The sequence below is a fragment of the Nycticebus coucang genome, chromosome 21 (genome assembly GCF_027406575.1).
Source record: "Nycticebus coucang isolate mNycCou1 chromosome 21, mNycCou1.pri, whole genome shotgun sequence".
NCBI classification, from domain to species: Eukaryota; Metazoa; Chordata; class Mammalia; order Primates; family Lorisidae; genus Nycticebus; species Nycticebus coucang.
The window spans coordinates 66,447,363-66,587,215 of NC_069800.1; the positions used below are offsets into that span (position 1 = coordinate 66,447,363).

General features: G+C 51.1%; 5 protein-coding genes and 1 long non-coding RNA gene across 18 annotated transcripts in view; 4 read left to right on the plus strand and 2 right to left on the minus strand.

The window, feature by feature from the left end:
- The first annotated feature begins 21,147 nt into the window (after window positions 1-21,147).
- LOC128574124 (uncharacterized) lies at window positions 21,148-24,868 on the plus strand. 3 transcript variants are annotated; one of them, XR_008376634.1, is made up of 4 exons: window positions 21,148-21,260; window positions 21,389-21,428; window positions 22,232-22,295; window positions 22,785-24,868. It is a non-coding gene; the product is annotated as an uncharacterized LOC128574124 (long non-coding RNA). The 3 variants fall into 3 exon arrangements; XR_008376633.1 differs by having other exon boundaries at window positions 22,232-24,868; XR_008376635.1 differs by lacking the exon at window positions 22,232-22,295.
- Window positions 24,869-25,767: 899 nt separating this feature from the next.
- MRGBP (MRG domain binding protein) lies at window positions 25,768-31,797 on the plus strand. 3 transcript variants are annotated; one of them, XM_053574279.1, is made up of 6 exons: window positions 25,776-25,980; window positions 26,846-26,967; window positions 28,669-28,750; window positions 28,960-29,034; window positions 30,101-30,197; window positions 30,508-31,797. In XM_053574279.1, exons 1-6 carry the CDS (start codon window positions 25,833-25,835, stop codon window positions 30,560-30,562), a joined length of 579 nt encoding a protein of 192 aa, XP_053430254.1. In that variant the 5' UTR covers window positions 25,776-25,832; the 3' UTR covers window positions 30,563-31,797. The 3 variants fall into 3 exon arrangements, with proteins under 3 accessions (XP_053430253.1, XP_053430254.1, XP_053430255.1); XM_053574278.1 differs by lacking the exon at window positions 30,508-31,797 and having other exon boundaries at window positions 25,768-25,980; window positions 29,456-30,501; XM_053574280.1 differs by lacking the exon at window positions 30,508-31,797 and having other exon boundaries at window positions 30,101-30,501.
- Window positions 31,798-33,613: 1,816 nt separating this feature from the next.
- Window positions 33,614-41,484, plus strand: OGFR (opioid growth factor receptor). 2 transcript variants are annotated; one of them, XM_053574275.1, is made up of 7 exons: window positions 33,614-34,421; window positions 36,618-36,681; window positions 37,281-37,359; window positions 38,209-38,287; window positions 39,028-39,094; window positions 39,588-39,736; window positions 40,151-41,484. In XM_053574275.1, exons 1-7 carry the CDS (start codon window positions 33,688-33,690, stop codon window positions 41,172-41,174), a joined length of 2,196 nt encoding a protein of 731 aa, XP_053430250.1. In that variant the 5' UTR covers window positions 33,614-33,687; the 3' UTR covers window positions 41,175-41,484. The 2 variants fall into 2 exon arrangements, with proteins under 2 accessions (XP_053430250.1, XP_053430252.1); XM_053574277.1 differs by having other exon boundaries at window positions 34,204-34,421; window positions 36,613-36,681.
- Window positions 41,485-43,069: 1,585 nt separating this feature from the next.
- COL9A3 (collagen type IX alpha 3 chain) lies at window positions 43,070-64,932 on the plus strand. Its single transcript, XM_053574266.1, has 32 exons — window positions 43,070-43,482; window positions 43,973-44,041; window positions 45,064-45,099; window positions 45,760-45,831; window positions 46,399-46,452; window positions 47,443-47,478; window positions 47,701-47,724; window positions 47,963-48,016; window positions 48,313-48,366; window positions 48,702-48,743; window positions 49,825-49,881; window positions 50,358-50,411; window positions 50,609-50,662; window positions 50,890-50,943; window positions 51,316-51,369; window positions 51,754-51,807; window positions 52,376-52,429; window positions 53,180-53,233; window positions 53,310-53,363; window positions 53,575-53,619; window positions 53,721-53,774; window positions 53,846-53,899; window positions 54,380-54,433; window positions 54,557-54,628; window positions 57,073-57,108; window positions 57,706-57,750; window positions 59,506-59,538; window positions 59,675-59,821; window positions 59,980-60,034; window positions 60,437-60,619; window positions 63,447-63,524; window positions 64,509-64,932. The coding sequence occupies exons 1-32, from the start codon at window positions 43,417-43,419 to the stop codon at window positions 64,697-64,699; spliced, it is 2,043 nt and encodes a 680-aa protein (XP_053430241.1). The 5' UTR covers window positions 43,070-43,416; the 3' UTR covers window positions 64,700-64,932.
- A 346-nt stretch (window positions 64,933-65,278) lies between these two features.
- Window positions 65,279-80,509, minus strand: TCFL5 (transcription factor like 5). 4 transcript variants are annotated; one of them, XM_053574268.1, is made up of 6 exons: window positions 79,750-80,507; window positions 78,757-78,943; window positions 78,318-78,480; window positions 76,666-76,909; window positions 74,700-74,841; window positions 65,279-66,020 (listed from the first exon to the last, which is right to left on the minus strand). In XM_053574268.1, the coding sequence occupies exons 1-6, from the start codon at window positions 80,379-80,381 to the stop codon at window positions 65,898-65,900; spliced, it is 1,491 nt and encodes a 496-aa protein (XP_053430243.1). In that variant the 5' UTR covers window positions 80,382-80,507; the 3' UTR covers window positions 65,279-65,897. The 4 variants fall into 4 exon arrangements, with proteins under 4 accessions (XP_053430243.1, XP_053430242.1, XP_053430245.1 ...); XM_053574267.1 differs by having other exon boundaries at window positions 76,666-76,912; XM_053574269.1 differs by lacking the exon at window positions 65,279-66,020 and adding an exon at window positions 69,891-70,322 and having other exon boundaries at window positions 76,666-76,912; window positions 79,750-80,509.
- Window positions 80,510-94,708: 14,199 nt separating this feature from the next.
- Window positions 94,709-139,853, minus strand: part of DIDO1 (death inducer-obliterator 1) — a 57,268-nt gene continuing 12,123 nt past the window's right edge. For 3 of the 5 annotated variants that reach the window (XM_053573414.1, XM_053573415.1, XM_053573412.1), the window contains exons 2-17: window positions 130,118-130,315; window positions 128,436-128,548; window positions 126,699-127,530; window positions 125,705-126,026; window positions 123,682-123,894; window positions 121,939-122,152; window positions 112,752-113,226; window positions 112,455-112,614; window positions 111,317-111,433; window positions 111,083-111,187; window positions 110,516-110,651; window positions 109,161-109,689; window positions 108,610-108,763; window positions 107,954-108,043; window positions 106,900-107,095; window positions 94,709-99,377 (exon numbers count right to left, since the gene is read on the minus strand). In XM_053573414.1, coding sequence (XP_053429389.1) covers window positions 96,256-99,377; window positions 106,900-107,095; window positions 107,954-108,043; window positions 108,610-108,763; window positions 109,161-109,689; window positions 110,516-110,651; window positions 111,083-111,187; window positions 111,317-111,433; window positions 112,455-112,614; window positions 112,752-113,226; window positions 121,939-122,152; window positions 123,682-123,894; window positions 125,705-126,026; window positions 126,699-127,528 — 6,663 coding nt within the window. In that variant the 5' untranslated portion in view covers window positions 127,529-127,530; window positions 128,436-128,548; window positions 130,118-130,315 and the 3' untranslated portion in view covers window positions 94,709-96,255. Of the gene's footprint in view, window positions 99,378-106,899; window positions 107,096-107,953; window positions 108,044-108,609; window positions 108,764-109,160; window positions 109,690-110,515; window positions 110,652-111,082; window positions 111,188-111,316; window positions 111,434-112,454; window positions 112,615-112,751; window positions 113,227-121,938; window positions 122,153-123,681; window positions 123,895-125,704; window positions 126,027-126,698; window positions 127,531-128,435; window positions 128,549-130,117; window positions 130,316-138,826; window positions 138,885-139,853 lie in introns of those variants that run through there. The other 2 variants (XM_053573417.1, XM_053573416.1) reach the window with 2 other exon arrangements.

The following is a 139,853-nucleotide window of genomic DNA, read 5'->3' on the forward strand; positions in this document are numbered from 1 at the left end:
AATAGCACAGTGACACATCATCATAGCTCACTGCAGCCTCAAACTCTTGGGCTCAAAAGATGCTCCTGCCCCAGCCTCCTGAGTAGCTGGGACTACAGGCTGCACCATTATAGCCTGCTAATTTTTCTATTTATAGTAGAGATGGGGTCTCACTCTTGCTCAGGTTGGTCTCAAACTGCTGAGCTCAAGCAATCCAACAGCGTTAGCCTCCCAGAGTGCTGTAATTATAGGCGCCAGCCTATGGTGGCCTGTAGCCTCAGCTCACCTTCTAAGGCACCTTCCTCACCTTCATCTGGAATTTTCTCTGAGGTGCCTCTGGAGGGGGAGGAGGAGAACCAAGAAATAATAACCCCAAGGGTGGTGCCTGGTGGGTGTCCTGGAGGAGCCTCCCACCACCCTGGGGCAGATGGACCTTCAGTCACTGTTGTTTCCATTCTGCTGGTGCGCCCCAGCCTCCCTGTGCTCGGGGACCACTGTCCTATCAGGCCTCAGGGCTCCGTGGCTGCCCACTCCACATGCCCACTGGCAGGTGGCATCTCTACCTGTTTTATACACTGGGGATACTGGGGACAGCTGAACAGAGCTGGCACTGGCTCTGGCCTCACTGGCTCTGGCGTCATTGCCCCTCCCAGGGCCTCTCTGCCCATGGGCAGCATGACCCAAAGGGTGGCAGTTATGCAGGTGAGAACAGGCCTGTTCCTCACACACTAGACAAGAGCAGGAAAAAGGAGAGGACAAAGAATCCAGTTTTGGGTGCTCAGGGGGGGAGTCAGCCAGGGGCCCTTTGGGAGAGGGTATGGGGTGTTGCCCTCCCAAATCAGAGAAGTTCACCCACCCGGCACACACTGAAGCCCCAGAGCCTTATGGGGTCCTCTCCGCTCTGGGGGAGAGCACAGGGAAAACAACTGGCCTGCATGACCACACCAAAATGTCGAGTATGGGCTCAGTCACCCAGAAGAGCTGGCCAGAGGGGTGGCCAAAGCATGGCTAGCTTCGCAGGTTCGCCTGGGAACCCTGACGAGGCCAGGCTGAGGAGCAGAGCTGGAAAACCGGGAAGGAAGGGTGGACAAACCCTGGATCTGTGCTCAGCCCACGTCCTGCCCCTCCCTGTCCCAGCTTCCACACCGGTTCCCTGGCAGGAAACTTCTCCACAGGCAGCTCACCAACAGCTGTATTAAAACTCAGGCTAAATTTTTTAAAATAAAATTCTTGGATGTAGACATCATAGTTCTCCTTAAAGCAAGAAATGAGTAAATGTCAATGTCACCCTAGTAACAGTGAGTGTCGTGGGCCCAGTCTCTGAACCACAAGGCAGGGAAAGGAAACAGGTCAGCAGACGGCAGGCGCACCCACTTTTGTTTCCAGCATGGTGAGGGCCCTGGCGCATGCTAACAGGGGCTCTCCTGGCCGGCCTGTGGCCTCCCCTTTAGGCCTCCATCTCAAGCCTCCACTCCCCAAGCCAGATGCCCCAGTTTGTCCACATGGCTCCTCCCCACCCAGGCCTGGCTGGTGAGAATCAGCCCCTGTTCCTACAGCCTTCCCAGGTCTGTCTCTTGCTGTGCTCCCCAGATGCCTACAGAGTGGGGGAGCTGTCAAAAGGTATGTGCTAAAGGTGGGAAGGGGCATCAGTTGCCAGCTTTCAAAGAATTGGACCCTCAGCTGCCATCAGCTCAGCTACCCAGACCTTGCTGCCGCTGGCAGGTGGACAGGCCAGCCCTTGGGAATATGTCATGAACTTGGCATGACCTCACCTTGTACCTCTCCTGCCCCACTGTCCCCAGCAGGCTCCTCTGGCCTTAGCCCAGCACTATGCAGTCAGAACACAGGTGGCCCAGGAATTTGCATCCCTAACAGCTTCAGGGGAGTGGGATGCCCACTGGGGTGCGAGAACCACCCTCCATCCCTTCTCCATCTTTCTGGTCATTCATTCTCAGGTCTGGCTTCCTCCCAGTCCAAAGTAACCCAGCTTCCCCTTCTGACTGGCAAGGGAGGGGGGTATGAAGCCCTGGGTTCTGCAGGGCTGGGGCTCGGGACTTGCCTGCACGATGGGGTCTGAGAGGCACATGGACACTGACAACACTGCAGTCATGGGGTCACAAGCTAGTTGTGGAGCCACCGTCCTCCACTCCTCAGTGCCAGCCATTGCCACCGTCCTGTGGAGCCAGAACCTTGTTCACTCCACCCCCTCTTCCTATAGGTCTGTGGGCTGGGCCCTCATTCCAGTGCACAGACCGGAGTCCACTGGCCACCAGACTGCCACCAAACTGCCACAAGAGGGCAGGGCCTGCCTATCACCATCACTTGGCAGCAGGGAGCTTGGAAAAGAAATCTGCACATTTTAAATGCATTTGAAGGAAGAAAAATCAGCCTCAGCCCAGCTGGAGCCTCCTGCACAGGAGCTGCTTCCTCCCTCCACTCCCAGCAATTATAATCGGAACCCCGGTTTTATCCGAGCACCATGGAAATCACTGGGCTGAATTTATGAAAGGAATGACGCCAAGCAGGGAGGGAACAGGTGAGAGAAGGCAGGGAGCCAAGCCAGAGGCCGGCGGAGGGAGGGGCCTGTTCCCCGCTGTGAGGGAGGCTGCCCTGTTCCTGCTCCACTGGGGGAGTGGGTCCCTCCACCCACGTGCACACGCACTTACCCCATGCACACATGGATACATGCACACACACCATGCACATACATACACATGCACACTTACACCCTGCACACACATGCATATGCACACTCACACATACCATGCACACATGTGCATATGTACACTCACACACCATGCACACACACGCTTATGCACAATTACACCCTGCACATAACGCACATGTACACTTATACCCTGCATGCATGTGCATATGCACACACACCCTGCACACACACACTGCACACTTACACCATGTACACACATGCATGTGCACACCTACACCATGCACACTTACACCGTGCACACACACCTGCAAGTGCATGCACGCACGCACACCTGGACAGCATAGGGTCTCTCATACCCCAGGGCCTCATTCCTGGGGTGAGATTTGCCAGCTCTCACCCTGTAGACATTAGTGAGAAAATTAGCAGAACCAGTGGGGGCTTGGAAATCCCCAGCTGGCTGAGGTACCCTCAGCTCAGTTCCTACCGCCCCCCCACCTGCTTCAAGACCTATGGCTGCCCAGGGCCAGACTGCTAGGCACAGGGCAGAGGTCGGGCCTTACCCACCATGGCCCGGGGGGCCCTCGAGATGGGCAGGGGGTCTGGAGCCAGCTGAGTGGAGGTCAAGCTGGGGATGCTCCCAGAGCACCTAGCTCCATGCACTCTATCTGGAACTTGGGTGTCTGGTTGGTCAGTTAGGGTTGGGAACTGAGGCGCCACCTGGGTAGACATCACCTGGGTGCCCTCTCTGGTGCCCTGAGATGGGGGTGCTGCACATCTGTTCTTCCCTTAGACACGGTCTCGGTCTCTGTCTTGTGTGTTGTTTTGTCATGAAGAGGGGCCAGGTGAGGGCCCCTCTTGTCTTATGTACTAGAGAGCTCAAGTTGTGACCAAGTAGGGTCCCTCCCCTCCTGAGACCCCTCCTGAGTTAGCACAGGCTCCAGACCTGGCCTCAGATTCCATTTCCAGGGAAGGTGACACAGAAACCTCAGGATAGTCACTGGTGCGGTTGGGATGGGGATCCAGAGCCAGCCCCCAGCTTGAGCTTGGCCACCCCCCTCACCAGGTAGGAGGTCTGCCCAGGAATGGGGACACAGGGAGGGTAGGGGAGAGGGGAGGAAGTGAGCATGAGCCTCCTGGGGCTGGGGCAGAGCCTAGATGAGGCCATGGAGGGACAGTCTGGCAAATGGCAGAGCCCCCAGCCCCACTCCTGCCCACCTTTGAGGGTCCCCTGCCCCTGAGAGGGGCCTCCCTCAGAGATCCTGGTGTCTGCAGGGCAGAGGAATGTTAGGGCAGGGCATGCCGCAGGTGAGGAAACTGAGGCTGAGAGCAGACATGGCCTGAACTGAGTGCTGGGGTCCTAACCTGGCGCCACATGACCTCAGCTCCGCTGCCCTGGCTCCCAGGAAGACCAGGCTGACACATGGGTCCCCCCACTCGATGCTGCTGAGTCCTGCCCTCCATATCCCATTTGCCCCTGTGCTCTACCCTCGGGGGCTGAGAGGCTTTTGTTACCAGCTCTGCCTGCACCCAGCACCCAGGCAGGTGGAAGGAGGATGCTGAGATCCATGGGGCCCACAAGGGGCTGAGCTCAGCCTTGTCTGCAGTTCCTGAGTCAGCAGAGGAGGAAGAACACAGAAGAAGCCCAGACTCTGCCCTTGCTGACAGCCACAGAGCCACCAAGGGCATCGCTGCACATGGCCTCCTGGGTCCTATCCATTAGATGACATTTATGGGTATTCACAGTATGCAGGGCCTGTGGCTAGAGCAATTCAGTCCCCACCCCTCTGCAGCCTCACAGCAGGTATAGAAGGGTGGGAGGCATGACTCCAGTGGCCACCTGGATAGAGTCCCTATTGGCAGAGGCAAGGCCAGGAGGGCTTCCCCAGGGAGAGGCATTCGAAGTGGGTCCCTTATGCTGAGTAGAAAGTGCTGGCAAGTCAGGTGCTGGGGGAAGAAAGGGGCCAGGAGGACCCCAGGATGGACAGCCATCTGAGGAAAGAGGGAAATTTGAGGACAGCCAGGCTCTGGTAGGCCCAGGGCTTGGGGAGGAAGGGGGCAGGGAGAGGGTTCTGGGACTCACTCTCTCCTCTAGGAAAAGCCTACAGGAAAGACCCCTGGGAGATGGCTTGGTCTCCTGCCTTCATTGCTGGCCAGAGATGGATGTCCTTGAAAATGACCTGAGGCCCACTGGTCCTGTCCATTAGATGACATTTATGTCATCTCCCAGAGTGGGCTCAGGGAGTGGAGGTGGCCGTGGGTGTGGGCAGGGCCCTGAGGGCTCCCCAGACTCCAGTGCGGGGAGGCATCTGCAAGTGCTGGCCCCAGAGATGGTGACCCCAGCCCTAGGGGGACATGACTTCTCCGTGGCTCTGGCTGCCTCATGGCAGCCCTATGTGGGAGCGGAACCTCCCTCCACCACAGTGTGTGTTCAGGGACCCAGCATCCATGTGCCCCTTTAGAGCTATTTTCTTCACTTCAGTGCAATGCGCTATAACCTGCCCTTTCTCCTCCACAGTACTAAAAGGGGTGGAAAGTTCCCTTGTCACTGTGCTCACCTGGCTGGGGCTGGGCATCCAGACAGGAGAAAAGCCCTCTCCCATGGCCTCTGCACCACCTTCCTCAGTGCTGCAAAACAGGGTGATGTGAGAAAAATGCCCGCCCCACTAACTGCTGTCCAGGGTACCTTGGCCTAACTCCTGCTGAAATCCACATACGCCTTCATTACATGGGGCCACGGGGCCTAATAAATACTCAGATGCTGCTGGGTAAATGTTCCCTTCCTTCTCCACTTCTGTGTCTGTCACTGCCCCCTCCCTTGGAGCCTAGAGCCAAGACCTGATACACCTCGGGTGGGAATCAGGGTCCCCTCAAAGGCAGGTGCATCCCATCCTCGCTGTCACAGCCCGGCTGCAGCCAGACCCTCGCTGGGCCCCTGGAGCCCACACCAGCACCTGCCAGTCCTGAGAACAGTGATGTGGGACCCCCCACCAGCAGAACCTCCTGGAGCCAGCTGGACACACAAGTGCCCTTCCAGTCCATACTGCAAGGAAGCAGCATTCTGGATTGGGATCAACAGAGCCCCAGGGTACAGTCGCAGGACCGGTGCTCTTGTGTGGGGTTTCTTAGAGAGACAGGAGGGACACAAGCATTCCTGCTCAACTCTCTCCTACAAAAGGCACCACCCAAGCAGACCGCACAGGACAAGCCCACCAGCCTCAGGGTGGGCAGTGCCCCCCCACTTCCCTACTCCCACTGCTCACGGGACCCCAGAAGTCTGGCTGAAGGCCCAATGGACTCCCGGTCAGCCATCTCCTAAGTGCTAGTGTGCTGCCTCCTGATGTCACACCTGAAAACACATCGGTCCCACTGGAAAGTCCTCCAGTGGAGGCCCTCAGATGCCCTTTATCACCTGCACAGTCACTTCATGCTGGAGACTCCAAGGCTGCTGAGCAGGGGTGGAGACCTCAGGGCAGGAGATGCCACCTGGGGGCTGCCAGGGGCCACTGCCCTCCCCCTACTAAGCCAGGGAGGGAAGTCATAGACCCATGGACTCCTCCCCAGTGGCCCACATCCAGCTCAGGGAAGCCCACAGCTCCACTCAGCTCCCCAAAGCTCCAGTGAGGTGGGAGTGACTCTAAGGCATGCATTCCCCTGAACCCCAGGTCCCCAGTGGAGCACAGCTCCAACTTGCTTGATAACACATCACCCCTCACTGCTTCCCAGGGTTGTCCCCCACTGTCCCCCCAGTGCACAACTGTTAAGACCAAATTCAGCCACTGAGAGATCACCAGACACACATGCAAAAAAACAAAGGAGTGCCTTTATTCAAGCATGCTTGGGCCGTACCTCCAGGACTCTGCTCAGAGGGGACAACCCCCAGGCAAAATGATGGCAGGTTTTATACTCTTTGGCATGATACCTTTCGGGTTGCAATAAAAGGCGGGGGAAATTTCCTGGGGGAAACCAGGACCAAACTGGGGGGTTGGTCAGCGCAGGGACTGAGGTGACTTAGGAGGTTTAGGATTGGCTGATTCTATTCAGGACTGGCTTTACCTGGAGGCTGTGAGAACAAAGGAGTCCATGCTGGATTGCTGGCTCTATCTGGAACTGACCCCGCCAGGAGGCTGTGAGACCCGGGAGGGGGGGCCTTCCTGGTTGTGGTTAGGGTACAAGGGCCAACTTTCACCTGGGGGGGACAGCAGCTGTGACTCTCTCTGCCCCTTTTGCTTCACTCTGCTAACAAGCCTTTCTCCCGCTCTCTCTCCCCTTCCTCTATATCCCCTACGTTTCCCATTGCCCTCAATATTTCTGGGTGGGAGTTAGCCAACATTGTAGTGTAAATAACCCACTTGTAGTCAAAATCCTCTTTTTCCAGCAATTAAAGAGTTACTATAAAGTTTGTTAAAAACTATTCTTCTGGCTGCAAAAAAAACTGTGGTTGCTATGTTACAACTGTCTTGAGATAAGGTGCTGGCATTCAGCAGAAGCCCCAAGGTCAATTACTTATTTAGAACTAGAGGGGGGAAAAACGGCCCTTTTCTTTTAAAACTGTAGCTTGCAGCTGCTTTTCTCTCCCCCTCCCCTCTGCCCCACCGCAGAGTTAGAGTTCACAACCAGCACACAAACCTGTCTCAGAATGGTCCTCAGAAGCAGCCCTGTGGGTGGGGTTCTGGGACTGGGCCACAAGAGCCCAGTTACCTGTGGTAAGGGAGGGGTAAAGGTAAGGAATGGACTGAGGGCAGTGGCCCCCAGCTATAATCCCAGCACTCTGGGAGGCCACGGTGGTGGATTGCCTGAGCAGGAGTTTGAGATCAGCCTGAGCAAGAGCAAGACCCTGTGTCTAGTAAAAATAGAAAAATTAGCCAGGAGTCACAGTGGGCACCTGTAGTCCTAGCTTCTCTGGAGGCTGAGGCAGGATGATCGCTTAAGCCCAGGAGTTGGAGGCTACAGGAGACTCAAACCCGCAGCACTGGTCATCCTCCAAATTTAACCCCTCCTCAAGCCATCAGCAAGTGCTTTCTTCTTTTTTTGTTTTTGAGACAGAGTCTCACTTTACCACCCTCAGTAGAGTGCTGTGGCATCACAGCTCACAGCAACCTCAAACTCTTGGGCTCAAGAGATCCTCTTGCCTCAGCCTCCCAAGTGGCTGGGACCACAGGGACCTACCACAACATCCGGCTATTTTTAGAGACAAGGTCTCAATCTGGCTCAGGCTGGTCTCAAACTCGTGAGTTCAGGCAATCCTCCCACCTTAGCCTCCCACAGTTCTAGGATTATAGGCATGAGTCGCCACACCCGGCCAGCAAGTGCATTCTTTACAGAGTCCTTGATCACTGCTTTTTGTGTTTTGTCCAAAGGTTTTTAACTGGAGGTTGGGGCGGGGGTCTGCCTGAGTTTGTTCTGTCTCCATCGATGCTGTAAGTTCACAACAGGCTCTCTACACCTCCCATGTCCAAGTCTCAGAGATACTCTGCCTCGCTACCCTGCCTCACCTCCCTTCAAGTGCAGACGTGGTCTTGCAAGGACGCAGGGCTGCAATGGGGCGTATGACCCGCAAGGGTGCGGGGGGCTCCAGCCGCACCGTTCTGTCCACTTCCGCAGCTTTTGTCCAGTTGCACTGTCCGGCACAGTAGCACTGGCTTGTCCACTTGCACCATTTGTGCGCTTGAAGTGTTTCTCCATTTGTGCCCTTTGTCCTTTGGCCCCTCTGCTTGATAATGAGCTCCCCTAGCAGCTGTGCCTCCGCGGCACTCTAGGGCCCACGCCTTTTCCAATCTCTCACACTCAGAATCTCTCAGAATGGTTCTCAGAAGCAGCCCTTTGGGTGGGGTTCTGGGACTGGGCCACAACCCTCTTTGTGGGGGAACGTGGGGGGACAGCAGGGCTCCAGGCCGTCCTTGGCTTCAGGGGTGCCCACATCTGCCCCCTGCCGGCTGCCTCGCAGCCTTCCAGCTCTGTACATGCACATTAACTGTCACGATGGACCATCTTTAGCTTTTATTATAACAGTGACTCACTCTCTTGTGAAAATGTAAATATGAAAAATGTGGGGTGCAGAAGGAGTCCCCACTAACCTGCCCAGGGGTGATCGCCATTGACAGGTGAGTGAACGTGCTGTGCTGTCCAGGCATGGCCAGCAGCTGGGCAGACAGATAGGCATGTCCCCAGAGGCTCAGGGACTCATCTGCCTGCTCTCCACGGTGCCCAGCCACTTCAGTGCACGCGGTTCTTTTGTGTACAGTTTCAAAGCCATTTTGTTCCAATTCAGAGTTAAAGAGTTAAAGTGCTTTTCTGACATTTAGGTGCTTCTAAAAGCAAAACGGCATGTGTGGTGCAGAAGGGAGGTTCATGTCCCCGAGATGTCCAGGCAGAGGGTGATAGGGAGCAATACAGGAGCGCAGCCGGTGGGAGGTGGCCCCGAGGTTGTGTTCTCTGCTTTGAGAAGCAGTAAGTGTGACAGTGTCCACCCGGCCTCCTGCTGGCAGGTGGAACCTGACGCCGTGGTGCAGGGGTACTCTGTGCCCCGCCCCCTCACTCTGTGCCCACCCCCCACCAGCCTGTACCAACAATGCACAGGACACTCTGGTCCATCCCCACCCCTGCCCTGTTTTTATAATTTTCATCTTTTATGGAAATGTGTAAACATACTGCAGAGGAGCTCAGCGTCCCAGTGTCAGCCTCACCAGCATCCATCACCTCCAGCTTGTTCCCAGCAGACCCTACCCCTCCCATGCAGGTTCTCTCTGACATGACCAGTCAGCAGCACCCCCCCAGGGCCAGGCCTGAGGCTCTTAACCTCATGGCTCTCAGTGTCCTGCATGGAATGGTGTCCCCTGAAGCACTGACCATGTCTTAGCATCCCACCCCTGAGAGCTGGGCTGTGTTAGGGAAGAGTCTTTGCAAATATAAGGAGAGCTCACCCTGGGGCTGATCGCAAACTTGCTGGCCCCTGCAAGGGTAAACGGAACACGAATCAAAAAGAAAAAAATTAAATTTCCCTGGTGCACAAAGGGAAAGGACCCCTTTTCTTTTTTTTTTGGCCGGGGCTGGGTTTGAACCCGCCACCTCCGGCATATGGGACCGGCGCCCTACTCCTTGAGCCACAGGCGCCACCCAGGACCCCTTTTCTTTTAGCTTTTACTTCAGGAAACTTAAAACTGCGAATTCTTTCTCTGCCCCTTTGATATATGTGTAAATGTTTCTAAAAGCTAAATAAGCCTCTCGCCCCAGTGTGAGCCAGGACTGTCACCCTTGGGATCTGGCAGCAGCCCCTGCGTGGGATGTGGACCCCAGGTATGGTGCCGCCCTGGCTCCAGTCTTGGGGGAGGGCAGGAGCCTGACTTCAGGTGCTGCTCCAGATCCCTCCTGGCACAGACACAAGTGGGTTTTCCCTTCAGAGAAAGCCAGTTAGCCAGCACAGATGGCACCGTTTGCAGGTGGACTCAGACGACGTCTGTGTGACAACAGTGCTGTCAAGTCCTCTCCCTCAAGGACTAGTGACTGTCTTGAGAACAAGCAGGGAACAGCAGCACCTGCAGGCCGCCACTTCTGTCTTTGCAAACCCTCAGTCTCCTGCCAGGACACAGGCACTCTGGGGCCACCTCTGTGATCAGCAAATGGCCTCTCCCCTCTGCCTTCCTGGAGGGTCTGAGTGGGCATGAGACTGTGTGTGCAGTTCTATTTCCTCAACGCCCCAGCTCTGTGAGACTCGGGGTGAAGGCAGAGACCCGCCACAGCCACCAAGGGCCAGGCAATGTGTCCCCATGGCACCGACTCAGCCCAGCTATTAATTTCCCATCACTATTAACTGTCTCCCAAGTTTGGAGGAAGGAGGGGGCACCTGCCCCGAGAGGTGCCCAGGTATCCCCCAGGGAGCCAGAGTGGACCGTCCCAGGACCAGTGCTCAGCACGGAAAAGGGAGTCACTGCCCAGACGCACAGAGTACACACCACACACAGCACACACACCACACAATACACCACACACACCGAACACAACAAACACACCACACACACACCACACACACACCACACACAGCACACACACCACACACACAGCACACACACCACACACAGCACACACACCACACAATACACCACACACACCGAACACAACAAACACACCACACAATACACCACACACACCACACACACAACACACCCACACACACCCACACACACCCACACACACCACACACACCACACAATACACCACACACACCGAACACAACAAACACACCACACAATACACCACACACACCACACACCCACACACACCACACACACCAAACACACCACACAATACACCACACACACCACACACACCACACTACACACACAACACACCCACACACACCACACACATCACACAATACACCACACACACCACACACACCAAACACACACCACACACACCACACACACAACCACACAACACAAACACCACACACAGCACACACAGCACACACACACCACACACACTACACACACCACACACACAACACACCCACACACACCCACACACACCACACACACCACACAATACACCACACACACCGAACACAACACACACACCACACAATACACCACACACACCACACACACAACACACCCACACACACCACACACATCACACAATACACCACACACACCAAACACACCACACAATACACCACACACACCAAACACACTACACACACAACACACCCACACACACCACACACATCACACAATACACCACACACATCACACACACCACACACACAACACACCCACACACACCACACACATCACACAATATACCACACACATCACACAATACACCACACACATCACACACACCAAACACACAACACACACAACACAAACACCACACACAGCACACACACAACCCACCCACCCACCCACACCACACAATACTCCACACACACCACACACACAACACACACAACACAAACACCACACACAACACACAATACAAACACCACACACAGCACACACACCACACACACAGCACACACACCACACACAGCACACACACCACACACACAACACACCCACACACACCACACATACCACACAATACACCACACACACCCCACACATAACACACATAACACACACAACACACACACCATATACACACACAACACATACTACACACTCATACTCATACGCTCCCCACTTACCACACACACCGGACACACAACACACACCACACACACATACACCCTTCACAAGGCCTTGCCCGCCTCCCCCAGCTCAGGGACGTGCCACCCTGTCACACATTTCTGTCTCAGCGACCATAGTGCTGAAGCCACAGCAGGGTCCAGGCAGGGATGGGGGTTCTGGACAGGCCAGCTCCCAGGGGACTAAATGACCGTCAGGACAGCTTGCCAGGGAGCCCATTACAGCTTCCCAGCCTACGAGACATGCTTCTAAGTCTTCTCTGTTCATTTTCTGTGGTTTTAAAGTACATACTTTTAAAATATACACCTCATGCCGAGCAGGTAATGAGTGCACACAGTACAAAATAAAGCAATTGCAAACCCCTCAGCATCCCACACCCTGGGCGGGGCCCTCCTGCCTGGGCCTCTCCTCCCACATCAGCTTCTCAGCCCACCTCGCTCTCAGGCTTCTTAGCACCTGTGGGAATCAGAATGTCCATGTCCCAACCCTCAGAACCTGTGCATTGTTGCCCTGTTATAGGACAGGGCAGAGGGACCTTTGGGATGTGATTACGTGGAGAATCACACCAGGTGTGATCACATGCCCCCTGACAGCAGAGAACTTGGGCAGCTTATCACTGGAGGCAGAGCCATGAGGCAGGAGGGGACCTCTCTGAAGGTGGAAGAAGGGGGCAGCAGTCAGAGGACCTGGCAGACCCCGGAAGCTGGAAACAGGTTCTCAGTAACCACCAGCAAGGATGTGAGACCTCAGCTGACAGCTCAGGGGACTGGATTTCAACAAGAGCCTAAGTGAGCCAGAGGCAGAGACTTCCCAGAGCCTCTGATAAGAGCCCTGCTCATTTCAGCCCTGTGAGACCCTAAGCAGAGAGACCCAGCACCCCCAGTGTGCTTGAACCCACAGAATGGAGGTAATAACAGTACGGTACGAGCAGCTTGTTGTAATTTGTGACAGGTGTGCTTGGACCTATAGAATAGAGGCAATAACAGTGCCACATGAGGGCGGCGCCTGTGGCTCAAAGGAGTAGGGCACCATCCCCATATACCGGACGTGGCAGGTTCAAACCCAGCCCCAACCAATAAACAAAACAGTGCCAAGTGAGCAGGTTGTAGTAACCTGCTGATACAGCATCTCCCGCCGGACTTTGCAACAACACATATGCCAGTGCCCCCTTGGTGCAAATGCAAGTTAATTCAGTCCTTTGGTATTAAGATGGCTTTGCACTAATTCCTTGCCCATTGCCCATGTGTGGTCGTGGGCACGCATTTTTTAAGGTGTGCATGATTGCTTGTTCAGTTTTTGTAATAATAGCTTTAATCAGCATAGAGACAAGTGTTTATATTCTTCAACTTTTTGTTATGAAAAATGTCAGACACACAGGAAGTTGAGAGATGAGTGTGCACCTATATACACACCATCTAGATTCAATAATTATTAAAGGAAAATCCCACCTTTTAAATTTGCTGGTGATCAATGTCTAAGGCCCACCAGCACATCGGGAAGGACAATCCTGGTGGTGCTGGACAGTGAGGAGGTGGGGTAGGGTGGAGTGAAGAACCCACAGCTGGGCCAGGTGAGGTGGAAGAAGGAAGACTCCCCTCCCTGGCCAGGCAGGCAGCCCCCTGCTTGCCCTGGTTCTGCTCTGGGAAGCTCCTGCACGAGGACGTGAAGGAAAGGTTTGCTCCCAGCCTCCCTGCAGCCCAGAGTCGAGTCTTGTGGGGGTTTGTCTCTTGGCAACTTCACGAATTGAGGGTGACATGTCAAGGCTTGGGGAATATGATAAATGCTCATAATTTTCTTTCTTGGCAGGAGCTGCAGCTCCCACGGTGTGTGCCTCAACACAGCATGGAGGAGGTTCCAAGTCCGTATCACACTTCCAAAAACAGATTCGGCCCAGCACAGTGGCTCACACTTATGATCCCTGCACTCTGGAAGGGGGAGGCAGGAGGATCCCTTGAGCTCAGGAGTTCAAGACTAGCCTGAAAAAGAGTGAGACTCCATCTCTACTAAAAATAGAAAAATTAGCTAGGCATGGTGGCAGGTGCCTGTAGTCCAGCTACATAGGAGGCTGAGGCAGGAGGATTGCTTGAGCCCAAAAGATTAAGGCTGTTGTGAGCTATAATGATGCCACACTGCATCCTGAGCAACAGAGACCCTGCCTCAAAAAAGAAAAAAAAATCCTGAGAATTTAGGGAATGGGAAGAGGGTCTCTTGCCCTGGGAGGGCAGCCAGTATGAACCTTCTGCCATGGTGCCTGGGTAGAGACCAATAAACAATCCCATTTCAGTCCAAGGGAACAAAAAGAGGCTCCTTTGGGTTTTGTTGTCAATCACAACGGGACGCAAAGACCATGTGGAAAAGCTTCCATCCACCACAATCAGACCATGATGCCTTGGCCCAAGAGACCAGCTGTGAGTCCCAGCCAGAATGGCTGACAGGGTTGGAAGCCGCATTTGCTGCACAGAGCTGAGTGGTTTAGGGGTATCTGATGAGTACTGTGATCAGCATGCAATTATCAGGGCCCATCTTGGAAGCCCAGGCCCCAGGCAAGGCCATTGCTGACCCCAGGTCCCTGAACTCATCTGGTATTTGCAATCTGCAGCCCATGCCCACCAGCAGCACCTCTGTCCTGTGGGCTGGACAAGAGGCAACAGGGGAGACTCGCCTGCTGGCTGACCTGTCCTGGTGTCTGCTCCTCTGGGAAGAAGCAGGAGTGTGGTCGGCATGTGAGCTGGGCTGGAGGAGCAGAGTCTGGGATCAGTGGGGACCTGATCAAGCCCAGGCCCCTTGGGACACCTCTGGAGGCCCTGGCACCCTATAATCGTTCCCTGGACCCTGGGACCCTGAGCCAGCCAACCAACATCTACCCTTCTCTCCAGCCCAGACCCTGCCAACCAGACACAGGGAAGACTGTGCCCTCCAGCATGTTCATGTGCCAGGGGACCTTCAATGCAGTGACTGTCCCCATGGGAGAACATGGTCAAAGCTTCCCCTGCTGGCCACCCAGACCAGGGCCTCCTTGGCCAGGAAGTGCTGCCCTCGGCAGGTGCTGGTGGGGACCAAGTATCCACAGGAGAGTCAGGAGTCACATCCAGCAGCCCAGATGTGGCAGATGTCATGTGGCCACCTCAGGAAAGCTTTTAGCAGGTAATCAGCCCCATAGCAAAACTGGTGAATGGCTAGGACATGGTGGCTCGTGGGGGCTAGCAGCCCAGGTCCTGCAGTAGGCTCTGCTGCAACCAGGAGCCTTGGCCACAACCATGGAAAGGAGCTCTCCTGTGTGAAATGGTCCTTTGTGAACACTCCTCCACAAAGGGCAGGACCCCAACACGCTCCCTCCCCAGAAAGCCTCCCTAGCCTTGGCCCAAGGGCTCTCCATGTCCAAGCAGCCATGGCAGAGATGCCTGAATACTCAACAAAGACCCCTGAGTCTTCCACCAGGCAGGGCCCCCTGCCCCTCCCACAAAGACCGCTTGCTCCACCTAAGGACAGGACAACAATATCACTTAAGAAGCCAGTTTGGGAAATTAGCTCCAGGGAAATCTCCTGCTTTGGAGTGCCTAGGAAGGATGGGGTTGGGGAATCAACCCGGTAAGAAATTACACATTTTTTTTAATTAAACAGATCATTGCCATCGTAGGTTTCCTTCAAGGACCTTTTGTCTTTTCCAATTTTTACATTGTTTAAAAATTTTGGGCGGCGCCTGAGGCTCAGTGAGTAGGGCGCCAGCCCCATGTACCGAGGATGGCGGGTTCAAACCCAGCCCCAGTCAAACTGCAACAACAACAACAAAAAATAGCCGGGCGTTGTGGCAGGTGCCTGTAGTCCCAGCTGCTCCGGAAGCTGAGGCAGGAGAACTGCGTAAGCCCAAGAGTGTGAGGTTGCTATGAGTCCTGTGACATCATGGCACTCTACCCAGGGTCAGTAAAGTGAGACTCTGTCGCTACAAAAAAAAAAAAAAAATTGTGGGCAGCACCTGTGGCTCAGTGGGTCGGGCGTCAGCCCCATATACTGAGGGTGGCGAGTTCAAACCCAGCCCTGGCCAAACTGCAACAAACAAATAGCCAGGCATTGTGGCAGGTGCCTGTATTCCCAGCTACTCGGGAGGCTGAAGCAAGAGAATCGCCTAAGCCCAGGAGCTGGAGGTTGCTGTGAGCTGTGATGCCACTGCACTCCACCAAGGGCAATAAAAGTAAGGCTCTGTTTCTAAAAAAAAAAAAAAAAATTTGTTATGCTGGTCTAAGTGTAGTGGTTGATCACAACCAGTTACAGACTCCTTTGCTCCTTATCCACTCCCACTGTTTACTAGCCTTAAAAAATAAATAAATAAATAAATGCAAGAACATTTTTGCTTTGGAATAATTTTCAAAGTTACAAGACCGAAACAAAGAGCTTCCACGGGCCCCTCACATTTGCCAATATTTCACATCTTGCCACAGCTGCTTCTCAATCTATAGATGACATTGCCTCTCTATGGGCATTTCTTCTGGCCTATGTGAAATAAGTCCCTCTGCATATTTTAATTTTTTTAAATAAAAAGCAATACTAGTTTTAGGGAGGTGCACGGAGGAACACAGGATAAAAGTCACACAGCCACAAACTCCCCACAGTGCCTGGCTGAAGCCCAACTCCACGCCCCATGAGCACCCTGTCCTCAGAGCAGCCCCAGGATGCAGGGTCCAGGCTCCATCCACGGCCGGCACACCCATCCAGACCCTTCTGGCCTGTCCCCTCCTGCCACCTCCTCCCACCCCAGTTTGGGTTGTTGGAGGAAGCTTGAATCTGCTGACACCTTTTATCTCTCTATTTCTCAGCGTCTATGTGCTCTGGAAAGTGACACACCTGATGCCCTGATGCTTCTTCCTAACTCCCCATCCCCTCCCCAGTTGTTTCTGAGTTATACGAAGGTCACTACGAAAGTTTCGAGACAGGCTGTGTATGGCCCATTATTTCACTCCCAGGAAACACAGTCTACAGCATTCTTTCTGAGTCACCCTCACAAGCTTCTCCTTGCTCAGCTTATCAGTGTTACTGGGAGGGCTTCATTTGTTTCATTTTACATTTCTTGATGTTTGTTAATCTCAAAACTTTTGTAATGACCCCCATAGTATTTTTTTTTTTAGCTCTCTGGTGGATACTTTGATAACTTTACACAATGCATGGAAGCCCCTGCTTGTGCCCCCCACCTCCACTGGCTCTGCTCACACGAGGCAGCCTATGAGGGCCTCCCCACCTGCCTTCACACCCTGATGTTTCCATCCGGCTGCTTCACACAGGCCCAGGACAGGTGCCTTCTGTTCAGTCACACACAGACCTTCTCTTTGGGGTTATAGGACATTTCTAACCAGGTAACCTAATAAACAGCACTTAGATATTATGAAGACTTAAAGGTCACTTTCTGAGAAGCCGAGGCGGTGCTGTGCCGAGGGCAGGACATGCGGCACTCCCCTCCCCTCCCTGCACACCTTCCTGTTCTTACTTTCAGCTTCTGTCCTCTCTCCTTGTATCCCGCAGCCCTGAGCCCCAGTGGACACTCTGGCCTCACACGTGAACATGTGGGCCAGACCTGGGGCTTGTGGTTTGGTATCATTTTCCTTGTGAATTTTGCCCTCAAGCGTCCAGTGTTTTGAGTCCTTCTGGGACCCGGTTCCCCTCCGTAAGCTCTTGTGCCTTTCCTCACTGTGTCTGGTTCTGAAGTGTCCCTGTCTCCCTGTCCACTTGTCCTTATGGACCCACAGTCCACACACACCACATCAGCCCTCAGGTCCCTGCATCCTCCCTCCTCATGGCAGACAGAAAACACATCTCCAGGTCCCTGCAGAGCCCAGTGTAGGGGAAATGCTGGGGCAGAGAGACTTTATTTTAGAAAGACCTTTCTTGCCTATAAAAGACTCAATCCCTTTTACAGAGAGAACAGAAGCCTTCTCCACACTGACCCAAAGAATCATTTTCTCCTGTTGCATGTGCAAAAAGAAAGCAGAGCTGGCCTTTGGAAGCTGAACTCATAGGGCAAGTTTTCATCTTTTTCAAAGAAATTCAGCCCCTTGTTCGTCTCCTGAAGACTGACTTGTGAGCCCACATGATTAGGAAGCCAGGCACAGCCTCTGTGGCACTTCACAACTGTCACATTGCCACCTTGTGACATTTTGGGGATCAAAATTGTCCCAGGGTTCTGGGACACCCACAGAGAAGAGCATAACAGTGTGAAACAGCACATGACGGCTGTCACCAGGTGGCCAGGTAAAAGCCTTCATCTGAAAAAATACAAGGAGTGGCAGCCTCCACAGGGCAGTGGGGCTCGGAGTCAGCCTAGGGGGAGGGCTCTTCAAAGTCTCTTGGGAGCAAGGCCCAACAGGGCTGAGAGCCTGTCCAAGGAGTAGTCACACCCCAGTGCTGCTCTCCATATCCTCCCTGCATGCAAGGTCCCCTTGCCACCCAGACCTAGACTCCGTCGACTCAGCCCTCAGCTCTTTGATGCCTTCCTGGAGGTGATTTTTACAGCTTCCTGGGACCATGGGAAAGGCGGGAAGAGGGCCGGGACTGGCCCACCCCAGCCTGGCAGGCAGAAAGGAGGGCTGCTCCCAGCTCCTCCTGCTCAGGGAAGGCAAGAGAGGGCAGGAGCTGGGCTCCGGACAGCACAGCAGAGCACGAAACTTGTCTTCCCACAGGGCCTCACAGACCAGCCGCCCAGTGTCCCCACACAGGCAGTGGAGGTAAAACTGGCTCTACCATGAGGGTCTGTATGGAAAACAGACAAGGCAACACACGCAAGGAGCTGATGGGCAACCTGCACAGCAGTCAGAGATGATCTGTCCCTTTCCCCAGGGCTTGGCCTAGCCATCTGGTCTCCAGCTGAGCAGGTCAGGACCTGGTAGGACCTGGTTCTTGATGACAAAGGGGCTGTGGCGAGGACTGTCACAGCCCATACAGGTGGGAAACGAGAGGCTCATGTCCCCCACAAGATTGGAAAACCAAAAGACAATAAAAGCAGCAGCCCAGCTTCTCCGACCCCAACTGGAGAGACACGTTAGAGGTCCCCTCTACCACCGTGGTCCTCAGACCCGACACCCTGCCCCAGACTGTGCAAGTTGTCCGTGTGCATGGTGTGCAAGTGTGAGTGTGTGCTGTGCACACACAAGATGTGGCCCATGTGCACAGTACACAAGTGCGAGTGTGTCGTTCACACACGATGTGTATGAGCTTTTCTGACAAGTTCCTGGATGATGCTGAGGCTTCTGGGGTAGGGGCTGTGTCCTGAGAATCAAGGTCTACCATACCCAGACCCTCCTCTGCGCCCTGCCCCGTCCCAGGAGCCTGAGGACATGAGGACCAGGGCTCCAGGACAGCACAGCTTCCCACAGGCCACACACACAGAGGATGTCACAGGTGCTGATCCCTGTGCATCTTCCCTGGAAATCCTCTGCACCTGAACAGCCAGGGCCCGGGGTTCCACCTGGGCCATCACAGCTGAATCACTCCCACCCTCTTCAAATCCTAACAGCACCCTGCAGGGACAGGGCCGCCCTGTCCCTTCCTTACACAGCTCACATTCAGGCTGCTGTGATGCTGTGGACCTGGATAGGACCTTGTTTCAAGTTAAACAAATGCTGCTGACTGGAGGAAATTCAGGCAAGAGGATCATCAGATAATATAAGATGCCCAGTTCAATTTGAATTTCAGATAAACAATAATTTTATAGTTTTTGGACATATTTACACTACAACATTATTCATTGTTTATCTGAAATTCAAATGAACCAGCCTCTAATCTTATATGTTAAATCTGACAGCTCCTGAGGAGCCGAAGCCTCCACAGCCAGCAGCTGGTCCAGCTTTCCACAGCTTCCCGCCTTCTCTGGACTGGTGGCCCAGCCCTGCAGTATGGGTGACGGATGGGGACAGTAGCAGTACCAGCTGGGTGCTGTGGGGACAACAGAGCTGACCCCAAACCACGTCTTGCCTGCCTTTCGCTAGTCATAGTGATTCTTTCCAAGCCCCGCGTGAAGAGCTGGACTGCTCGAAATTCCAAGGATGCCCTATGGGGTGGGCCAAATTGGGGTATGGGGGAAACACCCTGCTTGCTTCCTGCCATAAGTTTCAGAAACAGGAGACATCCCTACAGGCCTAAGGAGCCTCTGCACCCAGCAGCTTTCACTCAGTGGTTTCCCTCATAGCCCAACTCCTAATTTTTCTCAGACCGCAGTCTTCTTTGGTGAGAAGGGAAGTAGTTAGATGGGAACCTTGATCACATTAATGTTCCCTAAACAGGAAGAAGAGGGGTAGGGATATGAGGTGTGTTAATTAGAGGGAAGTGTCTCCCACTGGCTGCATTTGAAAAACACCGAAGACCCCCAGCCTTGAGCAGGGTGTCAGGTAGGAGACCCTACCCCAGCTGACAGCTATGCAGGCCCCAGAGTCTCACCTGTGAGGCCCCTCTGCCCAGCGAAGAGGACAGCTATGCTGTCCTTGATGCTCAGATGTCTGGGTGAGGCCCAGAGGGACAGCCCAGGGTGGAGCAGGTAGAGGCAAGTGGACAGGACCCACACCTGGCCTCCTGACTGCAAAGGCTGAGCTCTTCCTAAGGTGTCTGAGGTCTCAGGCATGAGTAGCAGAGGGGAGCAGTCCCACCAGGTGATGCCAGCTAAAGTGGTAGAATTCCACTCTTGTCCCACAGACTCAGTCAGAGGGGAGGAGGGGAGGACAGTGTGACCAAGGAAGTGTGGACACACAGCAGTGTATTTGAACAAAGGCTTCTCAACATTCCTTCCACTGGCTCAGCTCTCATGACCAAGAACCAGGAGTCCCCTTGAGGGCAAGGTACAGGCATGTCTGGTTAGCAGTAGTTACCATACCACCTTCCAGAGAGAATATCAGCTTCCCAGGCAAAAAACTCCATGTGGTTAGAGCCCAGAGCTGGTTGAAGAATGATTCACACTAGCCAAACTTACACAGGACTGATGTACAAACTGGAAGGCTAGTATGTTCATTGACCCAGGACCTGAGTATTTCTCACCTGGGTTCCAAGGACTAAAAATACTTAGGAGGCCATGTCCATTTTTTGAAGGAGATTTGGGCAACATGGGTCAGAGAAGGAGGATCATTCACTCCATCTCAATGAATGAGGAGGTAAGTTGATCAGTTGGTTAGCCAGTCCAGAAACAAATGGTCAATGTCCACCTGCTGTTTGCTGGAGGCCCCGCCTTGTGGGGGACAGTAGTACAACACCATACCTAGCCCCCGCCCCCTGAAGCTGACTGACGGCCTGGCAGAGAAAGCAAACATTGAGCAAATTGTAATAAGGGCATGCACGTGTCCTCCACAAAATACTTGCTGCCTGAGAAATACAGGAGTGTGACTATGGGCCTAAATGACCCAGGGCAGTGACCTTGCAGCTGAGAGCTAAAGGCTGGGTAGGAGAGACAAGTAAAGGTAAGAACCAGGGGTGGGAGGAGAAATAGGCATTTGCCTGAGGGGGCTGGGAAGGAGTTTTCAAGGGGAGTCCAGGTGAGAGTCCACAGGGTGTTGGCCTGAGGACAGCTTCTGGGGATTGGTTCCAGGCTCTGTCCTTCATAAGGAACCTTGGGCAGCTTCCTTAAGGTAAGATTCCTTACCCTGCACCTCTCCTTCTCTCAAAATAGGCATGATAGTGGCACCAGTCTCAGCAGGGAGGGGAATGCAATGGGGTGAATGGTTATTTCATGACAAACGCCAGCAGGGTGCCTGACACACAGCATGCCTGCCCAGGTCCCCACTGTAGCAGGTGGCCCACCCTCACTGGGACAAGCCCAGCACATGTCAACATAGGCACAGACCAAGCTGGAGTTCAGGACCCCAAGTTTCCTCTCCTGGGGTTCTTGCCTTATTCTTTTTGCCCATCTTTTCTGAATAAGTAGGCAGCTCTTTCCAATAGCAAATAATGTATCATGCATTAGATTTTTCTCATTTAATTTATTTAAATAGGCAACGTCTTCTTGTGTTTCCAAAACCAGCTAGTAGGAAAGGGCCCAGAGAAATGGGCCCTTGACCAGAACACCTGCACAGTCCCAGCCCAGGGCACTACCTGTCTCTCACCCTCCACTACTGGCGGACAGATAGAAAATCGGGTCAATACTAGCTAGATAGGTTGATTTCTTGTCAAAGCACTGTTTATTCTTTATTTTCTTTTGAGTCTTTCTTTCTCCCAGGGCTGATGGCTCTGTGGCCTCTGCCTCACCACACACACACACACACACACTCTCCCACATTCCCCACCAGATATTTAACCTTCGCCTTTGAAGGATGCTGTTCCTCCCCTCATTCACCTCTGCCAGGGCCTTCTCACTCCACCTGCCCTTCTATAAGCCCCACAAAGTCCACCCACCCAATCCCTTCCCTGTGTAGCACCTCCCACTCTCCCACAGGGCTCAACATGCTACTTCCCTTGCTCTGTACCAGTTAAATCTGACCCTGAGTGCCCACTGCAAGGTAAAGTGGAAACATCTTTTTTATTGGGGGAAGCCCCCATTTATCCCCCATCACTCCTAGGGCCACCCAGAGCTCTGACGGTCTTCATGGCCCAGAACGTCCAGGGAGGTCCCTCTGGTTTTAACCAGCCCCTGCTAGCATCCACTTTCAAGGTCTCAGAGTGGGGACACTCCCTGATGGCTGGGCCACACCTGGATTGGGGCTTTATGAGCTGAGATGTGAATTGAAGGTCAGCCTCCTGCTGCACCTGTGGCTGTCTTGCCCCAGGGAAGCATCTCTCTCTTCCTCCTTTGCAGTAAAGCCTGGGGTCTCTCTCTCTGTGAGAGCCTGATCCCCCAGACCATGGGCCCCATGAGGAGAGAGAGCAGGTCCAGCTCTCCACCCCCACTCCAGGCATGCAGTAGACTCTGTCAGCAACAGCTGAGCACTGTCTGAGCCTGCGTCCTTCCTGGCCAGCCTCACACTCATTCCCCTTGCCTTTATGATCAGGGTGGAAGAAATGGCCCACACCAGAGGAATTTGTTCCCAGAAGCTCTCTGCTCATGGGCTAAAAGACATTTCCCTGCAGCCTAGAACCTCCCGATCTTCTCAGACCTACATACAAACTGCACCCTCACATATGATCTCTCTACCCAGGTGAATTTCATGTTTCAACCTTTCCACCAACTTATTTGGAAGCTATTGGCCCTGAATGATGCCCCTAGATGCCCAGTCGCCCAGGCAGGGTCATAGACACAATCAGGCGTGAGGCATTGCTGTGGCCTCATAAGGAAGATTAAGACACTGAAACCACAGTCCTGGGGGCCCCCTGGACACTCAGCCTCCTCATGGGTTCCAGATCCTGAATACTGCCAGTGTCTGGCTCCAGCTGTGCTGAGGTATGTGTAAAACAGGGAAGTCAGATGAGTCACTGGGCAGTAGGTAGAGTCCTGGTGTCCGACAGCAGCATCCAGCCCCATCCTGGCTCCTGGCATGGAGACTGCAGCAGGGGAGTTTGTTCCACAAGTACCTAGTAAAGCGATTATTGGGAGATTTCAGGTAAGAAAGAAATGGAGACAAGTAATCCAGCCTATCCATGTCGAGTCTGACTACCAGGTACCTGTTCCAGAACATGTGATGAAAGGAACCAGACGTCTCTGGACCACAGCAGCTGGTGGAGCAGGATCCAGGGGCAGCGGCCACATGGCAGATACGCAAGTAACATGAAGAGGATGGGCCCACACTCCAGGAGTCTCCAGAGCACTGGGCTCAGGGAACTCCCAGACACAGGAAAAGATGTTGATCACCACGAACGAGGCACATAGGGGGACCAAGGCAGAGAGGGGAAGGAGGGTCTCCAGACTGAAGAGTTTCAGCTGGCAGGGACCCCAAGGTGTCCAGGGAACGGTGAGGGGATGAGTATTGGTGAGGGCACCTACTGCACATAGACCCTGTGCTAAGTGCTTGTGGGTCATGGGTCACCTGGCTGAGACAGGTGCCACCTGTGCGTCAGAGAAAGGAGAGGAGCACAGGCTCAGCTGGAGTCCAGTGTCCAGCCACGTCATGGCTTCAGAGACAGCTGGTGGACCGGGGCTACATCTCCACCACGGTAAGGCCAGCAGCTGCTTTCACAGGTGGGGAAGCCAAGACCCAGGCCCAGGCCCAGTGGCCAGGTCTGAGTCCACGCTGCTGTGCCAGCAGGTGAGGCTGACCAGGACTGCATCAGCCAGGGCCTGTGCTCACCAGGGTCAGCTCTGACTGGTTCCTCGAAGTCCAATTCCGCGAAGAACTCACCCTTTCCCATACCTTAGGGGGAACAGGCTGTTGTCCACGCACGGAAGATGCACAGAATCCTAAAGAGGTTCAGAGCCTCGCCCAGGCCAAACTGCTAGGAGGCTACAGACCCAGGAAGGGAACCCAGAAGCCTGACCCCGACCCGGAGTCTACACTGTTCGGCTCCGGAGGATCCGGCAGGCCTGGGCTGCGAGCTCAGCGACCCGCGGGGCTGGTGGGAAGGGGCGGGGCGGGGCGGAGCCGGAGGCTTTGATTGGATGCCGCCTCGAGCTCGTCAGGAGACTGCAGTCTGGCCCCGCCCAGACTCCCCCACCAGCCCACCCAGGACCCGGCGGGCTGCGCTCAGATCCCGCCCGACGCCGTCCAGCCTCGCCCAGGCCCCCCAGGGAGGGGGCGGTAACGGCTGGTCTGGCCCCAAGCCCCTCAGCTTCTGGGGCGGCGTGAGCCCCTCGGTTAGGTGCCCACATCCGGGCGCCAGCCCAGGGGCCATTAAGGGGGTTAGAGCCCCAAGCCGGCAGGAACCGTCCGTTTCCTGCTTTTCTTTTGTTTTTTCTTAACATCTTTATTGAGATGTAATTTCCATATCAAAAAAATTCACCTATTTAAAGTGTACAGTTCATAGCGAGTTGCGCAGCTATGGCCACAATCTAATTTTAGAACATTTTCAACACCTCGAGGCACCTTTCAATCCAGTACCCAGTACCCACCAGCAGCCTCTTGCCGTTCCCACCTCTCCTCTGTCCCTGGCGACCACAGATCTGCTTTTTTCCCTACGGATTCGCCCACTGTGTACATTTCATATAAACTGATTTTTACATGACGTGTGTTTTTGTGTCCGGATTCTTTGATTGGCACACTGATTTCCACACTCCGCGCGCGCCGGCGCTTCACCTCTTAAGGCCAAACAACATTCCTCTGCGCAGACAGACCGCGCTTCATGTGCTAGTCGTCGGCTTATCATCAGATAGTTAGGCTGTTCCCAATTTTTGGCAATTATGAAAAGTACTGCTGTGGACACTGGGGTCCGTGGTTTATTGGTCTTGGCAGATGCCGACCAGCGGCGTCGCCAGGTCAAAGGGTAACCAATCGCTGGGTCATTTCAAGACCCATTTTGCGTGCTCATCGACAACGGCTATGGCTGCTGCGGTTTCTCTGCGTAGTCTCGCACCTGCCATCGACTGCAGCGCAGAGGGCGAGGCTCTTCCCTAGGACTGGGGATGTCGAGCACCTCGATGGCCACCTAGAAAGCTTCTTTGGAGGGACGTGTATCCACATCCTTTACCATAATTTTTTAATTGAATTGTTAGTATTTTTAGTATTGATTTGTAAGGATTATTTATATATTCCGGATACGAGTTCTTTATCAGATAAACGATTTGCTAATATTTTTCTCTATTCTGTGAGCTGTCTTTTCACTTTTGGATGGTGTCCTTTAACGCACAAAATATTTTTCTTTCGAAACAGTGTTCTTTTTCTTACTGGGCTGTTTAAAAAAAAACGTTTTAAGAACTTCCGCGTACTCTAGAGCGCCAGGCCGGGCAGAACAGAGTCGGCAGCGCGCTGGGCGACGGGGACTGAACTGCACAGACTGACCCGGCCGCCAGGGGGCGGGACGGGGTCAACTGCGCCTGCGTCGAAGAGGAAGCGTGCGCCCGAGCGCGAGCGCGAGCATGGTGAAGCGCGCGCCTGCTCTGACTGCGCCTGCGCGGAGCCCGTGGCCGCGCCTGCTCCCGCCGGGGGCTCGTCGCTTGCCGGGCCGTGGCCATGGGGGAGGCCGAGGTGGGCGGCGGGGGTGCGGCGGGCGACAAGGGCCCAGGGGAGGCGGCCACCAGCCCGGCGGAGGAGACGGTGGTGTGGAGCCCCGAGGTGGAGGTGTGCCTCTTCCACGCCATGCTCGGCCACAAGCCCGTCGGTGAGCGGCCAGGCAGCGGACGCGCGTGGGGGCGGGGCGGGCCGCGGGTAACCGTCGGGGCGGGGGGAAGGGCGGGGCCTGCGCCGGCAACGCCCCGCACCTCGCGGCACCCAGGGCAGACCCGCGCCCTCCGCGACACTCTGCCCCCCCCCCACCGCACCCCGGGCAGACCCTACCCCCTGTGACACTCCAGCTCCCCCTCCCCCAGCACTTCAGGAAGACCCCTAACCCCTGTGACACCCTGCCCATCTCACATTACACCTCGGGCAGCCCCCTACCCGCTGTGACACCTTGGTCCCCCACCCCAAGCAGACAGACCCCTACTCCCTGTAACACCCTGCCCCACCCCCACCCTGGGTCGACCCTTACCTCTTGTGACACCCTGCCCCATCCCACACCCACCACAGAACCCAGCCACCTGCGACACACCCCCACTGCACCCAGGATGACCCCCACTCCTCATGACACCCCACCCCTGCTCCCTGTGACGCCTACACCCAGGGTAGACCTCTGCAACACTCAGCCCTACCCCATACTCCAAGGTGGCCCCTGCCTGTCTCCCTGCAAGACCCCATTCCCTCACCACACATACACCTCCATGGACCCTTTCCCCTGTGACACCACTGTGACATTCTTGCCTCCCCCATAACAACCCCCACCTTAATTCCTCCCACACATATGCTACCCCCCACTCCCTGCTACTCCATTGTACACTCCGCCCCTCCTTCCCTCCAGTCCACACTCTGTCCCCTCTCCCTCCACTCTGGCAGACCCCTCCCCCAACCTCTCACCAGGGCAGACCACTGTTCATTCCTGCCCTCCTTTCCTTCCCTCCTTACCTACTGTCCCGGATCTCTTCCCACAGGGGTGAACCGACACTTCCACATGATTTGTATCCGGGACAAGTTCAGCCAGAACATTGGGCGGCAGGTCCCATCCAAGGTCATCTGGGACCATCTAAGCACCATGTATGACATGCAGGCACTGGTGAGCTGGATCCCCCTCCTTCCGCCCTGGTGTTGGGGGCCATTGGAGAGATAGCCACACCCCTACTTTCTGAGGGTCAGCCTCAGCTGGCAGCAGAGTGCCCCCCCCAAGCCTTCTGGGGGTCTGCTGGGCAGAGTCAGATGGCACCGGCAGATGATGTCCAAGGAGGACAAGTCACTTAGCAAAAGGCTCCAAAGAGTGTTATGAAAAACATAGGCCTGGTCCTAATAGCTGCTTGCCTTTTCAGAGAACCTATTTCAGAATGGGTGGTCAGCAAGAGCCTCTGCAGGGGTCCTCAAACTGCGGCCCGTAGGCCACATGAGGCGATGTGATTGTATTTGTTCCCATTTTGTTTTTTTACTTCAAAATAAGATATGTGCAGTGTGCATAGGAATTTGTTTATAGTTGTTTTTTTTTTTTAACTATAGTCCGGCCCTCCAACGGTCTGAGGGACAGTGAATTGGCCCCCTGTTTAAAAGGTTTGAGGATACCTGCTCTAGGGAATAGCTGGGGAGTGGAGACCCCAGGCAGGGGCATGCCCCAGAAAGACAGGTGGTGGGAGGGGGAGTGCAGAGACCAGGCCCTTAGGCCACTGTTAGTCTTCTGGGAGGTCTCAGAAGTGCTTTAGGTAGAGGGTGAGTCACTTTAAGGCTTCTTGGGAACCCAAAAGTGGAGGCCAACCCTTAGGGAGCTCAGAACAGGTGATTTCTGATGGGCAAGCAAGTTAACTAGGTAAACAGGTCACTGAAGAGACAGGTGTCAGAGCCCTATGGCCACAAGAGGTGGTGGGTTCAGGAGCTCAAAAGTGAGGCACCTGGAAAGTGGGTGGGCTGAGGACCTATGCAGGGGGATAGAGGGTCTTCTATGCCTCTCCTCTGGACTCAAGGCCATACCTGTCCTGGCAAGACCTGCATGCAGGCCAATGAGGCAGAGAATGCTTGCCTTTGGCCTGGGCAAGTGCTTTGGGTCTCTTTGCCCAACTGTAGGTATGGGCTGCTGGGCAAACTGCAGGTGTATGTAAGGGCACAGGAAACCTGGCTGGCCATGGATATGCCCTGGAATGAGCCACTGCTGCTGCCCAAGTTGAGGATATTCTGAGCCCCATGTAGAGTTTGTGCCAGGTGGCTAGCCCCTGGTGACCGAGATGCACCCACTGCCAAACTCTGTGAGATCCTCCCTGGAGCAGCCTCGCTTACCCTTGTGTGTGGAGACCAGTCCCTGGTTACCCCCCGTCAGGGGCAGAGGAACTCCTTGGGGTCAACAACAGCTTGCTTCATCATGTTATGAGGTCCCCATCGGAGGTGAGGGCCTGGTCCCCAGACAGTCCCCACATGGGGATGCAGAGTGATCGGTGAATCCCGTGCCTGTCTTTGGAGCAGGCAGACCTCTCTGAGGCTGAGACACACTTTGGGGGCACAGGGTCTGGCGCAGAGTGTGGTGGCCTGTGTGATACTCAGGGAGCTGGCAGCCCCAGCTCTTCTTCTCCTCTTGACTCCTGTGGCTGCCTCAGCCAGTCTCCACCGAGGTTGACTGCAAGCAGAAGGGATGGTCTTCAGCCCATGCCCATGCACCCCGGCCGCTAGCACAGTTTTTGCCTATGGTAGCTGCTCTGAGGGGCCTCTTACATGTCTTCACTGACTTGCTGAAACCTCATTTTCTTATTTGTTTCTTTAAAAAACAAAACACTCTACTGGACACCAGCATGAGTCTGAGATTCTTCCATTCCCGAATCCAGAGAGGAACTTCGTCCTTCCAGAAGAGATCATCCAGGAGGTCCGAGAAGGTGAGGCTCGGGGAAGCGGATGGGGATGGGACATTAGAAAGGGCTGGACCTGGGTAAAGGGCAGGGAGGTCAGAGCGAAGGTCACACACAGTTCCCACCTTCCCCCACATGGTCTTGGAAGCCTCTGGAAGGACTTTGTTGAGCAGCAGATGCTGGGGCCTGTGTGGGCAGCAGACATCAGCTCTCAGTAACCTTCAGCTTTTCCACAGGAAAAGTGATTATAGAAGAAGAAATGAAAGAGGAGATGAAGGAAGATGTGGACCCCCACAGCGGGGCTGACGATGGTGAGTGTGGTGCCCGCTCTCTCTCCTGCCCTGTGGGGCCCAGCGCCCTGCAGCCTCTGCACAGGCTGCAGTTGAGTGGACAGAAAGTCTGCATTGCGCAGGGTCCAGTTGCAGGTCATCTCAGTGCAGGATAAACGGTGACCATGTTCCCTGTCTAGCAAGAGAGAGTGTGGCGCCAAGGGACAGCTCTGGGTTGTAGGGCAGGGTCTCCTCTGTAGCGCCATGGCCAACCATGTGACATGTGGGGCTCCTGCAGTAGGGAAGTCCTTAGGACGGGCCCATGGGTACGGACTCCCAGTATACCAGGAGGCCTTCTGGATTCAGAGGGCCACATGGGAATATATAGATTTTTTTAACTGAACAGGAAGACAAAATAAGATTCTGGCTATTCTCTTTCCAGCCAAATTATTTTGTTTCTCAGTTTTTTTATCTTCAGGGAGCTTGGGGAAAGCAGCAGAAAAATCTAGCAAAGACAAAGAGAAGAACTCCTCAGACTCAGGGTGCAAAGAAGGTGCAGACAAGCGGAAGCGCAGCCGGGTCACCGACAAAGTCCTGACTGCAAACAGCAACCCCTCCAGCCCCAGCGCCGCAAAGCGCCGCCGGACATAGACATCTCGGCCCCATGCGGTCCCTGAGGGGCAGTTGGCAGGGCCTGAGCGCCACCCCTTAGTCTGCAGGGACATCGCCTGGTGCTGTGCACCCACACTGCCTGCCCCGGCTGTCTAGCAGGGGAGCTTGGGGAGGCTTGCTGTGTCCAGTCAGACCATCCGGGATCCTGGGATCCTGGCAGACCCAAAAGACCAGGCTTGCCCCAGGTCAGCTGTGGAGGCTCCTGCGTCTGCATTCTGTCCTCTCGGGAACACCTGTGGCTTCCCTGTGACCTGGGATAGCTCCACGTGTGCAGCAGTGTCGGGAACAGGCTGCGGAACAGGTGGGGCCCAGAGGAGCCCTGAGATTAGCAAGCAATAAAAACACCGACCTCACTCCCTGTCCTCAGAGGAACCACTAGTCTTCCCCACAGGACTCCGTTCTTCCTGAGTCTTTGTCCTTCTCTGACTCTGCACAGACTATAACACCAGGAGGACGTGGCCTTCGTGCCCCCGCCATGCACGTGCCCACCTGGGAAGCTACGAACCAGACACTTTGCCTCATTCACTTGTACTGTAAGGATGTATATAATTTGGTTGGTATCTCATTATTTAATTTTTAAGAAGCCTATTTTACTAGTGTTTTATATGAAAACAATACTGGAGAAGTTGAGCCCATGTCATATTTTCCTGAGATGTTTTGTTTTAGGGTAATGACTGAGGTACTTTTTGCTCAGTTTTTATATGCCAGATACAGAGACTTTGTAGCGGTTATTTTTGTATTACCTAGTGACAGCAGACAGGCCAGATGGGTGGGGGGAGGGAAGATGCCCCCTCGGGCTGGCAAGGGTGCCCAGTGCTGACTGAGATACGCTTTTGTTTGCAGAACATTAAAGCACAAAATATCAACCTGGACTTGTGTGATGTTGATACCAAAGTAAGTTTCCTCCAGTAGGAAGTTTTATTTTCCCAAGATTTATACCTAAAGCATACACTTAGATATATTGACATTCATTTGATACGATGTATAAATGTAAATAAAATAGTAACAGATTCAGAGTGTTATTTTGTTGACTATGACAAGGACTCAACTACACACTTGTCTGGAGAGCAGAGCAGGGAGGGGCCGCAGCCCCTGGGCACATCCTGAGAAGGTCTCTTCTGCCGGATGAGGCTGCCTGGCTGAGCCTGTCCTTGGCTAAGTGAAGCCAGCCAGCCTTCATGCCCTGTGTGTCTTCATCCTGACACTCCACAGGGGACTGAATTCCTTTCCAACCAGTGTAGCTTCCCCCACCACCTGGAGAAGTGTCTGGTGATTGGTGGAGTCCCCTCATAGTGCTGTGATCACAGGGCACAGGCAGAGACACAGCAAAGCCAGGACCTCCAAACGATGAGAGTGCCCATTGTGGGATCCGAGGCTGGTTTGGACCAGACCCGTCCAAGGCAGGACAGTTCTGTGGCCTTGAACATATCACTTTCATCTGGCTTCCCCAGAACAGGAAAAATGTCTTGTGCCTGCCCAAGAAGCAGCTGGTCTCCTGGCCTGCCCAGCCCACTGTGCACTCCAAGGTTATACCAGCTGCTTGGGGGGTACCCTGTGTGCCACCTATCTGCAGAGCATTCTGCCACACAGAAGAGGAACCTGGATGGCCCCAAAGGCATTAAGCCCAGCCTGAGCCCACCCCATAGGCCTCCAGTCTGCAATTTAAGCCTTTGGAGATGCTGCTATCCAAACACGGTAGTCACCAACCACACTCACCCCAAATACTTAGCCCTGCAGTGAGCACTGCATGTGTCTGCAGGAAGCAGCAAATATCAGCCTTGGGGCAGGGTCTGAGGGGACATGCCCCTCTCCTTGTCCTAGTGTTCTGAGCGGTATGTTCTCTCCAGTGAGGTCAGCCCTCAGGGCTTTGTGCCAGTGCCTGCCCTGGGGCTGTAACCTGTAGGGAAGCCTGGCTCTTAAAAGAGTGCTGAACTAGCATGTGAACTCAGGAGCAAATACCACCAGGAGGGGCCTGCTAACCCTCATCTGAAATCACACTTTCAGTGACCTTAGAATGTGCTGGAAAAGCCTAGTTACCAATTCTGCCTCATTTCAATTATTTTAACATTTTGCTGCACTTTCAGGAGAAATAGGGGTGCCCAGGGCAATCCCAGCAAGCAGATGAGTGTCCCCAACCCCAGGCTTCCCACCCTGCCCACTCACACACACACCCCGCCCCCATGAGAGGCAGTGTTCCCAGGTTCCTCAAACCCTCTACCTATAGAGCCACCCTGCCCTATAGGTAGCCTGGTGTGCACTCTTCCAGCATGTGGGGTGGCCAGGCCAAGTTCACAAGCATTGGCAGTGTGGCCTTGAGTCCTGGTGAAACATTTGTGCTTACCCTCCCCCAGCCTTGGTGTGCAGGTTATAATTCAGGGCCACACACACAGACAGGCCAACTAAATCTGTATGGAAAGAAAATGGAGCTGGGAATGGGGGTTCATGCTGCAGCCAGCATAGGACAGAGAGAAGCCACCACAGGTGCTAAGACTAGAACCTCGGCAGAGTTCTGTGTACCTACCACTGGGAGCTCAAGAGTACCTTCCCTGCAACAGACGACATTTTCTCCACAGCTGGCATTTGCAGTGGGAACTCAGTAAGGGCCACTCAGGCAAGTGTGGTGTTGACCTTCCCCCAGGCTCCCAGGTGAGGGGGAGGGCTCTGCCACTCCCCAAAGAGCAATGAAACACTAAGTGGGGAGGCCTTGCAGTGGGAGCAGGATAGGGCTCACTGGGGCCAGAATAACAGGGCTGCCACTGGTTTTGCCAAAAGAAAAAAGTCATTTCTAACCTGAGTCCCTCAGCAACACAAGCTCCTGCTGGTCACCTGTGCCATGGGCAAGTGGCACCTCTGGGCACATCACCTGCTTATGTGCAGAGCTCACTTCCTTGCCTGTGACCTGAGTGATGTGTGTGAGAGAGCCCCCACAGCCCCAGTGGCAAATCAGCCTGGAGTGCTGAGCCACAGGGCATCACTGGGCCGCAGAAGCGCTAGGGAGGTTATGCACCACTGCTGGAGCCTGAGGGAAGCTCTGTCTGCAGCAGGGTCTGTGCTCCCCAAATTACACAGGACATCTCCCATTGAGATGAGCCTTGTGTACAAAAAGCTGTGTACAAAAGCACCTAAAGGGACAATGTGATCTGGCTCTATTTACTAGGGAAGTTGGGCCCTCCCAGCTGTAATGGCCTAACAGGGTGAGGCCACTCTCTCACATCCTTCCTGAGGAAGCCTGACCAGGCCATTGTGGTCAGCCAATTTGCAAACATGTCCAGAGTTCCAGAACTTCAGGGAGTCACCATCATCCTTTCAGAAAGTAAGACAGTGTGTACATGGGTTCCAGCCAGGTGGGTTGTACCTGCTGAGTTAAATAAAGGTTGACAGGTAAGTGAAGATTAAGGACCAGTACCCAGGAAGTGCTCGAGCCATGCACATAGTGAAGGTTGGGAAGTGTTACTCAGATCACAGCTGTAACCAGCCCCTTGCACAGGGAGCCAGAGGCCTGTCCACTGCCTTGCAGGGTAAAGAGAAGTCAGGGCCCCCAAAGCAATTGCCCCAGAAGCTATCTATCCTCATGGCCAAATCTAAAATTCAGACTTAGATTTTACCTGTCTTGAAACAAAGTGTGTGTTACAGAAGAAGAGTTACACCTGGGTGATCACTCCCAGTTTTCACTCTAAGAGGTGAATCCCAGCTTTGCTGGAGATCAGGTACCCACCTGCAGATGGCAGAAACAAAGATGAAGCAAGGGACCCACGGTCCAGTCACTGGGACTCTTTGTAGCTGGAAGTGGTGTTGAGTTGTCCAAAACCTGACAATGTGTATACAGAAGGCAGCCAGCTCCAGCCCCCAGAGAGGTCCCCGAGGACCCCAATAAATGCTGCCTCCTGGTGTTCAAGCCTTGAGTGGCCCTCTTCTAACTGATGGAGTAGGGCAGAAGAGGGAAGCCACGCCATGACCATGTAGCACACAGAGCGACAGCCCTCCTGGCCTGGAAAAAGCCCGGTGCCAAGTTGTGCCAGGCCTATGGAGGAAGCCACCAGCAAGTGGGTGGTGGGAGCCTCGGGAGCCGAGAGTGGCCCCCAGCCTGCAGCGGGCAGGCGAGGACTCCCGAGCACCGGCAGAGAAGCCCTCATGACACCCGGAGGGCACCCCACCATGGGATGTGGGTGGGGGGCGGCTTCTCTGAGGCGTTCTCTAGGCACAGCATCCGCCAGGAAGACCCTCAGAGGCACCCTGGGGGCATCCTCTGTAGAGACATTCATTCTGGGCGTGGGGAGGCATCGTTTGGGAACGTCTTCTGGAAGGGGCACCCTCCAGCAGGGTGAAACCTCCAGGGGGCTTGGACACTGGAGGGGTAGGTGTCCTGGGAGGGGCTGGGCGACACGCTCCCGAGGTCATCCTCAGGGTGGGCATCACGAGCGTGCGGCACGCTCGGCTGCGCATCCTCCGGGGCACGTCCTCCCAGGCGGCTCTCTCCGGGCGGGCGGGGCCTGGAGCCGCGCCCCGCCCCGCCCCCGTCCGCGCGCCCCGCTCGCCCCGCCCCCACGCTTCCTCCGCTTTCGCTTTCGCTTCCGCCAGGAGCCCGGTCCCTCCGGCACCGGAGCATGGACGACCCCGACTGCGATTCCACTTGGGAGGACGAGGACGAGGACGGTGACGGGGTTAGCGACGGCGACGACGAAGCCTCCTGCGCGGGGGACGCGGAGGACGAGGACAAGGACGAGGGCGCGGGGCAGACGCGGCCGGGCGCGCTCCAGGTGCGGGCACCGGGCGGGCCCTGCGTGGGAAGCCTCCTGCTGCGGGGCGGCCTGCAGCCCGAGGGCCCCTCCTGCGCCGCGCACGGGACCTCGCGGGGAAATGCGCTGGCCGGCTGGGCCGCGCGTGGGTGGGAGACGTCACAGTGGCGTCGCCGGGACGGTGTCCGTGCGGGGGTGACGTCAAAGCCGAGTCCCCGGGACCGTATCCGCGCTTGGGTGACATTTTCTCGCGGGATGCCTGGGCATACCCTGACCTCCTACTGGGTCACACCCCACCTCCAGTCCCCGTGGCTGCGGTCTAGTTACATCCCAGCCTCCCACCTCTGGTCATCACTGCTCGGGCCTGCGGCCTTAGCGAGCGTTCTGCTGTGCTCCTGCCCGGCACACGGCCTCTCAGGCCCGCCAGCCCCCGTAGTCAGCCCCACCCTGGGGGGTGCAGGACCCACCCAGACATCCTGGGCACGGTCCTGGGGCTTCCTTTAGGTTCCTGCCCACCGCAGTCCGCTGCCGGTTACTTTTGTTACCAACAGGTACTCCTCATGGCCATGGGTTACTTTTGTTGCCAGTGGTGATTTGCCAGCTCTGTGGCAGCTGTGGAGGCCGGGAAAGGGTCTAGAACTCAGGCTGTGGTCTCCAGGAATGCTGGTTTTGGGTGTAGGCCTCAGTGTGGGGAGTGGTCAGTGAGAATGACCTGAGGGAAGGGGGCCTGCTGGAAGTCCAGTGCTGTCCTCTCCTCAGCATTTCTGCAGTTCTGGGTCACCAAGTGCACACAGGGAGGCAGGAGGGGTGGAGGTTGGGCTCAGGAGCCAGGGATCTGGCTCTGCCCCCAGCACCATGAGCCCCTCAGGTGGGCTCTGACAGAAATGACTGTCCCTGTTCAAGCCATATGCCTGAGCAGTGTTCAGGTACCTCGCCCAACCTGTGAGGTGCCTGCGGACTCTGACCTCTTCCCTTCTGCCTGCTGCCACAACTTCTCTTCCCAAGACTCCTACTTCCCCTGCAGACCCCTCAGCCCTCCAGCTGTGGCTGGACTCTGGCAAGGTTGTTTGACTTCGTCCTGGGCCTGAGGTGTGTGTGCAGCCAGCACCCATCCAGAGCTCTTGCTCTTGCTTTAACTGACCCAGGCAGGCACCCACTGGCCTCAGGGAAAAGGGAAAGTAGAACTGGTAAAGGGCCAAGTTTCAGTTTCCATCCACTGGCCCTCAGCTGGGCAAGAGAACCTCACTTTCTGGCCCTGATTTAGAAATAGTTTAGAGCAGGGCGGTGCCTGTGGCTCAACAGGGTAGGGTGCCAGCCCCATATGCCAGAGGTGGCGGGTTCAAACCTAGCCCTGGCCAAAAACTGCAAAAAAAAAAAAAAAAAAAAAGAAGAAAGAAAGAAATAGTTTAGAGCAATGACTCCCAGCCCCAGCTGGAGCTTGGGGCAAAGCTGGGCACACTGTGCCTGACCTGGCGTCCTGGATCTTGGGACCCAGCCATCTCTGCGAACAAGCTGTCCCCACTCCAGCCATTGCTGCTGTGCCCCCCCATCCTGGTCTCAACCCTGCCCATGCTCCTCACCCTGTAACAAGGTGGGCTTCAGCATCTTCATCACTAGTTATTTCTGGTCCTTCCTTGGGCACTGGGGTGCCTGACGTGCAGAGATGGAGGCTGCTGAAGGAGTTAGGGGACACCAAAGAGCCCCTCTAGTCAGGGCTAGAGGCCAGGAGCTTAGAGGTCAGGGCCTCTGGCCAGTGAGAGGTGGGGGTGGGGGCAGGAAAGGCCGCTCCCTGTACCTTGGTCGTTCATTTATCAGACTGCATCAGAGGCATGTGGTTCCCTCCTGGGGCTGTAGGTGTTGAGGCTGCTGTCCCTGGTAACACACAACTGGAGGACAAGTCAGTTCATTGAGCAAGGGGAGGTGCTGTGGGAGAATTGGGGAGCTGGGGAGACATCATGGGCTGGAGCTTGGGGCAATGATGGAGTCAGGGCCACACTCTGAGACTGGGACAGGCTTGTAAAGGTGTCTGGGTGCCTTACTGGAGCCCAAGTCGGCCCACCAGGGACCCCCCCCCCAAAAAAAAGAGCCAGGGTGAGAGAATTAGAGGGAGAAACTGTGGAAAATCCCCACTCCTTAGGGTCAGCTGACAAGGGCAGGGGCTAGCAGAGAGGGGGCTCCCATGTGAGCCGCATTCTGTATCTTCTCTTCCCAGTCCAGGATGACAGGGTCACGAAACTGGCGAGCCCTGCAGGATATGCGCAGGTATCGGCACCACTACCCGGTATGTAACCTGGAGCCCCTCGCAACACCCCTGCACCTTGGCAGCCCCTCTTCTCAGATAGAACATTCCAAGCCCTCCTGGAAGCCTGCTAAGCTGGGGTTGGAGTTCTGGGCTAAGCCCTTGTGGGTTCAGATCCCTGCCCTTCCCCTGACCACAAAGTGATTGGGTATGTTGCCTTAGCTCTGTGAGTGTCTGCACCCTAGCCTTTAAAACATGGTAACAGCAACAGCCTCAAGAGGCAGGTGTATGGGTCTGTGACTGTCCCTGGCACACAGGCTACCCCAGCCAGTGCTAGCAGCTGTCCCACACCACCAGCCAATTGCAGTGACCTCCTCAGGGTGGTGGTTATCTTCAGCTCTCTGCACCCTGAATCTCAACCCCTGTGCTCCTTTTGGGGTACAGAGGGAGGGGGACCTCCCAGGCCTGGCCATCACTGGAGAAGTGGGGAAGGGTTAGGGTCAGGGGCAGCTGCAGAGTGAAGAGCCCCAGAGGCCTGGAGGTTTGCCGACGCCCCTGCCCAGAGCAGGCTAATCTGAGGGACCCTTGGAGGCAGCTTGCTGCTGTAGATTCCCTGATCATCCCTTCCTCTGGCTCTTCAGGATTTGGTGGAACGAGACTGCAACGGTGACATGCCAAATCTGAATTTCTACAAAAATGAGATCCGCTTCCTGCCAAACGGTATGTGGCTACTCAGCAGCCAGCAGTCCCAACTTCTGGTTGGGGATGTACCTGACAAGGGGGCCAGGGCCCTCAGGTAGCCCCACATAACCCCCTTGGGATGGCCAAAGGGACTCCAGGGCCCTAACCCTGGGTCTTAACCAGTGAAGTTTGGGTCAGGGGTCCACAGGGTCTGTAAAAAAACCAGAAAGTAAATCCTTGAGGCTTTTCAGGCCAGGTGTTTGTTAAAACTGTTTGAGTCTGCCGCTGTCTCACAAAGGCATGCTTTGTACATTTTTAAATTATTTTTAAGTTAAATTAGAATAATTTATTATGACGAGAAAATTACATGAAATTAAAATTTCAGTGTAAATATATTAAGTTCCATGTGGTACCTACCTATACCCACTGACTTACAGATTTGTGGTCATTTTCATACTTCCCCTGGTGGCACATCCTGAAATATTGCTTGGCCCTTTGCAGAAGCAGTGAGCACCTGCTCTCCACCTGTCATGGAGTTGGGTCTGGCTGGTGGCTTTGTTTCAGTTCTGAGACACTATGGCCGTTGCTTTACAGGAGGCAGTGAGGCCCCCCTTCTGTAGGATAGACCAGGGTCTGGGACCACTGGTCCTGCAGAGAGCCTCCCCCCAGTTTGCCATCAGTCAGCAATGTGGGACCAGTTTACAGACCCCAGCAGGGCCACAGGCCCAAGTGCCCAAAGTTGGCAGATCACACATCAGAGGAGGGTGAGCCGAGCCCTACCAGCCCTAAAAGGGGCTTGGGGAGCTGGGGAAGCTGTTGGAAGTTCTGTCCCCACCCAAGCACTATTAGGGTGGCTCCCACAGCTGACTTGTCCCCGTGGGCTCCCAGGCTGTTTCATTGAGGACATTCTTCAGAACTGGAGGGACAACTATGACCTTCTCGAGGATAACCACTCCTACATCCAGTGGTGAGTCAGATAGAGCAGGGGAGGGGCCGGGGAAAGGGCCCTCCTAGGCAGGAGCCCTCATCCACACTGCTTCCTGGTGTGTGCTGAGCACCCCATCCTTTCCAGAGGCCACTGTCCACACAATACAATGGGAATCCCTGGGCAGTGCGGGTGGCCATGAAAGGAGCCTGGGGCCTGCTCAGCCATAGCTTTGCATTTGGGAACAGCCTCTGGACTGGGAGCTGAAAGGACCTGGGGGACAGGAGGGGCTGCACACAGGTCCCTGCAATAGGAGAGACCAAGCAGGCTCCTGCACCATGCTTGGGTGACATTCTGGCACAGCTGCCTTGGAGACCCCTGCCTTGTGCACTGTGCTTTGAAGGCAGCCCTCTGGGCAGTGCCAGGGCAGCCTCTCCTGGTACGTGGTGTGTCATGGGTGATAATCCTTAGCATTAGTGACGTGAGAGAAAGAATGGAAGGGGCCTGCTCTGAGCTCAGTCTGCAAGTCAGCCTGGCTGTGGGCATGACTTTCCTCCTGTCCTGCTGAGCACTTACTTGCCTTGGGGCTCCATCATCCCTGTCCTCTGTCCTGGGCCCCCTTGTTTTGTCTAACTGAGGAACGGCTGGCCAGCCCCTCCTAGAGTTGAGCATGGAGCCCAGAGAGCCTGGGAGCTGCCCCAGACCACCCAGCAAGTGTGTACCCAGGAGCCAGGGGCCGCTGTCTGGTCACTCAGAGCCCTGTGCGGCCTCTCATCCCACAGGCTTTTTCCTCTGCGGGAACCAGGAGTAAACTGGCACGCCAAGCCCCTCACACTCAAGGAAGTTGAGGTGAGCTCCGTCTGGTCCTTGGTTGTGTCTTAGGGAAGTCACAGGGAGGCCCAGAGAAGCCACCCCATTCAGGAGGGACTGTGTCTGACAGCAAGAGGTTGGTGCCTCCATGTGACTGTCTCTCCTCAGAGTGGTCCTCGCCTCCCAAGGATCTAAGGAAATGGGACTTTCTGAAGCTGCTGTGTACAGCTAGGGGTCTGGGGCAGAGGCCCTGAGAGGCTCAGGGTGGCCAGACCTGCCTGTGCCACCCCTGGTTTTGGCTCAGGCAGGAGAGACGAGGGGGACTCAAAAGCTGGGGAGCACCTTGTGGTGCATGGAGCAGGCTCCCCAGGAGACCCACTTACATTTGGGCAGACCAGTTGCTCTGGGCTCTGGAAGCATCTTTTGCTTTTCCCTAAGAGTCTGAGTCCAGGCCTCAGGAGGAATTGGGCCCAGGGGAGAGTTGGTGGTTCATGCAATGTGGCCCCCTGAGTTCTCCAGGCCTGTTTTCCAGGCTTTCAAAAGCTCCCCAGAGGTCCAGGAGCGTCTGGTCAGGGCCTACGAACTCATGCTGGGCTTCTATGGCATCCGGCTCCAGAACCGAGACACAGGCACTGTGTGCCGGGCCCAGAACTACCAGCAGCGCTTTCAGAACCTAAACTGGTGAGGCTGTGGGCAGCTGAGGGGCAGGAGGGGCAGGCTGTGGGTAGCTGGGCACCTCCTCACCAGGGGACGAGTGGGGTCAGAACCTGGTGAGGAGTTGGGAGTTTGAAGAAGGCCAGTGGAAGAGGTGTGGGCTCCACAGAGGAGCAGGGCAGTGCCCGTCTGTGCATGGGGGTACAGTGGGCCCCTCTGGCCCTCCTCCAGCTGGCTTCTCCCGGCGAGCCCTGGGGGAAGGGACAACCACCCTTCTGGGTAATGCATCTGACCCCAGCCCACACACATCCAGGCTCCTTGGGCCATCTTCTCCAGTAGTCCCCTGGGCCCACTTGTTTTGTGGGTGGGAATGGGAACTCCTGGAGGGTAGGAGTGGAGCCTGTGGCCTGAGTGCCTGCGGCTGCTGGCCTGACCCCACAGGCACAGCCACAACAACCTGCGAATCACGCGCATGCTCAAGTCCCTGGGCGAGCTGGGCCTGGAGCACTACCAGGCGCCCCTGGCCCACTTCTTCCTGGAGGAGACACTGGTGCGGCAGGAGCTGCCGGGCGTGCGGCAGAGCACCCTGGACTACTTCGTGTTTGCTGTGCGCTGCCGTGAGCAGCGTCGCCAGCTGCTGCACTTTGCCTGGAAGCACTTCCGGCCCCGCTGCAAGTTCGTTTGGGGGCCCCATGACAAGCTGCAGAGATTCAAGCCCAGCTCTCCAACCTGTCCACTGGCAGGTCCCAGGCAGGCAGAGGGGCAGGATAGTCCACAGGACACCCTCCTTGAGGCTGGCACTGAGGGTCAGACCTGTGGACGGGGGAAGGAGGGAAGTGGAGACAGTGTGCCTGAGAGTCCCCAGCCACTGAGTGTGAAGCCCCAGGACGAGGGATCTCTGGAGGCCAGCCAGGAAGATGGGGCTGCAGGCTCTGGGGAAGATGGGCCAGAGTCCCCAAGCCCCAAAGAGTGCAAGAAGAGAAAGTTGGAGTTGAGCCGAAGGGAGCAGGCCCCTGGGGAGGCGGGTGTCGAGAGTGCCTCAGAGGTAGAGAAGATCGCTCTGAACCTGGAGGGGTGTGCCCTCAGCCAGGGCAGTCTTGAGCCAGGGACCCAGGATGGGGGCAGCCGGGATCCAGGGGAGGCCCACCAGCCCTGCCCCCAGCCCCCAGGGGCCAGGGCAGCCGACAAGGTGAGGAAGCGGAGGAAGGTAGACAAAGGTGCCAGGGGCAGTGCTGTGGAGGTCAGCAGGGAGACCGAGGCGCTGGCTCCATCAGGGTGCTACGAGGCTGGAGAGGTCGAAAACGGGGTCGAGGAGGATGCTGAAGGCCAAACATGGTCTGAGCAGGCTGCCCCTGGGAGCCCGTCACAGGGCCCAGACCCCACGGCAGGACCTGCTGCCCAAGAGAGGGCTGAGGTGCAGGAGGTATCCGAGGTGGGGCCCTCCACCAGCCCTGGAAAGCCTTAAGGGACAGGGCGCCAGCTGGCGTCTGGTCTGCTGCCAGAGTCTGGGCCTGGGGCACCCAAACCTGGCTCTCCTTGGTGCCCAGCAATGCTGGCTTCTCCCTGGTGGCCACTGTAGTGGCCTCCAGCAGGAGTGAGGCCCCGCCTCAGGGAAGGCCCAGGCCACCAGAAGCCTCTTTCTCACTGCACCTCCCACCCCTTGTCCTTTGCCCCATCTTTATATATTGACCCTCAGGGTCTTGGGGTGGCAGGGGCTCATTTTCTTAGTCTGGTGCCAACTAAGGCTTTGTCTGAATAAACTCATTTGACTTTGAGTCTCTGATGTGAACCAAGGCCATGTTTGGTGGCTGGGATGGAGTGGTATGGTTTCTTCCCCATGGTAACAGAGGAGTGCCTGGGGGGCCGGAGCAGTGGTCCAGGCCCCTGGGCCCACCCAGCCTGACTGCCCAGCCTCTCAGGCACAGGCAAGCTATCCCCTAGGCAAGCACATGTGTTCTGAGCACGAGGCCTCCCAGAGCCTCTGATAGCTGGATAGTTGGTCCCCAGGCTACCTTTGTTTCCTGTCCAGGGTGTGTGGGGGGAGACACACCCACAGCCCCACATAGGTTTGGGTAAGCTGTGGATCTAAACCAGGCCTTGCCAACTGCCCTGATTTGGGGCTGTGTGGCCTCAGAGGCAGACCCGGCCAGCATCCCTCTGGCCTGGTGTGGCTCTGCACCCCCACCCAACCCCCAATGGCAGCCCCTCCCTGCCTAATTCACCAGCCTTTCTCCACATGTGGGGAGGAGTTTCTGTGGAACCTTTGAAAGGAGGGTACCTGACTTAAGGTTCCTCCAGGGGGACACACTTGCCTTTGAACAAAGGTGTGAAGGAAGCTGGATGCAGACCTTGGGCTCTCTGGAGGGGCTGATCTCCCAGAGCTAAAGCAGTGTCTCTGGGTACTGCATCTGTGGTTTGCTCCTGCCTTGATTTCCACGGGGGTTGGGGGGCACCTTCTGCAGCTGGCTTATCTCTCCTGCTCCCAGCCCTGGCACCTCAACTTCGGTTTTGGCTGAGACAGGGTTTCTGCCCTGAAGGGAAACTGAGGCACTGAGCCAGAAGTAGGGCTTCAGATGCAGTCACTCAGAGTCCCCCACCCAGACTGCAGCTCAAGTGCAACGGAGACTTGCGCTGAAGGGAGACAACCCTGCTGGAGCAGCCCTGGGGGACAGGCGTGCACTTGGCCCCTAAACTTCAGGGACTGATCCTCAAACTGCTGGGCAGTGCTTTGGTTCTGCCATCCCTAGGGATGGAGCCCGGTGGAGGAGCACCCTGCGCTCCTATCCTTGCAGCTGAGAGCCTGACAGAGCTTGTCCCTCCAGCTAGTGAGGGTGGGGCTCTCCTTCCAGGCACCCCACCTGTGGACTGCCATCTCAAAGGCCCTAAGTTTCCACCCACAGAATGAAGCTCCTACCAGCACTCTCTAAATCCTCTTCTTGGGGAAGTCTGCCCATTCGATGAGCCCCCTTGGGCGGTGGCTGCCCTCACCCCACATTGTGTGGAGCTTGTCCCCATCTGGTGACCTGGCTGGAGAGGTGAAATGGCCACCACAGCCTGACGATTCCTGCCCTTGACACATCTGTAGCTCAGGGCGGTGGTGATGCTTCTCTTTGCTCTGCCAGGGTCTGCACTTTGCTGTCTTATGGGACGGGTCTGGGGTGAGAGTCCGGCCTTGGCTGTGGCAGCTAACATGGACTGGCCACTTGGTACAATCTGGGTTTGTGTGGAGGGGCACGGGGCATGTCCCAGCCTAGCAGACAGCCCCAGTCACAGCAGCCAGGGCCGTGTTGGGCACTGCCTGGCCCAGTACAGGGGTTCACACTCCTGGTTTCAGGCCTGGGGAGGGGTGTGCCGCTAGAGCGTAGGTCTGCCTTTACGTCGAACGGAGCCCTTCTGCGCAGATACGTGCCCTTCCCGCAGTAAAGAGCTGAGGGACAGCGGAGAAAAGAGGCTTTCTCCTTTGCTGAAAGGTGTGGTGTGTGTGACTCGCCAGTCCCGGGATAATTTTAAATCAAGAGGCTGGCAAAAAACAACTTACTCTGGCCGGCTGGGCGCCGCTGCCCCCGCCCGCCCAGGTGGGCCTGAATAGGGGGCTTGTGCGCGGCGGCCCCACCCCCACCTGCCCGCCCTCTCCGGCCCCGCCCCGCCCCGCCCCGCCAGCGCACTGTCGGCCCGACCCGTCGCGACCGCTCAGAGCGAGCTCAGCCATGGCCCGAGCACCCGCACTCGCCCTGCTCTTGCTGGGACAGCTCCTGGCGGCCACAGGGGCCCAGGTGAGCCGGGTGGTGGGGGTCAGGGTGCTGCAAATGACCTGAGCCTGCAGCCAGGGGACGACCTGGCCCCCACCCTCTGCCCCCCTGCTGTCTGCCTACCGGGATGCCGAGCACCCAGGACACCTTGCTCAGCCTCTCGACCCACGGCCAGCACTGCTGACGGGGCCGGAGCCCCATAAACGCCAAGGCCTCTTGGATGAGCCCCAGCTGCCGAGTCTAGCCACTGCAGCCTCCTATCTGGGACCACAATGTGGCCTTTGTTCCAGAGGTTCCCTTCGGGGTGGCACAACCCCTCCTGGCACTGGATAAACTCCAAGACCTGAGGCATGGGGATCACTGAGGCAGGCAGGGGTCGTGAGCCCCTGTGACAGGCCCCAAAGCTGCTCTAGACCTGGGAAGAGGATGCTTGCTAGAGCAGACTCCAGAGGGAAGCTAGGGGGCCTCCCAGGAGGCAGGGGACGCACTCCTTAATGACTCTTCTCCATTTCAGAAAGTGGGACCCCCTGGCCCTCCGGGCCCCCAAGGGCCACCTGGAAAGCCAGGGAAGGACGGCATTGATGTGAGTTTGGGGGACACATGGGGGAGGGCTCCCTGGGGTTCCAGCTACCTCCTGCCTCGCTGAGTTTCCGGCCAGGTGGGAAGGGAACCAAGCCACCTCCCAGAGCTGTGTGACTAGGACCTTGCAGCTAGCACTCTGTGGGATGTGGCCAGACCCACAGGAGGTTGCAATTGAGGGAAGGTTCTGAGGCCAGTAGCGCGGCCCTGAGGTATATCTCTGGGTCCCTGTGGGCCTGTGCTCCTGCGTTCTCAGTCTGGCCCATGGGGTGCTGGGCACATGGCCCTGGGTAGATGGGTCCTGAAGGGGAGGAGGAGTGCTGGGCCCTGGACCAGCATTGTAGGAGGCCAGGACCAGCTCAGCTCCAACATGATGTCCTTGGAGGGTGTCCCAGGGCAGGTGTGGGGAGGCAGCTGATACCTCCCCTAGGGTGGAAACCCCCAGCTAGCCACCACCATAAAGGCAGGGGCTCCCTGCAAGGCCTGTTCTGCCTGTATAGGCCCCAGGGGGGCAGTGGAGAATTGGGAGGGGCTATGTCAAGAACCCCCACAACCCGTCCTCAGCCTCCCTTCTCTGTCACAGGGCTGAAACCCCACCTCAAAGTCTCAGTTAAAAGGTTTCAGACCTAGAGGTCATTGATGGGGTTGGGGGGTCTGGGGGACTTTACCTGAAAGCAGGTGGAGCTAGGGGCTTGAAGCTGTCCGAGGCCTGGTTCCTGAAGCTGTTGGGGTACAAGGGCTAGGGCTCCATGACACCTTCCCATCCTTTCTGGGGGGCTGTGGTTCACAGATGCAGCATGAGCTGTAAGGGCCAAGCCCTTGTCTGTCCAGGTCACCCCTCCCTGCAGTGCTGGTCCAGAGGGGTGCCCCTAGGGGTAGATGAGGGAGATAGAAGCCCCATCTAGTCTCCTTAGGCCTGGTCTCAGGGTCTGACTTGAAGGCTAGGCTTGCTCTGCTCCCCTGGGGCAGAGTTTTCAGGGGACCCCTGATTTTAAGGGATCACATGTGGGCATCACCCCCCTGCAGGGCGAAGCTGGTCCTCCAGGTCTGCCTGGGCCTCCGGTGAGTATCCCTGGCTGTGGGGGAAGGGACAACCTCTTTCCATTCTCGAGGGGTGTGGACACCAGAACAGAGAGGTCATTGACGCCTGTCCCACCATGCTGGGCCCTGGGTTGCCTGAGGAGAGGCCCCAGAGGACTTGGAGCAGGGGCCTGAGCCAGGATGGAGACAGGAGGGGAGTGTATGTACTCAGAGTGTCTCTGGGCAGGGTCTGGCTTTGAAGCTTTCTTTGGGCTGGTGCCAGGCAAACCAGGGAGGGGGGCAATACAGTGCTGCAACCCCCCTTCCCCCCGTGGCCAGAGCTTACTATGGCCCCTTACCTCCCGTCAGCTCTAAGAAGTTGAGGTTCCAGGGCTTGGCCTCATCTAGACCCACTAGAGGTTTCATAGAGGGACCAGCCATCCCTTAGCTGGGAAGGCCAAAGTGACCTGGTGGACATCCTATAGATATCACCATGGGGTGGGGTGGGAAGCCTTCCCGAGCTTGGGAGAGCTGGCAGGCCGCAGCCGGTTGGAGTCTGCCTGACATAGGGAGGGCTGGGCCTCTGGAGGAGAGGGATCACCTTGCATGGCTGACTGGAGCCTGGGTGGAAAATGCTTACTTCCTGAAGACCAGAGGTCAGAGCTGGACCCCCTCATTCCTCTGCCCTTTCCTTCTGTACAGGGACCAAAAGGGGCCCCAGGGAAGCTGGGGAAACCAGGAGAGGCTGGGCTGCCGGGACTGCCGGGTGTGGATGTGAGTGTGCCCCTCCCACAGAAGGCCCAGTGGGGGAAGGTGGGGGGGAAGGTCGTAATTGCTGCCCTCCAGCTGGGCCTGTTCAGGCGGGAAGCCCTATGCTGATAGAAGTCTCCGGTAGACCCCAGCAGGGGTCTTTGGCCTTCATCCCAGACCCCAACAGCATCTGGCAGACGACAGGACCAGCCCACAGTAGGTGGGATGTCCTGCCAGCTCTGCCTTCTCCAGAAACAAACCCATTATTGGGTTCCTCTGCCTGACATGGGCCTGGCCCCAGGTGCCATTGCAGGCTCAAGGCATGGCCCAGGCCACTGGAGCTTTGTTCTAAGAGGTGAATTTTGTGGCCCTGCTGTGCTGGCTCCCAGTTGCAGGCTTCCCTCCTCCCCACAGAGCCCCCAGGCCCACCCATGGCCGTGCATAGGGCCAGGAGAGGACAGCACCAGGCCTGCAGGTCTTTGCCTCTCCGGATTCGTCATAGTATAGGAATCGTGGTGGCTCCCTGTTGCTCTGGGGCTGGCACATGCTACTCATGTCCCCCTTGAGCCCACCCTCTGCATCTCTCCCCAGGGTCTGACGGGGCGGGATGGACCTCCTGGACCCAAGGGCGCCCCTGGAGAACGGGTAAGTGCCTACACCCTGTCTGGTGGCTTCAGAACAGAAGTGAGGTCACCCAGCCAGGAGGTGGCAGTGAATGGGGCTGGCTGGGTCCTGCCCCTGCAGTGGGTAGAGGAGCAGAGAGGCAGAGGCTGAAAGGCCATCTCCTCCCCCACCCCTAGTGGCTGCCTTCCCCTGCCCACCCCTCTTCAGGTCATAGTTGTCTCAGCATTCAGACCTGGCAGAGAGAACTGGTATGGGGGGCTATGGTCTGCCCTGTGTGCCCCTTTTCCTCAAGATGCCCCTGTAGCTGCCAAGGCCCTGGGCTCACTGTCACCCAGCCTGCTCAGTCCCCTAAGTCTGGCCACTGGCCACTGAATCTTCCTCCCTAACCGACTAGCACCACGGTTTAGGATGGCTTTCTCCCCTCATGGCTTCTGTGTACAAAGCAGCTTCTATTCTCTCCTTCCCCTTGTGAGAAGTGATGTTCACAGTGGGCACTGTTGGCCCTGGGCACAAAGCATGTCAGGGCAGGGAGGCTTGGGGGGCACATCTGCTGTGGGCAGTGCTCTGAGTTGAAGACCATGGAAGGGGTCCTTTGGTGCTGGGCCTTGGAGGTGGGCTTGCCTGGGGCTTTCAGGAGGGAACCTCTGACCTCAGGCACAAAGACCAGGGTGTTCTCCCATTGGGATCCAAAGAATTCAGAGGGTGGGGCCGTGGGGCTGGCTCCTCTGGGTAGGGCCGGGATCTCAGTGACTGCTGCATTGATTACTTGGAGCACTTCTGGGGAGACAGGCATTCAGGATCACCTGTGTGTATTGGGGCCGCCCTGACTGCACTGTCCTGTGCTGCATCGTCAGTGTCCACTGCTAGCAGCTTCCCAGCAAAGTGCCTTTTCTGGCCATGCTCTTCCTCCCCAGGAGTGAGGGCAGAACAGCCCCCCACCCCAGGGAAGGGACTCCCAAGGGGGGAAGGGCTCATAGGCAGGGGCAGCCCTGACACTGCCTCTTTCCACAGGGAAGTCTGGGACCTCCAGGGCCACCTGGTCTAGGGGTGAGTATGGTCTTCACCTCTCTCTGGGAGTTTGTGGGACTGGAGGGTTTGGTCAGGGCAGGGTGACCTCCAGAAGCCCCAGAGGCCATCCTTGGGCCCTGGGCTAGGGCTTGTCCTCCCACTCCAAGGCCTTCCTTCAGGACCCACCTGAGCCATCTTGGGGGGATGGGGCACACCCTGTCCTGTGCCCAGCAAGCTCTGACCCTCATGCTTGGCTTACAGGGCAAAGGCCTCCCCGGAGCCTCTGTGAGTACCAATGATCCTGTGGCCCCTTGAGCAACCAGAGCCACCCCACACCTGGAGCCATCCTGAGTGTCCCACACCATGGCCAGGGGTGGGACTTTTGAGGGGAGCCTGACCACCCTATACCACATCTCAGTCCCCTCAGAAATAGCAAGAGGACCCTGGGTGGGAACCCCTTCCCTGGGATCCTCAGGGTTCTTTGGGTATAGACCCCCATCTCTTACCTCTTACCTCACTCCAGGGAGAGGCAGGAGTGAGCGGCCTCCCAGGTGGGATTGGCCTCCGTGGCCCACCGGTAAGTGGCCACCTGGCCTTCCTACCCCTGGAGCAGGTCACCTACAGTCACCATCAGTCACCTAGACTCACCGACCGGGGGCACCCCTCTGCTCCCCATTCTCTCCACTTTCCAAATGAGTGTTAGCACAAGCCCTGGCCAGCACTCCAGGGAAGGGACAGTACAGACCTCTGGACACACAGACCCCACATGAGGCCCCACAGGGCTGGGGAAGCTGGGGGTACCCTCCTCTCTGGGGGGAACTGGTCACATCACTCAGGTAGGGGCTGCTCTGTCTAAATCATATCCCCCTTCAGGGACCCTCTGGACTGCCAGGCCTCCCTGGCCCCCCAGGACCTCCTGGACCAGCTGTAAGTACTGGACTAATGCACCGGGTGGAACCCCATTCTCCCACCAGGCCCCATGACCCACGAAGAACCCCAAACTCTAACTTGGCCATTCCCAGGAACAGATAAGGGTATGGGGAGAATAGCAGCTGTGTCCAGGCCCCTATGCCCACTACACCCCGAGGGCAGGTGGCTTCTGTCATTATCCCTTGCCCTGTGGCTGGGCCAGCAGCACCCAGTACTAGGTCACAAAATGAAGGGTCTCCAAGTCCCCTGGTGGGTGGGGAGGTTGTAGCAGAGAAAAGGTGGGTGTGGGTGTGAGGAGGGTAAGGGATGTCAGCTTTCTCTCTCTGTTCCAGGGACACCCAGGGGTCCTCCCCGAAGGTGCTACTGACCTTCAGGTTGGTACCTGCAGCCATTTGGGAGGGAGGAGGGGGGTGCCTGCCTTGAGGGGAGAGGGCTGGCCTGAGTCCCACCTCAGGGACACTCCAGGTAGCATACTCCCTGGAGAGGGTCTTGTTCCCAACTGGCAGGAAGAAAGGGCTGAGGGACTTCATGAGGACAGAGGATCAGGGCAGGTAGCTCTGGGCACAGCTGGTGGAGAGGCCACTGTGCCCTCCCTCACCATCCTCCACAGCATCTCCACCACCATTCAGACCTATACTGTTCACAAAGCTACCAGCCACATGTGCAATGTAACCCTGAATTACGATCACATCAAGTGAAAATTTAGTTCCTCCCTGTGTGAACCACCAGGGGTGGAGGCTCTAAGCCACAGGTGGCAGGTGGCAACCATGCTGGCGGGGAAACCACGTCTCCCTCAACTCAGAAGGCTCCCAAATAGAGTCTGGTTCTCTTATCTTGATCTTTAAGCCTTGTCACTTATGTAAAAAGAAAACAGACTCCAGAGGCCCCAGATCTGCTCCTCATCTTTACATGGCTGTCTGCAGTGACAGCTGACACCCATCTCCATGGAGAGACTGTAAACTTTTGAAAGAAAAAGTTCTTTTCTGGTTTACTCCAACTACCACCACCAATGGCTGCTGCCCCCTGTTCTCATGCCCAGCTGGGTCCTTCCACCAGCACGTTCCAGAAGGGAGGGTTCAGTCTTCCAGTGTGAGGAGACCACAGGCTGACAGTACCGGCTCTACAGCTCACCCAGCCGGTCACTGCAGCTGTGGATAATGTGCAACCTTTCTTTGGTTCCCTGCATGTGTGAGGGGCCCCTGCCTGAAGGTGCTGTGAAGCCAGCGGAGCACCATGCTGAACAGCCACTCTGAAGCCTTGTCTGCTGAGACATCCGGGGGGGCAGCTGGCCAGGATCTTTGTGCAGCCTCTTGCCAGGCTGGGTGGGCACTGATCAGGCCCTGTCCGGGCTCACACTCAGAGACCCCCTTCTCAGGGCCCCTAGTGCTGGCTTCCCTATTGGGGCTCTGCTCTGTCTGGCTTGGGGGGGGGTCTGATCATTCTGTTTTCCAACAGTGCCCAAGTATCTGCCCTCCAGGTCCCCCTGGTCCCCCAGGAATGCCAGGGTTCAAGGTGAGTGGGCAGCCACAGGGTGATCCCAATTGAGTGAGATCGGTGGGTGACATGGTTCAGGGTGGGGAGAAGGTGAGGCTGGAAGCTGGTAGGGCCAGGCCAGGACTGGGCAGCAAGTGGCAGAGAGAGGTCATGGGGAGAGCTGGTATCATGTTGCAGCCCAGCCCTGCCCCTGCCCACCGTACCTCTCAGGCCTCAGTCCCCCATGGTCCAGCCCTCTCTCTGTACACTGTCCCTCTCAGGCCTGAGTCCCCCATGGTCCAGCCCTCTGCACACCATCCCTGTCAGGCCTCCATCCTCTATGGTCCAGCTCTCTGCACACCATACCTCTCAGGCCTCAGTCCCCCACAGCCCAGCCTTCTGCACTGTGGCTGTGGCTGGGTCCCAGCAACAGGCCATGTGGGCCTTGGTTTAGTGCTGCTCAGGGAAGGGAACTGAGGGTCTGGTGGGGCTGTGACTCCTGTTTTTGCTTTCAGGGACCCACTGGCTACAAAGGGGAGCAGGGAGAAGTCGGCAAAGACGGTGAGAAGGTGAGCACCAGCTGTGTCGGGGGCTGCCAACCAGGAGGCTTGATGGGGAGGCAGAGGCCTAGAGGGAGGGGCAGGCTCCGGGGACACGGATGATGGCTCCGGAGCTGCGTGTGACTCACTCAGCCTGCACAGCCCAGCTGTGATGTGGCAATGCCAGACTCAGCCCACTGACCCCATTTTCTCCCCTTCCACTGCAGGGTGACCCCGGCCCCCCTGGTCCTGCTGGCATCCCAGGCACTGTGGGGCTACAGGTGAGGCCAGGGAAGGGCAAGAGTGGTGGGGTGGAAGCCTCATGGATAGCCCCCCAAAGGGGCTTGGCTCAGGCTGCGGGAAGATTGGCCTGCACCTGGGCTGGGTTCCTCCTCTGTGGAGGGTGCTGATTCCAAGGCTGGTGCCCCTCGGGGCTGGGCTGGGAAGATGCTGGCCTTGGGATGGGGGTGCAACCTCGGCCTTTGTGTCTCTGGTTTTCTCACTGCAGGGCCCCCGGGGGCTAAGAGGACTGCCAGGGCCACTTGGGCCCCCTGGGGACCGGGTAAGTCCTGCATTCCTTGGGGGGCTGCGGGCCAGACTGAGATGGGTCTAGAGGTTGAGGGGGTCCTGGGCTTGTCCTCATATCTGTGTAAGGGTGGCCCAGCAAGTGTGGAGGTCAGCCAATTGTCCTCACACCCCTCATACACAAGTTCCCAGCCCAGGGTTCTGCGAGGGCCATGGTGGCTCAGGCCCAAGGGGAGTGAGGGAGAGGAGGAGGGGTTTGGGGACAACTGGAGGTGTACTGAGGGCCTATGGGGGACCCCAGAGGAGGAAGTGCTTGCAGGGCCTCTCCTGACATACATGAGAAGTCGGGAGGTCCCAGCCGGGCTGCAGACAAGAAGATCCCAGTGAGGTGCCCTTCTCTCCTCCACAGGGTCCCATTGGGTTCCGAGGGCCCCCCGGGATCCCTGGAGTACCTGGGAAAGCGGTACGTGTGTCTGGGCAGAGGGTGGCCGCCGTGCGGGCACAGCCTCTTCCCTTTCCTTCTGTCTCACTCAGGCACCCCAGCCCCACTGGGCCATGCTGGCCCTGCCCAGACTGAGTTGTCCCATGTACACACCCGGGGGATGGGGCTGGTGGGACGGCCAGGGGCCCAAGTTCACCAAAAGAGTTCATCCTTTGTGGGAGATTTGTCTCCTTCCTGGTTCTGGACATGAAGTGCCCTCCGACCTCTGTGACTCTCACCAGCATCTGTCTGGCCACCTCTGACCCTGGCCCAGCCCTGGAGGGGCCTTGGTCACACCTTGGTCTGGCTCTCCTGTCACCTCTGTGTGGTTAACTCTGTTCCCCCTACCCACCCCATCATTTCCAGGGTGACAGAGGTGAGAGGGGCCCAGAGGGTTTCCGAGGCCCCAAGGGTGACCTGGTAAGTGACAAAGAACTCAACTGTCCAGGTCCTTCTGCAGAAAAACCTGATCTAATTCCTGACTGATGGTGAGGGTGGGGGATCCCCACAGGGGCATCTGCCAGGTGGGGGTTGGGGACCGCCACATGCCTCTTTCTGGTCCTTGTGGGAGCCCCTGGGACCCTCCATCAGGGCCAACAGTGAGAGGCTGCAGGCAGGGGCTGAAGGGTGGGCAGACAGGCTGGAGTCCTGGGGCCCTGGGCAGAGTGGGCCTCACCTGTGCCAAGGCTGCCTAGTGGGTAGAACAGATGAACTTAAGGGAACCCAGCTAAAGTGTCAGCCCCCTGCTGCTGTTTGTCTGTGGCAGCCTCCAGACTTGGCCAGCTCTATCTACTGAGCCCCCAAAGCCTGAGCTCTGGGAGGACCCCAGGATGGTTCTCCTCCCATACCTCCAGGCCTGGGGACAGAACACCCCCTCTAGTGGTTGGTCCCTACCTGGGGCACAGCCTGCCTAAAATCTAGTGAGCTGATTGGGGAAGAGTCCTCAGAGCCCAACCTACAGCTGCTCTGGCACTTGTGTGTCCTTTAGGGCAGACCTGGTCCCAAGGGAGCCCCTGGAGTGGCTGGGCCAGTTGGAGAGCCGGTGAGTACTCGGCCATGGCCTGGTCCATGGCCCGTGTGGCTGTCCTGTCATCTGTAGCTGCTTCTTGGAGAATAATTCTCCTTCCCTGGTCCGGGCCTCAGTGACCACTCAAAACAGCCTGCCCTGGGGCTCATGGTGTGCTGCTGCCATCTTGGCTTGTGAAGTTGTGGTTGGGCAGCCCCGACCTCTGTGTTTCCATAGCCACTGAGACCCTGCGGAAGTAGAGGAGTTCACTGGGCTTGCCCGAACTGAGGGCACGAGGGAGTGGGGCTGGCAGGTAGCACAGAGGGCACAGAGGTGGCTTTGGGGTCCAAGTCAGTGTCCTTGGCACCTCCACCCTGCTGTGCACCCAGACCCCAGCAGCCCCCTCCCCACCATCTCTGGCCCTAGGTGGGTGATCCTTTTTCAAGGGATGCCTAAGGTGGAAGGCTGCTTGGGAGGACAGATATAGGGATCAGGCTCCTGATCCCTTGGCTGGTCAGAGTATGGCCCAAGTTCATCATCAAGCCCTATTTCCATACCTATAAAACAGGCCACAGCCATGCTTCCCTGAGGACGCCATGGAGCGTCTGGGCAGATGGGGGCAGCACGGGCAGCCACAGGGCTTACCTGGTGGCATCTCCCAACACACCCTAGGGTTCATGGGTTGGACCCAGTTCTGCGGGGTGGGAAGGGGGCTGCTCTGGGGGACAATGCTGCAGCTGAGGTGGGTGGCTCTTTGCCCTGGCCTCACACGTCCCTTGTCCCTAGGGCATGCCAGGCAAGGATGGCCGGGACGGAGTGCCAGGACTTGATGGCGAGAAGGTTGGCCCAGACTGGGGGGCTGGGGGCTGGAGGGGAGCTCAGCACCCGTTCCTCCTCACCCTTGCTGTCCCTGCAGGGGGAGGCTGGTCGCAATGGTGCTCCGGGAGAGAAGGGTCCCAGTGGGCTGCCGGTAAGTGCCCGGGTGGGCTAGGTGGGGTGGTCATCTTAGGATCCCTTCCTCCAGTGGTTCTGGGGACTGCCCAGCAGAGCCCCACAGCCCCTGGTGCCCATCCTGCATGCTGTGGGGGTGCTGTCTGGGCCCGTGCACGCTGCCCCACACTGCTCTCTGTGTGCCCTTGCCTGTGGCCTCAGCAGTGCTGACCTGAGCTCTATCTTGGCAGGGCCTCCCTGGACGAGCTGGGTCCAAAGGCGAGAAGGGGGAACCGGTACGTGGCCACTTTCTCCTGGAGAGGGGAGGGGACGCCAACAGCCTGGCCCTGGACAGAGGGGACCCTGGGGGCACTCATGGCCCTGCCTTCCTCTGCAGGGCAGAGCTGGAGAGCTGGGCGAGGCTGGCCGCTCGGGAGAACCAGGCATCCCTGTGAGTGTCTAAAGCCTCCCTCACTCCATGTCCGTGAGGACCATGTTCTCACGTGCTCCTTCTCCCTGTAGGGAGATGTCGGCGTGCCTGGGGAGCGTGGCGAGGCTGGCCACAGGGGCTCAGCGGTGAGTGGGGGACAAGGCCCCAGATGGGGGGTTGGCCCGAGGCTCTGGCAGGTGGCCCTAGGCTTTGAGCAGGCAGGAGTGACATTTTGGAGGCATTGATGGGCCAGGCCCACAGAAGCTCAGGATGCTGGACGTGGCGAGGTCCAGGTCTGAACTGTCTTGTCTTCAAGACCTTCTCACCAAGGCCCAGCCTCAGCCCTGGGAAGTAAAGGTAGGAGCTCCTGAGCCTGGTGCCCTCATCTGTAAACCCCAGGGCCTAGGTAAGCAGTGGATAACAGCGCCAGGTTCTAAGAGTGTGTCTGACCCTCTGAGGCCCCCCTGCCTCTATCTCCATCAACTTGGCCAGATGGCTAAAGACCACCTGATGTGCCCACCCAACCCCATGGGCTCCACAGCTGCTCCCAGGTCCACCTCCAGACACCTCCCACCCCAGCACACCCCACCCCCAGGACATCACTCACACTTTCTTTTGTCTTTTAGGGGGCCCTTGGCCCACAAGGCCCTCCCGGGGCCCCTGGTGTGCGAGGCTTCCAGGTAGGTGAGGTGGGGGCAAGGGTTTGGGCATGGAGCAGTGACCACACAACACATGGGCCTCTGACAGCGGATGGAGGGTCCTGGCCCTCCTATATAGGTACTGAGTTGGGACCTTCTCCACAGGGCCAGAAGGGCAGCATGGGAGACCCCGGCCTTCCAGGCCCTCAGGGTCTCCGAGGAGATGTAGGTGACAGGGTAAGTGGCCTACACCAAAGGACGCACCCCATCTCCTGTCAACAGGGTCCACGGAACACAGACGAGAAAAGTGAGCCCAGGCCAGTGCTACATATGGCCTGAGCACCATGTCCTTTGGTGCCCTGCCCCCATCCTTCCATGTGGCCTTCCTCAGGGGCCAGGCAGGGTTGGGGGGTCCAGGGGCCTCAGTTGCTTTGCTGAATCCCCATACAGAGACTGGCAGCGGGGATGGCATACAGCTGGTGCCTACTAGTCAGGACAAGAAGGGGAGATGGCGGCTCCAGGCACTATACCCGCCCCTCCCTTTGAGGTGTCAGCTGGGGAGGTTTTTTGTTTTTTTGAGACAGAACCTCACTATGTCGCCCTCAGTAGAGTGCTGTGGCATCACAGCTCACAGCAATCTCAAACTCTTGGGCTTTAGCAATTCTCTTGCCTCAGCCTTCCAAGTAGCCGGGACTACAGGCACCCACTACAACACCCAGCTATTTTTTTGTTGTAGTTGTCATTGTTTGTTTTTGTTTTTTTTTTTGAGACAGAGTCTCACCATGCTGTGAATGCTGTGGCGTCACAGCTCACAGGAACCTTGAACTCTTGGGCTTAAGCTGTTCTCTTGCCTTAGCCTCCTAAGTAGCTAGGACTACAGATGACCGCCACAATGCCCGGCTATTTTTTGTTGCAGTTGTCATTGTTGTTTAGGAGGCCTGGGCCGGGTTCAAACCCGCCAGCCTCAGTGGCTGACGCCGTAACCACTGTGCTACGGGCACTGAGCCAAGTTGTCATTGTTGTTTAGCAGGCCCTGGCCGGGTTCGAACCCACCAGCCCTGGTGTATGTGGCCGGAGCCCTAACCACTGAACTACGGGTGCTAAGCCAGCTGAGGTGTTTTTTGGCAGGGGGCACGTCGTTGCTATATAGGTTTGAACACAGTGTTGCAAAGGATCGGATTCGTCACCACCTGTAACTTTTTAGGACTCTTTCCTGCTGGTCTAACAACAGCCTGTGACGTGGGCTTTTGGGGGTCAGGGCACAGGGGCTACGTGACCAGCCCAGGGCCCCAGCTGGCTAGGGGAGGAGGCTGTGGTCCAGTCTGGGCCCTGGTCACGTTCTACCAGGTTCTAGGGGAGCCAGCCCTGCTGGGCAGAGACAGAGCCCTCTTCAGAGATGTGGATGTATATAGGGTACTGCAGCAGACTAGGGGCCGGCGCCATCCCAGGCACTTTCCATTCTGAACAGGCAGCTAGCCCTGCAGAAACCACCACCTCCCCACCTCAGGGGACAGTGGGCTCTTTATTAGCCTCTGGGCAGGAAATTCCAGAGGTCTGGACTGTGCCAGCAGCCCTAGGGCTCCAGGAGATGGCTGGGCCCGTAGCTGGCCTGGGGGGGGTTGGGGGATGGGGGAGCTGGCTGCTGCATATCCCTTTAGCTTCATGAGGTGGCTTGCACTGCCCGCACATACTTACTTATGCTATGTGAGCAAATTGACCTTTTAAAAAATTTCTCTATTTTTTATAGAGACAGGGTCTCACTATGTTGCCCAGGCTGGCCTCGAACTCCTGGGCTCATGCAATCCTTCTACAGTGGCCTCCCAAGTGGCTGGACTATAGGTGCCACCATGCCCAGCTGTAAATGGGTATTTTTTATTTATTTATCTTTTTTGTAGAGACAGAGTCTCACTTTATGGCCCTCGGTAGAGTGCCATGGCATCAGACAGCTCGCAGCAACCTCCAGTTACTGGGCTTAGGCAATTCTCTTGCCTCAGCCTCCCAAGTAGCTGGGACTACAGGCGCCTGCCACAACGCCCGGCTATTTTTTTGTTGCAGTTTGGCCGGGGCCAGGCTTGAACCCGCCACCCTTGGTATATGGGTCCAGCACCCTACTCACTGAGCCACAGGCGCCACCCAGTAAATGGGTATTTTTTAAAGGGAGACTGTAGCAATTCCCAGACACGTCCTTAATTTCACAGTCGCATAGGAAGGTGGCCAATATGAGCTTTTGGGTCTTTGACTCAGGAATTCCGCTGTGATAGGATTATCCTGGGGTTGTGAGTGCAACAATGCCCATAAGCGTTCTTCAGGATTACAAATGATACCAAGCTTAAGGGACCTCACCTATCCCTGAGGAGCTTGCGATGAAGCCCTGGCAAGGACGGGGCGGTTCCGGAGGAAAAGATACTGGGACAGTTGAGGGAATGGTCAGGAATGCTCGGGGCCCGGGCCACCCAGGACGAGAGGGGAGGTGGCAGCTCCAGGATCTTCGTGGGCAGAGGAGGGTCTCTGCATTCCTATGAACCTGTGAACTGCACTTGGCCTTGTGTCTGGGGCATCACAACAGCCCTTCATGCCCACACTCACAGAAGTGTGGAAGTGTCTACCGTTCCTGGGTCCAGGTGGGTTCCACTTCAGGGAGTCCTGTAGCCCCTCTAACCAGAGCCTTCTCTCCACCCCAGGGCCCTGGAGGTGCCGCAGGCCCTAAGGGCGACCAGGTGAGCAGGCACCCAGTGGCCAGGTCAGGGCTGGGTCCATGTCTTTCCTATTTTTCTGGCTTGCTGACTCTGGCCCCCAGCTCAGTGTGCACACAGCTGGCCTGTTGGACAGTCACTGTGCAGCTCTGGGTACCACGGACGCTGTCTCCATCCCAGGAGGCAGGGATGGGGTGTGTCCTGCTGACTGTCTGGGAGGCTGACTTGGAGGAGGAGGGCAGGGTCTGGGGTCTGTGTTTTGCAGAAGCAGATTAGAAACATACTTCCCATCACAGCACTTTTCTATCTGGAGAAGCTCAGGGTAGGGGTGGGGGACCTATGGTCAAGGCTGCCTTGACTGCCAGCCATATCTGCTCCCTCCTGGCAGCCGAGGGTCAGTCAGTGCTGTTCACCAGCTTGGCAGACAGGCCTCATTATGCAAGCAAGTGACTTCTGATTTGTGGTCCCCTCCCTGGACAGCAGGTCTCAGAGGCATGTTCTTGGGGCTGGTTAAAGGGCAAGTCCCGGGGCCCAGACTTCTGGCCTAGTCTCAGGGGTGAGTGTCACACGTGGCCTGAGGCAGGCGGTGTCAGGCCTGAACTCTGGGTTTATCATTTACAGGGTGTCGCTGGTTCTGACGGTCTTCCTGGTGATAAAGGAGAGATGGTGAGTGAGATTAAGTCAACCCACTGTCACTACCAACTGGGAAGTAACCAGTCGATGAGGGTGGGGAACATCCTGTGGACAAGGTCAACACCTGTAGATGCTGGGGGGAGAACAAGCCGCTCTGCAGGGGGCTGAGTCCACTGACTGTCCCGGGGCCTGGAAGGCTGAAATGGGAGCAGGCGGTGTCTGAGCCACTCAGGTTCAGGGGTTCTCTGCACTGTCCCCTCACATAGTAACTCTGCTTACAAAAGCATTCTGTTCTCGGCTTTTCGGCATGAATTAGCCACAGGTGAGTTTTAACTAAAGAAAACTACCTCCATAGAGCTAAAACAAGTTAATTAGTCAGACAATTAACAGACTTGAATTTCTCCTTCTGGAGGGAAAGAGACGGAGATGTTATGAGGTTCAAGGGAACCATCTTCTTGGCTTCCCCATGGCCGTGGCCGTGATCTTGATTCTTTGCTTGATCTTGTCTGTGTCAGGGGCAGCAGAAGCAGCTCAGTCCCAGGAATCCTGACCTCGGGCAAAACCCTCACAGCCTCGTGCAAATTCCTGATGCTTCTAACCAAAGTCATAGCAGCTGGGTGTCTTTGTTCTGGTGAATTCTTAGACAACCTTGACAGATTCAAATGGCAGCTGCTGGGGTGATGTGGGGGGCAGTGTCTGCTGTGTGGGGGCTCCTCCTCTGCCTTGGATGCTTGAACTGAGTGTCCAGGGCCCCCCGCCCTCTGCTCTGTGCTGGGGACCGTGCCATAGTCTGTGATCTGCTTCTACAACAGAATCCCACAGACAGGGCAATTTACAAAGAGGAGAGATTCCTCTGGCTGTGGAAAAGTCTAAGATTGAGGGCTGCGTCTAGCGAGGGCCTTCTTACTGCCCTCTTGACAGGAGTTGGGACGCATCCCATTGCCATGGCCCAAAGGGAATGACCAAGAGAAGATGTGGGGGAGGCAGGGGGACTGGCCTCATCCTCTTACCAGGAACCCAATCCTGGGATAATGTCATTAACACACTCATGGGCAGGACCCTCAAGACCCAGTCACTTCTGAAAGGTCTCGGCTCTTAATGCCATCACAGTGGCAGTTAAATTTCAACACGTGTTCTGGGGAGACGTCTGCACCCAGCAGGCTGCGTCCTGCTTACAACTTCAGGTCGGCTCTGCACTCCTGGAGATGTACTCAGAGAAGGGCCCATTTAGGGCAGAGACATTCAGCTCGATATTATTTATTTATTTGAGATAGAGTCTCACTTTGTCACCCTTGGTAGAGTGATATGGCGTCATAGCTCACAGCAACCTCAAACTCTTGTGCTTAAGAGATTCTCTTGTCTCAGCCTCCCAAGTAGCTGGGACTACAGGTGTCTGTCACAACAACCAGCTTTTTTTTTTTTTTTTTACCAGCCTCAGCCTCCCAGAGTGCTAGGATTACATGTGTGAGCCACTGTGCCCCCCACCACCACCCCCGCCTCAGTATTATTTATAATAGCGAAAAAATTAAAAAGAAAAAGGTAACAAAGTAACCACATCTAAGAGACAACCCTATGCAGCTGCTAAAATTGCTCCTCAGGGAAACACACAGGTAAGTTTTACAAAGCATGGGTAGATTAGCACTATCTCAGTAACGTAGCTACGACAGAATCAAAGCAAGTATGCAAATAGCAGGTTTGTGGAGGACTCATTTTTCATTTCATCCTCGACTGATGATGTGCTACTGCCTCTGGGAGTGAGTGAGCAACATGCCACCTTTCTCTCCACAGGGTCCCAGTGGTCCTGTCGGATCTAAGGGAGAGGTGAGTGCAGGTGCCCCTGGGGCAGCGGTTGGCCCACTCTGCCAGGTCTGCGCTCCTGGTCATTGCATGCTGTGCTGGCTGGGGCTGCAGTGGGGGCGCTGCTCCCCTCTGACCCCTCTGTCCTGTTTCTCTGCAGTCTGGCAGTCGAGGGGAGCTGGGCCCCAAAGGTATCCAGGGTCCCAATGGCACCAGCGGCATCCAGGGTGTCCCAGGGCCCCCTGGCCCCCTGGGCTTCCAGGGCATCCAGGGTGTCCCCGGCATCACTGGGAAACCAGGAGTTCCGGTACGTTCCCTCCCTGCCTGGGTGGGCTCTATTGGCACTGGGCTTCTATGAGACTAGATCACATTTTTTTCTCTACAACCCAAGTGGCTTTGGGGGTGTGTGATAGTGGCTGCCAGCAAGCACCCCACATGCGGATGAATCTATGGGGTGCATTGCAGGGGAAGGAAGCCAGCGAGCAGCACGTCCGGGAGCTGTGTGGGGGCCTGATAAGTGGTGAGTCACCGGGGCCACACACCAGACTGGCTGGGATCTCTTTCCTGCCTAGGGGAGCCACTGGGGGGTCCATGCTGGTGGCCAGTGGCCATCCTCTGCTCTAGTGAAGGCCAGGCCCTCCCTCAGGCTCCAGTACGAGGCCTGCTGCACACAGCAGTGACAAGGGACCCGTGATGGTGCCCTCAGCTGGGAGGGCTGCTTCTCCTCTGTCCACACCTTCTGAGGCAATGGCCTCCAGTGCTGTCCCTCGTGGCTTGGGGCAGCATGTGTCACCCCCCTCAGAAGAGCTGAAACCATTTTCACTCAGTTGGAAGGCAGGTCTGTGTGAGTATCTCACACTTCACAAGAGAGCACTTGGGAGAGTCCGCCTGACGTAACTCTAACACCCTTGTTCTCCAAAAGAGCAAATTGCACAGTTAGCTGCACACCTGCGTAAGCCTCTAGCGCCGGGGTCCATTGGTCGGCCTGGCCCGGCTGGCCCCCCAGGGCCCCCAGGGCCCCCAGGCTCCATCGGCCACCCTGGTGCTCGAGGACCCCCTGGATACCGTGGTCCCACCGGTGAACTGGGAGACCCCGGGCCCCGAGGTGAGTAGTTGACCCTATGACATGGTCACCTTGCTATAAAAATGTCACAGAAGCCAGACCTATCACTGGACACTGCTTCCAGGACACTTTAGACACATACATGTTCATAAGTCCTGAGGAAGGAGAGCATTTTTTTTTTTTTTTTTGTAGAGACAGAGTCTCACTGTACCGCCCTTGGGTAGAGTGCCGTGGCGTCACACGGCTCACAGCAACCTCTAACTCTTGGGCTTACGCGATTCTCTTGCCTCAGCCTCCCGAGCAGCTGGGACTACAGGCGCCCGCCACAATGCCCAGCTAAGGAGAGCATTTTTTAAAATGATATTTTTGTCAGATACCATCAGAATGACATTTGATGAGGAGGGTTGATAAAACAATGTAAGGACTGAATAAATAGGGGTTCTGTTCACATTGATGTCAGCATACAGCTTCCCAGACACTGGCAGTATGTGGAAATATCTATTGCAAAGGCAAAAATACAAAATTTGTTCTAATTTCAAGACTATAAAGAACCTAGAAGGCCTTGTTACCAGGACAGCAGCCCTGGCGCTGGCTGCTGATCTGCTGGGCGGCCCAGGGTGCCTGGGATGCCCAGACATGACGTGCGGGGCCTGGAAGCGTTAAAAACACCATTGTGTGAAGGAGACACTGTTTTCACAAAGGTCTTTAACATTTAGTTTATTTTAAAATCTCAAGCTTGCCCACCACAGCCCTCACCCAGCCAGCTGGCCCCAGGCCCAAGTGAGGATTCAAAGCTCATGATTCCTGCTGATTTTAAGTTACTGACCAAATAATTTCCTGCTTCTCAAAAATAGCTTAAGAAAAAAGTTTCTAAGGGGAAACTGCATCCCTTTCTTCCTACTCCCTAATCAGTGGTATCATTTCAGTTATTTTAAAGATACTTAAAGATTGAAGAATTTCGATACTAGAGAGCAAATGTGTCAAATTAACATCTTTCTGTCCATACACGCTGTCATAGTGTATATGACAAGCTCATCAAATAGCGTCATGTTTCCTTGCAACTTCTTAAAGTTGCAACCTTCTCGGCTTTTATGCTAGCCTACTGCCACATGAGGGATTGCGGACTTCAGAAAGAGACCACAAAAGAGTTTCTTCAAATAGGGATCCAGGTTCCTTTAAGACTTTGGAAAATAAAATTCACAAAGAGCATTAATCACCTTTACTGGTTCTGTCGGAAAACCAGTATGACAGCCAGTATGACAGCCGGGTGCTCACATCTGTAATCCTAGCACTGTGGGAGGCCAAGGCAGGTGGATAGCCTGAGCTCAAGAGTTCAAGAACAGCCTGAGCAAGAGTGAGACCCCATCTTTAAAATTACCCAGGCGTTGTGGCGGGCACCCATAGTCCCAGCTACTCAGAAGGCTGAGGCAAGAGGATCTCTTGAGCCCACAAGTTTGAACTATGATGCCACTACACTCTACCCAAGGTGACAAAGTAAAATTCTGTCTCAAAAAAAAAAAAAAAAGAAAAGAAAAACAGTATGACAACATTCATTAAACACAGACAGGTGACTGCAGTGTTTCCATCAGGAATGCTGAGCCTTCTGTTGGCAACTTGTCAAGCAGAGAGAGCCTTTCCCTGGAGGTGACTCTTGGGGCCTCAGTCTCTCCGCCAATAAAACAGGCATGGGGTGCCCTGGGGGCTGTGAGAATTAAATGAGATGGGCCTGCTGTGTGTCCGCCAACCAAAGCTGCTATCACCACTGAACCTCCACCTCCCTTCCTGAGAAAGCCTCACTAGGTGGGAGCACCTCTCCCTGGGACGCAGCCAGTCAGGCCAAGTGGGAACTGCAAGCCAGGCGCCGTCCCCCTGTGGCCTCTGTGTGACGTGTGGATGAGCAGGGACTGCCTATGACCTTGGTATGGCTGAGCATGCCTGTGCTGGGCAGCAGGGTTGGAAAAGATATACAGACAGACGCCAAGACAAAGTTGGTGTCACTGCTGTTAACATCAGACAAAGTAGATGAGCTCTAATCATGCTGTCTGCCTCCCAGTCTGTCACCCTTCTAACAGACGGTGTTAATTTGCCCAGGCATGGTGGCTCATGCCTGTAATCCCAACACTCTGGGAGGTTGCACTGAGCTGCAGTGATGCCACTGCACCCCAGCCTGGGCAACAGAGCAAGACTCTATCTCTAAATAAATAAACACCTTGAAATAACTCATGGATCAAAAATCATATTGAAATAAATACTTAACTGTTTAATATTCACAAGTACACTGAACAAAACTCAAATCCCATCCAAGTGGCTGCCAGAAGTCAGGAAGCTGAGTGCTGATGCCAACCAGCTACAGTAGTGTGTCACTCAGTAATGAGAACACGTATGAGAAACATGTCAGGCCACCTGCAGCGTGGGACACCACAGGTGTGCCTGCACAACCTGGGTGGCATGGGCCTCTGCATCGGCTCCACACCTGTGCAGCAGGTGGTTGGGACACATTTGTGTCTACACATATCTGAACAGAAAAGGCAGAGACACAACAGTGCCATAATCTTATGGGCCCACTGTCACCTGTGGGGTGCATGGCTGTACCTGGGTGGGTTCATTTCATAGATGTCTTTACTTTTCTAAATGGTTCCACTTTAATTAAAAGCTTGTAAAAAGCAGGCAGTATGGCGCAGTGCCTGTGGCTCAAAGGAGTAGGGTGCTGGCCCCATATACCGGAGGTAGCGGGTTCAAACCCGGCCCTAGCCAAAAAGTGCAAAAAAAAAAAGCAGGCAGTATGTCACTAAAAAGGTAGGGTCAATAACAGCCAGGGTGCAGTGGCAGCAGAGATTCTGACATGTCTGTATCCAACACCTCCTGACAGGAAACCAGGGTGACAGAGGGGACAAAGGTGCAGCTGGCCCAGGCCTGGATGGGCCCGACGGAGACCAGGGGCTCCCAGGTATGAGGCACCATCAACAAGGTTTTGTTGTGACATGTTTTCCACATTTTACCACCTGATGTTGGGAGTGCTTGGGTTATGAACATCCCAGGCAGGTTCATGGTTTTGTTTTTTTTTTTTATAAAGAAATGTTTTTATCTTTTGCAAAACATTCTAAGAGGCAAGATTAGAAAGTGTCTAATAACTAATATGTAAAAGTTTAATCAATAAACAGAGCCTCCTGTATCTTTTACTAAGTGGATTTGGTTGAATTCTATTTAACCAAAGCTACTTAGTGTCTATTTCAATTAAATTATAATGGAATGTCTTAACTGACCCACACCTACAGTGGGTCTGTTCTTTTAATGTCAAAAATGAATGCTTCGTCAAGGAGAGGGCCCCCAGCGTACCGTGACTCTGTGCCCTCTTGTAGCCTATTTCAGAGCATTCCCATCCACCGCACGTCCTCAAATCTGGAGCCCCTGGTTTTGACATAACAATCACCTGTGGGCTACAGCACCTTTCTAGGCTCCTTCTGCACACCCTACATCCCCTCTGGGTCCCCTTTTGCCCCTGGGGTCTCCACTGCTGACCCAGCCCCCTCCACCTGGTGTCTGAATGCTTGGGTACTCTGGGCCCTTGGCTGCATCTCTCCCCGCCATGGTGTTGCTGTTCCCAGTGGACAGCAGCCTCGGGCTGCACCGTGACCATCTGTCTTGGCCTTCATCACCCCATCTCAGTCAGTAAGCGGCTGTTGTCCCATCCTGGGTCCAGGCTTCATAGTGCCCAGCAGGCTGTCTGGAGTCAGTGCTGAGCCCTGCGGCACCCATGCTGACCCCACTTGGAGCCTTCACCCGTTCTCTCCGCGCCCCCCCCCCCCCGGCCTCTTCCAAAGCTAAAGACTGAGGTGGAGGGGCAGCGGTTGGGCTGGCAGGCTGAGGGAGTCTAAAGCACCATTTCTTTTCTCCTTACTGCTCCTAAACTCACCTTCCTGATTTGTCTCAGGACCACAAGGCGTGACTGGGGTCAGCAAAGATGGCCGGGACGGCGCTCACGGTGAGCCGGGGCTGCCTGGCGACCCAGGGCTACCTGGCGCTGTGGGTGCCCAGGGGACTCCTGGAATCTGTGACACCTCAGCCTGCCAAGGAGCCGTGTTAGGAGGTGCTGGGGAGAAATCTGGTCCAAGAAGCTCATAAAACGGAACTTAGGGAAGTGAAGAAGTGACAGCGACTGAAGCAACAGCTGTTAGAAACAGCGTCCAGCACGCCAGCCAGTCCAGGGTGCCCCCACCCTGCCCTCCATGCCCTCAATAGTGGCCAACTGGACACTCAGTCCCTGAGAGCTGCCGTCTGAGTGTCCTGTCCCGAGTCTATTTGCAGCTGCCCCCTCCTCTGTGATGGCATACCTCACACACAGGCCCCAGGCAGTAAATCTGTAAGCCCAGCATTTGAGAGACAAAGTGTGTATATATAAAAAGTTTTGTACAATTCCATGAGATGAAAAATAGTCAACTTGTTTACATAGCATTTGTTAAAGACTTTGACATAATACCAATAAAATGATCAAATATTCAGATTAATGACTGGCTACAGCGTAACAAAAAATAAATAATTTAATGTGCAGTATGTCTTCTATACAGCGGTCTAGAACGATTTATCCACTTTTTGTATACAAACGTACATCTCGATTAACAGTATTTATTGAAGGTGACTTTGTATTGCACTGACTTCTGCTGATCTGTTGTAATAATAAAGCCACTCATTTGAAAACCTCAGTTCCAAACACCACAGTTTATTACACACGAAGTAATGGCTCAATATTTCGGAAATGTGGGCATTTATGAAATCCACTGAGACAGCATTTCATTTATGGTCAAAGTAGCTTTAAAAGAAGTCTCTGGAAAATGTTTACCAAAAAGGTTTAAAATCGTACTGCATTTGGAAACACAGCACCATGCGACTGGAAATCATTACAAGGGGAGTGATATAACAAATAAAATAAAATTTCCAAACTCTTTCTAGTGAAGAACAATTTAACTTGTTCCAATTGCTAAAGGGGCATATTTAAAATGTAAATAAGTAAAAAGCAATGTACTAAAGACTAAAGAAATTACAAAGGATGTTAATTTTTTATGTTATCATGTTAAGAAAACATGATGGAATCAGACAGATAATTGAAAAATTACTTACTAATTATCAAGATGTCTTTATCCCCAAATGGTCTAAGAGGACATTAGTGGATAAGTATTTTGTTCTAGATAAATATTTTTACAAAATGTGCTCTCAAAGTCCTTACTGGAGTCCCATCAACTTGAGGCGTGTCCCTCTCGAGTCAGACTATCAGAGCAGAGTTCCGGGATTGCAGAGAACAGGTTTGGATTGCAGTTCAGTCCGATCACTTGATCTCCATGGAGGGGCTACTCTGTAGACTCCCCTGTGCAGGGCAGGTCACCAAGGAGTCTGGTCTGGTCAACTTTATCCTTCTGCCAGTTTTACCGCAGAATACACTCTCAAATTCCTAAGGTCAAGAAGTGATTATTAATGTCCTGATTCATAGACATGAAAATTATGGTAAAAAGCAGAAAGATGAAATCAAGAGCTAGATCAACTGCTTCAAAGTATATAGTTTTAAGGGGTCATTCACAAGCTCATGTCATACCTTGTAAGGGAGGATACATGATAAACATAAGGATTTGAACATTTTTCTCTAATAACACTAATACCATACATGTATTTTTATTTAGTTTTTTCAATAAATCCTCAAAATGGCTGGCCACACTGTAAAAGAAGCAGTTTTTTTAGTGTGGTAAACTATACATGAGTTTACCATTTGAACCATCACTAAGTGTACAAGTCAGTGGTGCCTGCACCATCCTGCAGTGACTCCCTCCCCTCTGGCTCCTACACACCTGGCTGTGCCCACAGCTTGGGGAGACTGGGCTGCTTGGCAGCGCCAGTGGGGCCTTTGCCCTGTTACTCCATCTCTCTCCTGGTTTTCAAAAAGCCTCAATTACAAGGGAAAGAAGAGACTCTGAGAAGGATACAGGGCTGGCCAGATCTCATCAAGCCTCTGGGTCACCTGTTTATAGGAAACAGGATATGCAAAATACAGAAGGTAGAAAAGTCTACGGGACAAATGATCCCATTGTCAATAAATAAAAGGCGAGGAAAAAAGGGGAACAATTATAGATTAGTAAGATACTAAAAGATATTTAAAAGCTACCAACCAAATGCAGTGCTTGAACCCTGATTCAAATAAGCCGACTGTGAAAAAAAAAAAAAGACATTTGTGAGCCAATGAGAGTGCTCAGGACAAGTTTGGATATGAAAGTAACAACAATGATACTGTGGTTATGTTTTTAAACAGCCCTTTTCTTTTGGAGATACATTTATGAATGAGATATTTGGCATTGCTTTAAAATAAGTCAGTGTGTGTGGGAGTATAGGTGAAAAAAAACTATGCCTGAAACCAAGTTATGGAAACAGGAATTCATTCATCTATTCCCTCCCATTTTTTGTGCATGTTTGGATATTTCCATAGGTTTTCTACACAATTAAATCTCAGTTTACAGATTTTTATTGTGGTAAAATATATGCAGGTATAGCAAAATTTGCCATTTAAGCATCTGTCAGTGTACATTTTAGCACTAAAATGCAGCCGTCATCACTTTTTCCAACACATTCTATCTCCATCCCCATTACGCACCCAGTCCTCGTCCACCGCCCACCCCGCCATCTAGTGTGTCCCTGTGGATCTGAGTCCTCCAGATGCCTCGGATAGAGGAATCACACCAGTCTGTCTTTTGGGACTGACTCATTTTACTTTGCACTATGTCCTCAAAGGTCATCCATACTGTAGAGTGTCAGAATTTCTTTCCTTTTTGTGGCTGAATAAATTCTATTGTGTTTACAATATATTTTGTTTTGTCCATTCATCTGTCAATGGACTCTCAGGTTGTCTCTACTTTTTAGTCACTGTGAATAATGTGGCTATGAATAATCACATGCAGGTGTCAACTTGGGTCCTGGCTTTTGATTCTTTTGGGTTTATACCCAGAAGTGGAATTGCTGGATTATATGGTGATTCTTTAACATTCTGAGGTACCATATACCATCTCCCACAGGGCTGCACCATTTTCCATCCCCACCAGCCACACACAAGAATTCCAGTTTCTTCAGATGCTTACCAATGTTCTTTTTTCTTTTTTTAATACTGGTCACCCTAATGGGTGTGAAATGGCATCTCCTTCTGGTTTTAATTTTTATTTCCCTAATGACAGATGCCAGTGCATCTTTTCATGCACTTACTGGTCAAGGTTGTATCTTTTCTAGAGAAAAGACTATTCAAGTCCTTTTCCCATTTTTAAATTGTGTTTTTTTTTATTGCTGAGTTTGAGCAAATTTATATTTAATTCAAGCCCAGGAGAAGTACGAGCTCTCGGCAGCCACTGACTTAGCTTTTGAATGCTCTGGGGTGGCTATAACTTAACACCTGCCCACATTTTAAGTGACATTCCAACCAAACCAATTTGCCATTTCCAACTATTAGCTATACTCAGAAGTTATATCTGCATACAGACAGACTCTAATTTTCTTCCTAAATTTAAAAGGTTTTTTTTTTTTACAGACAGAGTCTCACTGTACCGCCCTCAGGTAGAGTGCCATGACATCACACAGCTCACAGCAACCTCTAACTCTTGGGCTTACGCGATTCTCCTGCCTCAACCTCCGGAGCAGCTGGGACTACAGGCGCCCGCCACGACGCCCGGCTATTTTTGGTTGCAGTTTGGCCGGGGCTGGGTTTGAACCCGCCACCCTCGGCATATGGTGCCGGCGCCCTACTCACTGAGCCACAGGTGCCACCCAATTTAAAAGGTTTTAGGATGCCATTTAAGATGAACCATATTTTGAAAAATATCCTATTTCCTAATACCTAAAGCACAAATATAAAACATTTGCCTGTATCTGTCAAGGCAGATTTACCTTGTAGAATAAAAGTGAAACTCAGAAAGAATAAAATGATCATTCTCAGACATAAAAGTATTTTGAGAAATGTCCTAAACTATTTTCACACAGTGATGAAGCTAGTCCCAAGCATCCATCCTTACTCTGAGTAGAGAGCAGAAGGAGGGTTAGGCTGTGGCTCTATCTAGACTCCTGCAGGTCTTGGAGCCAGTTTCCTGGGAACTGGCAACTATAAAAGGGACAAGCAGACCTCGTTAGTCCTCCTCAAGTTCACCAAGTTCAAGGTAAGTATTGTGACAGCTCTCAATTAGCATCTATTTTCAACATACATAAATGAAATAGTTGTTTTAATGCAATTTTTACAACTTGTCACTGCATCTCAAGATGACATCTAATTAAGGAAGATACTCACATTAGACTCATAAATATGGGATTACCAGTAATAAAAACTATATTTCTTAGCTGGATACAGGGGCTCATGCCTGCTATCCTAGGCAGGAGGATCTCGAGGCCAGGAGATTTAAGACCAGCCTGGGGCACGTATCAAGACCTCATCTCTACAAAAAGTAAAAAAATTAGCCAGATGTGGTGGCAGGTGCCTGTAGTCCCAGCTACTCGGGAGGCGGAGGCAAAAGAATCGCCTAAGCCCAAGAGCTGGAGGTTGCTGTGAGATATGACACCACAGCACTCTACCGAGGGCGACATATTGAGACTCTGCCTCTAAAAAAAAAGTTTCAACATTTTTTTTTTACATGCATGAAAGTTTACTGACGAAGAGAAAGACAGGCTTACAGAACAAGATATGCTCACCACAGACAACAAATGGGCCTCACTGTCAAAACAGAACAAACTTAAAAACTAAGCTCAGGAGTTTGGAACCAGACTGAGCAACAGACTCCATTTCTACAGAAAATACAAAAATTAGCTGGATATAGTAGGGCACCTGTAGTCCCAGCTACTTGGGAGGCTGAAGTAGGTATCACTTAAACCCAGGAGTTCAAGGCTGCTGTGAGCTGTGATGATACCATTGTACGCCAGCCTGAGTGACTGACCTTGTCTAAAAAAAAAAAAAAAAGGCATTGTGGCCAGGTAGTGGCTCACACCTGTAATCCTAGCACTCTGGGAGGCCAAGATGGGAGGATTGCTTGAGCTCATGAGTTTGAGACCATCCTGAGTTAAAAGCGACACCCCCTCTCTACTAAAACAATAGAAAAACTGAGGCAAGAGGACAGCTTGAGCCGAAGAGTTGGAGGTTGTTGTGAGATATGACACCATAGCACTCTACCCAGGGCAACAGCATAAGACTTTGTCTTAAAAAAAAGCAAAAAAAAAAAAAAAGCACTCAGACAAATTTACATTAAGCACAATGATTAGAAAATTTAAGACTGAAAATAAATGAAGTAAATTTTCAAGACACAGAAAAAATAAAACTTGAACAAGGGAAACAGAAATAAGGCTTCAAAATAATAAAGACATGCAAACATTATAACCTAATTCTTCCTACCCTCAAATTGAAATAGAAGATTAAAATTAAAATAAAAGCAAATTACAATATAAAACACACCACCAAGCCCCCTGAAAGAACCCAACAGAGAAATCAACAAGCCCCTTGCTGATCTCATGAAGACACAGAGCGCGGCCCATTGCCTGGCAAAGAGAACACGACAGTTTATGAAGGAGCCCGGGACGGCCACAGGTAAACCAGGTGCGAGCCCATTAGGACAAAGAGAAAAGGACGACTTTTTTTTTAAAGACACTTTATTTTCAAAACCTCACAATACTACTTAGGCCCATCCTGCCCGCTCAGCAGCTGAGGGGTGTTCTTCAACAGCAGGTTCAAGAGGGAGTAAAAATCCTTAAAAAGCAAGGATTTGGATAGTTTCCCACTGCCCAACCCCACCCTCACGAGGACACTTGAGTGAGCAACAATTACGCCGAAGGCCCCATCCCTAAATCAAGCTGCATTCACGGTGGGAGGCGGACAGAATGGCGCCAGCTGCATAATCCACTCTACCTTCCCACACATCAAATGGGGCTCTGATAGCCCCTCCTCACTCTGGGAGGGAGGTCATGGTTCTGGACCGGCTTCTTGAGTTGCCATGCTGGCCCTAACATCCCCAGAGACAGTCAGCCTCTGGGGCCCGTGAAGGCAGCAGCCGCAAAGTGCCTGTTTCCCAAGAGCACCCACCTGCCAGGTGCTCCTCAGTAGGTCACAGCACTTGACAACCTGATCAAGGCCATCGTGTTGGACCCTGTGTGCTGGATGCACAATACTTGTCCTCAGGTCTGGGTCTCTTGATGTGAACATAATTATCAAATGTGCAATTAAATGCCCCCTTGTGCTGGGAGAGCACAGGAGACGTAAGGTCTTCTCACGAGAATCACTTCTAGGGAGGTGCAAAGCAGAACATGAGTCCCGGTTGACTCAGCTGACCAGAAGGCACAGCAACAGCACTGGGGACCCTCAGAGGTTCTGTAGGTAAAGATGGCACAACAGGCCTGGCCACAGATCTCTGCAGGAAGGGGTCCCCATCTTGTGCCTTGCCCAAGCTGGGCAACCTACTTTCCCCATCCTGGGAGCCAACGTGCTGGCGTTCCTGCCCCATGGGGGTCTGGCTTTTGGGAACCAACTGCTCAACATGGATCAGTGGCTGCTGCAGCTGACCGGGAAGTCTCTCCAGCTCCCATGATCACTCCGTTCCAGGACCACAGGCACCCCATTATTGAGATGTGGGGAGAAAGAAAAATATACCCATTGAGGGGGGCAGAGTCATGGGTAGGCAGGGGAAGCTGGGGTGGAAGTGAGGGGATGTGCTGGGCACTGAGAGGTCACAGGAACTAGATCACCGCTGAGAGGTCACAGGAACTAGATCACCAAGCTGGGAGTGTGTCCAAGAGCAGACGGAGAAATGAGACAAGTACAGACAAGCACCCTGGGGCCTGGTAGCTAAGGAGAACAGAGAAAAGGGGGGTCACTAACAAGCAGGGCAGGGAGAATACTAAAGAAATCACGGAGTCCCTGCAGGAGAAGCTGGTGGGGAGAGACAGAGCCTGACTTCAGACAGAACATGAAGACTCAATCTCCATGACAAGAGGAATGGCAGAAAGAGGGGAGAACTTGGTTGACTGCTGGTGACTTGAGGGACGGAGGGAGGGAGCCCAGCTGAGGTTTGTGGCCGTAAATGGAGCCCGGCATCTTGGGATAACAGAACGTCACCAGCAACCCTGGACTGGATCCCAACTGGGAAGCAAAGCCACAGAGGATATTATTGGTACAACAGGCAAAATCAGAGTGAAAAGCAAGAGCATTACATCAATCAATGCTAAATTTCCTGATTTTGATCATTGTGTTCTGGTGACGTAAAATAACGTATGAAAACTTATTATTAAAAGGTGAACATTTAAATATTTAGACACAAAGAGGCACGAGGCCTGCAGCTTCCTAAATGGCATGAAGTCAGGTGAGGATGATGGAGAATGGGGTAAATCCTGACAACTGGCAACTGGGCAAAGCTGAGCATGTACACAAGGAGCTCTTTGTACTATTCTTGCAACTCTTTTTTAAGTTTGAAATCACACCAAAATTTAAAATTACGGTAAATAGAGTCATCCAAATCCAGAAGGCGGAGCATGTAGATAACTGGTCTGATCTTATTAAAACATCAAAGCTGCAATAAATAACTTGAGCAGGTGAAACTGTCCTAGCTGAGAACCGGAAAGTCATTATCAAATGCAGCACATAACCCAAGGCCAGGTGCTAGATTGGGATAAAAAAGACCTACTACAAAAAAGTCACTTTTAGAACATCTTAGGAAATCTGAGTACGCACTGGGCATGAGGGGACGTGGGAACTCAGTGTGGTGAGGCATGATAGGGCACAAATGTTCATGTGTCTTTGAAAATGTGTGTGCCCTAAAGTATGGCAGATGTTACCTGCCAAGGTCAGTGTCAGCTGCATAGGTACTCACTGCACTCACCAGGCGCGTTAGAAAGTAGACAGTGAATCAATGACTTGCTGACAGCCGGCCCCCCTCCCCTGACCTGTCTGTCCACCACCTTCTCAACGCTGTTGCCCGGTGCCTCCCAGAAGGCTGAGCCCACCCTGCCCACCTAGCTCCTTCATCTCTCCTCTCAGCCAACTGCCCGGTCCACCCAAGCTCTGCATCACCCCATACCTCTTTCCCACCACATCCCACCGCTGGCACCACCACAAACACAGAAGCCTGTGCCTTTGCTCACTCCAGCTGTGCCGATCTTTCGTTTTCCTCCTGCCCACCTGACCTCTGCCTCCTCTGCCTCCAGTGCTCCCTGAGAAGGAACCTGCCAGTACTAGCTGGCAGGCAGGGATGCTCCTCGGACATGGGGGGGTGTCCTGTCCTGGGGCCTGAGGTGCTGCAGCTCCCCAGCCCAGGGTCCCAAATGTCGACATTTGGGCCTCAGCTCAGCAGCCTCTGGAGACCACCAGATCCCCTCTGCAAGCCACTGGCTCACAGCATAGTGTCTCCTCTCCCACCTGGAGGCCCTGCGGTCCCCTTCCCTAGGCAAACAATGTCTGTCTTATGCAGGATCCCCAGCACCTTCAGCAGGTGGCTGCTTTCACCAGAAAAGATCTACTAAGTGCAACATGTACTAAAAGCATTTAGAGAAATGTCTCAGCTCTCATGCATTGGACCTTTAAAAACCAAAGTATATATGCAAGTAAGAGGAAAGTCACTAAGGAAACAACTGAGCACACGTGCTTAGGCTATTTGCATTCTAACTCCCCCACTGGACTGCTGACAACTCTGCTTCAGTCTGTCTTGCAGGCCTAATGATATGACACAGAAACAATCCATAAATTCAGTGTAAATTCCAGAACTATCCAGGAAACATACATGAAATATAACACTCCTAAATTTTTAATCTAATTAACCTTTCAGTGTGTGTATATATAGTTAACAAAAGTTTTCTTCAAAAATTATAAATGCTGGCAGGTTCAAACCCAGCCAGGGCCTGCTAAACAAAACAAAAAAATTACAAATGCCTTTGAATCTGAATGAATTATATCAATAATAATTTACTATTGACAAGCACACAGAGTCAAACGTTAAATCATTTTTTAAAATATAAATGCTTTATTTTATTAAAACCAACAGTCTATCTCTATGAAATAATGTTAAAAAGTAACTATAAATAACCAAAATGATCCAACTAGAATTAACATAATTTTGTTTTAAAATGCCACTTAAATGTATAATGAGTAAGGAACTTATGTAATTATATAACTCACAAGCAGTGTCACATGAACACAGAAAAGGGGCACAGATAGTTCAACAAACTCCCAAGAGAGAAGGGTATCCGGCACGGTGGGGGGCGTGGCTCTCTGGGGGCCCACCACGACCTAAACACAGGAGCCCTTTCTAAAGAGGTTTCCTGTCTCCTGGACCAGTCTCAGCGCATTCTCTGGTCAGACTCCCACTAGAGGCACCAGCAGTGATTTCCTCACAGCTTGGACAAGGTGCAAAGTCAGGACCCTGTGGGTTTGTTTCGCTAAAGGCATAACTACTCCTGGAGGGACCAAGAGCCACTCACCCTGACCACTGAATTCTGAGGCCAGCACCTGGATCTGAGGTCCCCTGAGACAGCACACAACTGCTCCCATGACTGACACTCCTCTTCTGAACCACCAAGGGCTGACCAAACTGTCACTAAAGCCAAGCACCAGCTCTGGCAGAACCAAGCTGGGCACCACCAGGTAGCAGTCAGCTGTCCTGAGGAACCAGGAAACACAGGTACCAAAGCCCCTGTCCCCAACCACCCAGCCCACAGGGATGCACCTCGTTTGCCTTCTGAAGGAGTATGAGGTCCAGATTATTGGACATTTATTTTCTTGTTTTTTAATTCTTACTTTTATCCCTTTCACAGTTTTCTGAAAGCAAAAATCATTAACCTACATGCCCTTCAAGCCCCATTACGGTGCACTGTAAGAGCAGGTGCTCACTTTGCTATTTAGCAAGGGACACTGAATAAGTCACTTGTAATCTGCAGTATAATAAATAAATCCTTCTTTGGTAAGTGACAAGTTATATCATTATGAGCAGAGCTCCATTCATACTGGACTTAGTATTTGACATGAGATTCCAATAAACAAAGGACAGTTTGATTATCCTTAGGGAAAAAAGGAAAAACAGGAACATCGATAAGTAAAATTTATAAAATTCTGAAAAGCTACCTGGCCTAATTGAATACTAACCTTTTTAAGAGAATCTCCATGTCTTTCCTGAATATACTTCAGGAATGCTGTGGTCCACTGCAGAGTGGTTGCCTTATCAGTCTCGGCATTGCAGAATGGGACTAAAAGATTCAACTCATCACAACAAATGCGGATTCTGCGCCTATAGGCAAAACCCAAAGTAATCACATAGAGAAGCTGAAGCCAGGCAAACATGTAAAAGGCAGAGTTTCATTGTATTACCAGAAGGAATGGCTTCACGGAGCCAGGCCACTGCGTGCCTCAGAGGACGCGCCTGCCTTCATGGGTGAGGGAGCAAACACTCTGCCAGGGCCCTCCTGTCTGTGGCAGCAATTATTGCCTCAGGTTGCTTGAGCACCCAGATGCCCTTGGCGGCCCCAGCATCCCCCCACACACAGTCCCTGGAGTTTCCCATTCACTGCTCCAGACTGGGTTCCAACCTCTAGACCAGGGATGGCCCCAAACCCTCTGAAACTGGAAGCAACATTTTGTGTCTGTGCTTTTTCTGGGCAGATCGGTTCACTCAACAAACTGTTATCTGGCCCCCACACGCCAGACACGCTATCAGTGACTCAAACACAGCTTTCACAAGCTCCAAGCGCCCTGACTCAGAAAGGATCACAGACCACTCTGTTAATACCTGGAACCAGGTCTTTTTAGGTAACTGAAATCACAATTTGAGTCTTACTACTGGATACATTTTAACTTTGACGTAGGACATGCAGAATTGACACTGGGCGACTACGGCCCTCATTACTCATCTTCACACCTGAACACTTAGAATTCTAATCAGAGACTTTACAAGGTAAGAACAGATGACTAGACCTTCTTGGACTTCTATGCACTTAACCAAATACTATTCACATGTCAGTTATTTAATCTAACCACAAGTCTATATAGTAAAGTTAGAAGTCAAACTTTCAAACTGTCACCATATGGTATAAGGCTTTTAATATAGCAGGTACTCAATAAATGTTCATTACATAAATGTCAAAGTAGGTAAAATGCCTTTATAATTCATGCTGAATTTAGAGAAGTCCTTCAGTTACAGAGTTTGTGTGTACATGTATCGTAAGAAAGATTTCTAGCTAGCTTTAGTACATCCCTTTAAAAAGAAAGAAATTGCCTTAGCTCAGCATTCAACACTGGAGCTTCAAAGGCAAGTATCTGTCTCACTCACTGCTTTTTATTTCCTGGGCCTACAATAGACATTGGTACACAGTATTTGATAAATGACTAAATTAATTAATGATATATTAGGGAAACATTATGTAAAAACCCAACTGTAATAGTGAAAATTTAACTGCCACTTGATTCTACAAAGAACAGAACAAATAAAATCTCCAGACAAACAAACTTAGGTTTTAAACTCCTCCTTCACAACATTCTTAAAAGAACCAAGCAAAACTTGCAAAACTAAGTTGCCTGGTACATAGGAATTAACAGAATGTCCTGAGCACGGACCAGGCTGGCCTGTGACTGGCATCTGGGAATTCAGATTTCCTCGGGAGACTAGCAAAAAGAACAGCTCCCAGGATCTAAACTACGCAAACATAACAGCTCACACTGAACATCTGCTTTCTGGTTGGCAACATCTCACCCACGTTGCCCAAACACACTGCTGGGAACCAAGCAAGCCTGTGAGCTCCTCGGGGAGGGCACTAGGACACCTGTACCTGGTGTCCTGGCTTCTCCCCATGTGCCCTCGCTGGTTCTGCTCCGGACTGTTTCTCTCCACAGCACCGACATGACTGTGACTCCATGCTGAGTCCTGGGCATCCTCCCAGTGGGTAACTGAACTCAGGGGGCAGTCATGGGATCCCTGATCTCCCAGCAAAATAAAGTCAATGGTACTCTTGCCTTTTCCCCTCCCTTTAAACACAGAAATGGCTATTGTTTTATCTGTAACAAACACGCCCATCTGAGGTAACTGTGTAGGAGCCGGCCTAACAATCACACACATTACCTTCTATCTCTCTCCATTCGGTTATGCCTCTCCCTACGCTGAGACCGTCCTCCCTGGGGCCCGCTCTGGGCCTGCTCCCCCAGGTTCGACTGTGAAGACTCCGAGGACTGCCAAGCACCCTGTGCGGCTGTGGAGCCTTCGCCCACATTCTGAATCTCTCCCAGGGCTCTTCGTTCTAAGTTTGTGTCCAACTGACGTATTCTACTCCGATTCCTCTTATTTATTGCTTGTTTACATAGCGCTTCTTCTTTGCAAAAGAAGAAAAAAGTAGTATTTTAATTTTTAACTCTTAACTTATCCCAATTAATGTTGAGTATAGTTTTTGGCATCAAGATTTAAATGTTATCAGGTAAGAAGCACAACATTAAACCGCAAAAATCTGTACTACCAGAGCTACTCAGCGTGAGCAGTGACCCCTACGCTCCAAGCCTGGTTCCCCCCACAAAGTGGACGTGCATCTACGATCAGAATAAAACATTCCTTCTAAGGGTTGTACAATCAAAAGAACCTTGTCAAAAGTTCTTCTTTTTAGTCTACAAGTGTTGTTATCTATGAACAGAGAAACCGAGAAATTGTACACTTCCTTGGAAATTCAGAACACAAAAAAAGCTGGCAACATTTTCTGCAAAAAATCTATTCTTTATGTACATTATTCTAATATGACAACTAATATTTTAACCGCAGTGTTCAGAACAGAGAACAAAATTAAAGTGGCTTAAGATTAAATATGCCCTCACCTTAGAAGTGATTCTTCTCACAAAAGGAGTAAGAAATAGCATTATAGCTTTCATGCTATCTGGTTGCAACAACTGACAGCACACTACATGTGCACACGTCACATTTCCATCAACAACTGGAGGCAGCTATTTAGTAGATGTGGTGACGTCACCCTCACATGCCTGACAAAGCCAAATTCTCCATAGCAAGAAGAACTGCTTAATGCAAATTTTGGAATGATGATAATATTTTAAGGGGGATAAAGAGACAAAATCAATAGTCCGGTGATATTTTATTCTTTAACTTGAGTGGTCAGCACAGGGAATATTTTAATCCTTGTCAGTGCCTTAGAGATATTAACAAACACATCCTAGGAAGAAAAGGAAACCTAAGGACTGACATAGGAGAAAGCAGCAGTGCCCCACCCAACCCGTCTTCAGCTCCTGAAAAGCTGAGTGTAAGCTGAGTTGTTTTGGGGGGTAACTTGAAAAACAGTTGTTTTCCAGGGAGGATTTAGACTTAACTTTGAAGTTAGCAACTTGCCTTCAGCAGTCTATTTCCAAAACTTCCTTGCTCACCTATTTCACTCCCAGCCCCTCTGTAGAACAAACCATTAACTATTTGCTTCTCCAAAGCTTTCAGCAGATTTCAGGCTTCTGCCTCAGGAATGGAGTATAGAACTATGAAGTGCTTTCAGTAACTTCTGAAAAGGTATATGTCTATCATTTTACTTAAGAAAAAGCCCTCAAACTCAACGTTTCCACACCAGGTCAATTATGACATTTGAGATTTGGAAGAACATTCAGAGTGAGAGGACTGGGGAATGGACCTGAAATACACACTCACTCCCAAGGGGGGTTTCTTAAGTGTAGAGACCACCTCCCCCCTCCAGGAGGAGAAAAGGACCCTCCCCCTGTGCCTCCAGAATCACTTACCTCCCACTTTAATCCAAACCTGCTCCGGCAAAGCTTTGTTCCTACTACCTAAGGTCTGTTTAGTGGACTCAATTTCTTGCTGATAACAGAAAGAAAATGCTCTGGGCAATCCAATATCCTGGTGTTTGGCAGCTTCAAGTATAGAACATGAGTTACTAGAACTCTGGAAAAAAACAAAGCCACATGAATTTTATCAATATGTGGTTTCACCTTTTTACCAAATAAAATACACTTAACAGAAATAACATCAAAGCTACTAATATGCAATTTGAAGACTTTAGGTGCCTTCAGGATTTTAAAATAGTTCCAAAACATTTAAATACTCAAATTTTAAAAGATTAGCAAGCTTATTAAAAGAGAAAAAAGAATCCCCAGGCACTATGTTAAAATGTAACCATTTAATATTAAACAGCAAAGACTCACAAATCATTTCCCCTACCTGCGTTTGTGAAAGATTAGAATTTGCACCAGTAGAGCAAGCGTTTGTCGTAAACAGTGGGTACGTGAACTGCAAAGCAGTAGTTGCAGCAGCAGTTTTATTTTTCACTAATGTTGTACATTTGTTTTGTTGCTGATGAAGAGGAACATTCATCAACTCAGATGGATGTCGAATAAGGGTTACCAAACTGCCAGACAAAAGAAAACCCACACGCCGTGAGGAATGTTGCCTGAGATGCTGCCCCTGGTTAGATTCGTTGGGCAGCAGCTCAACTTTACAATAAACACCGCTCATCACGGAAATCCCCCTACAACTACCACCTAGTGTTGTGTGGAAAAGGCCATCGCTCCTCTCTTCCGCGTAGGGGGGAGTCAGTGTCACCCGCTTACGCTCATCACACCCTGACACCATTTCAAGTTGGGTGACAAAGGTCTCAACTTTCACCCTTCCGAGCACAGACCCAGACAGAGGGCTCTCACTACAAAAGGCGCCGCTAAGGGGCGGTGCCTGTGGCTCAGTGAGTAGGGCGCCGGCCCCATATACCGAGGGTGGCGGGTTCAAACCCGGCCCCGGCCAAACTGCAACCAAAAAATAGCCGGGCGTTGTGGCGGGCGCCTGTAGTCCCAGCTACTCGGGAGGCTGAGGCAGGAGAATCGCTTAAGCCCAGGAGTTAGAGGTTGCTGTGAGCTGTGTGAGGCCACGGCACTCTACCGAGGGCCATAAAGTGAGACTCTGTCTCTACAAAACAAACAAACAAAAAAAAAAGGCGCCGCTAGGGGGTGTGTGCTCAGTACCCGGAGGCCGTGCTCGCAAAGGGCGCAACTTTCCGCTCAGTCCCTAGACGCAGTGGGGCTCATGGAACCTCGAGGCTGGTGACTTCCGTACTGGGGTCCCCTCATCTCCGCCCAGCCCTGCACCGTGCCTGCCCCCCAACCCTGTCCTCCGCCACGCCTCCCCCAGCCCACTGGCCCTTCGCGTCCGCCCCGCACGCACTTGTTGAGTGCCACGCCCGGCTCAGGGGGCTCCGGGCCGCGCGCGGAGACCGGCGGCTCGGCCGCGACGCTGTTGAAGCGGTCCTCCAGGCGGACGCGCACGGCCGACTTGGCCCGGGCCTCAGGCGCGCCCTCCGGCCCCGCCGCGGCCGCGCCCTCCTTGGCGGCGCCGTCAGCCCGGGTCCGCGCCCCGTCCGCGCCGCCCGGCGTCTTCTCGGCCGCGCCCGGCGCCGGCGCGCCCGCCTCGCTCAGCAGCATCATGCGTAGCTCCTGGAAGTCGATGTGGCCCAGGCAGGGCGCGTCGGCCGCCAGCGCGGGCGGGCACAGCACGGGGTACACGGGCGGCGCCGTCCCCAGCCCGCCCGCGGCGAAGCCGCCCGCGCCCGCGCCTGGGCCCGCCAGCAGCGCCGAGTTGAGGCGCGCCTCGAGCTCGCCGTCGGCCGCCTCCATGTGCGAGTAGAGGATGTGCTGCAGCTGCGTGTACTCCACCTCCGTCATCTCCACCAGGCTCAGGTCAGCCGTGCTCAGGCTGAGCGCCGGCTCGCCCGCCGCGTCCCCGCCGCCCTCGGGCCCCGCCTCGCCGCCCGCCGCGCCCGCCTCAGGCGGCGGCTCCCGCGGCCCGGGGCCAGACATGCGGCCGGCGCGGCGCGACGGCGGGGGCGGGCGGCGAGGCGGGGACGCGGCCGGACGCGGGGACGCGGCGGGAGGCGGCCACCGGCCCGAGCAGGACGCCGGCCTCCGCGGGCGCGCCGTTGGGGGAGGGAAACCGCTGAGCGCCAGGCAACGCGCCTGCGCCGCCCCGCCCCGCAACGGAAACCCCACCCCCTGTTCAGCCACGCCCCTCCGTTACCCGCCGCCGCCGGGCCCGCCTCCGGCCCAACCGCCCTCCCGCCCGGCCCCGCCCCCGCCCCCCGCCGGCAGCCTCGTGAGCTGAGGACCCGACCCAGCTGTCCCGCCGAGCCCCACTTCCCGCCCACGCTTTAGCTCAGGCCACGCCCCGTCTGCGCCCCGACGCCGACCGCGCCCCCTTGTGACCACGCCCACGCCTCTGTAGCACCCCCTCGCAACTCCCCTCTAGGCCACGCCCCTGCCGTTCGACCACGCCCCCTATCTCCCGCTCCTCCCACCGCCAGGCCACTCCTGATGCCCGACCTTGCTCCGCCTCCTGGCCCCGCTAGTCCCCTAAATTTCCTCCCTTCGTACCTCTCCTCTCCTGGCCACTCCCTGGCGTCTGACAGTGCCCTTACCACACGACCCCTCTCCAACACTCCCCGCCCCGGCCCGCACTTTCCCACCGCCAGGCCACGGCCTTGATGCCCCACCTCCAGGCCACGCCTCCGGGAGGGCCACGCCCCCACGTCCGGGTCCCCACAGACCATTTCCTGACCTTATTCCTCCGCGGCGTCCAGTGACGCCCCCATCCCAGCCCCACTTGTCTGTTCCCGGCCATGCCTCCGCAGCCGGCCCCGCAACCATGCCTTATTTACCGACCACGCCCCCTCTTTCAGGCCACGCCTCTGCTTCCCGGTCCCGCCTCTTTCCCCGACCACAACCCACGGCTTGACCACGTCCCTGCTGCCGGCCCTGCCCCCACGGCCAGACCACGCCCCAGTTTAGATTACTCCCCCACCCTGTGCGTCCAGGCTCCGATGCCGGGCCAGGCCTTCCCCTTTCAGCACACCTCGCTTTCAGGCCACGCCCCCGACGATTGGCCACGCCCGCCGCCAGCCTACTCTTGCTGTCGCGCGCTTTCGATCGGGAGCGAGCACGTGTCCCCACGCGACGACATTGGTGCCCGGTGCCTAGGCCGAAGAGCAGCCCCTGTACCGTGGCAGCCTCCAAGCTGTGGGGCACAGACCATCGGTCCACTGGGTTGAGGGTACTGTACGGCCCGACGGCCACACACGAGGTACCCTCTCATCTCCCCCCTCCCATCCCCCATGTTCCCACCCCCCTCACACCTCCCCACCCCGCAACGCTCTGCTACCAGCGCCTGGGAGAACATTTGCGTGGTTGTGTATAAAGACCCTTGCCCCATTACCAGTCACCCTTTTCCTCCTCCCCTACCTAGCCTGGCAGCTACACCTTTCTTTTGTCTAGAGAAGTTTGCCTGCTCCGGGGTGTTAGGGTGTATGTTGTCTTTGAACAGTTATTTTTGCACACTCAAAATAATTATTCTACCCGCCTCTCGCCCCCTTTCCCTTCTCAACCGGCGGTTGTCTGTTTTCTTTCCTTTTCTGTTTTTGGGGGGCAGAGTCTCTGTCCACTCTGTCACCCAGGCTACAGTGCCTAGGCGTCATAACTCACAGCAACCTCAAACTCCTGGGCTCAAGTGATCCTCATGCCTCAGCCTCCCTGGTAGCTGGGACTACAGGTGCCTGCCACCACGTTCGGTTAGTTTTTCTATTTTAGTAGAGAGGGGTCTTTCTCTTGCTCAGGCTGGTCTTGAGCTCTGAACTCAAGCACCTACCTTGACTTCCCAGAGTGCTGGGATTAAAGGCGTGAGCCACCACTTTCTGCCTCCCTAGTCTGTTTTCTGTGTAGGAATTGGAACATTTAAAGCCTGTGGCTGAGGGCATAGTCTTCTAAGCAGGCTCTTGATCTTTCTATGACAGGGTGGACAGTATCTTTGGAGTGCTTATTTCTTTGCAGTCTCTTTTCTTTGAACAAATACAAGATCGTACGATCATACTGTCTATATACATGTCTTTATAATTTGCTTTTCTTTTTTTCCCACTTAATAGATCCCCAGTGGGGGATATAGGATATCAGGGCAGCTGGTTAATCCCTTGGGAAAAATTTTAAGAGCACTTATTTCACACCTGACATAAAAAATGAGTTCCAGATGATTGTATGAAAGTTACACCTGGGTGAAATCACTTTTGTGAGGCAAAAACTGAAGCCAGGAAAGCCCAAAGAGGGAGGGACAGTTGATGCATGTGTGGGGTAAGGACTGTCTTAAGGACTCTCTAAACTAGCCTGCAAGAAATTCCTTCTTTAGGCTGTCATCAATTCTAATAAGATGCTCTCAGAAGAACACCTGCCCGGCAATGGCATCTCCACCAGTGCACTAACGCAGCTCTGTCCCCATCCTGTGGAACTAACAAACTGTTTCCAAACAACTGGTGTGAACTTCTCCTTTTGCCAGAAAAAGCTTCCCCTTTTCTTCAGGTGCACTTGTGGTATAACATAGCAGGCATGCGTCCTGAGCCATAATCCTTTTCAAATTCCTCAATAAATTCATTATATTAGGAGATATTTTTCTGTTGTGGCTTTTTTTTTTTTTTTTAAGAGACAGGGTATCTCACTTTGTCATGACGGCTAAAGTGCAATGGTATCATCACAGCTCACTGTAGCTTCAAATTCCTGGGCTCAAGTGACCCTCCTGCCCCAGCTACCCAAGTAACTGGGACTACAGGTGTGTTCTACCATGCTCAGCTAAGTTTTGTTTTTTGAGATGGGGGTCTCCTTGCTCAGAGTGGTCTTAGACTCCTGACCTCAAGCAAACTACTTGTCTTGGCCTCCCAGAGTGCTAGGATTATAGGTTGAAGCCACACTTGCCCAGCTTCTGCTGGCTCTTTTGACAATGGAAATATAAAAATTTAATGACCAAAAAAATTTTTAAGAAAAAAATTAATAACCAAAATTATAAAATCACACATTATATAAAATGATACTAATACAATCTTTGAGTGAGAAAATTCTAAGTATAACACCAACACAGACCATAATATGCACAGAATAACCCAGGGATCTTGTTGAAAAGCAGATTTTAATTTATTAGTATCAGGCCTGAGGTGGGACCCAGAATCCTATGTATCTAAGAAGCCCTCCACTGATGCTGGCACTGCTTAAAAAGAAAATAAAATCAAGATCGTGCCTAATTTGGTTTTTCGCTTATTAGAGATAAAAATTAGAAATAAAACTATAATATGTCTTTATTTCTTGTTTTGGGTGGAGTTCTTGAAGGTAGCAGTTTTGAAACCTCTCTTACTTAAATGTGAAACGTTAAGAATGATCTGGCTCTCCTGGGTAACAGAATACTAACTACGTCTTTTCATACTCTGAACATGGTTCCCAGTGATCACACATTCTTGTCATGTGACCCAGAAATCATGGGTTATTTATCCCAAAGAACTGAAATTTACATCTGCACAAACCTATCCATGAATGTTCATAGCAGCTTTACTTATAATGCCCCCAAACTTGAAACAACCAAAATATCTCTGGAAAGAATGGTTAAACAGACTGTGGTACCTCCTTGGATTTGGCAATAAGAAGGGTTGATAGCCACGGCATGGACGGATGTCCAGGGCATTATGCTGAGTGCAAAACAACAATCTCAAAAGATCCCATACAGTCATGTAAGGGGCTGAAATTGACCCTACAATTAATATATTGGCACCCCAGTCCCCAGCACCTCAGAATATGACTGTGTTTGGAGATAGGGCCTTCGCAGAGGTGATTAAGTTAAAATGAAGCCATGAGAATAGGCCCTGACCAGTAAGACCTGTGACTGTGTCAGAAGAAGAAGTGGCAGCAAGAATGTACGGCACCTGGCGGAGAGTGGCCTCGGGAAAGACCAACTCTGCTGACCCCTCGATCCTGGACTTGAAGCCTTCAGGCTGGAAAATACAATTCTGTTTTTTACCCAGTCTGTGGTATTTTGTTATGGCAGCTCTAGGAAATGAACACAGTATAATTTCATTTATGTAACAGTATTGTGACATAGTAAAATCCTAGAGGTGGATAACAGATTGGGCACTGCCAGGGTAGGGATGGTGGGAGTGGAGAGAGGGTTGAGACTCTAAAGGAGCATCTTGAGGCACTCTGTGTGTCCAGAACAGCTCTGTGTCCTGGTTTTGGTGGTGGTGTGGATTTATACATGTGACAAATGGCACAGAACTGGACACATAGCACCCATGTCTGTTCCCACTTTTAATATTGTACTATAGTTATGTAAAATGCAATCATGGGGGAAACTGAGGAAGAGGTACATGGGACCTCTGTGATTTTTGCAATTTCCTATATTGCATAATATTTCAAAATTATGAAATAATTATTTTTCTATTTCAAAATTTCGAAATTTTAAATTCAATTGTCTTTTTATAAAAACGATCAGAAATTTAATTTGGGGGGCCGGTGCAGTGGCTCGTGCCTATAATCCTTGCACTGTGGGAGGCCAAGGCAGGTGGATTGCTTGAGCTCAAGAGTTCGAGTCTAAAAATAGCTGAGCATTGTGGTCTGTAGTCCCAGCTACTCAGGAGGCTGAGGCAAGAGAATTGCTTGAGCCCAAGAGTTGGAGGTTGCTGTGAGCTATGATGCCACAGCACTCTACCTAGGGTGACAGAGTGGGATTTAAAAAAATAATAATAATAATTTGTAAAAGATGCTATTTTCAATGGTATTAAAAAATATGAACTACTTAGGGATAAATTTGACAGCACAAAATATTTCTGAGAGAAATTTTTTTTTTGTAGAGACAGAGTCTCACTTTATGGCCCTCGGTAGAGTGCCATGGCCTCACACAGCTCACAGCAACCTCCAACTCCTGGGCTTAAGCGATTCTCTTGCCTCAGCCTCCCGAGTAGCTGGGACTACAGGCGCCTGCCACAACGCCCGGCTATTTTTTGGTTGCAGTTTGGCCGGGGCCGGGTTTAAACCCACCACCCTCGGTATATGGGGCCGGCGCCTTACCGACTGAGCCACAGGCGCTGCCCAAGAGAAATTTTTTAAATGTATAAATGTAGACATATACCATGTTCATAGATTAGAAGGTTTGATAGTGTTAAGAGGTCTATTTTTCCCCCAAAATTGATATATCAAATTTTAATAAAAATCCAGCAATTTCTTGGTGCATTTGGGCTGCTATAACAAAATAGATTAGATAATTTAAAAACAACAGAAACATTTTGCTCCCAGTTCTGGAAGCTGGGAATTCCAAGGTCGAGGCTGTGTCGTGTGAGGTGTCTGGTGGACACCTCTTCCTCATCAGGTGTCATCAGGATCAGGACACCATCCTGTTCCTCATGGAGGGTGCTTTCACATACCAGAAAGAGAAAACAGGCTCCCACGAGCCTCTTCTAAGGACACTAACCCATTTATGAGGGTGGAGCCCCCATGACAAAACAACCCCCTAAAAGCCCCTCCTAACACCACCACAATGGGGATTAGATTGCAATGTGACTTTTGGAGGGGCACAAACATTCAGACTACATCAAGCAGATCAGGTGGGCAGGGCTACCTGCTGGTCCAGCTTGCTTGGACTCTCCTGCAGCAATCTGGGCTCCTGAGTCAATTGGCTTTTCAGTTCCATGACGTGAGGCCAGCTTCTCCTGCATCACTGAGGTCAGGGGTGGAGAGGACCCTGCCCACAGGCTCCAGCCAGTCCTTGCTTGGCCCCACTTCATGCCTGTTACCTGTCCCTCTGCCTGCCCTGCAGACGTCAAGCTTCTGCATCTGACACGAAGATGACAACCACTCAGAGACCTTCAATCTGCTCCCAGAACTGCGTGAAGCTCGGTCCCATAGGAAGCAAACATGCTCTGTACCTGCAATCTCCTGGTGGTTCTGCCTCTCTGGTTGAACCCTCACTGATCAAAATTCAACACTGAAAATGTGATTCCAGAGAGACAGAATTTTAAGGACAATTTCTCTAAATTATGGAGTTAGGTCTTTGTTTGGATTCAATTCATGTAGTAAAAACAATAATAACCCTGTTTCCCTTGGTGAAGAGGCACTGGTAATCCCTGTTGTGGAAAACTATAATCCGTTGTCTACAGAAGGTTAAGATCTTGTTGACCAAGTATTTGCTGCCATAGAATATTTTAGCAGGGTGGCGCCTGTGGCTCAGTTGGTAAGGCGCCAGCCCCATATACCAAGGGTGGTGGGTTCAAACCTGGCCCCGGCCAAACTGCCACCAAAAAATAGCCGGGCGTTGTGGCGGACGCCTGTAGTCCCAGCTACTCGGGAGGCTGAGGCAAGAGAATCGCTTAAGCCCAGGAGTTGGAGGTTGCTGTGAGCTGTGTGAGGCCACGGCACTCTACCGAGGGCCATAAAGTGAGACTCTGTCTCTACAAAAAAAAAAAAAAAAAAAAAAAAAGAATATTTTAGCAAAATACAGAAGGTAATGGGTTGGATGGTTCTTCTAAAGTGTTCCTGGAAACCTGGGGAAAGAAAATAATGGCTTGGTGCTTTAAATTCTTGGCTCAGGTTCTGAATGAGTACCTTGAAAGCTTCTCTAACAGCCTTGAAAGAAATCCATGTCTGCTCTAGTCCAGACAGTATAGAAAAGCCGCCCCCTACGCTGAGAGAGAATCTGGAGACCAGCTTGATGAGGCAGGTGAGTTTGTTGGCAGGTGTCTGCTCTCACCTGACACAGAAGCGCCTTCCACAAGAGCTTCCTGCAGGCAACCTGCAGCTGCCCACCCTGTGCTCACCTTAAACCCTCCCCAGTGAGTGACAGTAAGTCTCACGTTCTCTTTGCTTGTTCACAGTGAAACACATCACGCACGCAGCACCACGGTCACATGCTGTCACGCAACCCACACTGAGTTCATGGCATCGTAACTGTCCATTAGATGGAGATTTTAGCATTCCAACTAGCTTAAGGGCACCGCAGGACACCGAGCAGCCCTAAAACACTCAGGGCCCGCTGAGCGGGCTGTTTCAGGGCAGGAAAGTGCTGGATATTCTTCCTGAGATGGTAGTTATCTTGGTCCCCACCTGGTCTACTTTGTGACAACTCTGCTGAGTGCCCCAGGCCAGCACCAGTATCTCTTAAGTGCCAGGAATCTGCATTTTTCCTTAGGGCCGGAGTTTTCTGAAAACCAAACCCAAAGCCTTGTCTAAATTGAATTTTCAACCTCACAGTGTCTCTTTTGTGGAAATTAAGGGAAGTTGGGCAAGAATGGGAGCCTGAATCAGGATGAGGACAGATGGGCAGATCCGAGGGCGGGGAGCCCCTAGATCCTACCAGGCTTCTTTAAAAGCTCAGCAGCTCTCCCCTCCTGCCTACAGGGTGACAGCCTTTTGCCTGAAGGACCTAAATGAAGTGCTGCCAATCTCCCAAGACTCAACAATCATCCCTGTTGCTTCTAGACCTATAACCAGCCTCAAGTTCCAGCCCCAAAGGGTGAGGACTAAAGTGTGACCCTGGGGAGGTGCGGTACACACTAAAGCAACTGTGTGATCTGGTCACCGATGGGTCACTGATGTGGTCACCTTGTGTCCCCGAAACCTGGACAGTTCCTGTGGGGATGGGTCTCGAGGGTGTAGCACGTGGGTGGGAGGAACATAGAACTGGGAACCTCAGACAGGGCTCAGATGAAGCCCTGAGTGCAGCGTGTCAGGGCGGGCGGCCAGGCCACGGTAGTCAGCCAACCTGCGAGCCGCAGACGGGCCACAGAGGGAGGGTCCAGTACCCAAAGCTTGGGAGAGCAGGGTGCTGGAGTGGATTCATATGAGACCAGCTCAGTGTCCTCGGAGGCTGCAGGTCACCCCTTTCAGTGAAGTTGTGAGAAGTGAATTCACTAGGAAACACCTGGCATCCTTGAAGAGGTCTGTAGTTGTGCCTTCTGCGGGCCAAGAGATGCAGTGAGAGGTGCCGCCATCACATGGGACCCTGAATTCAGTGGGGAGGGTGGAGCTCTAGGGACGCCCAGGCTGTACCTGCTCCCCAAAGGCAGGTGTGGCTACCGTAAGGGAGTAACCAGCTTCTCACCTGGTCCTGGTCCTGGTCTGCTGGCTCCTTTGGCTCCTGCAGACAGCAGACAAGTCTTGGAGCAGGACTGTGGATCGTCAGAAACCAAGTCAGGTCACTCTAACTGCAGCAGCTGCTCCAACTGTGGCTTCTTTGCTGGGATCTGGTGTGGGTCGTTGATCTGGCAAACTGCTTTCTCTGCGCCTCTTACTGGTCCCTCTTACCTGCAGAAGTAGCTGCTTTCTTACCAGCAAGGCCAGCAAGCCCATTTACTGCCCTCAGTCAGGGCAGCGCCAGTGCCCAGGCTGGGTCACTCCACGGCCCGAAACCCTCACAGCTTTTCTGCTCCACAGGAGACCAGTCTGCTGTGTGGATGATATTTTGCTGATTGGACCTGGCGAGCCAGAGTAGCAGCAGCTGTCGGTCAACGTACCGCATGCCACAAGATGGGAATAACCCCCCATGAGCACAGGCTCTGGCCACTTGGAGTGTGAGGTGTGCTGAGGGGTCACCTCCCAGCCTCATAAGTTGCTGTGTATGCCTACTCTTCTTAGTCTTCAGGAAGGTGGCGCGAGCTGGAGTCTGCAGCCAACATACTTCTCCTCGAGTGTCCTTTGACACATTTGCTTTGTGACCCAGGAGCTGCTCACACAGCTCTGCCCCACCAGCCACACAGCTGGATCCCAGGGTGCCTAAAGAGTTAGTTAGTAGCAGATAGGAATGCTGTTTGCAGGCTTGATCACAGTGCTGTGGGGACAAATCCATGACATCCTCTGCAGATACCTACTCACCTACTGAGAAACAGCTTGTGGCCTGACTGCCCGGCCACTGGCCACCAAGTTACCATGTGCCCTCAGCTGGGAGTGGTCAGACCCACCAAGCCACAAAATGTGATGTGCACAAATACTCTCGGTCGTCGGGCGGCGCCTGTGGCTCAGTCGGTAGGGTGCCGGCCCCATATACCGAGGGTGGTGGGTTCAAACCCGGCCTCGGCCGAACTGCAACCAAAAAATAGCTGGGCGTTGTGGCCGGCGCCTGTAGTCCCAGCTACTCGGGAGGCTGAGGCAAGAGAATCGCTTAAGCCCAGGAGTTGGAGGTTGCTGTGAGCTGTGTGAGGCCATGGCACTCTACCGAGGGCCATAAAGTGAAACTCGGTCTCTACAAAAAAAACTCTCGGTCGTCAAAGGGAAGTGGAAGACACAGACTTCAGCCAGGGCCCCTGAAGCAGAAGTGCCCTGTGTGAGAAGTGGCCCTGCCCTGCCACTCAACCCCTCCTCTCACACCTGTGAGATCACGGGAGTCCCCTGTGATGGCAGACTGGGGAGAAAACCTCCTGGCTAGCTACGGGTGGTTTGTGCAATGTGCTGGCACACCGGGGAAGGATAGCTGCAGCCCCACAGCCTGAAGGAGAGCAAGGAAGGGACACCCACGAACAGAGGGTCAGGTTGTGCCGGGTGGTCCATCTTGCCTAGAGAGAGGTATAGCTAGTGGTATCCACAGTGATCCTGAGTTGTATCGGTGGTTTGTCTGGACGGGATGTTAGAGCAGCACGGGGCTAGACAGCTGGGGAGATATGTGGACGGGTCTTGGACTGGACAGAGAGCACATGGATGCACATGCCCCATGTATACGCCTCACAGAGAAGCCTCAGCAGGGGAGGGTATGAACAGCGGGGTGGGAAGTGTGACTTGCTCTGCGCTTGCCCCCTAGCCCCTTCTCTAGCCAGCCATCCAGGCTCAGTGGGCTCTTGGACAAAGCAGCCCTGGCAGTGGGAGAGGGGTTGTGGCTGGACTCAGCTACTCAGGCTTCCACTGGCCAGAGCTAACCCATCTGCCTGTGGCTCTGCCTGGAGTACTGACTGGCATTGAGCTGGTGGCACCATGGGATGAAAAACACCTCATCCGCTGTCTTGGTGCCCCTGGTGCATGGCTTCCGAGCCAAGTAGGTAGGACCCAGTGGATCCCTGCCTGCCCTGCCATCCCCAAGGGAGGGTTGGCAACATCTCCTTGAGGACAGGGTGAGTGCTCAAGCCAGCAGCCCGCAAGGCACTCCTGCTCCAGCAGCTGGGATTCTCGGCTTGGAAGCAAGGTAGATGTGGGCTCGTACTAGCCCTCCACTGATTAGCTCCAGGGAAGGACACAGAATTGCGAGTGGAGGCCCCACCCAGCCTCGGGCATGTTTATGCCAGCAAATCAACAGGACAAGAAGACATGACTGCTCTGGCCAGACAGGTTCTGACCAGGCAAGGGATGCTGGGGGTGGAGGCTGGAAGGCAGGAGGATCCAGGAGCCAGGAGCTGCTGATACCACAGCACTCTGAGCAAGAGAGCAAGACCATTTCTCCAATTTTTTTTTTTTAAATTAATGTTTGCGTGTTTGATATGAAATATTTAAAGAAATATTTAATAGATTAATAGGACCAAGAGGCGGCGCCTGTGGCTCAAAGTAGGGGGCGCCGGCCCCATGTGCTGGAGGTGGCAGGTTCAAACACCCAGCTCCGGCCAAAAAAAAAATAGGACCAAGAAGTGGGATATTGAACAAAGTAACAGTGAATTTCTCTCTGCCAAGAGTTTTTCAGCCACTAAAGTATGGTGTTCATCATATTTAGATATTTATGCCTCATGAAAGACACAGGAAAGACAAAGCAAAGAAAAATTTTAGGCAACTGCTTTGCAACTTCCAAATAAATGAAAGTGGGTCTGAGTTCTCAGAAGCAAGAGGCCAAGCCCCTGTGATGGGCAGGGGGTGACCAGGAGCTGAGGCCTAGGTTCAGACAAAGCCAAGACGTCCCTGGCCTGGCAGGTCTTGGGGCAGTCCCAGGAGCGAGGGTGCACTCATTTCCCCATCTCAGCCTCCTCTCCACCAGGCCTTCCCTCACTTTTGTGAACAAAACGCCCATTTTCCTTTATTGTTGTGTGATTGCACATGCACGGGAGGAGCTTGTGAAGACACAGAGGCTGTCACTGCAGAGGGAAGGTTGTCCTTCCGGGAAGGTCACGAAGCTGATAGTGGGTCACCTTCTGGAGGCGAACTTCCTTCTTTTTCTTACTAATTCATGTGCGCACCTACATTTGGTGCTTGGTATGCGCTTGTGTGTGTGTGGGATATGTAAGTGTGCACATGTGTGTATGTGCATGTGTGTGTACACATAAGGATGGGACTCGCCTCTGCTACTGCTGACCCCTGGCCAGCCTTCTCCCCTAGATCTGGTTTGCTGAGATCTAATTCACGTACAGTGCAACGCCCTCTCAGAGGGGACGGAGGTCTACGAGTTGTAACACACACAAGAGTCACATAACCAGCACTCTGTGAGGCGGAGGACAGCTCCAGCCCTCCAGCCCACGGATGCCTCTGCAGCCTGGCTTCTTCCAACTGGCTCCATGTGTGAGTCAGCTCAACGAGGATGTGTAGGCCGTCTTCTGGTTTGGCAGTTGAGGCTGAATCACTGTGAACACTTACAGGCCTTCGTGTGAGCCTCCGTCCTGAATGTCAAGGGTGGCACCTTGAGATCTTTAGGTATAAGACTGCTCCTGTTAGAGCCTCTGTCCACTTATTTTCCTCTGCGCTCACCCCCGCCCATCCCGCTGCCAACATGCTTCAGTGCTGTGGCCTCCTGTTCACCTGTCAGTGTGGGGCCCTGGACAGCCCCACCCCCAGCCCCACCCCTGAACCAATTTTACTCTCTGGGGGGTGACTTCATCCCCACTGGCCATGCAGGCTCTAAGCTAATGTCTAGGGTGGGCTTCTGGCTTGTGTGGTAATTTAACACCATGTGATGAGAAACTGCCAACTTTAAAAAAATCAGGGGTACCATCTTTCTCTTCTATCAGCAGCCTGTGAATGTTCCAGTTGCTCTGTGTCCCCATCAGTTCTTGTCGTTGTCAGTTTTTTTTTTTTTTGAGTCTTACTATGTCGCCCTCTGTAGAGTGCTGTGGCGTCACAACTCACAGCAACCTCTAACTCTTGGGCTTAAGTGATTCTCTTGCCTCAGCCTCCTGAGTAGCTGGGATTACAGGCATCCACCACAATGCCCGGCTATTTTTTGTTGCAGTTGTCATTGTTGTTTAGCTGGCCCGGGCCGGGTTTGAACCCACCTGCCTTGGTGTATGTGGCTGGTGCCCAAACCGCTGAGCTACGGGCACTGAGCCAGTTATTGTCAGTTTTTTGACAGGCAGTTTTTGACCATACACTGGTGTGGTCAGGGTTCTTTTTTACTCACAGACCCTGCCTGCATGGGGACAGTGTGCTCAAGCAACTCACATGCCTGGCCACAGATGGGCTGGAACTTTAAGAGGGACATAGATGCTGCAGGCAGGCCCTGGTGGGCCTCATCTCTCTGGCTGGCTTCTTCCCAGGACAGTGATGTGATATCTGTAGGCAGCCTTCTTACAACCATGAGGACAAAGGTACAGTTGAGCATGGGGCAAGCAGGAAGTCAGAGGAGCCTGGACCCCTGATGACATCTAGACCCACACCACTGTCAAGTGGCCCACCTTGCTTATGGGATGAGCACACACAAACCCTCTTTTTGCTTGAGTCCCTGTTGGTCAGGTTATCCACTTTCTGTACCTAAAGGCATTCCCTTTGTGATGTGCCCCTACCCATGGCAGTGCGTGCCTGGACATCCCCACAGTGGCTGTCTGATAGCTGTGGGGCCCTGGGGGTTCCTCCACTGTGAACATTTACAGAACACAAATCTAAAAGTAGTAGCTACTGGCCTTTTGAACAATGTGAAAAATGTAAATAATGCTTTTGATGAATCCTTGATGCCTTTGGGAATTTCTCAGGATAATGCTATACTTGCTATAAGTAGGAAAAAACCTGACAAGGATGTGTATAATCCTGATTTTGTAAAAAAAAAAAAAAAAAAAATAGATGCAGAAAGGGAAAAAGATTAAAGAAAATATACTAAAATGTTAACAGTAACTATTGCTGGGTGTGGGATCATGGATGGTTTAGCTTTCTCTCTATGCCAAGATCCCCAGCAGGAACAGGTGAGGGGCCCTGCCTTGCTACAGGGCAGCCCCAGACCACCGTCTGGCCATGTTACCACATGGTCTTTCCTTGTCTCCACTTCTGGCCAGGCCCTCTAGAGGGCAGCCATCTCCATAGGGCACGGCCATGGTGCTTGTCCCTGGACTCATGGATGCCTACGTGGGTTGGGGGCAGGTGTGGTGACTGCTGTGTTTTTTAGTGAGCGGCTCTCTCCATTCTCCTTGGTAGCTGCCTTTGCAGGCCCCATGCTCGTGGCCCAAGGCCTTTCCCTGCCTTATGGGGTGGACATGGCTGGAGCCACATTTCCCAACCCAGAGGAAAGTCGGGGGTGGACCAGGTTGTGGACAGTGGCTGGACTGCAGCAGAGTCACCCGAGGCTGCTGGACCGTGATGGTGGGGACTTGGGGCAAAAGAATGAACATCCAATGTTCATTCTTTCAAAGGATCAAAGACTTTAAAATGGGACATTTTCTAGATATTTTGGGGAAAATAACAATCTGTGGGTTTAAAAAAAAGGCTCACATAGTTTGGAGAAAGGCGCTATGCCAGGCACTCCACAGTTTCTGTGGACATGGGGTTGTCTGCTGGGCCACAGGGAGGGCACTGCAGACCTGCCTTCCCATGTGGGCTGGAGGTGCCAGGACTGTCTCAGAGGTGATTTCAATGGCTATGACAGTGGCTAGGTGGGGTGGGGGGGGCTGCCTGGCCTGGGCTGGTGCCCAGTCCCTTGAGAAGTAACCCTCCCATCCCATGGTGAGCTTGGCTGGGGAACCAGGTGGTCAGAGCCCTGGCTTATTCCATCCCACTCTCTGCCCGTCTGTGTCCACTCTGAGCTGGGAGCAGACAGAGAGTTGGGGTGTGGGCACAAATGCTCGTTCAGAAGCTGAGTTCTGGTCTAAAGTTGCCCAATGAATTCTGTGCACCGGCACTGAGCAGCTGTCCCTCAGCCTGAACTTTCTGGGTTGGACCACCAGTTCTGCCTGCTTCCCACCAGCCGCCCAGCAGAGGGCCCCTCCCGCACCCACCACTCTCCACGCTCAGACCCACCAAGCACTAGCAGGCAGAGCTGTGGGTCAATGGCCAGGAGGCCCTTCCGCCAACAGGGCTGCTTAGTAAGCAGAAGGACATGGGCTCTGAGGGTCCACAGCCACTCTGTCCACGGAGCACAGCTGCAGCAGGACGCCCGCTGGTCAAGGCCTCTTATGTCCAACCCCAGGATTCTTGGCATTAAAAAAGAGGCTGAAGACACACAAGACAAAAACTTTCTGTAGATGTTTATTCTACTTCAAGTAACAAAACCTATGAAGTTTCATGTTTTAATGTACAGTGATATAATACTCTGCAATATAAAATACAATTTACAGAAATTTCTATCAAGTAAACCTAAAGAACACACTGATTTTTACATTTGTGTATTTAAATTAGAAAAATTTGCTTTCTATGTAAAAAAAAACCTTCACATCATATTAGATGTTGGATCGACACCTATTTTAATGTAATTTAACCTACTGACACTTGGTTTAAAATACCAAACATCCCAAATTGATAGGTTCTCAATGTTTTCTTAACTTAAAAATTTGTGCTATAAAGTGAAAAATCTGTAGTGATGTACAATGGAATAATAGACTCCAAAGAACAAATGAAATTTTCTAATTTTACATCTGTAAAAGTTTATGAAAATATAAAAAAATTATCAAAATGTATTTGTACAGTCAAATAAATTAGCCAGATTTTTTCTATGTCATGCTGTATAAGTACTTGAAAAATACATGACTGGAAGCAATATATTGTATTTCACAGTGAAAAGCTTTCTATTTTGTGTAGTTCTTCAACTAAAATCAATCTTTTCCATCTCAGACGTCACACAAATATTGTTCCATTTACAATGACAAATTTTAAAACCTATCACCTGACAAGTCCAGCAGTTTGGGGCTGAGTGCAGCTCCCTGGGATCAAGGATGACTGCTCAGGTGGGAAAATTCCACAAACAAAACCTTCCTGATTGTTCAGATCAAAGAAATCCCGCCCCACCACCCTTTCAAAGTACACCTAATTGGTTCATTTTGTTCATTTTCTTTAGGCTGGTAAAATTTAAATATTTTCCAATATATTGTTATTTAAATGCGACAATTTCTATTATGATAGATGTTGCTTTTAATCATGTTTCTGAAAAAATTTATAAGATGATACATAAAAACTATGCAAAACTAAGAAATGTGTTTTTGTGTCCTGGTTAAAATTTGTAATTCAAACTTCTTCATGACAAAAGAAAGACCCACTTGTAAGTCTTCTGTTTCTCAACATTCCAGATACAAGTGGTCAGTCCTGCCCTCCCACAGCTGGGGCAGGGACCTGTTCAGTCCAGCCTGCAGCCCCAGCCAGAGGACAAAGACCTGTGACAACAGCTTTTGGAGACAGAAATCAGAGGAGATGCCAGTAAAGCTATGGCTCTAAGGCCAGTGAAATTCCCTTAAAATTTGTAATGGTCAAGTTATTGGAAAAGATAACTTTATAATCTGAAAAAGCAATATGCTTTTGTAGACATTTTCCCATTTTTTATAACTTTAAATGGAAATATTAAGAGTTTTGTTTTTAAAATTATCAGAATTGTAAAGGTGAAATCCTGTATGAAACCATTTGCACAAAATTACAGTAACTTCTTAAGTCCAGAATATTCTATCCCAAATCTACGTTCATAGCTATTTCAAAATCTATTTGTCAACACATTTTATGAACGTGGCTTTTAAAAAGGTCTTTGCCAGGGTGACACAGGTCTGCATGAGCTCCTGGCGGCCGCTGGCCCTACAGGGCCCTAGGTCTGCACATCTGCAGCCCGGGTGGCCTCGGGCTTCTGGTCCCTGGGGCTCTCTTTGCTCTTGCTCCGGTCCTTGCGCTCTCGACCTCGCGGCTCTCGGTCCTTGTCCCTGGCCCTCTCACGGTCCCGCTCACGGCTCCGGGACCTGTCTCGGTCACGCCTGCGGTCACGCTCTCGGTCCCTGTTCCTGCCCCTGTCCCGGCCCTCGCGCTCCTTGTCCCTGTTCGTGCTCCTTTCCCGGCTGCGGTCCCACTCTCGGCTGGCATCCCTCTCCCGGTGGCGCTCCCACTCACGGCTGCGATCCCAGTCTCTCTCCCGGCTCCAGTGGTGGCCTCGGTCCCGCTCCCTCCTCCTGTCTTCAAATGCCCGGCCAGGGCCCAGGCGGCTCTCTGGCAGCCGGGCTTCGGGCTCCTCCAGGGCCTTTTCCTTGGGCCTGGCCTCAAAGGTCTGGTTTCTGAACTCGTGGCCCTTGTTGCCCTCTCGGAAGTCAGGTGCTGTCCACGGCCCATCAGCCTCAGGGCCCTGTCCCGATGCCCCTGAGGGCGGGCCAGCATCATCCCAGCGCTCCTTCCTGTGCTGCGGGGGGTGGCTGGGGAGCTCCAGCAGGGGCCGAGGGGCTGGCTTCAGCACCTGGGGGGGCTGGCCTTGGAAATGGAACCGAGGAGGGGGCTGCTCGCTCTTTTCAGAAAAGGGTGTAGAGCCCCTGGGTCCACCAAATGGCAGGGGTGCTGGTGCCCTCTGATTTGCAAATCTCGGTGGTGAGTTTACCCTTTGCTCTTCGAACTGTTGAGGCTGAATCCCCCTGGGACCGGGCATGAAATTTGGTGCTTGGCCTCTGGGCCCTTCAAACTGATTAGGATGGGGGCCCCGGGCAGATTCAAACTGACTGGGATGGGGCCCTCTTGGCCCCACAAAGTGGCCAGGGGGTGGTCCTCTCTGACCTCCAAACTGAGCAGGAGGGGGGCCTCCTCGGGGCCCTTTAAGCTGAGACAGCAGAGGCCTTCTCTGGCCACCAAACTGGAAAGGTGCAGAGCCTCTGTTTCCCAAAAATTGGGCTTGTTCTGGTCCTTCGAGTTGGGCAGGGGGGCCAGTCATCTCATTATATGGGGTGTCCTGGAATTCTCTTTTCTCCCCACGGGGGTCCTTGCGGTCTTCAAATTGGGGCTGTCCAACCCCTCTTGGTCCACCCAGGTAGGAGGGTGAGGGGCCCCTGCTGTCCCCATAGGGTGGCCCATGTTGCCCTGAGAATAAGGAAGGAAGGGGCCCTTTCTGGGCTCCAAATCTGGCTGGCGGAGGCCCTCGTGGCCCCTCAGGATTGGGAATGAGGTTCTCTTCTGAAAATGGAGAGACTGGCCCTCTCGGTCCTGGGAAAGGGGGCCCATGAAGCCCTGACATCCCAAAAGGTCGAGGACCCGGTTCACGGTGACCCTGGCACTGGGGCTGAGGTGCCCCTTTCTGTCCGGGCAGGGGGAACAGGGCAGCCCCCTCATTGGGTCTGGCCTGTGGCTCTCTGTCTCCCTCAGTCTCACTGTTGGGGCCATCACTCTTTTCAGCAGAATGAGGGTTTCTGGGGTCCTCATACTGGGTGGAGCCAAGAGGCTTTTCCTGAGATGTGAACCCGGGATTTGAGAAAGGGTCCCTGCCCCCATCACCCTGCAGAGGGCAGCTGGGCTGCAAGGAGGCGCTGGGCGGAGTGGGCAACAGCACCCTCCGGGCTGGCCTGGCCGAGCCCTCACCAGCTACTGCAAGGAGGCCACCCTCCACGGGTTGTGGGCTGGGGCTGCTGGAGGGCTCGCCCTCGGGGTCTTGGTCAGGTGTAGGCGGCGCCTTGCCAGCTGGGGCCCATGGAGGAGCCTCCTCTTCCTGCACAGGCCCCAGCACCTGGCCCACGGCAGCGCCTCCAGACACTTCTCTCCCCATCAGGGCACCCTGTATGCTGTCTACTGGGGTCTTCGGGAGAAGCTCGCTCTCACTCTCAGCGGCCAGCCGCCTGGCCTGCCGTGGGTCTCTCTGGCCAGAGCCCTGAGTGGCCTGGCTTGCAGAGGGCTGTGCTGACCTGTCTGCAGTCTGCTGCTCCTGCTGGAACAGCTCAGCCTTGGGAAGGGCTGACTTGGGTGGCGGGGACATGAGTGCGTCCGACACGGAGAAGTGGGCCATGGAGACCCCTACAGCGGCCCTCTGCTGCCGCAGCGCCTCCTCCTGCTCCTCCAGCTGCCGCTTCTGCTCCTCAATCTGCCTATTCAGCTCTTCCAGCATCCGCTGCTGCTCCACCAGGGACGGGGCCGAGGTGTCTGCTGCACACTCGCCAGGCCTCTCAGCTGGGTTACTCCTGACATCTGCGCACATTCTGTTGGGCAGGTCATCCACAGTCACTTTGGCTTCTTCTAGAATTGTCTCATCCTCAGGATCGTAGGCCACCTCCTCCCGCTCGGTGGCCTCAGGAGTCTGCTGCACATCCTGGCATAGGCCCTGTTCAGCAAACCGGCTGTTGAAGGTGCCCTCCGGGTTGTACTCCTCCTCGGGGTCGTAAGGCCTGTCATCCTCCTCGTCCTCCAGTGCCTTACTTTGTGGGAACTGACCAAACTGCTGAACAATCGGGTCTAGCAGAGGGGGCCCTGGCACCCCATCGCCCGCCTTGCCTTTGGAGTCCTGCTGGGCAGCTGGCATGGACCTGACGGACTCTTTGGCAGAGGGGTCAAATGATTTCTTCTTTCCAAAGAGAGTCTGAAGGATGTGCTCCAGCGGCGAGGCGGTTTTCGTAGTAGATGAAGATGAAGTGATGGAGGAAGCCACCGTGGGGACTGCTGTGGATGCAGGTGACAGCTTGAATGATGATGGCACCTTTGACACTGGCAGCTCTGGGGGAGGGGGTGGAGGTGGAGGAGAGCCTGGGGGTGTGGAGCTGGCAGCCGCGTCTGTAGATTGGAGCTGGTATCTGGAGGGCTTCTTGTCAGACTGAGGGGCAGCAGACGTTTTCGGACCGACTGGAACATCCACTTCCTCCTGCAGCCGGGCCCTCTTCTCATCGACCTTGTCTAGCTCACCAGTATTTGAAGGACGCTTCACTTTTTGACAGATTACTAACCCAAGGATTATATTTGGCCGTGGTGACTCAAGACCTGAAAAACAAAATATTTGTGCAAATTTTACAATTTAAATCCAGCTGTCATCCTTCAGAGGTGAATTTTATTACAGGATTTCATGGGAAATGTTTAATAGGCAGAAGAAAAACAGTCAACAAGCAAATGAAACTGAGTGTCTGAGGAGCTAACAGTAAAAGCAGGAAAGGTCCAGCCCTGACACTCTTGCCTAGGCCTGACAGAGCCATCCGAGAGGTAGCCGCTAACCCCATGCCACAAACTGCAGAACCCAGGACCCAGGTCATGAGTAAATTCATCCCCATCACCAGAATTAATGTTACATATTTTCAGAACATTGTGTGTAATGCTGAATAGCTGAGGGGATGGTGGGAAGGCCGGTGTGCAGACGCCTCACTCCGCTGAACCAAGGGAGTTATTGTGCCACATGTTTTTAGACAAAAATTCAGCTACACTTCTATTTAACTCTTGCTACTTATCAGAAAGGTTAACAGCCATTTTAACCTGTATGAGCTGCAACACATACATCAAGCTAAGTATACTAATACTGAATGTGCCATTAGGGACCAACCACTAGGTAAATTCACCAGTCTCCGGTATCAGAATGACAAGTAGTGAAAAAATGATGCTGCCTGGAACAGCTAAGATGGACGTTGTAGGTTTAGAAAGCAATTCAGTGAGCATTAACTTATGACAAACCAACCCTCAGGCCTTTGACCCCAGGATGTGTGCTTTAAAGAAGCGCCAGGACCAGGCCCAGGCAAATGGAGGCAAAGAGCAAGCAGTGTGGGGAGGCGGGGCACACTGAGGGCTTTGTCTGCAGACTGACAGTTTTTAAAAATAATTATTTCTTTCTTTTTTTTTTTAAATAATTATTTCTTAAAAACAGGATTATTGCAAACATTTTAAGTTGTGGGAACTCAGATCAGGAATGCAAATATTCCAGAAATGATCCCCCCATCCCACACTCATAATAAATCAAGAATAACAAAAGAACAAAAGCTCAAGTCACAAAACAGTAATCTAGGGGAAAATGACATGCTAAGGACACATGTTAATAGCGTGAGCACATTTAAGATCAATAAAACTGTGTAAGTTCAGTTTTCAGAAAATTTAACTTTACTGTGGTATACAGTGGATATTTATACTATGTGTTTTTATTCCTTACAATTAAAACCAGTACTGAGATTCTCCTTTTTGTGATTTTAAAGATCCTGCCAATCACTCTGAAGAGCAGTCTTTGGACACCATTATGTGGTTCTAAACATGGTTATTGTTAATCTTCCCAAATTCCAACAAGAAATTATTGACAGTCTGAGTACTGAAGGGTGAGTGGGTGTCCTACTGCACCCTTGAAGGGGGGATACCAGGCCTAGCAGATGGAATTGGGACCATCAAGCCTCATGGCCACCACCCTCTTTAAGGAGGTCAGGGCCCTTGCTTCAGGGCTGGGAGCTGATCCCACCTCATGGAGGTGCCTGTTCATAAGCTGATGGCTCCACAGACCAAGCGCCATCCCACACCTACTCCTTCTGGTGGTGGCAGCACATCAGAGAAAGGAAAGGTGGACTGGATGAAAAGCCAGGCAGGCCTCACTGAAGGCCACATGCAAATTCTTCTGCTAGGCAAATATTAAAGGCCGCCTAGCGAGGTATTTTTTAAATTAACATGAATTAAGAGTATAGTGTTCTCATAACACTTTATTTTGTGAATACTCAGTAGCTTATTCAACGAGGGTACAGTTGATTGTTAAACTATGAGGGCCTTTCTGAACCCAGCGTGTGTGTTGACAATGGTCCCTGAACCTGCTGAGCGCCAGTGGAACTTGCTGACAGGCACTGAGGCTCTGCCCGCAGTTCTGTCCACCTCCCTGCTGAGCCTCACTGGAGGGCTTCAGGCATGGGCCAGTCAGCAGGGGCAGCCCAGTGCCAGAGTGACACAGAGGAACATGCCATTCACTAAGAGAGATGCTCAGCTTCTAAAGGGCTATTAGAGACAGTGGTATAAACCAAGCGCCAGTTCAATGAACTTCATGTGATGAAAAAAACCACTGTGTTATTTATATTCAGGAAGAGGCTGTCTTGGGAGGTGTGCAACTGCCACAAAACTTCTCATGGCCTAACATGCTTACTTATAAATTTATACATCCCAGCTCTGGCAGGAATCCCTTATCTTTGCCCTTTGCTGTCAGGCTCATCACAGGTGAGGCCATTACTAACTCACTCATGCTTACACTGGTTCTGAAACCCACAGCTACCTAGAGATGGGCACACACCAAACAGAGTGTGTTCTAAACTTTCTAAGCTTTCTGCTCTTGACTGTCTCATTTGCATGTTGGTGACATAATAAAGACCCGGTCATGTTAGTTTCAACTTTCCTCACTAATCCTCCCCAAGATTTTAAATTTAATTTGGGCCCCAAAATGGGTATCTCTGTTTTGAAACAAACTTTATCATCTGATCATTTTGTTGTGGTTGCCTAAGTATGTGAAGTGGGACACCCTGGAAATAATGTACTCAACACAAGAAACAATGAACTCTCACGCACTGGGACCTTGGACATGATCCTGAGATAAAGGAGTGTGCCCCGGGCCCAGTTGTGCTCCACACTGTTCTGAGGCTGGCATGGCTGTAACAGGCAAGCCAGCTTCTTAACTGTGGACTTCTCCTAGGACAGGGGCTGTGAGGCCAGTTTCCCAGGGTTGCTTTCCAGACACACTTAACATCTCAGCAGCTGGCAGGTGCGTCAGCCCCTGGTGTGGAGTGTGTCCTAAGAAGCTACAGTGCAGAGCCCAGAAGAGCAGCTGAGCACCAGGACGCTTCCTTACCCACCTCCCTGAGGGCCGCTGTGAAGGCCAAAGTGCTAAAGGAGGGGACACTAAGCAATGTGGGTGGACAGGGAGCTCAGATACCCCCACCCTGAGCACCAGAGGGGATCCTTTTCTTCAGCATACAGGGAGCACGAAAGCACCTTTGTAGCTGTGTCTGTGTCAGGCTTTCACAGTGGAAGGGTCTAGCCTCAGACCCAGTGCTTAGAGTCAGACCAGACATACAGGAAGAGCAGTCAGGAAACCAAAGGTGAGGAGTGCATGTGAAAAGGTGTGTGCCAGTCAGCTTTGCAGGCCAAGAACAGAACCAGACCTGTGCCCAGTTCCTCAGCAACGTGGCTGCTGAAGTTACAAGAGTGTCTACTCCTAAGGATGGTGGGAAGTAGCCCCTGCACCCTCACCTGGAGGCTTCAGGATGCACCTTTTAGTAAATAACCCCCAAATCTATCAGAATAATCTCTTCACCCTCGATCTATCTGGCAAACCCCCACTATTCACTGTTTAAAATGAAAATCTATTTATGGTCGGAATCTGTCCACACATAGTTTTTGCGACGCTGGAAGAAAGTCTGTGGAAGGTAGTAAGCAATAGTCCTAAAGTGTGACTAGGCCAGAGTGACTTGGTAGACAGGCCAGTCTACTTCACCAGCCCACTAAACACACATGTATACACACACACACTCTCACACAACCTCTCTGGACTCTGCCCTCTTCTAGTTTGGACCTGAGACCTGTATGAAGCTGTTGGGCCCAGTGCTTGGGTTCCAGCTAAGAGGAGTGTTATCCATCTTCTTCCAGGGGTCGGGGTGCCAGGAAGCACCCTGGATGGTGCAGCCTGCATGCCCCGCTGTGCTTAACCTTCAGCAGCTAACTGTGGGCTTCTGGGGCTGGGCTGCACCACCAGGTCCCTCACACTGGCTCATGAAAGCAGAGGCAGACCTAAGTAGTGACTAGGAGCTACCAAATGGTTACAAGTTAGACACACAATGACCAGTTTCCATGAAATGTTTTTTATTGATTTAGGAGGAGAAAGTGGTACATTCCATTCAATACTAGATTTGACTTTGATTACAATTTCTGTGCAAAGCTACTGATACATACACACTCAATAATTGAAGAAATGCTTACCTGGCAGTATTGCAAGTCATAGAATTTTTGAGCTAAATAAAATAGTAAGCAGTTAAAAGTGAATACAAAAAGACACTATGGATTCAAACATTCCCCTAAAAGTGCTCTACACTGTAAAAAAAATTCAGAGCAAAAGGCACCTTCTGTTAGAGCAGCTCAGAAGTGCACTACTCTCCTGCCCTTTAGAGGGGAGGAGCAGGCTGCACACCCATGTTTCATAAACTGAGGCTTCAATAGCATTTTAGGATGAGGCTCTAGGTCCTATCGAGTCACTCAGAAGTCCCTGGGGTTGGGCCCTCAGTGGTCACTGGGGTATGCCTTGGCCTCAGGTCCAGGCCTAGGAAGGTCACATACGTAACCCCACAAGATGAGCTTCCAGCCTGACCAGCCTAAGAGTCCTGACATGTGCAGAGACCTGTGACCCTAGTCCCATGGGAGAGACCTTGTCAGGGTAGCTGGAGCAGAGCTGACCTGACCTCTCAGCAGGGAAGTTGGTCAATTGCATCAGGGGACCCTGAATTCCAGTGTTCTTCCAAGTAACACTAAGCTACTAAAAATGCCACTTCGTGACACAAGACAACCCAGCACTTTGACAGATAAAACAAAAACATGTAAGGACAAAGATGTCCTCAGAGAGACAGCACTCTCTGGTTGTGCACTGAAAGGTAGTTTGTGAGCTGCGTGTGGGGCCCGAGGAACTCTGTGGAGCAGGTCCATGTGTCCTGGTCCCTATACTGCACCTGAGACAGGAATCCCGAGCTGACCCAGAGGCAGCTGACTCAGTTTCCCCCAAGGGCACAGCTCAGCACCCCCAGTGTCCTCCATACTTCTCGAGCATCAACACTGGAGGAGTGTGCTGTCAAGTTCTCCTCTGTTCCTAAGATCAGGAGGAGAGGACCCTGTAAGTAGTACAAACTGAGGCACAGGTGCGATGGTCACCACCCCCCAATAGCTAGCACTGATGCAGACCACGGCTCCTCTGGGTGGGAGAGCCAGGTACCTCTCAGGTACCTGGCTGGAGCTTTGTGCCCTGCACAGAGAATGCTAAGGGCAGCAGCCTTCACATCGAGTGTGTGGCTCCAGCAGGAGCTGGGCCCACAGACCCTGGCCCCATATCCTGGTGTGTGGTCTCAGGCTGCGTGAGGATCCGGGTCACCACTGCTGGGTGCTGAGGGCTTGGGTACTGGAGCCTGGAGTGCAGGCTGCGTGCCACACACGGTCACAAAGCAGTGACCCTGCTGAGAAGACACTGCCACCAGCCTCAGATGTGGCCAGTGCTGTCCGAAGGCTTCTGGGCACAGACTAACTCCGGGATGGAAAGGACTGCTGAGACGGGAGGAAGGTTCCAGTGCCTAGTCTCTCACACACGCAACTACGCACTTGACACCAGGGCACACACCTACACATCTGCACACAGAAATCACCAAATCAAGCTATCAGCATGTGGAGCAGCTCAGGCCTGAGGCCACGGCTATGTTACTAGCACGTACCATGTAGCTGTGAAAAATATCATACCTGCATACTAGGTCAACAATGGTATCAGCAGAATGAAAGAATATTATACTGAAGTGTTTAAGCTAAAAAAATATTTTGTAAGTGTATGGGCAAAATTTCATCGACTGCTACTTTTCTGAAACCCTCTGTCCCCATCTTACTTTTCAAGACACATTTGTTCTTTATTGTAGATCAAAGTCTGTGTTGGTCTTTTATGTATCTTTGCCAGGCAGTGTCAAGGTTGGTAGTGGGCTTAGCAAATGCTGTGGTGGGCAGGGTGACATCACTCAGCTGGCCACTGGGCTGAGTCTGGCAGCTCAGCGCTCATCACACTCAGCAGCGAGGTGAGGCCTCCATCAGCCCCGCTGTCCTGGGCCCAGCACCCTCCTGGCAGAACCAGTGTGGCCTATTCCCTCCCTCTGTGCTTTGGGCTGTGCCCCAGGTGCCTCCACTGACCCTTTCACTGCCTCCTGAGGTTCCTTCCCTTTCTGTACATGGTAGGGAGTCCCAAGGCCCTGCTGTGGCCCATACCTGGCCTGCCTCCAACCTGACACTACCAACTTGGAAGAGGCAGGAAGAGGTCAAGCAGGAAGTAAATACTGCTTTAACATTTCTACAGAAGGCAGCTCAGTATCTACTAATTCACACCTTAAAAATAGAAAGTGCTCTTTGCACCCCAAGAGGAAGGTGCCATGTGGTGCCAGTGTCCCTGGTAAGTGAGCTCCACACACAAGCTTTCCACTCACGACTGACAGGATGCTCCGCACAACGTCTGGGAAGTCAGCATCTGGGTCTTCACCTCCAGGAGAGCTGGACATGTCCTCTCTCTGGTCACATGGGGGCTGGCCAGAACACTTCACACAGCCGTCACTAAGAACCTCCCCCAAGGTTCTTTGTGCCACCCACTGGCTTATATCTCTTTACCCCAAGCAGCATTTGAGGCAGACACACTAAAGCACTGTGCTTTTAAAATATACTTGGCATTAAAATAGTCTAATGTATCATGCCGGAAAATATCTACCCTGGAATTACTGATATCAATAATACCTTTAGGGCCTTTAATTCCAAAAAGTAGGCATAGCTGAGCCCATGCCTGGTGTTACTGGGCACCAGTAGACATGAGCCATGCCTAGGTGCAGGACTCCAGCCTGGGAGGTGGGGCATGGGGTGCTGAGGGCCCCACAGGGCTGTGGCAAGGACATTCATCAAGATCTGGTGAGGGGGACGAAGAGCACTGAGGTGCAGGGTCTAGGCAGCACCTATAAGTCTTGGATGTCAGCTGCCACCTTTGGGACAAGTGTCCACACATCTGCTTTCAGATAATACCAATCTGCTGAGGATTTCATGGCCAAGGAGATACTTTTTATGCATCTGATGCCAATTCCCTAACTGAAGTCATCAATGTCTTCTAAGGGGCTAAGAAAGAGCAAGCCACTAGCAGACCATGCCCCCCAGGGATGGCTCTCAAGCCTTGATAAACAGGTTAGTTTGTAAATAATCCTTAAACACAGTACTTTCTAAGGGATGAGCAAATAAAGTAGACAAATGGACATACTACAATTTGAACTGTAGATTTAAAATTATTTCTAGTAATATTTTTCTATGTTGCTATTAATTTCTGTATCTTCTAGAAATTAATCCCTGTTAGAGAAAATGACCTCAGAAGGAAAGAATTCACTTACTGATATTTGCTTGGTCCTGAACTGAATATTAACACAGTGAGAGTTCCACCTAGAGTAAAGAATATGGCCCCAAAACCAGTGTCTTGTATCTGCTCTCCTCTCTAGCACACGCTGGGCTCCTGGGCATGGGGACCTCCCATCAGGCCAGGCCAGGCTAGGCTGTTTGGAAGCTCTAAGTTCTTCCCTTTCCATGAACTTCTTTAAGACAATCCAGCTACCAATAAGGGCATTTCTAGTAACATGTTGTCTGTAAACACACTCCATCTGTACTCCTAATTTCTGTTCTAGGAAAAGTCGTAGTTTAGGGGAGATGGCAGAGCCACCTTGTGAAGACTTGGAAGGTTCTGTGCATGAGGGAGGGGATGTGTCAGGCATCGGGGTGCCTAATCACCACCCACAAAGTCGGTGCTTACCTGGTCCCTCAAAGGGTAGCAGTTTGGATGGAATGGGGTCCTTGGCGCTCAGCGGGATCAAGTACAGATCCTTGACGTGCCTGTTGTTATTAGCTACAACACCAAAGCGGCCACGACTGCTAAAATAGGAGTAAAGGGAGATGTAGGCGACCTCCTCCTCCTCCGTGGCGGGGTGAAAGCGGATCAGGCATAGCTCCTGCAATACAAGCACGGGAGGGTGACCCAGGCTTAGGACAGACTGCCACTCCCAACCCACACCCAGACCCCAGAGGGACAGTCTGAAGTGGGCTTTGACTGACATTGACTTTATTACTAAAGTGGGAAAGAAGATACAGGCTCGAGTCTCAGACCAATTCACATCTTGGTTTCAGCAGGAAATCCTTTAAAAATCCCTGTGCTCACAGTGCAGTGCCATACTTTCTCACTTCGGTAGAGAAAGAGCTCACAGAAGTACACACTTGGCAGGGCTGGGACAGAGCAGCTCTCCCTGCACACATGTCACTGAGTCACTGAGGTCACAGAGACGGCTAAACTAGATGAAGGGTCTGGGGACCTGATGAAAACTACAGATCCTCCTTGAGGAAAACTCATAAACATACACACAGCTATGTGTGTATAGGACGCCCCACAAAACCAAAGCCCATTCACAGGCCCATGCTGAGTGCCCTTTGCCTGGTCCTTCAATCACAATGAAACAAGGAAAAGAAGTCCACGAACTTCTTCTGAAATCTAACTGCATGTAAATTATTACAATAAAATCTGAAACAAACTGCTATCACTGGATTACTCTAATATATCCTCATATATATAAAATAAAACTTAAAGTGTTTATTTTGAGACAGAGTCTCACCATGGCCCAGGTGGAGAGCAGGGGCATTATCACAGCTCACTGCAACCTCTAACTCTTGGCCTAGACTTAAGTTTTAACATTCACTTGGAAATACCTAATAAATTGTAGGCTAACATTTCAAGTATTAACCCATCAAAATGAGAAGTTAAATAAAAGTGTATTTAAATAGACATTATCTTCCCAGTTTATACCAGAAGCAGATACCTTGGACACGGAAGACTTGAGTTTGCCAACATAGTCCCAAACCGTCTTTGGTGCAATCCTCCCACCAATGTGAATTGTATCAGGTAGATCCTAAACAGAAAAGTGCTTTGAGTAAATAACTGGTGAAGTTTATAGTACTAAGAAACAGATTAACGTAGTAATTAATCTCAAGGCACCAAAGTACTCAATATTTAAGAAAACCACAACTATTCCAAAGAAAATGCTAAAAACTACATTAATGTTGACTGGTTAACTGCCATCCTGCCATCCAGGATTATGAGTTATGAAAGCCAAGGGTGGCGTGATACCTTCTGCCAGACAAGGTGATATTCAGAAGCCATCGCCCAAATTTCCACAGTACCTTTTACATACATACATGGTATACGTAATGGATGACTCCTCCCATAATGCTAATTGAAAAATAAAGGCCTGCCGTGGGGTTATCATGCCAGCCCCCCGAGACAGGCCATACACCCCGGGCCATACTAGTGGCCAGGCGCACACATCTGATAGACACCTGCTGACTTGTCTCTGGTCCCCCTTTACTGGCACCTTTGTACCCAGGGTCAGGGGTGCACAGTTATCAGGTGTGCAGCTCTCACGTAGAAACTCCTATGAAAGACACAGACAAAGACACACACTTTCTTGGTTCTAACCTCACTGAGATAATCAAAACACCCAGAGACAGGATACGCCTTGGTGACAAATTTCGCTACACTCTGCATGTTAATAAATCCTTTCCAAATAGTGCTGAGTCGAGACAAAAAGAGGGTTGTGTCTCCTTCAGGAGGGGACCGAGACTCTGAGATGCTGTAAAACAAAACAATAAAGAAAAAACACCACCACGTAAATCTCTTTCTTTGTATAATGAGGATTTCAAAGTATGAAGACTTCATATTCAAAAGCAAAAGTGAATTCTGCAAGTTTTGGTAGCTTATTTTTGCTAATTAACTAGTTTTATCATAATGATACATTTTGGTTAAAGAAAACAAAACCAAACAGGCAACAAAACTGGATATCTATAAATCTGGATTTCAATTTTCAAGACCTATACTTGCAAAATAATAATGAGGCATCCTAAAACTGGACCTTGTTAAAGTATGAAAAAGTTACATTTCTAGGTATATTTTAAGAGTTAAACTACTTAATCTATGTTAATCTAAAAGATAAAACATTTGCCCTTTCATACCACCCCTGAAGTACACACCTGATACTTGGTGAAGGTGGAACTGATAAATATCTTGGGTCAGGGGACGAGGATGGCTTGGCCAGGATGGACTTGGGCACCATCATGGTGTTAACAGCAGGCTTTGGCACATCCTGCCTGGTTTCCGCCATGTGGGTGCTGTCTGGACGGCATGCTGTGGAGGCTGGGCCTGTGCACGAACTGCTTGGAGCAGTTCTGGGGTCCCGGCCAGACATAGTAACGGTGGTGACCACCCCACTCCCACAGGAGGCTGGGCAGGGGGAGAGGTCTTCTAGCAGGGAAGGCTCAGGATGGCTGTCTCCTGGAGGCCTAGGGAAATACTGTCTCCCCACATCTGGACGAGAAGCACCTTCCAGGTCTGGCTCAGAAGCATCTTCCGGCAGAGTTTCTGGTATCACTTCATCAGCTGATGTGGGAACTGCATCCGATGGAGAGCTGTCATACTTGGATTTTAAGTCTTCTTTTTTAGTTGAAACTGACAGCTTTTGTTTTTTTGGTGCTGGTTCATCTTCTGATGATGGAACCTGACCTGAAGAGCATGAGGAGAGACTTCAGGAGAAACCTGACAAGTTCAGGAGTACACTCTGCTCACAATAAGTAATTTCTTTTTTTTTTTTTGTAGAGATAGAGTCTCACTTTATGGCCCTCGGTAGAGTGCCGTGGCCTCACACAGCTCACAGCAACCTCCAACTCCTGGGCTTAAGCGATTCTCTTGCCTCAGCCTCCCGAGTAGCTGGGACTACAGGCGCCCGCCACAACGCCCAGCTATTTTTTGGTTGCAGTTTGGCCGGGGCCGGGTGTGAACCCGCCACCCTCGGTATATGGGGCCGGCGCCTTACCGACTGAGCCACAGGCGCCGCCCACAATAAGTAATTTCTTACAAGAATCAAAAATCAACCAGGTTTGGTGGCTCACGCCTGTGATCCTAGCCCTCCGGGAGGCAGAGGCAGTGGATTGCTTGAGCTCAGGATGTCGAGACCAGCCTAAGCAAGAGTAAGACCCTATCTCTACTAAAAATAGAAAAACTACCTGGGAGTTGTGGCAGGCGCCTATAGTCCCAGCCACTGGGGAGGTTGAGGCAAGAAGATTGCTCAAGCCCAGGAGTTTGAAGCTGCTGTGAGCTATGACACCATGGCTCTCTACCCAGGTTGACAGAGTGAGACTCTGTCTCAAGGAAAAAAAAAAAAAAGCAACAGCAACACTATAAAGACGGGGTAATTTTATGAACTCCAGGAAATTATTCTGACTTTTTTATCTGCTCAAACTTAGTCAAGTATAATTTTAAGGATTAGTGATTTTAAACAAAATCAAATTTATTCTCATCTCCAAAGTTCCATCCCCCAAACTGTGCTCACCTGTACAAATTTTACAGTTCAGATCAAAGAGATGTGCCCGGTGCTGACTTGTCGTGTCTTTCAACATACTGCTGAAGACGTCTAGAAGAGGCACCGTGTTCTTCTCAGGGACAGCCCGCACGGACTCCTGCTGCTCCTGGAAGGGAAAGCATAAAACAAAGCTGTCAGTTCTTTCCCAAATCCATCTCCAAATCAATAGCACACATGAAAAAAAGTCTCATGTCATTAAGAACCACTGGGAAGAAAAGGGGTCACTGAGCCAGGTGTGGTGGGGGCCGCAAGGGGAGACTGAGCAGGAGCATCATTTGAGCCCAAGAGTGCAAGGCTGCAGTGAGCTGTGATGACACCACTGCCCTCCAGCCTGGGCCACAGAGTGAGACCTTGTCTCCTTATTAAAAACAAACAAACAAACAAAAACACTAAATACAAGTACTTGAGAAATAATACAATTATATATACTTGGTATAGGCTCAGTGTCTTCCCAATAATTTGTAAGACACCTAAAAATATTTGGAATGGACTGATTTACTCTATTCTTTGTTAGTACTGAAAATCCCAAATGCTCACATCTGAATCTGATACCGGTGGAGAATCTTCCATATCGGGAACGGGCTCCTGTCTCACAGCCGTCTTCTTGCTCTCGCTGTGTAGTTTAATTCTGGACTCCATTACCTACAAGGAAGCAGATACAATCAGAGCCTTAAGCCTTGTTTTCTAGCAGGAAAGCATCACTCACTCAACCAAGTGTGCATCTGGGAAGCCCAGTGTCCAGCCCTCAGTGACACCTTCATCAGCACTCACAGATCTTGCTGGTCTCTCCTTCCACGTGGAAAGCTCTTTAGATACAAGCTCTTCTGGCTTCATTCTCACAAGTTTTGCCAAAGAGATTTCTTCGCGCAGAACACGATGAAAGAGTCCCTATAAACAAACATCTTTCACTCCTTTGTTCAAAAAATATTTGAGTCTCTGTTACTTTGGAAAGGATGTGGAAGAAGCACAGCAGTAGCATAGAAGTCCTGCCCAGAGGGTCAAGGGCCACATAACAGCAACCTGAGCACCCAACTGCCTGCAGCACCATGCCAAGGTTGTGACCTCGTCCAGCCCCCCCGTGGGGTGTGCACCAGACTGGGGACCCAGAAAATATGTTAAAGTCAAACAACTGATCTTCAGGCCTGTGCCATACCATTCTGCCAAAACCCTTCACATCTCCACAGAAAAAACAAAACCACGTAACACGGGACAAAAGGTACCTGGAATAAAGGCAAGAAGAAAGCATTTCTTCCAGGGAGTTGTTAACAAAATGCAGAATATCTGAATACCCAATTCTCAAACCCGATTCTCAGAGGCCAACAGGGAGAACCAAGGGAGAGGCCTCGCCAGGCAGGCAGCTCATCGTCAGCCTCCACGTTTGCCTTGATCACATGGCAGCAGGATCACTCAGTCACCAGCCACCCCTGCTGAGTGTGAGCAGCACCTGTGTGAGAGCTAAGACCTGCAGGTGTCCTGCTCATTACCCTGAAGAGGCCACCATTTCAGGCTTGCTCAGCTAACAAGTAATGGGGAGAAAAGGTTGTCTGAAGTCAGAATACAGACACACCCATACAGTGGGATAGAGAATTCAAACTTTATTTTGGAGCCAGTTCAGTGAAGGGCTTGTAATTTTACAATATTTAAACTAATCTGGTGAAATAAAACAGACTCCAGGGGGAGCCAGAGAGGTCCATACCAGGACTAGAGCCAGGGTAGGAAAGGCCCCTGATCCCCGCTGCAACACCCAGGGCCTAGAAAGCCACACAGGGAGACTTTCTAGCTTTCACAGAAAGGACACAAATATTCCAAAATGCTGTTTGGTTTGTTACTGTGAAATTCAGCTTACAGAAACTGCACAGCAAGTATACTCCTGTTGGAAATACACCAATGACAGTGATCACACACACACCTGATTTTTAGGGTCCTTGAGGTTGAACATGATGCTGCGGTATTTACTCTTGTAGCGATTATCTGTAACTTGGAACAAGTTAAACATCTCCTTCTCAATATGGAGGGCAATTTTTCCTACTTCATTTTCTGTCATAATTAAGTCATCGCTGTCATTGACTCTAAACAGAATAAAAAGGAACTACATAAACCACTTGTATAGGTAACATTTTCAAACAGTGGGGTGCTCTTGAAGTGGCTCCACCATAACGGGAGATCTTCCACTATAACTGAGAAGAAATCAAGCAGGACAGCCCACCTTTTCCACAAAATCTCCTTCAAGGAGCGTCTTATGTTTTGCCGAATTTGTGAGTTTGGCTGTGACGGGGCGGGGCTTGTGGCCCCAAGGCGCCCTGGTACTGTAGATGCCGTGGGAACAGAGGTGGCTGCTGGCTTCCTTATGGCTCCAACCAAAGCAGCAGAACTAGGCAACTTTTTGGAAGCAGCTGTCACAGGGACAGGCATTGGTCCTGCCTGTTTAGCAGCAGAAGCACCACCCGACTGGGTGGCCGAGAGCCACGGCCTCTTGGGAATGGTACCCTTGAAGCCCGAGGGTGACTTTTTAATGGCTGGTTTGGCTGCTGCCAAGTTAGTGAAAGGAGACTTCTTTGGGACAAGACTTCTAGGCGAAGGTTGTTTGCCCATTGCGGAGCCTAGAGGGGCTGTTTTCTTTGAAGTTGCCGCAGCTGCTGCCGCCACTACCTTCTCCTCGGATCTCCTGTCTTCCTTCATGGCTGCAAAGAGAAGGCAGGCTTAGTGAGGGAGGGCAGGGTGCTCCCCATGTGGCTTGTCCTTAAACTTTCACACACACATCAGGCACAATGGAATGAGATAAATCTGGAGGAAAAAAAATTTTAAAATCTGAACATTTCAGAAAAGGAGTCTAGGACTGTCAACAGCATTTATGACAGTGACTATGCTTTACTTCAGAAAGAAAAATGCTTTATTATATTCTTACCCCTTTTACTACAACCGAAGAACCCTAATTGTCACACGCTTGATTTCATTACCAGATAAGCTTTAAAATTGAAGGACCATTTCACATAATCAAGAAAAGGCAGATTTTGAATAGCACTTTCATTATTAATCTGCATGCAATTTATTAACCCGAGTTTCCAAATCTTCTCAGGAAGGGTAGTAAGTTCTCTTCACATGCACACTGAATCCTTGCAGTGCCTTGGAGGCAGCAATGGGCTTGCTGTCTGGGTGTGGGGTAACACATCTGAACTTCTAGATGAGTCAGGTGGAGACCACACCATAATAGAAGTATGGAAAGATGATGAAAATTTTGTTTGCATACCAAGAGTTAAATGCTGAGAGTACAGCGATACTGTTACACAATACTGTTAACATAGATGTTCCCATTCACACACCTCAAGTTGTAATTCAATAACATGGAGAGATAAATTAGTGCTTTTAATCCCAAGATTGTAGGAAAAAGCTCAAACAAAAATAGTTGAAATTTAAGCTTGCCAAAAACCTTTATGTGTCAGTAAATAACTGATCACATTATAACCCCTATACCATCAGAACCTGAAGATTAGCCTCTCAGCCCCTTGGTAAGGGAGCAGGGGTTTGGTGTTGGTGGATCATTTGTCTTGGCCACTGAAGAATGTGACAGGAAGCAAGGCAGTGGGACAAAGGAGTGAAATCCTTACAGCAGGGGGGCCCAGGCCTGTGGCTATCTCCACCTGTGTGGGGATGTGCAGGCATGGGGAGCTACCTGGGCAGGGGAGTCAGACACAAGACACCAAATTAGACACCTCCCTGGGCAAAGACTTCCTGGCCATCCATGTAGCAGGCAGACCCCAGAACGCCCAATATACACATGAAGGACATAATAGTTCCTTCAGTGATCCCACCAGTTTTGCCCAGGGATTAAAGATAAATCGGCAGTGCCCCTTTACCACTATTCCTGTTAACTGCTTCTAACAAATGCAAGTGGTGTGAAGGCTAGGGACAAGCCTAGGCTGCATCTACAAACAAGGCCTGACAGCCCTGGCCACACGGGCAGAAGGCCGCCAGCCCTTCCTATAGCCACACAGAGTATCTAAGAGCCTGGGGGCTGCAAGTTCTACTTTGCAGGATAAATAAAATCCTTAAGTTTTACAAAATTTACAGCAGCACTTTGTGGACCCAAAGCTCTGGGCACTATCAGTGTTACCAGACATCAACTCCAACTTTGTATACAGTTTCTATGTATTCTCTGACAATTATTTCAATAATTCCCACCTCATGCCTCCTGCTTACTCCTTGCCAAAGGTGGTTTGTTCACAGCTCCTCTGAGCTGGCATTCTTAGGCCCCACGGCCACACTCACCAAAAGCTACATCCCCCAAAGCATTATCCCTTTGGGACTTGGCCTTGTAAATAGTTGCCATAAAGCAACAGCAGTGCCTGAAGAAAGAGGAAATAGGAGCGACGGACGCGACTCCACCTCACTGCCCAGGAAACTGCGTCTCCAGTTCTACATGTCTCTTCATCAGATCAAGCCCACACACCTGGAGTCACGGTACCTTAGCATCTTTTAGATTTATTTTTTGACAACTCAGACTCAGCTAACAAGGTCTAAAAGGGGTTGGGTTAAAAAAAATCAACAGAAGCCACTTTCCTTAGTGCATGAAGTGAGGGGAGAGGCAGAGATAAACTTTGAAAGCACAGCAAGGAAAAAGTGCTAGAGGACAATGTAAAAAAGACTGTGACATTGGCTGGAAACCAAGGTCTGGTAGTCACTGAAAGAATGAATCTGTCATGACAAAAACTGAAACCTAAAACCAGTTCAGTCCCTAAAACTAGAAACTTCACCAAGAATATTTTATATTTTAGTATTGCATGCTTAAATAATTCTAAAAAGCTGGTCTAAGGTGTTTCCAGAAATCACTATAAAACTCCTTCAACAGGACACTTGTGACATGCCCTGAAATAGATCTTTTTGACATCTAACACTTACCTTGCTTCAGGTTACAAGTATGTGTTAACTCCAAGAATCATGACTCCATTTCTCCAAATCAAAAGCTTTAGAACAAGATGCCCATGTTTAGGATCAACACTCTTACTGGTACAATTTCCCTCTCATTGAGAGGAAACCTCCTTCAAGAGATTTTTAAGACATTCCTAGTACATGTGATTATCACCCATTACCAAAAAGAGTGGTAATAATAAATGTGTGTCATCTACTTAAAAGGCAGGGAATGGCTTTAACTACTAAAATTTGCTATTTTTGAGATTAACTATTATCTGCTAGAAACAGTAAATAAACAGTATGGAAAGATTATGAAAATTAGGAAAATAACCTTTCTTATCCCTAACCTGTATTTAAAAAGCGTATAAATTACTTTGGGAGGCAGAGGCAGCGGGTTGAACTGGGATCAGACTGACCAAATGGAAAAATTTAGCCAGGAGGGCATGGTGGGGCATCCCTAATGTCACAATCCTTGGAATGCAAAGGTGGGATCGCTTGAGCCCAGGATTTCAAGGTTTCAGTGAGCTATGACACCATTGTACTCCAGCCTGGCCAACAGGGTAAGGACCTATTTCTAAAAAAAAAAATACTAAGCCCCCTTCCCCCAAAGTACATAAACAGGTATAATTAGGTAAATAAATCACTGGTAAAATATCCTAAAACTGGTAGAATCCCAACAGATTTGCCTCCCATTCACCTGTTGTTTGGTAACACGTATCAGGCCCCTTCAATTCCTAAGGGAAGTTCAAAGCTGCATAAATTCTTTCTAGGAGGTGCTCTGGGGGCTGCTGGTCTTGAACTTGGGTTGTTTGCTGAAATGGCAGTGACTATGAGCAGCTCTTTTTCTGGAGTAGCGCTACATCTGAATCTGCATATTCTTCACCCAAATCCTCTTTTAATTGTATTATGTTGTGTTTAAGTTTACAGAAGGATAGGGGATAACTCTCAGTAACCACTCAGGAAAAAAACCCTGTTGTAGAGAACCAGCATTCAGCCTATGCACTGCCCCACATGGTGCTTGTCTGGCTGCCCCAAGCCACAGTGGTCTTATCAGAACAGAGCTGCCTGTCCAGGGCAGGGTCTCCCTGCCTGAGGGGAAGTAGAGAGCTACCTGCACCCGGGTGGCTACAGGAGCACTGCCCAGTGGGCCAAGCCACTGCCCCAAATAGAATCGCTGCTGCTGGGTCTGGGGTCCGGGGTCTGGTCGTGCACAGGGTCAGCAGCGTTAATTGGCTCATGTGCCCGAAGCAGACACTAGGGGTCTTTTCAAGTAGGAAAGCTGGCTGTGGTGCTACTTGATGGCCACTGGGCGGCACTAGCAGGTCTCAAGGGAGCAGCAGGAAACCGAGGACTGAGGGTGCTGGCTAATGCCTTCCTGGGAAGATGGCCAGTACCACTGCCCAGGTGAAATTGCAGCTAGAAGGGTATTAAAACATGGGCAAGAGACGTCTGCCCAGCCCCACCCCACAGGTGCCCTGTCTAGTGACCAACCGCCCTTGCCGGACAGCTCCTCACAGCACCATGCTGTCTAAGAACCACTGTCCCGACTTTCACCTGTTTCTTTGGCCCTGTCGACCTGCCCATGGAACTGGGTGCCCTGAATCCTTCCTCAGTCAGCTGCAGCTAGCGCTCAGGGCCCTGCGGGGACATGGCGGGGGAACTGGAAGCAAGCTCTGCCGTGCGGCATCAGCTCTACTTTTCTGTAGGTTCCTAGTTCAACCGTTTCTTCACTGACATCTTTCTCAGTGTGAAGAAGGTGACTATGATAAGGGAAATACTCTCCTGCTCCTTGCAACATGCTTTAGTATTTCCAAATGACTCATTACTTAACAAGTCAGTAAGCTACTGATTTGGTTTCATACTTGATAAAATAGGGTAATCCCCAAATAATATGACTACATTATCAGTGTTCCTCTGAGTGGAGGTCCACAGCTAAACTGTCATGTTTTGGGACAAAGCTTTCCCTAGGTTAACTTTTTAGGCCCAATATTTGAGTTAATCCACCTTAATGAAGTGGTGTATAACTCTCAAAAAGCATATCAAAAAACAACTGCATACCTGGAGGAAATGACCCTTCCTTGGTTTGCCTCAGAGTACTTTGAAAATCAAATTAAAACCTGATCCATGTTGGGTTGGTAATACACATTTGTCTTCAAAGTGTGTGGCCAGAATGTGACAAGGGCCACGTTGGGAGCCATGTGCTCAGCTGTGCAGTGGTGTGCGCCTGGTGCCTGAACCCAGAACTGGTTTCTAGGACTCATTCAGAAGGAAGCTGAGCTGCTGCTTTTTGAAGCTCTCCCAAACCAGTAACAGGCACTCTGAGTCCATTAATAAGGTTAAATCTTAACACCATCTGTGCCTACACTGCTTCCTACTTAAACCAGCACAGCAGGGGGGTTAGAATAACCCATACCCTCCCACATGCCCCCCACCCTGTGGGAACCCCACCGTGCAGAGTGCAGCGCGGAGTGCGCAGCAGTTACCTCATGTTCTTCTTGTCCAAGTCCTCCAGGCTCTCGACAAAGAAAGTTGCCCCAACCTCCATTTATGTAAATGAGCAAAAGTTCTCATCAATCTTCTAAGTTTACTTCTCTAATTTTTAGAAGCTAAGACTATCGCTATGTGCATGTTGATGTGTAACACAAAGAAAAAAAAATTAAGTATTTTACAACTTCGTGCAAATATACCTGAAACTTGTGTACCATATTGGAAGACTCAGCTGGTATCTTCACAGGTGACCTTTGCGCTCTATGACAGGATAATGCCATCAAAGTGACTTTCCTGGAGCATTAATCTTTAAAGAGGATTAAACTCACAGCTACAAAGGGTTATATGAAGGTCACTTCAGAGGTGGTGAATTCAGCAGGACCAATCCTGCTGGAAACTCCTACCCCTCTCACACCACCCCACCAAGGTGGCCGAAGCCCAAGAATGAGGGGGCAGTTGAGGAACAGACTGCAGGATGCCACAGGACAGTGCTGAGGGGACTCCAACTGCAGGTTCAAGTTTATAGAGATGCAAAACTTTTCCACAGTTTAATTTTCTGAACAGTAGGCTCCTTTTAAAAGTTTATAAGAACACTTTAAAATACCAAAGATACCAAAGAATGTCATTATTGACAACCAAGAAAATTCCAGGTACACGAGTAACATTAAAAAACAGCTTTCAAGCTAAATCTTTTCTCAGTACAAATTTTCATCATTTCTCTAATTGGGAGGAGACCGGTTTAGATGTACAAAGTCTGGTTACTCCCGACCTCATTTTATTGCCACTGACAGCTCTGGGCAGGTGAGAGGACTCACAGAACTGGTGAAACACACTCCTCCCCCCCCCCCCCCCACAAACCCTCTTTAGGTTCTAGAACCCTCCCGTATTTATTACAGGAAAACTGCTCCTCTTTAGGATTTCAGTGAAAGTGCTTCTGGAGCCCATGCCACGAGTTATCCTTGTGAACATCTGTGTTCTCCTCCATCCATTTCGCCACCTCTATGGCAGGCACACATGAGCGGGGGCGGGCTTCTACCTGGGTGAGGCACATTACAGGTCCTCTGGATCAGGGCTTACAGGTGGTACAGTTTTTCCACTTTAATTCCCGCAGCTAGATGAAATGACTGTAGAGATCTGTTTTTCTGGTCAAAATCGGTTCAGATCCCCAGTGTTTTAAGTCACTTAGTGAGCCATTTAGGGAGTCCAAAATACTAGGAATTATGCCTATAAATAAGAATCAGAATTCCATTTCAACATTCTAATAAACCAGAAACATTTTAGAAGAAATTGTATAGCCCACTTGATACCTTGACAATAATGGGAGGTTAACAGTGGAAATAAAGAGAAAAAGTATGGAAAAATAAGAATATAAAAACATGAAAGGAACATTATGATCTTGGGGAGAAATAAATGCCAACTGTTTCCATAAGCTAAAGAAATTGTACAGAAATCCTAAAAAACTTCTAAAACAAATCGGAGTGTGAGGATGTGAAGGGTCTACCCACACCTATGGGTGGTAGCCCCCACCTTAATGCAGTAGTAGGTGTCCCTGCACAGCAAGGTCCTGCCTGCTGAACAGGAGCCCATGGGAAGGAGCAGCAGCTATGCAGCTACCACGCAGTCTTCTCGCAAGGCACAGGGAGTGGGGTGTGTACCAACTCACAAGAAAATCCACTGGAGACCCAGTATACCCACCAGGAAAAGCCTGCTCTGCAGGCAGCCAGGAGGCAGGGCAAGGGTCCTTGGGGTTCAGAGTTCTGATGGGCTGTGTGTATGGTGTTCCCCGCACCGCGCCCACTGGGGCTGCGGACGGAGGTGTAGAGATGTTGGGGAGAGGAAGGGACAGGGTAGCTGCACTCAGGGATGCCCTGCCCTTCTCTCAACCCCCCTGTGGAAAGATGACATTTCCGGGTTAACAGAAAATTGACCAGAAGTTACTAGCTCAAAAATGTGTCCCCTATTCATGCCATGTATAAAGTCTGAATAACCATTGATTTCAACCTTGGGATGTAGATGTGCTGGGAAGCTCAACCAGTCATTAATTTGTCCCAGATTCCTGTCCCAGAAGCACATCAGCTTTCATAAGGGACTGAACTGATGTGTCATGAAAGGAGGAGGCAGAAAGGTCAAACCAAAACCCCCAAGAGGCAATCAGGCTCCTCAGCCTCCAGGTTCATCCCAGCTCCTCACACCTCTCTCAGCCCAGAGAGAGAGGTACAAGGCAGCAGTTAATTCAGGGATCAGAGTCCACGGTTTTTCCACACCTTCCCCAATGTACAAGGTCTCCTAAAACTCCCACAAATGTGGAGTCTCAGGGGCAACTTCCCACCTCTGGTTGATACATATAGAAATGAATCAACCTGAAATGATCACCCGGTTACATGCACTGTGGTCATATCCCTCCGTCACCTTTCTTTCCCCGATGGTCATGTGCCCAATAACATGAATGAGGCCATGACGACTGAAGGCACTCTGCATGGTACCACAGAGCACTCCCTGCCCACAAACAGGAGTACTGACTTTAAGTACAGCAGAACCTCCATAGTGACCCCTGCCCTACATTGACCACCTCAAGTTGACCTAATTTTCATCGACTGGACACATGCCACATGTACGATCAGTACAGCAGGCCTAGTCGTTACGCTGACCGGGTTTGTTACAGTCTCTTGGGTGGTCAATTTACAGAGTTCTATCATATATAGCTCTGTAAAAAGTGCTGTTTTGTAGAAGTGTCATAATTTGATGAACATTTGAGACATTATTTGTTAGCATAAAATTCTTAGCTCAAACAGCCAGAAATGTAGTGAGATCCATTGTAATAGGTCAACTGGTTAATTCAGTTTACTTGTGACTCCACTTCTTAGGTCTTGGGCTGTTTGCATTATCAAAACGAAGTTATATATGTTTTTTAGCCACACCAGCTCTACCACCTCCTGCAGGAGCATCCTCCCCAGTCACCTGCTAACAGGCTCACTGAAGGCATAGCTCCCTGCTACAACCTTGGAAGTCGGGGCCATTTAACCTTTTGGTGGTTTTTACAAAAGCACAAAAAATGTACTATAAACAGCATAAATAAAAACAGAACTAAAAAGAGTATAAGATGTATCTAAAGGATCTAGTTTAAATAATCTCCAAACTTATCTTTGGAGTGTTGGGCTGAAAAACAGTAACAAGAAGCAGATTCAAGGTTCATGACTAATCTAGGGTTTCAAAGATCTGAAATATCTTCATTTTGTTAATTTGAAATTTGGTGCAGGGTATAACCATTAATAGTCTAAACATTTAAGAGGGGAGTCAGATACCAAGCCTAAGACACTTTGCCTTCAGCGAGGACACTGCTCAAAGTGGCAGCACACTGCTCACTGTGAGATAGCAGGTCTACTGGCTTTTACAAGCCCAATGTGTGTGTGGCTGTGCAGCATGTGGACTGGGTATGAAATACCCTACCTGCCTAGTCAAAAGTAAATCCAACTCCTGAACATCATATCTAAATTGAAAATCAGATGTAGTGCTAATTTGCAGATGATCCTCACGGCATTGAAAAAGTGGTGACTTTATGCGTTGAAAACTGATAATGTGGAAAAAACTCCCAAGTTTATACAGAGCAATAAAAATAACTGATGTTTGGGCAGTGATGAATTCTGAACGCTGGACAGTGTCTCTATTCAATCAGACTTTGATGAAGATGATACGCATACTTACCAGAGCCTGATAATAAAAACAGAGATTAAAAAACTAAATTGTCAAAGTGGGAACACTTGCCAATGAGGTTTGTATAGCTCTTGAAAACAGTGACAGAAGTTCCCACAGATTAGGGACAGACACATGGGTCAGGAGGCATCTTGGACATGGGCTTTGCTTCCAGCTCTGACGGTGCAGCCAACATTTACGATCAGCATTAAAGCACAGCTGCAACTCCCAGTCCTGGACGGGCCCAGGGGATGGGATCCAGAAAGAGTGGGAGGGGTGCAGGAGGCCAGCCCCTAGGTGATACATACATTTACACAACAGTGATGGCGAGGGAGCAGCAGTCTTTTCTGGCTTCACTGCATTGTAATTGTGATCGCTCGCCCAGGATGGCGTGCTGCTTTCACAGGCCGCTTCCTTCCCAAGGGCTTCGTTTCTAGACGGGGCCATGAGCACCTTCTTCACTGTGTTTTCTTTTTTTTCTGGAGCTGGTCTCTTGTGCATAGCAGAGATTTTAATGCCTGCCTGGATAATCAGTAAAATCCCAATCATTAAAAGGTTAAGATATACCTTTGCTTCATTTCTCTGAGCAATGAAGACCACAGTCCCATCTCTTTTTCAGGTCACTTTACCACCTCGCACCCATCCTGAGGTCAACCACCCCACCTGCCTGGCAGCACTCTGGCCAAACGTGTTCAACCCAGGAGCCGTCAGAACACTCAGACAATAGCTAGGATTTGGACTATTTGAGTGGTGGAAGGTCCCTGACATGGCTGATGTCTAAGGCTGCCAAGATGACAGATCAAGGAGCCCCTTGAGTGAGGCTGTGAGATCAGGTAGGCACAGGCACAGGGGAAAGACCCATGTATGAGGCTGTGTCCAGCATAGTGCGGTGCAGTGCTGTGCAAAGGCAATGAGTATGGACAGTAAGTCACCCTATACTCTCAATTGGAAACCTAGTGACTCAGGGTGGCCACAGGGTCTAGGGCAGGGGTCCTCAAACTTTTTAAACAGGGGGCCAGTTCACTGTCCCTCAGACCATTGGAGGGCCGGACTATAGTTAAAAAGAAAACAAACTATGAACAGATTCCTATGCACACAGGAACAAATACAATATTTAAAATGAAGAACAAGTAAAGTTAAATCAACAAACTTATCAGTATTTCAATGGGAGCTATGGGCCTGCTTTTGGCTAATGAGATGGTCAATGTCTGGTTCCATATTTGTCACTGCTAGTCGTAACAAGTGATGCAAGTGTGCACCAGTTAGTCCAGAGACTGAGAGGACTTGAGAGACAGAAAGAAGGAGGGGAGTCGGAGAGTGCGGCGCACATTCCACACACGTGCACTGCGGACCCGGGCATACTCTGCTTCTAAGCAGGACAGGCAGCGGTGGCAAAAACACAGCAGGCCGGATAAATGTCCTCGGCGGGCCGTAGTTTGAGGACCCCTGGTCCAGAGTAATCTCAGCACTGACATTCTCTTCATTTTGCAACTGCTTCTTTGGCAGTTTTAGGATTCAAGATTACCAGTCCTAAAAATTAAGTCATCTAAAAGCTAAATAAGCATTTGAAAATCATCAAACCACTCCCCTCAAACAGTGCTAACTTATGCATTGTCACAAACGTGACAGAGACCATGACATGGCCATAACCACCTGAGCCCAAGGAAGGGCCTAAGACAAGTGTGTGGTCTCTAAATGTCCCCAGACTCTTCCCAAGTCACAGGGAGTATAGAAACCAGATGGTTTTGAGAGCGAGGTCTTATATGGAGCACATGGCTGTGCCCAGAACACATCCCTTCAACTGCCCTGTGAATCACTTTCCACTTACAGGACTGCTGTGTCCTGAATCTTACGCCCTCCATGCAGCGGCCACCTGCCTGCATATGCTTTGTTAATCTGTATCAATTAATCCCTCGGCTAATGGGTAGAGAAAGAAAATTGGTAGAAAGCCAGAAAAGGAAAATGCAGAAACAACCTAATTTGCACTAGGTTGGAACAGGCCATCTCCTGTACTCTGCAAACAGACAAAAACACGGACATGGTCAACTTACCTGAACACTACATTTTGGAAGACTGAACTTTTCTGCCTTGATCTTGACCTTTTCTTTAGGCTTTGGCTTTTGCTCTTTACCTGAACTTAGGAATTTCATAGTTGCTGCGGCATGTTTAAGGATGCAGTCATTACTGCAGTATACAGAGTCAGGCTGTGCCACACTGGAGCATCCGGGGCCGATGCACTTGGAGGCACCAGGGGCCTCTACAACCTGCAGGATAAAATAGGCAACTTCAAACAATGTATGGCCAGAACCTGGCAGTTAAAAATATTTTGTAAAAATCACTATTTACAGTGACTTTACATAGTGTCAAGGTCAAATTCAGTTAAGGAGAATTTACTTTTGTTTACACAAGCTCCATGAATCTGTGCTCTGTGTGGGGCACTTTCACAACAATGCTGAAGTGACTGATCCCAAGGACTCCCAGCCCCGTGCTCTGAGACCATGATGGGATTTTACACACACAATTAGGTTCTGTTATAGGGCAAAGGTATAGGAATTTTGTAGATATAAGGCCCCAAATGGGATAATTCTGAGTCAAGAGGGTCTGACATAATTAGGTGGAAACCCTAGAAAGAGGGACTGGGACTTTCCTGAAGACAGAAGACTCCATTGCTGGTTTTGAGGACCATGCATGGGCAGAATGTGAGGGTACGACTGCCAAATAAAATATAGGACTACTCAGCTAAATTTCGGTTTCAGATAAGCAACTGAATTTAGTATAATCTATACGGGACTTACTTATATACTGAACCACATGAAGGCTTCTGGAAGGGACCTGTCCTCTAGCTGAGTCTCTGATGAGACCACAGCTCTGGCTATGGGCAAAACCCCTAACAGAGTGCTACCTGGAGTCATGTAAAGGGCTCAGCTAAGCAATGCCCAAAATTCTCTTGGAAACTAAGATCACAAACAGCGCTGTTTCAAGCTAAGTTTGTGGTCATGTGTTTGCAGCAGTAGGAAATAATACCACGTGAGCAGGACACTGATGGCTTCTGTTTACAATCACTCAAGTATGTTTTGATGGTCACAACTAAAAACAAACACGTACCTCAAATGTACTTGAGCAAAAACTTTTTTTTTTTTTTTTTGCAATTTTTGGCCAAGGCCGGGTTTGAACCCACCACCTCTGGTATATGGGGCCAGCGCCCTACTCCTTGAGCCACAGGCACTGCCCGAGAAAAAACTTTTGTCTCAAATTAAGTATTTAACATTATTTTTCCTCAATAGAATCTAAATTTTACTTATAATAAAATTTAGGCTTATGTCAAATACTTGGACAGTAAAGATAAAACTGATTATTTTCCCCATTCATTTACATATTCCTTAATTCCTAATGACTGAACTTCATCTTGACAGCTAATACTGCACTTCTACTCGGTCCCTCTTAATGTCTCCAGAGCACATTCATTTAAAGGGCCCAGTCTTCACACTGGCACCTTGCAGCTGACAGCGCAAGAATGTTAAGGCAGAGACGTTTCTAGACACAGTGATCTAAAAGCTTCCTGCACATCCAACAGCCTCAAGGGCACAGGTGGCAGGATATAGGTGGCCCAGGATCCAGGAAAGCCCAGTGAGTAGATGCTGAGAATGCCTCCTTGTGGGAAGTGGGATGGAAACAGAGAGCCTGAGACAGCTCCCCTAACAGAGTTGCTATGTGGGGAATGCGACAAAGGAGCACATGACCAGGTGGGAAGGAGGCACTAGAAGCACAGCAGCTGGCAGAAACAATGCACTGAGCTCATGCACCCAGGCGCCACCAGTACGCAGAGGTGTGCTTAGCGCAACACCAAAACCAACCTGCCAAAGCACAAAAAACATCTAAGTACACTGAGAATATTTAAAGAAAGACTAATTTAAAAAAAGTTAAGTCAGTAATAGTCCAGGAAGCAGGCAGAAGAGTGTGAGCAGGGTACAGCCCCAGTGGAGACACAGTGCTGGCCCCAGAAGGCCTCCCTACCCACAAGTCTGACACACGTAAGGGTGGCCCTCGACATCTGCCCTGGACACAAATACTTACAGGCTGGAAGATCTTGAGCTTCTTTTTGCCACTCGGATTTGCAGCTTTCTCAATTCTACCCTTTATCCCTTGGTCTTCACTGGATTTTTGTTCCACTGTCCCTATACTTGTAATATCTGTGCCATCAGTATCTCCAGGTCTAAATTTAGTCTCTTGTTGATCTGTGGTTTCCGAATTAGGCTCATCTTGCACTTGAAGGATGGTACAGTTTGGGCAGATATAATCTTCCCCGTTCCTTTCCAAAAGCCTCCCTCGGGCCTCAGAAATGCCTACACAATCGCCATGAAACCATTCCTCACATCGGTCACAGCAAATCATAAACCTGAAATTACAAAAGTAACAGTGCCAGGAATGAGAAGTGAGAGCTAAACATTCACACGTATTAAGTCAAACTGATTTAAACATTCTGTTATGGGAAAATGCAAATACACAGAAATATTAAACAAGAATAGAGAACACCCAAGACCTCTCTCGATTTTATGAACGTCCAACCAAATTTGATTTGCATCTTTCTTCTTTTGACTAGAGACTTGTACAAGTAGACTACAGGCTTCAAGGCATTTCACCCTGGATGCTTCAGTGTATGTCTACAGAAAACCACAGCCACACCTTTACCCTACCACCCGGCCAGCAGATGACTTCCTCCTGCCACCCAAATGCCCACAGGGTCCAACCATGGTACGCTCACAGCCCTCTCCTGAGCCTCCTGAGAACAGTGGGGCTCTGATAGTCTCTGTGCTGTCTGCACAGGAGCCACTGGCAGCATGTGGCTTTCCATGTCAGCTCATGTTGCCACTCTGACTGCAAACAGCCACATGCGGCCAGTGGCTACCATAGTAGTCACCAGAGGCCCTGGGCAGTCCTTATCTGGTGCTTGTGTTTCCTATTGATGACTTGTTCATCTTCTTCAGTTTACTCATTCACCCAGCCCAGGGAAAACTGTCTACTTTCACCCTTGGATGTCTCTGAAAGCTCAGGTACCTATAGGACCTACCTGTTGTTATGAGGCTGACGGCAGATGCAATACAGGGCGTTGGGGTCGTACACCTCACACTCAGGCTTAGGCTTGCTCGAGTCCCCAGGTTCTTCATCTTCAACCCCCTGAGCCACTTTCCCCTCTGCCTCACCCTCTCCATCATCATTCCCTGCCTGGGACGCAGCCCCCTGCGTATCCTCGGACTCTTGCTTACTGGGCACTATGCTCTCCACAGTACTGCCTGCCTCTATGTCCACTGTTTCTGTGGGGTCCTCCTCCCGCCGCTTCTTCCGCAGGCGGTTCTGGATGCCTTTTGGGGGCCGCTCGGCAGGCTCTTGTTCTCGCTTTCTTCGAAGGCGATTCTGAAGCTCTTTTAAGGTCAGGCCATCACTGTCACTATCAGATGTGGCATCCTCATCATCACCCCCTTTGGACTTTTCAGAAGAGGCTGGTCGCTCCTTCACATGTGCAGAGCCAGACTTGGGACCACTTCTAATGTCCGAAGTGCTTTCTACGCTCCCTTCCGAGGCAGTTTCTGCATCTGTTACTGGACAAGATGTTGGCTCGCTGGAATCCTCGAGGGGGACGGGTGCACTCCTCCGCCCACGGCGCCGCACGGTGGTAAGGAACTCCTCCACCCGCTCTGTGCGCTTGGGTTGCCTGCCGCTGCGCCGTAGGGAGAGGCTGTGTTGCTGCTGCTGCTCCCCAGGCTCAGCCTCTGTGTCACCCACACCCTCTCGCTTTGCAATAGTGGTTCTTCGAAAACCCCATGTTTTTCTGAACTCTTTACTAGTGGGTTTGATAGCCTTGGGCGTCTCCTCGTTGCTCAGGTCACATTTGTCATCCATACCTAATGACAAAACGCAGTCACATCATGGCCAACAAACCACTAAGTCAAGAAGCAAAAAAGGGGAAGCGGCACCTACCCAGATGAAAGGTACGAACAGCAACAAACAACAGTTTTCTCCCCACAAAATCTGGGCTCTACGTGGCCTTTCAACCTGTTTCCTAAAGTGTGGTGAGAGACTATCTGTGGAGGTCCATGCAGACCCTTTTAACAGTTAACCATTACTGTTTAGAGGGAAAACCACAGTCAGGGAGCCAAATGCATAAGTAGCCATTAACTGCTCAGCATAAGGCTTTATAAGACAGGTAATATAGAAAAACAGCAATCAAATTAACAGCACAAGCAGTGTAAGGCCTCAGGGCTGACATGCCTGGTGTGGCAGCATGGACACCATGCACACTACCTGGCACACCCTTGCGTTGTTGTGCTGCCTGGCCCTGGAACACAGTGTGTCCACTTGAGCCTGGGCTGCCAGAGGATCCAAGTCTGTTGTGGATTTTGGAGCCCTAGGCTGTGATGACCCTGTTGGGAAGACCATGGAGGAGTAGGGCCAGGGCCAGGCCTAGGAGGGATGCTGTCTCGGACCCTCCATACAAGCTATCCAGTGTGGCTGGCTGAGTGCTGAGCGACCCTACTGGGCACCAAGTGAGAGGACTGCCCAGATTCCTGATCCAAAAGGTTGTGAGATATAAAATGGGCTTTTTTTTTTTTTTTTAAAGTCATTGAGTTTTGGAGATACTGTTAGCAGCAACAGATAACTAGACACTTAGAAAATACTGACCTATGTGGCAGTTTTAAGGCATATGTCTTTACTCTTTTTCACTTTCTAACAAATTAGTAAAGCATCGTGTCTGTGAAACCTTTATTCTTGTCGACAAGGAAAAAAACCTGAAAAAGACAGTATATACCTTGAGAATTCTCTTCCAAGCTGTCCAGGCTTTAATCACATCTAAATGCTAATGATGACTCTGACTTTATGCCATGTTCCATCCTAGGAGAAGGACTGGTATAAAAGAAAAACCTTAAAAATATAGAACATACAAAATTTAAAATCACTTGCAACCTTTTGGGGTTTTTATGCTTCCCTCTAAATGCTGTTGTCATTTCCCCCTTTCCTGTCCAGTAGTAACTGCTGCCTAACAGAGACCTCCCTGCCCTGTAAACTTGACTACACACTCCCAGGTCAACTTAGAAGCTGCTGAGGCCAAGACTACACTACTTCTATGGTCATCTGAGCTGACTCCACCACCAAAGGACACAGCGAAACCAAGTCAGGGTACCAACAGTGACCCTAACTCAGAACAAGAACTCTTGAGCCTCCAGGAGCACTCAGAGGCAGCCTGTGAGCCAGGCATTAGAGACAGCAGTGAGCAGAAAGGAGGCTCTGCTGCCAGCCAGGTGACTAGGCAAGTCATAGCAAACTGCTCTCACGCTCCTTACAGTACACATACGTGACAAGGTAGTTACTCAACCACATCAATCGTTACTATTCACGCTACAAATTTTATTCTTAGGAAAATAGTTTTTCTGCTTGGGCAAAGCAACAAATTTGCAGTGAATTTGATAGAGATCTTAAACAAGGGTAAGATTTTCATACAATATTTTGTATTTTTATCAAAGCTGCAGTTCCAGGGGCTTGCACCAGCTTCTGCCTAGAAGGGTTGCTGTCCCTCTAGCTCTGAGAACCAGAGAAGCTCATGCTAGGCTGAAAAAGGAATCCAGTACCTGCTGCCTTGGTGATGGTTTTCTGCAGGAAGAGTTCTGCTTCATACAATTTAGTTTTTATCTAAAAACCTTAGGCTAAAATTCAGAATATAAACTAGGTTCAGGAAACCCCTTGGATACCAACATCCGCAGACATTCAAGTCTCCATAAAACAGTGCAATGCATACAACCTGTGTACATCCTCCCATACACTTTAAATCTTTTTTAAATCCTTTTTTTTTTTTGAGACATAAAGTCTCACTATGTCACCTTCCATAGACTGCTGTGGCGTTACAGCTCTCAGCAGCCTCAAACTCTGGGCTCAAGTGATTCTCGTCTCAGCCTCCCAAATAGCTGGAACTATGGGGCCTGCCACAACAAATTTGTTGAGGCTGGTCTCAAACCTGTGAGCTCAGGCAATCCACCCACCTTGGCTTCCCAGAGTGCTAGGATTACAGGCATGAGTCACCACAGCAGGCAAATCTTTTTTTTTTTTTTTTTTTTTTGCAGTTTTTGCCTGGGGCCAGGTTTCCAGCACCCTACTCTTTGAGCCACAGGTGACGCCCAGGCAAATCTTTTTTAAGTATTAAACTTATAGCATATAATGAAATGCAAACGCTTTGCAAACAGTTGTTAAACTGTTTTTTTTTAATTTGTAATTTTTACTGTTACGTTGTTATTTTTTGTTTTCCTCCCAATATTTTCAATCTGGTGTTGCCAAGGATTTAGAACCAACAGATATGGAACCCACTGATATGAAGGGCTACTTGTATTTCAAATAAATATGAACACCACATTGTATCAGTTTCTTTACAAGTGATTTTCTATTTACAAACTCATTAAGTCAAAATGTTGTTGCTATTGAGTAGCAGTGTCGATACTTTACCTGCCCCAATGTGGAAAGCCTGGACACTTTCCCCAGAAATCCTAAAAGCAACAAAAAAACCTGGCCAAGAGATCTGCTGGTCCCAGTAGACAGCCAGGCCTCACCACAGTGCTGTTGTAGGTCACTGTCGACTAGTTACAGGATTTGAATTGTCAACAACTCAGCTTATCCACAAGACTGCTTCCATGGAGTAAGCTCCTAAAAGAAAAGGAGAAAATATTTTATAGATTTTAAAATGGTAATTAAAACCACATATCAATAATAATTTTAAAAAGGGCACCAGTACACCACTTGTCTGCAGAGAACTTTACACAGCATGGCAGATACTGTCACTATACCCTGAGAGGAAGGAGCCAGGACAGACCCACTCGAGGGCAACAGAGGAACAGCCAGGAGGGGCTCAAAGACCAGTAATAGAACATCAGCTTTTTTCCAATTTTTGAGCCTATTTGTCAGATGGACCCAGCCCAATAAAACCCAACACAGAGAAACATGAACAAAAAGTAAACAGATTAATGAAAAAATTATATAAGGTAATCATTAAAAATTTTATACTGTAGCTACATAATTTAAATTAAAATGCTAAAATTCTTTTCTAGAAAACGGATATTTATCATTACTGTGAGTTCATGAGCACTATGACAGTTCACCTGCATATATTAAAAAAAAAAAATTATCCCCTTTTATCTGTCACATAGCCACATCTGCACACTCAAAGGTTCACAATGCCTTCATTTCCAACTAGGTCCTGGGTTCTCAGAGTCCCTCTGGTGAGCTGGGCCCCTCTCACCTCTTCCTCAGCCTTACCCCAACTGCCTTCCCCCTCCAAGGGTGGTCTCCTAAGTGACCTCGGCACAAAGGGCAAACATTCTACTTGCCTCCTTTTAAAGAGACAGGGATCACTTTAAGACTGCAGCATTCCCCAATGGCATCACCATGGCCACAATCTCTTCAATGTGGTATACCTACTCTCAAAACAATTGCTCCGAAGGTTTAAGAAACTGGTCAATAGACAGAGGTGGTCAACATAAGGACTAGGCCTCCTGTACTGATATATACATGTCTGGTTTATGAAAAGTAGGTCAACTTAAGGAGATGGTCAACTATGGAGGGTCTACTGTATTTCTTAAATTGTTATATTTCATAATAGTAAATATTTATAAAAGCAAAAAAATTATATGTTCTCAAGAATAAAAATATTTTTAAAAAATTTGATTTGTAGTAATCCAGCCCAGGTAAGGTGGCTCATGCCTGTAATCTCAGAATTTTGGAAGACCAACAAAGGAGGATTCATTTGAGGCCAGAAGCTGGAGACCAGATGGAACAACAAAGACCCCATCTCTACAGAAAAAAAAACAAAACAAAACAAAATCAACCAACCAAACAACAACAACAAAAAAAAAACTAAAAAATTTAGACAAGTGTGGTGGCATGCTATTTAGGAATCTGAGGCAGGAGGATCACTTGATCCCAGGAGTTAAAGGATTCAGTGAGCTGTGACTGCACCACTGCACCACAGCCTGGGCAACAGAGTGAGATCCTGTCTCTGTAAAAATAAATAAAATAAAATACATACATTACTCTGAAAAATAAACACGTTTCTAGACTCAACTTGCATTCTGCAGAAACATTCTGTTACGCAGAAAGAGATAAGACATTCAAAATAGATCAGATCATAAAATATATTTTTCTTTTTTTTCTTTAATTTGAGATAGTCTCACTAGGTCGTCCTCAGTAGAGTGCCATGGCGTCACAGTTTACAGAACCTCAAACTCTTGGACTTAAGTGATTCTCTTGCCTCAGTCTCCCAAGTAGCTGGAAGTATAAGGTGCCCGCCACAACGCCAAGCTATGTTTTGGTTGTAGTTGTTATTGTTGCTTGGCAGGCCCGGGCTGGATTTGAACCTACCACCTCTGGTGTATGTGGCTGGCACCCTAGCTGCTGAGCTACAGGCGCCGAGCTCATAAAATGCATTTTCAAAATTTCATAACTTAATACAGAAAACGTAATATTTCAATCAGCTTATGGAATAAAAACACATCTATCAACACAAAAGTGTATTAAGTTTCTATCTAGCACAATTTGTGATTAGCACTTATTTGTACACACTACCCAGAGGTCCTCAAACTTTTTAAACAGGGGGCCAGTTCACTGTTCCTCAGACAGTTAGAGGGCCGGACTACAGTTTAAAAAAAAAAAAAAACTATGAATAAATTCCTATGCACGCTGCACATATCTTATTTTGAAGTAAAAAAACAAAACGGGAACAAATACAATCACACCACCTGCGGGCTGTAGTTTGAGGACCCCTGCGGGGAATGTGGTCATAAAACTGCAGTCTCATCAAATTAATACCAATTTTTCCCCTAAAAGGGAGATGCAAGCATTCCTGAAACTGGGGAAGTGAACGAGCTGTAAGTTAAACACTGAATTACGAATTAAAAATTAAGCACAATTTTTCTTCAGGTGAAAATTGCTCCATTTCCTACTCAGTAATTAAGTAGGGATAACACTATGATATCTTAGGTTGAAGAAAAACAAATATATGCCAACTTTGCTCAGCAGCTTTGCTAACAAAGCCTGCAAGGCTGCTGCTCAAGAGCAGGACAGGTGGCAGCCCTCCATCATGGTTCATCATCCGCCAAGCAACTCTCTGGTGTCTCTGGTCTCAAGACACTTTTATGCCCCTAGAAGTTGAAGACCACAAAAGCTATTTGGTTTATGTGGAATACATCTACCAGTATTTTGAAAATTTTAAATACGTATTAAAATAATAAATCATCACACTTTTTAGAAAGGAGATCTATAACTCAGAATCCATTATACTTTTTAAATGAAAAAGTAATGTCTGGTTACTGATGCTGCATTCGGCCCAGTCCCATATATTGTTTTGCCCGAAATACATGAAGAAACCCTGCCAGACATAGACATCTCATTTAGAAAATGTATTTTAACAGTCTTTTCACATAATTGTGGATGTTCTTGGACATTACACCACACCTTGACAAGTACTATATATCATAAAAGTTAGCTGCAATATTTGAAATCCTATCAATGAACTTTTAACGTTTTCACGTTAAAATTCACTGGTCTGTGATGCCCTCTGACTGTATCTTTTACCTGCACGTTCACTAGAAGTCAGAAAACATCAGCCACTGAGTTTCTGGCAGAGATTCCAAATATTGAAATGTTACTAAGCCACATACACATTCAGTGATGACACCTCTGATCTTCTTAGAAGTCATCACTGGGAAGCCATCAAGCTCGCCACGGTAGACACAAGTGTGTTCCAAAATTCTAACTTTCTCTCCATAGCTACAATCTTATCCTTAGCAACAGATACTGTTATTGCTCTCCTTAGACTCACATTAATTCACTTTGGAGAAAATATCTGCCAAATATGGAGTCTGAAAACTCATCTGGTTTGTCGTTCTGTCAAAGACGGGACAACGTCCAAGGAGAAGCTGGCTGGTCAGCTCACCCTACTCCACGTGGCCCTACCTGGAGACAACTACTTCATGCAGGAAGCAGCTGAAGTGCCCTATGTGTACCTGACATTTCATCACAGGGAAAACATAACAATGAGATAATAAAACTGGTAGTATTTACTGCTTCATAAGGGCCTCTTAAGGGGGACCGACACGTTTTACATGTGCAGAGGGTGGTGAAGGGCTCTGACCTACCTTAGTTCTATCTAGGGCACATGAGTCAAATTTGGGAGAAAAGGCTCAATGTTCGACTATAATTGTGGAAACAGTTTTGACCCTTTTCCCCCCAGAAAAGGTATCTGGACTCCCCCATGGTCCAAGGAAGGTACATAAAAGAACTTACATAACATGCTGTTTCTATTAGTTTAGGAACACACCAGCTATGTGCAAGGCAATTAATACATGCCCATGCTTTAGAGAAGACGTCAAACATTTCCTTCCACAAATGTGTTCTACAATAACCTCCAAATTTTCCCTTCAGGTCCCCCAACTTATTAAAATGTTACACTGCCAGCAGTGAATTTCTTTAAAATGCAACTTTAAAAAACCAGCCTGAGCAATATTAGAGGGGAGGGAGGAGGGGAGAAGGGGGGATGGGAGATGAAGGGAGACAGGGAGAGGGAGGGAGGAGAGGGGAGGAAGGGAAAGGAAGAGGGGAAGAAAAGAGGGAGGGAAGGAAATTAGCTGGGCGTGGCAGCACGCACCAGAGGTGGAAGGATCCCTTGAGCCCAGGAGTTTGAGGCTGCAGTGAGCTATGATCCCTGTGCCCACCGCACTCCAGCCTGGGTGACAAGAGGAAGAGCCTGTCCCTTAAAATTAAAAAAAAAAGAAAAAAGAAAGAAAGAAAGAAAGAAAAGCATGTTACTTAAAAGAAATTCAGCTATAAATTTAGAAACACCTGACTTTACAACCATTCTTAATTCCGAATGCTCAACTTTTTCATTATTCTAAAATCTGATTAAATAACTGAAGCATGCCTGTTTTAAGATTTTTTTTTTTTTTTTGGAGACAAGAGCCTCAAACTGTCACCCTGGTTAGAGTGCTATGGCATCATAGCTCACAGCAACCTCAAACCAGTCTCCTGTCTCCGCCTCCCAAATAGCTGGGATTACAGGCGCTCGCCCAGCTATTTTTTGGTTGCAGCCATCATTGTTGTTTGGCGGGCCCAGTCTGGATTCAAACCCACCAGCTCAAGTGTATGTGGCTGGCGCCTTAGCCGCTTGAAAGTTTCACAAACTTAAGAGACTAATTTCTTAGTAATTAAATCTTTAAGACATTTTAAAATGATATAAACTCTATCAAAGTTCCAATTTTAAGAACACAGCACACCCCTCCCCTGGAAACAGCTGAGTTCTAATGAAAAAGGTAATGTGCAAATGCATATTTTCCACCTGTTAGCAAAATGTTGTATTTCTTCAAACCTCATTTTCCCCTGAAACATTCAAAACGAAGTCAGAAACTATATCCAACGCTACAATAAAATCTCACTGTTTTAGACTTTGCTAACCCAGAGTTTGTAATTCTGACAAGTTAACCTAAGAACTATTCACATTTATTTATATTTTGTCTACCATGAGTCTTCTCTCTTAGCAGCCCTTTGTTATGTGGATGAGGAGAGACTAAGAAGATGCTGGCTACAAGTTCTTGCAACTACCAAAAAAGAAACAAAGAAACATTACTCAATGAAAGTCTTTCATAGGTAAGTTTTCATTAAGGGAATAGTCACTACAAGAGTATGCCTTCAAATCTGAAAAGATGTCCCAGCCCCAGCAACCGTTTAGATGGCTGGGAACACTGCAAGCCCAAGGGAAAGAAAGAAACCCAATTTCCATTGGCTTCTAATACCTAACTATACAGAATCTGATTCAACTGTATAAATTACACTTAAATCTTTTAGATGAAAAATTTGAAGTTTTGCTGCTTACCAAACACCACCGTTACTAAAATCATCCCGATGAAGCAAAGGTATTGAGAGTAAGCTTCTCACATGGAAAATACAGAGAAAATCTCTCATAGCTTTTAGTAATTTCTGCTTCACAGACATGTGAAGAGGAAAAGCTAAACTTGTTACTGAAACAACATCCATGGAGGACTGATGCCTGGTAGGGCCAGGGCCAAGCCCCTGTCACAGGCTCCTACACCCGAGTCCCCTCTATCTAGTTTTTGATGCAAAACAGGCTTGTGACCTCAGGGGGCAATTGAGGTGGTACAACCCAACTCTGCAAATGAATGCCAGGATCCAGAAACAGACATAAATTCATGTATCAAGGTTAAGGAGAAGGAAAAGAAACGAAAAGCTTTCACTTTTAACATTTAATGGTTGGGCACAAAGCCTCCTCAACTGCCATCTCTGATAGGCTCCCCCCTTGTCTAATGTTGAATAAGAAAATATAATGCAAATCTTACATTCTAGGGTTACCTTAACACTTATTAAAGGTCACCCACCACCTAGGCCTCAGCGATCACTGCAGCGTGGAGGCTACTGTGCTCACTGAGGAACCTACCTTGTGCAGCCCATTTGGAACCTCCCCTTGTGCAGCTGCATCAGATGCATAAGGCCCATGAGTTGGCATGGGGTGTGCAGAGGGCACTTATGACAACTCTAGGACAGCACTGCATGAAAAGGCCAGGTCACCTTCATCCCTGCTGGGTACTTCAGAGACTGCTACCCCTTGAGTACATCTGTGTTGGTTACAGGTTTAAATCACTGTCCCTTCCAGCACCAGGAGTTTGTCCTCGTATGTTCCCCTCATTCCAAACCTCCAAATTCCACAGCCCCAAATATAGGTTACTGTCCCATTTTCACTGCTGCAACAGTTACTGTTAAAGACCTAGTGACAGTCTGTCAGAGACACTTTGAGGAATGCACTGAAACATCTTTATCAGCGACAAATCAGCCTGCCCCATACTCTCCCCCAAAGGCCCATAGTTGACTAATAAACATAATTTAAAGACATGGCCAATCTTCCTAAAAGTAATCCATCTCCCTAGGTGTTTGGAGTCAATTTTAAAACTCATTTCTCAACAATGAGTGTTACTGAGGACAGCGTTTCTCAAGGGTGGTACTTTCAGGAGGTCCCCAAGGTCAAAGCCATCTGCGTAACACTAAGATGTTATATTCATTGTCTAACACCACTCCCAGGAGTACAGTTTTCCAGAAGCTAAATGACAATGATATTACAGCTCGAATGCAGAAGTGGCTGTGAAAATCTAACTGATGTCAGTTAAGACAGAAATTTGCAAAAATTTAAAGCAATGCCACCTTTCTCATTAAATTGTTTTGGTCTCAGAAAATGGTTTCTACAAAATGTCATTTACGTTAATATGTAATAGTTTGTTACCTCTTTTTTTTTTTTTTTTTTTTTGCTGAGGCAGAGTTCTACCCTATGCCCTGAGCAGCGTGCAGTAGCATCGGAGCTCACTGCAACCTCAGACTCCGGCTGTGGGCATCCTGCTGCCTCAGCCTCCAAGGCCTTGACGCCCCGCAGTGTTTTTTTTTTTTTTTTCCATTTTTTTCATGAGTCGGGGTCTCACTCTCGCTCAGACAAGCCTCAAACTCCTGAGCTCAAGCAATCCTCTCGCCCCAGCTTCCCATAGCGCTGGGATTACAGGCGTGAGCCATGGCGCCCGGCTAGTTTACTACTTTTAAGGAAGGTATTTTTTTTTTTTTTTTTTGTAGAGACAGTCTCACTTTACCACCCTTGGTAGAGTGCCATGACGTCACATGGCTCACAGCAACTTCCAGCTTTTGGACTTATGCGATTCTCTTGTCTCCGCCTCTCGAGCAGCTGGGACTACCGGAGCCCGCCACAACACCCGGCTATTTTTTGGTTGCAATTTGGCCAAGGCCGGGTTTGAACCCGCAACCCTCGGTATATGGGGCCGGCACCCTACTCACTGAGCCACAGGCACTAGGAAGGTATTTTAAAATGAATAAAAATTTGTCACATTTTTAATGTCAAATCTGGTGAAATATCAATAGATACAAAGAAACAAAATACAAACAAACAAAAGCTGGGTGGTTTTCAGAAGTTTGAAGAGCCCATGAAGCAGCTCCTCTACGTCCTCCAGGAGCCAAAAGAAACCCCCTCCCTTCCCAGCCAGTCTGGACTTTAAGGACAGAAGTACTGCTTCAACATTTGATTTTTCCAGACAGCCACCACCACCACCCTTCATTTAGTTTCATGTGATTACCAAGATGTGGATTGCCAAGTATGAAACTGGCTGCCATCTAAGTTCAGGTGAAAAGAATGAGGTTATACTAGACAGAGAGAGGGAAAAAGAAAAAGCCAGGTGTGATGGTACACACCTGGAGCCCAGGAGTCCAAGGCTGCAGTGAGTTATATCTTGGCTCTGCCCTCCAGGGTGGGCATTCAGGTGAGACCCTGCCCCAAAAAAGGAAAAAAAGGGCTTCTGTCACAGCATTTGCTTCTGGAAGTGGAGCTAGCTACAGCCTATGAAGAAAGTATTAGGGTCTCAAGCCACAACGCCAAGGGGCAAAGTTAATGCTTAGGGACTCTGAAAACTCTAAAGTCCAGAATTAACTTTGTATTTTAGATGAACACTCCCTTCTTTCCCTGGGATCAGCAGAAGTCAATGCCTAGTTCTGTTTTTGTTTGGGGGGGTAGCGTGGGGGCTGGCCCAAACTTAAGACAAAGGAGCTCTGGCAAAAATAACAGGATTTTCTGCATCAATTTTTACAGATCCACATATAGCTGAATATTACAGTCAAACCAGTACAAAAAGTAACTTCCAAGTGCTCTTATTATTATTGCATGCATGCGGGGTAAAGAATGGATAGTTTGCTACTAAATACATGCTGTTTTAAAGGGGAGAACTATGTCTTTAAGATATAATCTAACAATTTCAAAAGCTAGTGCTCATCTGGCCTACGTGTCTTTCAGGGAGCCTGAGGACATCTCACTGGGTCCCCCTCTCTTAGTCAGGTCCAGCACTCCTCAAGGCTGCAGCTGGCAGTACCCCCACCCAGCACAAGATCCTCCTCCTTGACCAGTGGTTCTCAACCTTCCTGATGCTTTAATATAATACAGTTCCTGTGTGTCGCGACCCATAGGTCAAGAACCGCTGTCCTAGACATTTACAACCAGGGCAAGTCCTGGTTAAACAGATTGGGGTGGAGGGAAGGCAGGTACAGAAGTTTCAATCCCAGCCTTAACACATGCTAGGCAAGTGTGCATCTCCTTAGGCTGCACTTCCTTACCTGTGAAGTGGGGACAATACTGATCTTACAGTTTCCTAAAAGGTTTTCTGGAACTATACCATGTGAAGAGCCCAATCAACCAGCACCGTGCTAGCAAATGAGCAGCAAACAGCTGATGTCATCTCTTAAAATGACAAAGCTTTCTTTGGCAAGGTTTGGGAAAACATGCCCTCTTAGATGAGTCTACTTTGACAAATATTTACCAAGAGCCCATATGAGCTGGGCACAAAGGAGAGAGAAGGTGACCCCTGTTCTCAGGGAGAGGGAGGGAGAGCTTCATTATGTCATGTAGGGGTAATTGGTTTAAGTGAACAAAAATTGATGAGGGTGTTTTTGTTTTACCACAGGTGACAACTGAACACAAGAGGCTGGTTTGTGAAAAAAACAAAAACAAAAAACATCTATATAAAGGAATTCTTTAAGGCCAAAATTAAAGGAGGATCCCTCGGTTCACCATGGTTGAGGTCCACAGTACCTGGGTGAACACAGTAGGTGACAAGCCAGCCAGGCAAGGGCCACATTCTCTAACACACCCCACTTTACATTACATGCACAATCAGTTCACCAACACATATTAACTGTAATGGCATCTTTTCTTGTGCTTTCACTCTCTATTTTCATATACTGTTTAAATTTTCTATTATGTATTATTTTTATAACCAAACACAGCAAAAACGATTTAATCTTTTTGAAAGCATATTAAACACTGCTTAAATGTCTCTATCAGGATATGAAAAACAAAACCAGTCTGATAACCAAGGAGAGAAGAAATATCCCCTTTACAAATTACATAAGATAATTACCACCTACTGATTAAGTTTCATAGTCATTACCTATTCAAACTTACCCTCAAAATTACTACTCAAAAAATAAAATGAGGCCTTGGCAATACACATGGTCTCACACTTGGAGGCAGAGAACTCCATTTGGACTCTGTTCTTTGCCCTCCTCTTTCCTGTTTAACACATTTCTGCTGTTAATCATATGACCTTTGTAATAGAATTGACATACATTACTTGATCCTAGC

Bases quoted from the DNA above. Each gene is read 5' to 3' on its own strand.
- MRGBP (XM_053574278.1), top strand. From the start codon at position 25,833: ATGGGGGAGGCCGAGGTGGGCGGCGGGGGTGCGGCGGGCGACAAGGGC. The intron at 26,968-28,668 runs GTGAGCTGGATC...ACTGGACACCAG, and splicing joins TGTATGACATGCAGGCACTG to CATGAGTCTGAGATTCTTCC. The intron at 28,751-28,959 runs GTGAGGCTCGGG...GCTTTTCCACAG, and splicing joins CATCCAGGAGGTCCGAGAAG to GAAAAGTGATTATAGAAGAA.
- OGFR (XM_053574275.1), top strand. From the start codon at position 33,688: ATGGAGGAAGCCACCAGCAAGTGGGTGGTGGGAGCCTCGGGAGCCGAG. The intron at 36,682-37,280 runs GTATGTAACCTG...CTGGCTCTTCAG, and splicing joins GGTATCGGCACCACTACCCG to GATTTGGTGGAACGAGACTG. The intron at 38,288-39,027 runs GTGAGTCAGATA...CTCATCCCACAG, and splicing joins AACCACTCCTACATCCAGTG to GCTTTTTCCTCTGCGGGAAC.
- COL9A3 (XM_053574266.1), top strand. From the start codon at position 43,417: ATGGCCCGAGCACCCGCACTCGCCCTGCTCTTGCTGGGACAGCTCCTG. The intron at 53,900-54,379 runs GTGAGTGGGGGA...TTTGTCTTTTAG, and splicing joins CTGGCCACAGGGGCTCAGCG to GGGGCCCTTGGCCCACAAGG. The intron at 59,822-59,979 runs GTACGTTCCCTC...GGTGCATTGCAG, and splicing joins CTGGGAAACCAGGAGTTCCG to GGGAAGGAAGCCAGCGAGCA.
- TCFL5 (XM_053574267.1), bottom strand. From the start codon at position 80,381: ATGTCTGGCCCCGGGCCGCGGGAGCCGCCGCCTGAGGCGGGCGCGGCG. The intron at 78,944-79,749 runs GTGCGTGCGGGG...TTTGTCTGGCAG, and splicing joins CCGGGCGTGGCACTCAACAA to TTTGGTAACCCTTATTCGAC. The intron at 76,913-78,317 runs GTAAGTGATTCT...TCTTTTGCAAAG, and splicing joins GGTTTGGATTAAAGTGGGAG to AAGAAGCGCTATGTAAACAA.